We start from the raw sequence: 142,408 nt of genomic DNA, 5'->3' as shown, positions 1-142,408 counted from the left end.
CTGTACAGAGCTTTGTTCTTCTCAGCCTGCACCATCTCAGGTGTGTCCCACACATAACAGCCAATACCCCTCAGCCATTCCATATCCTCCTTGTACTTGATCTAAGAACAAAGAAAAAAGGTTATTTTGAGGTTATTCTGTTGTAAGTAACAACTGTGATAGACAATGCCAAATATATACATGTCCAGTATTGTGCCGAAATATCTATAATTCTGAAAGTAAAACACCATTTTAGAAGCAAATAGTCAGTTGCAATAAATTTGATATTAGCATTTTCATATTCAGACGGCTGTACTCACGCTGCTGATGTTATCACCGGCCATCTTGCTGTAGAAGAACTCAGGGCGGTCAGGGATGGACTTCCATGTGCCCAGGGTGGCGATGTACTTCTCCCTATATTTGACCTGAGAGAGAGAGAGAGAGAGAGAGAGAGAGAGAGAGAGAGAGAGAGAGATTTAATCCCCTCTCCAATCTAGTATGTCGAGAGGCAGAGGAAGCCACTGCAAATAATCATTGGGGTTGTTTCCTGACCTCGCTGATGTCATCTCTGACCCTTTTGGCACAGAGGATGTCCAGGGCATCCTTCTCCGAGTGATAGTGTCCCTTGGCCAGCTCAAACGTCTCTTTGTATTTCAGCTAGAAATATGGACAATAACAACAAAGGTCAGATATCAAGCAAATTACAGACGTTTTCTTCAGAATCAGCAATTCTTTTTTCAATATTTTTTTCATCCATCACCATTCACCACAACAACTATCATACCATTATTATTATTATTACAGAGGAGAAAGGTAGGTTGAACAGGGTCAACAGAGGTAATAAAAAAACAAAATGATTATCCTATAGACGTGACATCATCATCATACCCGGAAGTTATGCAGGAACACCTAGTAAGTGGCAAAAAAAATACTTTCTGGTCTTGACAGACCATACATCCAAACAGAAAAGTCCTAGCTGATTGCATTAAACGATGTTAAATGACGTTAAACTAATTTTGTCACTTACTTTGCCACTCGATTTTCCACTCAATTTGCCATTCACTTTATGCATGCACTCTATTTGATAACTGGTTCATATTCTTATTGTACACTCACATCGCTGGACTGGAGGTAGGCCTTCTTGGCACGGATAAGGAGAGGTGTGTCCGCAATGGGTGTGTACCTGTGCTTCATCTTCTCATACTGATCCCTGTATTTGTTCTAGAGGAGGGGATGAGTAAAGTTGATGCAAAATATTAGAAAGGGAATTCCTTGACAGCGCTATTCAGTTATTTCAAAACTAGCAGAAAATATAGTCGCCTGAAAAAAAAGTGTTTCCTATCAACATCCTAAAGCTGTAGAGGTGTTGAAATCAGTGAATTCTGATCATCAGCATAGTTAGATAATCTGTTGGGTGGAATCATAAGGAACCAGGAGGCAGACTTACATCACTTTGGACAATCTTCATACGCTTGGCAAGGACATTTGCAGGGGTTTGGATGTCTAGTGGGGTAAAGTGGGCCCTCTCTTTCTGGGCAAGGTTTGCGTACACGAACTGCAGAGAGAAAGTACAGAAATATGTCACAAAATAACGTGGCTAGCATTGTGGCAATATCTTTGAATAATAGCGGTGATGGCCACTCTGAATGTACCTTGTTGGACAGCTGCTGGGCCCATTTGACTCTCTCGATGTCCATGGCATTGACAGGGATGTGTACTTTGGTCATCTCTTGCTTGGCGTTGTATTGGTAGATCCGCTGAAGAGAGACATAAACAACAGATATCAGCACTGAAGCATCAGTTGTGGTGTTTTAATTTACTGTAGAAACAGAGCTCATGCAGTAGTGTCTTTTTCTTAGAGAATTTTTAGAGAATTGTCTCATGTCATTAGACAACTTCCTCAAACATTACTGTGATTTCATCTAAACAGATTAGATGAACTGAACGGAGTAGCCAAAATACTGTAAATAGCAAGATAAGCCCAGATGACTCACGTTGCTCATGTGGGTCTTGAGCTCCGTCACACGCTGGTATTCTGGTGTGTCCAGGACCACGGTGAACTTAGCATGGTTCTTCTTTGCCTCAACTGGATAGTTGGCCTGCAAAAGGAAATAAAGGATATATAAATGATTACAAGGCTGTTCTGTTGAGAGACAGCAGACGATGTGCTGGCAAGGAACATTTAAGGGGCAAAAATACACACCCTGAACTTGTTGATGTTGCGGAGGGTGACCATCTCAGGGGTGTCGTACAGGAAGCAGCCCATACCTCTCAGCCACTGCAGGTCCTCTTTGTAACGAATCTGATGACATACAATTTAAAATAATAATTAAAGAAAAACGGTTTCATAGCATGGACGTCTGAATGGATGGATGTCTTGAAACAATATACATGTAAAATGATGTAGCCTTTAGTCGTACATCACTGGTGATGTCGTTGACATGGGAGCAGTGCATCAGCTCGGGTGTCCAGGCCATGGAGATCAGCTGCCCTTTGGTGCTGTTGTACTTCTCTTTGTACCAAGTCTGTGGCGAGAAGAGAGCAAAGGGTGTTCACGTCGTTATCCAAAGTCAAGCATGCCAGGAACCAAATAGAGAAAGGAAGAACGCAGCAAGAAACAGATGGACACTGTACTTACGGGGCCGATGACATCCTGGTTCATTTTCACTTGCCGGATCTCGGGGGTGTCTAATTCCGAGTGGATCTTGTCCTTCTCCTTGTGATATTTTGCACGGTACAGGCGCTGAAGAGAGGCGGGTATTAGATAACTTCATCGTGTTTTTAGGGTCAAACCAAAAAATATATAATCGTTTTATGCATACAGTACAGCAATTGGAATCTGGATCTTACGTCGTTGAAGACTTTGTTGGCGTTCCTGGCGCAATTAAAGCTCACGCCCTCTGGGTGAAGCTGGTACCCCGTTGCCTTCATCATCTCATAGGCTGCCTTATACTTTACCTAAACAGTAGAAAATAAAAAAATAAACGTTATGTGTGACTTTGTGGCATTGAACAGGAAATAAGTGAAGTACTTCTTGGTTATTCATTACGTTTTGTCCCTGGTTTATATGTCATTAATTCCATGAATGTGTAGTAATTGTAATTTGGTCCAGGACTAAAACAGTCTTCATTGATATCAAGGGAACTGGATAGTGGACTACTGAAGGTAAGAAGATAGTGAAGGACTTACACTGCTGGTGACAATGCTGTTGGCTTTAACCTGTCGGACGACTGGAGTGTCGTTGGACATGGAGTATCCAGTGGGCATGGACATCTTGTTAGCCTCCTTGTACAAGTTCTGAAAACAGGATAGAGTATAGACCCATTACAGCAAAATACAGAATACAGAATCGATGGAGAAATATACATTTATATAAAATCAAAGTTTTTTTAAATTGATTCGAAACTATTGCAGGTTTAGACAAAATACTGATCAAAACATTGGCAATCGGTGGACTCGGACCCAATAATATGGCATCCGTCGGGCTCTAATATTGAGAACTAATGTCTTACATCACTCTGGATGTGGTTGCCCATGCGCGCCCTCTCAGTGTCCATGGTGACAGCAGCTGAGGAGTTGGTGCCCTTGACATTGGTGTTGTAATCATACCTGTAATGCAGCTGGAAGGGACAAGAAAACAGAAGTTTTTCATCTTTGCAGTGAACAGACGGGCAAACAGACTATGAGGGCAAGAACTTCATCTTTGCAGTGAACAGACAGGCAAACAGACTATGAGGGCAAGGATTTGTGGCACTCACATCGCTCAAGTTCACAGCGCCCAGCTTGGCGGTCTCATACACTGGTGTGTCCGTCACAACGGTATACTCCTTGAAGCTCTCTATGCCCTTGGCTCTGTACTTGGCCTGGAACACAGTAATGAAACAAATTTGATTAATCTGAACCCAACAGACAGTTTCTGAGTCTAACATTACTACTTTAAGAACCACCGGAGGTGATGGGGAGTGATGAAAAGCAGAGGACAGAAGATATAGAGAAAAATATAGAGATGATTTGCCTGACCTCGCTCTGCAGGATGCCCGCATGCTTGACGCGGAGGATTTCTGGTGTATCCCAGGCGTAGCAGCCGATGCCCTTAATCCAGTTCAGGTCATCCTTGTAGAAGACCTAGGGAAGGGGAAGGCACATATAATGAACTGTTATGAAGACAATTTACAGAAATGTGTAAAAACACACTGAAGAAAATACTAGCATGTTAAACTCTGTGAATTCCAAATTAGGGATTTAATGCATCAAGAGATTTAAAGAATTAAGCTAAACATAAATTTAGTTAGCGCTAGATGTTATGGCTTAAACACTAAATGCAGACATAGTAACATAGGTAAGATACCGCTAAAGGTAAGCACTATACATTCATAAATACAGTATGCCATACAATAATATATTAATATTTAAAACATTTTAATTCCTTTTCAGGTCACCCGAGAGGTTTTGTAAAGGTAGACACTCACGTCACTGAGCTGCTCGTTGACTTTGCGAGCGTGGACGTACACCTGCATGTCGGGCATGCAGATCCACTGGTGTATTTTCTTGCGGTAGCCGATCTCGCTAACAGCGTTCTGAGTGGTACGGGCAAGCAGGATCTCCTGCATGTCTGCTGGGATGTGGTTCTTGGTCTTGGTCTTCTCATAGTCCGCCTTGTACAGGCGCTATGAGAGCAGCAACAATAAACACCAACAGGTTTAATTTCTCACATTATATTATGTAATCAATAATTGAGAAAAGAATACAATAAAAAATATATATTATTCTACTAATAATACATATCCATGAGAGAAGTAGAAATCAATCAAGGCTTACATCTAGGACGAGCTTTCCAGCTTTGACGCAGCGGGCAGTATTAGGATCATCTTCCAGGCACTTGGGCAGACTGTAGAGGGACTTGAATTTCTCATAATCTTCCCTGTACTTCACCTAGATTTGAAAAGAACATAATAGTCTCATCTTTTAAAACTGATCATAAAAGGTTCTGTCCGTCAAAAAAAAAATTGTAACCACATTATGGTGGAGGCCACAAAGAAGGGGCACTCCATGTTATCGGAACTCTTTAAAGAAGGCAGAGTTAAACTCACTCCGCTGAGCACGATCTTCTGGTGTTTGGCATGCATCATCTCGTAGGAGTCGTGCGGAACCGAGTAGCCGGTAGCCTTGATTTTGTCCCAAGCAGCTGTGTAGTTTTTCTGTAGAGAGAAAGAAATGGCATTATCATAGTTGAAAATGCACCTAGTTCCAGAACTGAAGTCTCAGTTAAAGTGAATGGCATCGTTGCTTACATTGCTGAAGAAATATTTGAAGTCGTGGCATCTGGCGTAGTCTTGGGTATCCACGATGGTGGTATACAGGTGCTTCTCCTTATGGTAAGCCTCCCTGTAGTTCAGCTGTGGGAATATTTAATAAAATCCACATTATTTCCCTCACCTCACTGGCTAATTTCAAAGTCATTTTGATTACGTTACGTTGGATAAACTCCTCTCAGGAGGGATGAAACACTATTTATTTTAAACAAAAGGGAAGGATCACTCACCTCGCTGGCCCACGTGCTGCCCAGAATAGCCGTCACATAGACTGGGGTGTCTGTCACGATGGAGTAGTTGCCGAATTCCTTCTTAGCATCCGCTTTGTATTTCAGCTGTAAATGACAGTACGACAAGGATCAATGAACAACACCAGGTCCTGTTCATGGATTCATTCAAATATGAAGTCCATATGTAGTCAATATGTAGTCACAGCCTAGATCTACACATAAAGAATACATTGTGATTGGTGATGAGTAAATCAAGCATGTGTGCTTAGTATGATCTTCAACTCACATCACTCTGCAGCTCGTAGGACTTCTTGGCACGGATGATCTCAGGTGTGTCCCATGCGTAACAGCCTGTACCCTTAATCCAGTTCAGGTCCTCCCTGTAGAACACCTAGTATGGCATATCATAATAGAATCATTATTAATTAACCATGGGTATTCATTGATACATTTTATATTTTTTCTGGTTAACGTTGTCTTTGTTTGATTACGTGTATATGAATTATTATATTGTGAATGATTATTGCGGTAGTATTATCAGTAGTTAATTTGATCCTTTATGTGGTGGTTGGAGTCGAGGTGCAGGGTTTGGGGCTGTCTCTCTTGGAAGAGCCATTGAGGGGGCTAGAGATTTATTGGTTTTGTATTTAATCTGAAATGAATGCTTGTCTCGTTAAAAAAGTTAATTAACAATGGGAAAAACAATCGTCACAGTCGTCGAAGGTACAAATGCCTGAGATTCTGAGGTCGTCTAATTTGGCTGCTAAGGCGCCTGACAGTGACAGAACATTTATATATATTATAATTATCACATTATCCCATTCTTGGCGGGAACCCCTTTTGGTGTTTTAACTAAGCATTAATATGTTATACTTTAGCTATTGAAAAATAGCAGATCTACAAGCTCATAGGAGCTTGTAGGTCTTTTCGACATCAGGCATGAATGGGTTACAATTGCAACAACAAAAAACCTACATCGCTGAGAATCTCATTGTTCTTGCGGGCGCGGATGAGGTCCTCCTGGTCCGGGTGGCAGGTCCACTGGTGCAGACGGGTGCGGTAGAGGACGTCGCTCAGCATGTCCTGACATCTCTTGGCCACCTGGTTGGCAATAATGTCTGCGGGGATGTGGTTCTTGATCTTGGTCTGATGGTAGTCCCTCTGGTAGTGCCTCTGCAAATGAAATAGAAAAAATCATCATCCTGAACAAAATAAATAAATAATGCAGTCTAAAGTGCAGTCTGTAGATTTAATATTTATTAACTAGTTTGGGTGTCGGGGAAAATGTCAAATTTCTCGTTTGGGTCTCAAGCTAAAAGGTTTGGGAACCACTGGTCTAAAGGGTTACTAATATTATTATTTTTTAGAACCAGAATGTCCCACCATTGGCTTACTAAAAGATAACCTGGGAGAATCTTTATATATATATATATATATATATATTTTTTTTTTTTTCCAATATGATAGTTAGTTTTTATTCATTAAAATAATCTAACTGATAAGGGGAAACAAATTATTATATTATTATTTTTGAATTTAATTTTAGAACCAGAATGTCTCACCATCGGCTTGCCCTTCTCCTGTTCGCCACAGCGCACCACCTCAGGGAAGTCAACCAGGGTATTAGCCATGTAGTGGCCCTTATGCAGCTCATGGAGATCGTGGTACTTGGCCTATTAGCAGTCCATTTCAAAGGGGAAACAACAGTCAATATTGTTATTATAAAGAAATCAGTGTACATGTTTTTTTTATTACACTGACATCGTCTATCATGAAGAACCGTTGGAGATGATCAGTAATAAAATGTTACAAATAAATTCGACACGATTGGATATCTTCGCACAAGTAGGATGGAGACTCACGTCGCTGATGATATCTCGGCTCTTTTTGTGAGTGAGCAGGGGGATGTATTCTTTGTCCAGTGTGTAACCAGTAGCTTTGGTCTCATCCCACTTGCTCTTGTAAAGTTTCTGAAATCACATAAAGGGTCATCAGAGTCAGTAGCCGTCACATCTGTAAATGTAGATATTGAATGAATGAACCATATGGTTAATATACCGTACCTCACTGATATTCTCACTACACTCCCGGCTATGGGCCATCTCAGGAGTGTCCGGACAGCCGATGTAGTGACCCTTCTCTGCATTGAAGGTCTCATGGTACTTCAGCTGATATACAAAAAGGAATTAAATTATCAGTCAGAATTCACAGGAAAAACCACAACAATACCCTTGGAAATAAACGTTGGTCTTTTTTCTGCTTCGTTTACATACGTCGCTGAGATTGGCAGCGTTGACCTTAGCCAGAACGATCTCCGGGGTGTCCACAATGACAGTGTATTTGCCGAAGCATTCCTTGGCATGCTTCTTGTAGATTCTCTGCAAGCGACATCACAACAACAACATGAGACACAAATAATTCATACAAAAGCATAATTAAACATGTCCTCACCACTCATACAAACACACAAAGAATGAGGATAATAGTGAATATGTTATGGTGGTGAACGTACATCATTGAGAATCTTCTGGGCATTCCTGACTTTGACGTGGTCAACACCCTCCGCTGGTATCCATCCACAGCCACGGATCCATTCCAGGTCAGCCTTGTAGAGAATCTGGGGACAGAAGCAAGATTACATATTGAGCAGTAGGAAGGAAAATGTATTTATTCCACGCTGTAACGATATATGTTACCGCATTTTTTATTATGCAGTGCTTACGTCACTCTGGAGTTCGTATGATTTGCGGGCCTGTATGACATCGCTCCCATCAGGCATGCAGGTCCACTGGTGCAGACGTGTCCTGTATTTGTCATCGTTGACCTGGATCTGGCACTTCTTGGCCAGTTCAAACTGGAGCATGTCCACTGGCAGGTTGAACTTGGTCTTGGATTTGTTAAAGTCCTTCTTGTACAGGGCTTCACTCTGGATCTTGGCTGAGTTAATGGCCAGCATGAGAAGAGGGTCGTCCTGAACGCAGCGGGCGCCAATATGGTGACCGCACTGTTTCACAAAGCCCTCCCTGTAGAGGCGCTGTCAGGGAAACATAGAGGATATGTTTTATTATTCACTCTAAACTGTGGATCTTCAACAGGGGTTCCGAGAATGATGTTTTTTTTAATAGGAACTCTTTTTTTTTTTTACATTAACCACTTACATGAACCCTAGCATCCCTATTCTTTTATTATATTCAGTGAAGAGATTTGGTGTAGAGGGAAACAACTGTTGTAGAAGAAAACACTACTTGGCCTGGACACTCACCTGATTCTGTACTTTATTATTGTGAATGGATTGCTTTATTCCCACCGCATCTCCAGGCATGAAGAAGCCAGTTTGCTTGGCCTTGTCCCAATCCTTGGTGTATAGATGCTGTGAGGGAAGTCAATTATTCATAATTATTATTTTTTGTTGTTAAATGCATCAATTTATTTTTGGTAAGATCCTGTATTTCTCTTTCAATATGTCTTACCGGATGGAGATTTTTACCCGCCTCTCTAGCTGTGGCCATGACTGGGGTGTCTGTCAGTGTGTACTTGGTCTTGGCCGTCTGCCAGGCCTCACGATACTTCCACTGTGGAGTGTGGAGTCAAAAGACAATTACCAACCACAAGATTCTCTTCTGGCATGCATTATATGACAATGATATAATTATGTCATCCAAATGATCTAATAATTATTAACAAGAACAACAAGAGGTGCCAAACAGAAGAGCTCATTCCTCACATCATTACGGACTTCAGCAGCAGCATTTGCACAAACAAAGTCCACTCTGTCTGTGTTGGTGGTGAACTTCTGAGTATCCAACTTCACACGGTAGCCTCTCTGTTGACACAGCATCAATAATGGTTTAAACGTCTCACCACATAAACATATACACACTTTACTTTCCCATGGTATGACAAATCTAATTCTAGCTCATATTCCTTTAACCATACAAAACATCTGTCCAAGAAATATATTAATATGCAGAATCTCACAGGTAATGAGAGTCACAAAATCTGTGGGATGATGATGATGATGATGGGGTTAAGAGACAGACTTACATCAGCAAGGATCTTCTGAGCGTGTTTCACTTTCAAGTGGTCCACTCCCTGGTCTGGTATCCAACCGCATCCACGAATCCATTCCAGGTCAGCTTTATACACATTCTATGGAAGCAGGCACCAGAGTTTAAGATACGGTACCATCTCTAAACCCAGAGCTCCAGGGCTCATATGGGGGGGTAAAGCACCAACCCCCTGAGTTGAAATGGAAGAAATACAAAATAATATTATAAGGACAAGTACAAAATTAAGCTCACATCACTCTGCAACTCATAGGCCTTCCTGGCATTGACAACATCAGTGGAATCTGGTAGGCAGGTCCAGTTGTGCAGCTTAGTTCTGTAGTGGGCGTCGTTCACTTGGATCTGACATTTCTTGGCCAGCTCAATTGTCAGCATATCCACTGGAAGGTTGAACTTTGTCTTGGACTTGTTGAAGTCCTTCTTGTACAGGGCGTCACTGGCAATCTTGGCTGAGTTAATAGCCAGCATGCACAGAGGGTCATCCTCGACACAGCGTGCACCAATGTGGTGGCCTCTCTGCTTACGGTAACCTGCCATGTACTTGTACTAACACAGAGAGAGAGAGAGAGAGAGAGACATGGAGAAAGACTTAAGAATTGGTGTCTCCTCTATGGTAATAAGTGAACCAACTCATGTCAAGTGATGTCAACTCATCAGTGAATATTTCTATACTTACATCACTGATGATGTCTCTGGAGGCTTTGGCTTTCAGCACAGAAATGGCATCCTCCTTGATGTGGTAGCCCTTGGCCTTTGTATCATCCCACGATTTGGTGTACAGTTTCTGTGAGGAGCAAAGATGAGACACGAGACACCGTTCAAGTAAAACAGTGCATTTCCATAGTACCTAGAATAATACATTCCAGGCTACATTGCATTAATGAAATTAGGTCGATCGATGCCTGTTGGGAATACATACACCCGCTATGCAATACCCGTTGTGCCCATTGTCAGAGTGCAGTAGCCATTATCATAGTACTTGGAAGCCAGTCTATATTGATGTCATCAAGGATATCCATATATGCGGATTATGCACATAGCATCAATGCACACAGACAGATACAAGATCTCCATACTGTATAGGCAACATTGTCCCAAGTTGGTTCTGAACAACCACTGATCCAAATACTATGGTGTGGGAATCCATTGCAGAACATTGGTGCTGGAGAATCCAACCAACTTTGCACTCGGCACGGTATACTGTATATACGTATATGTATATATATATATATATATACTGTGTGCGTGTGTGTGTGTGCGTGTGCGTGTGCGTGTGTGTGTGTGTGTGTGTGTGTGTGTGTGTGTGTGTGATTTATTACCAGGCTGGTGTTGATGTTGTTCTGCTTGGCCAAGACTATCTCTGGAATATCTGGCTTCAGGTTATACTTGGTCTTGCACTTCTCCCAAGCTTCAACGTATGCTTTCTGTAAACAGACAATCATGAACATTTAATGACTTTATTTCCAAGCAACAGAATATAAACAACCTGAGTATTAACCTTAACAAATGCCTCCAGGACTCCTGCCTACTTACACAAATAAAGTAAAAATATGAGATATGCTATTGATACCTTGTTCATTGTCTTGGCATTTTCTGTAGCAAGGGCATATGGCATGTCAGTTGTCTGAGCAGTGAACTTGAAGTTGCTAGGGTGCTGACGGTATAATCTGTCGTTGAGTATGGTCTGGCCTTGTTTCGCTTTGACGACATCTACGCTGTCCTGAGGATTCCAGCCGCATCCACGAATCCATTCCATGTCAGCTCTGTATACAGCCTAAAAGGAGATCACCAACATCAGTCATTTGTGAATCAAAAGCACCAACCCCCTGAGTTGAAATGGAAGAAATACAAAATAATATTATAAGGACAAGTACAAAATTAAGCTCACATCACTCTGCAACTCATAGGCCTTCCTGGCATTGACAACATCAGTGGAATCTGGCAGGCAGGTCCAGTTGTGCAGCTTAGTTCTGTAGTGGGCGTCATTCACTTGGATCTGACATTTCTTGGCCAGATCAAACTGAATCATGTCCACTGGCAGGTTGAACTTGGTCTTGATCTTGTTGTAGTCCGCCTTGTATATATTATCGCTCTGGATCCTGGCTGCATTCTTGGCCAGCATGCACATATGATCATCCTGAATGCTGAGGGCTCCAACGTGGTGTCCACACTGCTTACGGAAGCCAGCCTTGTATTTGTACTGGAACATTTGCAAAGGAAATGTTTTGTCAAAATAGTACACAGAAGTATAGTCTGAAAAGTTCTAACATCAAAGGAGGAATTCAAAGTCCAAGACTCACATCGCTGATAATGGTTCTAGAGGCCTTGGCGTGCAGGACAGAAACGGCATCCTTTGGCAGGACATAGCCCTTGCTGATGATGTCCTCGAATCCTGCACGATAACATTTCTGTGGGAACAAAATATTACATTATTATTATCATCTATTGGCTACAGAGCAGAAAATATAATTTTAATAGAATGTGATAAATGTCATACACATTACATATGTTTTTGGCTATTATAATTGAGACATTCATGACATCGGAACCTTGCTACTTGTTCATTGACTTTGGGTGCAAATCATGTGATTTATTACCAGACTGGTGTTCAGTTTGTTCTGCTGGGACAGGACAATCTCTGGAGTATCAACAGGGATATGGAGCTTGATCTTATCCTTCTCCCAAGCTTCAACGTATGCTTTCTGTAAATGGACGATCAAGAACATTTAAATAACCTTATTTTATAGAATATAAACTTCTTTAAAACAAACGTTTTGTCTATAAAAGAAAGTGATTAGGATGCATTGAATTTATACACATATTTTAACTTAAATTATTATGCAAATAAAGATGAAGCAAAAATATGAGATATGGTATTGGTACCTTGTTCATAGTCTTGGCATTTTCTGTAGCAAGGGCATATGGCATGTCAGTTGTCTGAGCTTTGAACTTGAAGTTGCTAGGGTGCTGACGGTATAATCTGTCGTTGAGTATGGTCTGGCCTTGTTTCGCTTTGACGACATCTACGCTGTCCTGAGGATTCCAGCCGCATCCACGAATCCATTCCATGTCAGCTCTGTATACAGCCTAAAAGGAGATCACCAACATCAGTCATTTGTGAATCAAATATTATGCAACAAATTCAGCACATCATTAGTAACGACATTCATCAACTGGAATTGCACCAGTCAAGAGTCCCAGTGCCGCTTACATCACTCTGCAGGTCGTAGACCTTCCTGGCCTGGACCACGTCATTGGAGTCTGGCAGGCAGGTCCAGTTGTGCAGGTAGGTTCTGTAGTTGGCATCATTCACTTGTTTCTGACATTTCTTGGCCAGCTCAATTGTCAGCATGTCCACTGGAAGGTTGAACTTGGTCTTGGACTTGTTGAAGTCCTTCTTGTACAGGTTGTCACTGGCAATCCTGGCTGAGTTAATAGCCAGCATGCACAGAGGATCATCCTGAACACAGCGCGCACCAATGTGGTGGCCTGTCTGCTTACGGTAACCTGCCTTGTACTTGTACTGTGTGAAGAGAACGTGAAATTGTCAGAATAAATATGAATACATAATATAATTATAATATGAAAGAAATGATTAGATCAGGTGTCACTTACATCACTGATAATTTCTCTCCCGTGCTTGGCCGCCTTAATAGCCACTGCATCTGCCTTGAGGTCATAACCCTTTCTGAATATGTCCTCAACTGCTTGTCTGTACAATTTCTGAAAGTGAAATGACAAAAGTAAAGTCACAGCAACCAATTTCAGTCTGAAAACGATATACTGTAGTACACATTGTACAATGCATCTCCTGTGAGACTGATACACACCTTGCTTATGTTGGCAGCATTAGCCTTAGAGAGCACCATTTCAGGCATGTCAGGTGACACGTGATTTTTAACCTTGGCAGCCTCCCATGCTGCCACATAGCTTTTCTGTAATGAGAGAATACAAAAGTTAGAACTCAAGGTTTCTACAAAACCATATAATCTTGTCCTGTTATCAAGCATTCAAGTTATGATAAACAGTTTGTTTCTTATTTAGTATCATTCTTGAGAACCATCTGTATCATCCTCCAAGATTTGAGCATTCTGAAAATAAAATAACTAAAATAACAGGATACGTTGTATGCTACTGTGCTAACATGTTTCAAGAGGGTTGAATGGGTGTTAACTGTTAAGCTTAATTTATACTCTGTGTCGCTTGCTATACTACTATACCTGAAAATCAGGGCTTTTTGGCAAGTGACACAAAATTAGGCTTTAGAATTGCTTGAGACTTGGGGGTGTGGTCTAAATATTGTTATCTCCTGAATGATGCTTGGATGTCAGGCTCCGTCTACAAGGCAACAAACAATACATCCAATGGGTGATGCCTGCACTCAAGCATTGATGGGAAATTAAGTATCTTGTGCACAGAGCCATTAGATTAGCCTTAGTCTAACAGGAACCCTTCACTTATAGCCTGCTGCACTTCAATGTTTATATTGAACAGGTCATTAGAGTTTGAGTATTTCACACTTTAAAATTATAGTTAAACATTTCTAATGAAAAGTAACAACCGTACTAGCTAGCTAATGGCAGAAGGCTAATTTGGGGCTAGGCACTTGTGGGACATGAGCAATTGACATGAGCTTCGATCATTAGATGTTTATATCAGCAATCAACCCATTTAGTGATGACCATTTAAATCCAGTAATGGAAAAGCAAAATAGTTTGATTAAAGTATTTGTAATCTGGAGGGTTTGTAATTCTGTATCGATTTCATTCTTACTCAAAATGAAGATATCTCATTGCATACCTTGTCTATGATCGCAGCGTTTGCTTTTGCCAACAACATAGGCATTGCTTCCATGTCCGAGGTGTATTTCTGTTTGTCTAGTTTCACCCTGTAGCCTTGGTCAGTGAGGATCTTTGCTGCATGCTTGGCCTTCAGCACATCGAGTGAACCAATGGGTACCCATCCAACTCCTTTAGTGTCCTGCAGGTCTGCCTTGTATATAGCCTGTATAGATAGGAGCAAATTAATCAGCATGAAAGTTCACCAGAGCAGAGCCACAATTAAATTACATGAAATAGCATGTTTAATATGTTTGAGGTACTCACATCACTCTGCAGATCATAGGCCTTCCTGGCATTGACAACATCAGTGGAATCTGGCAGGCAGGTCCAGTTGTGCAGGCGAGTGACATATTTGGCGTGGTTGACCTGAATCTGGTTCTTCTTGGCCAGTTCAAACTGCATCATATCCACTGGAAGGTTGAACTTGGTCTTGGACTTGTGGAAGTCCTTCTTGTACAGGGCCTCACTCTGGATCTTGGCTGAGTTCAGAGCCAGCATCATCAGAGGGTCATCCTGGATGCAACGGGCACCAATATGGTGGCCCCTTTGCTTACGGTATCCTGCAAGGTACTTGTACTAAAAAAACAAGGAGGAATTTTATTAAAATGAAAGTCATGGTAATGTGTAGTAACACACTCTTTCTGTAAAAGTGCTTATGTACAAGAACTTACATCACTGATAATGGTCCTTCCTTGCTTGGCGTTAACGATGGCCACGGCATCAGCACGTAGATTGTAGCCCTTCTTTTTGGAATCTTCATTTGCTTGTTTGTAGGCTTTCTGTGAAAAAACAAGAACATCCCATACACTTTAGTACCACATGGATATGATCCAGATATGTAGGCCTATGTACATTTTAAGTTAACATCACCATATCTTGGTATAATTACTTACAACACTGTAGTTGGACTTATTTGCTTTGGCCAAAACGATATCCATGGCATCAGGCATGACATGAAGTTTGGTCTTGTCTTTCTCCCAGGCTTGAAGATATGCTTGCTGTTAAGATATATAGACAACATGGGAAATGTTTATATTGAAAATACAATAAATATGCTGCTTTAAGAGAGAGGAATTTCATTGTCTTATCAGGATAATCATTTGACATTATACTACTTCATTTTATATTGAGTCAATACCTTGTTGGCAATCTGAGCATTGGCCTTAGCTAATTCCATGGGCATGGCATCAGTTTTGCTGGTGAACTTGAAGTTGCTGGGATGCTGACGATAAAGTCTTTCACTCAGGATTCGACCACCAATCTTTGCCTTTTCCACATCAAGTGAACCAATAGGAACCCATCCAATACCTTGCATTTCCTTCAGTTCAGCCTTGTAAACAGCCTGTTGGGTGGGGTGGGGGGTCAAACATTTAGATTTTAGTTACATTTTAGTTAAATTTCAATTTAACTAAATAGACTGACATCACCACAACCTAAAACAATAATAAACTGGGTATATAACCCTGATATTGATATTGACTATTATACATTTGCCACAGGTTGACAAACTAGGCAGCTAATATTTTGGACACTTTATTTTACATTGTGAAAACATAAATTGACATTTTTGAACTGGTTTATACGTACATCACTCATCAGATCATATGCATGTCTGGCATGGATAACGTCAGTGGAATCTGGCAGGCAGGTCCAGTTGTGCAGGCGAGTGACATACTTGGCGTGGTTGACCTGAATCTGGTTCTTCTTGGCCAGTTCAAACTGCATCATATCCACTGGAAGGTTGAACTTGGTCTTGGACTTGTGGAAGTCCTTCTTGTACAGGGCATCACTCTGGATCTTGGCTGAGTTCAGAGCCAGCATGCACAGAGGATCATCCTGGACGCAACGGGCACCAATATGGTGGCCCCTCTGAGCACGGTATCCTGCATGATACTTGTACTGCAAAACAAAAGGAGGGAACATTCAGGATAACGTGCATACAAATTCTTTAAAAAATAATGAAAAGTTAAAAAATAGATACTTTATGCGATAGCCAACTTACTTACAGTAACACACAAAATTGTATTTAAAAGAAAGACGATACCGACGTCAATATGTCTTCATCGATTCACAGTTTGGGCCATATGTTACTGTACATAACCGACCATTTCCCCAGTTTAGATTATTAAAATCACACCCATGTGAACTAAGTGAGGGGCGCTCTTATCATAATACATCATCTCATTCTGGCCAATCACAATTTGCGTCCTCACTTTTCCGTCTTCACTTTTCTGCCCTCACTTTCAGCTTCAATATGAACTTTGCTCAGCCAATCAAATCATCGCTATGGGGTGATCAGCCAATCACAAGCCAGTGTTTGTGTTCACACAAACCCGGAAAACTGGGCATAGGAGGGGCTAAAGCGCCCCTCAAAAACGTTAACAAACATACCTGAATAATTTAGTCAAAGATGGCCAAACATAAGTGTATAGTTAATTTGTCATGGACATTTGGATTTAATTCATTAATTGATCTTTTCTCCAGAACTATTTATTCACCTATAGTGTAGATTTTCGTCTTACACAAACATTAAATTCCCATTGACAATTCATTGAGAATTTACATCATATGTGGACGAGCAAATCGGCAATTTTTGTCCCACACAAAGTTGAATTCCCATTGACAATGAATGGAGAATTTACGTCATATGTAGAGTTGTAGACGAGCAAATTGGATATTTTTGTCCTACACAAAAATTGTATTCCCATTGACAATGAATGGATGATGTACTCTAGCGGTTTGTTGGGGCGAGCGTCAGGGTTCCAGATCGCTACAGTATGATGATAAGAGCGCCCCTCACTTCACACGGGTGTGATTTCTTTCTAGTAGTACAGTAGTAGAAATGATAATAATTAATTAAACAAACAAACAAATATTTACGTTTACTGAAAATCAAGCTGAAACTTACATCACTGATAATGGTCCTTCCTTGCTTGGCGTTAACGATGGCCACGGCATCACTACGTAGATCGTAGCCCTTCTTTTTGGAATCTTCATTTGCTTGTTTGTAGGCTTTCTGTGAAAAAAACAAGAACATGCCATACAATTTAGTACCACGTGGACAATTCTCCAAATTATGTCAATTTTATCATCCCCATTCCCCACATCTTGGTATTGTATTATTACTTACAACACTGTAGTTGGACTTATTTGCTTTGGCCAAAACAATCTCCATGGCATCAGGCATGACATGAAGTTTGGTCTTGTCTTTCTCCCAGGCTTGAAGATATGCTTGCTGTTAAGATATATAGACAACATGGGAAATGTTTATATTGAAAATACAGTAAATATGCTGCTTTAAGAGAGAGGAATGTCATTGTTTTATCAGCATAATAATTTGACATTATACAACTTCATCTGATATTGAGTCAATACCTTGTTGGCAATCTGAGCATTGGCCTTAGCTAATTCCATGGGCATGGCATCAGTTTTGCTGGTGAACTTGAATTTGCTGGGATGCTGACGATATTTTCTTTCACTCAGGATTCGTTCAGCAATCTTTGCCTTCTCCACATCAAGTGAACCAATAGGAACCCATCCAATACCTTGCATTTCCTTCAGTTCAGCCTTGTAAACAGCCTGTTGGGTGGGGTGGGGGGTCAAACATTTAAATTTGAGTTACATTTTAGTTAAATTTCAATTTAACTAAATAGACTGACATCACCACAACCTAAAACAATAATAAACTGGGTATATAACCCTGATATTGATATTGACTATTATACATTTGCCACAGGTTGACAAACTAGGCAGCTAATATTTTGGACACTTTATTTTACATTGTGAAAACATAAATAGACATTTTTGATCTGGTTTATACGTACATCACTCAACAGATCATATGCATGTCTGGCATGGATAACGTCAGTGGAATCTGGCAGGCAGGTCCAGTTGTGCAGGCGAGTGACATACTTGGCGTGGTTGACCTGAATCTGGTTTTTCTTGGCCAGTTCAAACTGCATCATATCCACTGGAAGGTTGAACTTGGTCTTGGACTTGTGGAAGTCCTTCTTGTACAGGGCCTCACTCTGGATCTTGGCTGAGTTCAGAGCCAGCATCATCAGAGGGTCATCCTGGATGCAACGGGCACCAATATGGTGGCCCCTCTGCTTACGGTATCCTGCAAGGTACTTGTACTAAAAAAACAAGGAGGAATTTTATTAAAATGAAAGTCATGGTAATGTGTAGTAACACACTCTTTCTGTAAAAGTGCTTATGTACAAGAACTTACATCACTGATAATGTTCCTTCCTTGCTTGGCGTTAACGATGGCCACGGCATCACTACGTAGATCGTAGCCCTTCTTTTTGGAATCTTCATTTGCTTGTTTGTAGGCTTTCTGTGAAAAAAACAAGAACATGCCATACAATTTAGTACCACGTGGACAATTCTCCAAATTATATGTCAATTTTATCATCCCCATTCCCCACATCTTGGTATTGTATTATTACTTACAATACTGTAGTTGGACTTATTTGCTTTGGCCAAAACGATATCCATGGCATCAGGCATGACATGAAGTTTGGTCTTGTCTTTCTCCCAGGCTCGAAGATATGCTTGCTGTTAAGATATATAGACAACATGGGAATTATTATTATTGTTTATATGTTAAATACAGTAAATATGCTGCTTTAAGAGAGAGGAATGTCATTGTTTTATCAGCATAATAATTTGATGTTATACAACTTCATCTGATATTGAGTCAATACCTTGTCGGCAATCTGAGCATTGGCCTTAGCTAATTCCATGGGCATGGCATCAGTTTTGCTGGTGAACTTGAATTTGCTGGGATGCTGACGATATTTTCTTTCACTCAGGATTCGTTCAGCAATCTTTGCCTTCTCCACATCAAGTGAACCAATAGGAACCCATCCAATACCTTGCATTTCCTTCAGTTCAGCCTTGTAAACAGCCTGTTGGGTGGGGTGGGGGGTCAAACATTTAAATTTGAGTTACATTTTAGTTAAATTTCAATTTAACTAAATAGACTGACATCACCACAACCTAAAACAATAATAAACTGGGTATATAACCCTGATATTGATATTGACTATTATACATTTGCCACAGGTTGACAAATTAGGCAGCTAATATTTTGGACACTTTATTTTACATTGTGAAAACATAAATAGACATTTTTGATCTGGTTTATACGTACATCACTCATCAGATCATATGCATGTCTGGCATGGATAACGTCAGTGGAATCTGGCAGGCAGGTCCAGTTGTGCAGGCGAGTGACATACTTGGCGTGGTTGACCTGAATCTGGTTCTTCTTGGCCAGTTCAAACTGCATCATATCCACTGGAAGGTTGAACTTGGTCTTGGACTTGTGGAAGTCCTTCTTGTACAGGGCATCACTCTGGATCTTGGCTGAGTTCAGAGCCAGCATCATCAGAGGGTCATCCTGGATGCAACGGGCACCAATATGGTGGCCCCTCTGCTTACGGTATCCTGCAAGGTACTTGTACTAAAAAAACAAGGAGGAATTTTATTAAAATGAAAGTCATGGTAATGTGTAGTAACACACTCTTTCTGTAAAAGTGCTTATGTACAAGAACTTACATCACTGATAATGGTCCTTCCTTGCTTGGCGTTAACGATGGCCACGGCATCACTACGTAGATTGTAGCCCTTCTTTTTGGCATCTTCATTTGCTTGTGTGTACTGTTTCTGTATGACAAATAAATGACAAAATCTTAGTGGATTCAACAAGATCTAAACAATATAGTATATCCATTTCAATCATACATTAGAATTTTAAAACATTTTGTATCTGCAGAAGAGAATTACAATTAAATTACAATAATTTACAATACAAAATTGAGTATTTACAAACACATATTTTGGATTGAAGACTTACCAAACTGTAGTTGGCCTTATTTGCTTTGGCCAGAACGATATCCATGGCATCAGGCATGATGTGGAGTTTAGTCTTGTCCTTCTCCCAGGCAGCATTATATGCTTTCTGCAATGAAAGGTCATTGAATAATCATGTAATTATATAACCAAAAAGATCAAATCAAGCTTTTTTTCCTTTTTTTTAAAAATATTTATTTTGGGGCTTTTATGCTTTTATTATAGATAGGACAGTAGGCCGACAGGAAATGGCGAGAGAGAAGGGGAGTGACATGCAGCAAAGACCGTCGGGATCACGACTCGAACCTGCAGCACGCTGTCAGGCTGCATTGTAGCCTACTGTAGGTGCCCAGACCTCTACGCCAGCAGTCTGAGCCCAAATCAAGCTTTTAATGTTCATTCAATACCAGCCAATAATTTAGCCTTTTTTTCTACTTCAAATATATTTTTCATTTGATGTAAATAGGGGTACATTTCTGGTCATGAGATTGATGTTTATTGTCTACAGGGTGTTACCTTGTCTGCAATCAGAGAATTGGCCTTAGCTAATTCCATGGGCATGGCATCAGTTTTGCTGGTGAACTTGAAGTTGCTGGGATGCTGACGATATTTTGTTTCACTCAGGATTCGTTCAGCAATCTTTGCCTTCTCCACATCCAGTGAACCAATAGGAACCCATCCCATGCCCCGCAGGTCCTTCAGGTCAGCCTTGTAAACAGCCTGGATCGAACAAAAAATATAATAATTGTTTCACAGATACTGAACACATAAAAACAAATATTCCCATGTTGTGTTTGAAAAATCAACAACTACAGTTAATAAGTTATAACATTCAAACGTTTTGATCTGGTCTGATACATACGTCACTCATCAGATCATATGCATGTCTGGCATGGAGAACGTCAGTGGAATCTGGCAGGCAGGTCCAGTTGTGCAGGCGAGTGACATACTTGGCGTGGTTGACCTGAATCTGGTTCTTCTTGGCCAGTTCAAACTGCATCATATCCACTGGAAGGTTGAACTTGGTCTTGGACTTGTGGAAGTCCTTCTTGTACAGGGCCTCACTCTGGATCTTGGCTGAGTTCAGAGCCAGCATCATCAGAGGGTCATCCTGGATGCAACGGGCACCAATATGGTGGCCCCTCTGCTTACGGTATCCTGCAAGGTACTTGTACTAAAAAAACAAGGAGGAATTTTATTAAAATGAAAGTCATGGTAATGTGTAGTAACACACTCTTTCTGTAAAAGTGCTTATGTACAAGAACTTACATCACTGATGATGTTCCTTCCTTGCTTGGCGTTAACGATGGCCACGGCATCAGCAAGTACATGGGGTCCTTTCTTCTTGGACAGCTCATTGTCCAACCTGTATGCTTTCTAAAGAGGGATAAAATAATTATTTAAAGGAGAGCATGAGTTGGTGGTCAATAGAAATGTCAGGTACTACATAATAATGTGAATTGGTCAAAGAATGTACCACAGTGATTCTGTTCATGAACGGTCATTCCACATAATGATACATAATTGTTTGCTGTTGGCAAATAAATGTAAATGCACTAGTCAAGTCCTGTACCTCACTGTAAATTGCCTTATTAGCTTTGGCCAGAACAATTTCCATGGCATCAGGCATCACGTGGTTCACGCCCTTGACCGCCTCCCAGGCTTTCAGGTATGCTTGCTGGAAAGACACATGTGCATGTTAGTGTTTTGATGTCCCATGAACACTATGTAGTCTTGTACAAACGGTCAGTGAGTAACAACCATCACCTTATTCATATTCTTGTTGTTAGCTGTCGCCAGTTCCAGGTCCATGGAATGCATGTCCTTGGTGAACTTGAAGTTACTGGGGTGCTGGCGATAATGTCTCTCATCCAAGGCCTTGCCTGCAGATTTCACTTTTTCAACGTCCACAGAACCAATAGGAACCCATCCTATGCCCTTTATGTAGCTGTTGTATTCACTCTTGTACTGGTTCTGAAGAAAGACATAAAACATGTTACTGTACTTTACAATTAATGTCAATATCATTATTTAAATGTGTTGTAAGACAGTGGTTTGCAACGTGGGGTTCGGGGCCCCCCAGGGGTCCTTGAGATGGTTCCATGGGGTCCTCAACTAAATGATTGATAGTTATGAACCAAGTGGACATTCAGAACAAAAAGGACCTTTACAGATGTGTAACTCAGTGAAGGCTACAAATGGAACCAGTTGGGCCTGTGGTTCTGTTCAATTCTACTAACAAACAGTGGTAGATTGGTGTCAAAGAGATTAAAACAATTCTATCAAATGGTAAATGGTGGCCTAATGCATATCAAAGTTTGAGAATCACTATTTTATTTAAGTCATGTAGTCTACACACAACATGCAAGCAACTTCATGGAAAATATTACATTTACAGTATGCGAGTGAACTAATAACTTCAAAATAGATTACCTTTACTTTTATAGTCTATTTCACAAAGAAAATCATTCATAAAAGCAGTGGTGGGAGGGAACTAAGTACATTTAGTCTGCTGAAGTACTTAAAGGACCACTTCACCACTTTTCAACCTATCTTCATATAATTGGTCCTCACTAATAATCATGATAAAATAGCACAATTATTTTCTACTCAGTCTGTGTCTCATAGAGGGCTGTGGGCAGACCAGAAACCCGTCCACCAATGACATCATCGATGGGAAATCCAAGCTAATAGAAACTGCAGGCTTTAATATATTCCTGAAAAGTTGCAATGCAAAAATGGATGGCATCATTCTCACGATAATCAAACATTTTGATCTGGTCTGATACGTACATCACTCATCAGATCATATGCATGTCTGGCCTGGACAACGTCAGTGGCATCTGGCAGGCAGGTCCAGTTGTGCAGGCGAGTGACATACTTGGCGTGGTTGACCTGAATCTGGTTCTTCTTGGCCAGTTCAAACTGCATCATATCCACTGGAAGGTGGAACTTGGTCTTGGACTTGTGGAAGTCCTTCTTGTACAGGGCATCACTCTGGATCTTGGCTGAGTTCAGAGCTAGCATCATCAGAGGGTCATCCTCTATGCAGCGGGCACCAATATGGTGGCCCCTCTGCTTACGGTATCCTGCATGGTACTTGTACTAAAAAAACAAGGAGGAATTTTATTAAAATGAAAGTCATGGTAATGTGTAGTAACACTCTTTCTGTAAAAGTCTTTATGTACAAGAACTTACATCACTGATAATGTTCCTTCCAGCCTTGGCATTTTGGATTGCAATGGCATCAGCACGTACATGGTGTCCTTTCTTCTTGGACAGCTCATTGTCCAACCTGTATGCTTTCTAAAGAGGGATAAAATATTTATTTAAAGGAGAGCATGAGTTGGTGGTCAATAGAAATGTCAGGTACTACATAATAATGTGAATTGGTCAAAGAATGTACCACAGTGATTCTGTTCATGAACGGTCATTCCACATAATGATACATAATTGTTTGCTGTTGGCAAATAAATGTAAATGCACTAGTCAAGTCCTGTACCTCACTGTAAATGGCCTTATTAGCTTTGGCCAGAACAATATCCATGGCATCAGGCATCACGTGGTTCACGCCCTTGACCGCCTCCCAGGCTTTCAGGTATGCTTGCTGGAAAGACACATGTGCATGTTAGTGTTTTGATGTCCCATGAACACTATGTAGTCTTGTACAAACGGTCAGTGAGTAACAACCATCACCTTATTCATATTCTTGTTGTTAGCTGTTGCCAGTTCCAGGTCCATGGAATGCATGTCCTTGGTGAACTTGAAGTTACTGGGGTGCTGGCGATAATGTTTCTCGTCCAAGACCTTGCCAGCATATTTCACTGTTTCAACACCCACAGAACCAATAGGAACCCATCCTATGCCTTTTATGTAGCTGTTGTATTCACTCTTGTACTGGTTCTGAAGGAAGACATAAAACATGTTACTGTACTTTACAATTAATGTCAATATCATTATTTAAATGTGTTGTATGACAGTGGTTTGCAATGTGGGGTTCGGGGCCCCCCAGGGGTCCTTGAGATGTTTCTCATTCAAAATAGATTATATTTACTTTTATAGTCTATTTCACAAAGAAAATCATTCATAAAAGCAGTGGTGGGAGGGAACTAAGTACATTTAGCCTACTGAAGTACTTAAAGGACCACTTCACCACTTTTCAACCTATCTTCATATAATTGGTCATCACTAATGATCATGATAAAATATCACAATTATTTTCTACTCAGTCTGTGTCTCATAGAGGGCTGTGGGCAGACCAGAAACCCGTCCACCAATGACACCATCGATGGGGAATCCAAGCTAATAGAAACTGCAAGCTTCAATATATTCCTGAAAAGTTGCAATGCAAAAATGGATGGCATCGTTCTCACGATAATAAAAATATAATAAAAAATATATTTTTTATCTTGTTTAAAAGATAATCTGCCAAATAATGGTGTCACTGGTGAACTGCCCACAGCCCTCCTATGAGACACAGACAGAGTAAAATACAAAAATGTGGTATTTTATCATTTTTTTAACATTAGTGAGGACCAATTACATGAAGATAAGTTGAAAAGTGATGAAGTGGTCCTTTAATTATAATTTTGAGGTACTTTTACTGTATTTGTGTATTTCCATTCTTCAATACTTTATACTTCTACTCCACTCTCAGAGGCAAATATACTTTGTATTACTCCACTACTATTTGAGTTACTAGTCAAGTTTACAGATTTCAATTATTATAACGAAACTAGGCTATTAACAACATAACATAAGTTCTATTTTATACCTCAGTTAAAAAGGTGTAAAAGGAGTACTCTGAGTACAAAGTATAATTTGATGCAAATACTTGAATACGGGCATTTTTCTTGTCACAGACTATTTCTACATAGAGGTATTGATACTTTTACTTAAGTAAAAGTACTTAATCCACCACTGCATACAAATTAGGAAATAATAATAATAATAATTAGAAATAACGATTTGCACTTACATCGCTGGCGATGAACTGCATGTTACGAGCCAGTTCCAGATTCATGGCGTCAGGGAGGACTGTATAGTGGGTGTTGACTGTCTTGTAACCAATCATGGTCTGAGCACGATTTGCTTCCTTGGCATGAACTATACTCATCATGTCCACGGGGGATTGATACTTCAGCTTGGACTTGTGGTAGTCCTTCGTGTACAGGGCATCACTCTGGATCTTGGCTGAGTTCAGAGCTAGCATCATCAGAGGGTCATCCTCTATGCAGCGGGCACCAATGTGATGGCCAATTTGTTTGCGGTAACCTGCAAGGTACTTGTACTGTGAAAGAGAGTGTAGTATTAATGCATGTAGTGAACCAGCAAGGGGTCGTCCTTGATACTGCGGAAGCCCACATGGTGGCCCTTCGCCTTCTCAAAGGCCAGCTTGTACTTGTACTGTAATAGGTGATGAGATTTGTTTTTGTCATAACTGCTATACTATAAAGTGTGGTAGCAAATATTTGTTTGGTATAGCAAGGGGCATCCCAACTTACATTGCTGGCAATAGTGGTGCTAGCCCTGGCAGCTAATATAGGGATGGCATCTGCTTTCATGTTATGGCCCTTATTGGCCATCTCCAAGACACTGGCTTTGTAAAGTTTCTGTGAATGATGCAGAACAGAGATTAGATCTTTACATACATTAAATAACAAGGACTACTATAACATTCTGCAGTTATTTTATTATATTGATGTACTACCATCAAAATTTGACCATGGAAATTGTATTTGTCTTACGTCGCTCATTTGCAGGGCATTGGCCTTGGCCAAGACAATTTCAGGAGAATCTGGCATTACATGGATCGTCAGCTTGTCTTGGTGCCATTTCTTTGTGTATGCTTGCTGTAATGACACATGGATATTTAAAGGCATACAAAATATCAAATACAAGCACTCCTGTAGAAGAGTGGTAGATTTTTCACTTCAAATATGTTATACAGTATGAGCATGCTTCACCTTGTTCATGATCTTGTTGTTTTCGGTAGCAAGAACCACGTCCATGGAATCCATCAGCTTGCTGAACTTAAAGGTGGATGGATGAGTTCGGTACTTCTTTTCACTTTGAATATCACCACCAATCTTAGCAGTCTCAACTCCAAGTGAACCAATGGGTACCCATCCAACTCCTCTAATATAGTTGTTCCATTCAGACTTGTATTCCGACTGGAAAGACAGGCAAGAAGGTTAAGTTACATAATTGTATTGATTGGCTTAATTTGTATAGGTTTGTACTTGTAGACATTATTGATTGGCTAGTTAGTATCTAGGCTTGTATACTCAGATGAATGACGTTTAGTCTTGCAGTGTTTTAAAAATCAGTTAGACCATGAAAAGATAAATATCAATTGATCAGAGATATTTAGATAACATTAATGTCACTTACATCGCTGGATTGGGTGTTCATGGTGCGACACCGTGCCAAGTTCAGGTTATCGGGGAGAAGGAAATAATTGTGAGGGATGTTTTTGTAGCCAATGTTCGTCGATACAGCAGAGGCTTGCTTGGCCTGAACCAAACTCATCATGTCCACGGGGGATTGATACTTCAGCTTGGACTTGTGGTAGTCCTTCGTGTACAGGGCATTACTCTGGATCTTGGCTGAGTTCAGAGCTAGCATCATCAGAGGGTCATCCTCTATGCAGCGGGCACCAATATGGTGGCCCCTCCCCTTCTCATATGCTTTCTTGTATTGTATCTGAATGGAAAAGAGGAGAATAAAACGACCACACGCAAAAAATAAGAATAAAGAAAAATAAATAAAGAAAAGAAAATAGTATAGTTCTGAATACATTCATAGCAATGCAACCGCAAATGCTGTTGATATGGTGCTTACATCGCTGATAATGTGTCTGCCTTGCTTGGCATGCACGACAGATACAGCATCAGGCTTCATGTCGTATCCCTTGGCGATATCTTGCAGCCACTGGTGATTGTAGTGACTCTGATGGAGAAAATAAGTCCAAGGTTAAGATTATCTTACAATATACATTTATTTGCACTAACCACAAGTATGTTGTGTTCTGACCTTGCTCATGGTCTGGGCATTGCATTTAGCCAGAATGAACTCAGGGGCATCGGCTGGTAGATGGTATGTGCGCATGAACTTCTCACCAGCGGCTTTATAGGCAGACTAGAAAGAAGAAGAGAGGGGGGGAAAAAGAACATAAACTATATATTTTTTTGGAGGGGGTTTGTGAAATCTTGGAACAATCACCTCAACTAAAATACCAAGAAGCATTAGATGAAAAAGAACAAAAGCTTACTATGTTCTGCTGCTTAGAGTTGGCCATGGCCAAGGCAATGTTCATGTTGTCGGTCTTACTGCTGAACTTGAAGGAACTGGGGTGTTGGCGGTAGCTCGTTTCATCCAGAGCTTTATTGGCAGCCTTAACCTTTTCAACATCAATGGAACCAAGAGGGACCCATCCTGCACCTCTACAAAAACTGTTGTAATCTGCCTTGTAGACATTCTGTGGATGTGCAGACAGATAAAACATGATCAATGTCCATTATTTGTTATCCTAAGTAAACTGCAATAGGCAATTTTCCCAAATGTATCAGCATAACAGTGTAGATACAGTTGCATCTAATTAAATTAGACTCATTAATTTAATTAACTGCAACTGCCTTTACATTGTAATGACAATTCTGTGGAAAGGGAACATTGTTTTGCACAGGACAGGCACAATCAAATGAAGTCTGAAAACGTACATCACTCTGAATGTCCATCATGTTGCGACACCGTTCCAAGTTCAGGTTATCGGCGAGAAGGAAATAATTGTGAGGGATGTTTTTGTAGCCAATGTTCGTCGATACAGCAGAGGCTTGCTTGGCCTGAACCAAACTCATCATGTCCACGGGGGATTGATACTTCAGCTTGGACTTGTGGTAGTCCTTCGTGTACAGGGCATTACTCTGGATCTTGGCTGAGTTCAGAGCTAGCATCATCAGAGGGTCATCTGCTATGCAGCGGGCACCAATATGGTGGCCCCTCCCCTTCTCATATGCTTTCTTGTATTGTATCTGAATGGAAAAGAGGAGAATAAAACGACCACACGCAAAAAATAAGAATAAAGAAAAATAAATAAAGAAAAGAAAATAGTATAGTTCTGAATACATTCATAGCAATGCAACCGCAAATGCTGTTGATATGGTGCTTACATCGCTGATAATGTGTCTGCCTTGCTTGGCATGCACGACAGATACAGCATCAGGCTTCATGTCGTATCCCTTGGCGATATCTTGCAGCCACTTGTGATTGTAGTGACTCTGATGGAGAAAATAAGTCCACGGTTAAGATTAACTTACAATATACATTTATTTGCATTAACCACAAGTATGTTGTGTTCTGACCTTGCTCATGGTCTGGGCATTGTATTTAGCCAGAATGAACTCAGGGGCATCGGCTGGTAGATGGTATGTGCGCATGTTCTTCTGACTAGCGGCTTTATAGGCAACCTATAGAAAAAGAAAAGAGGGGGGAAAATAACAAACATTATTATTATTATTATTTTAATCTATACTTTTATACTCAGATATACAAGCTCACAACAAGTCACACAGCGACGCGTTGTAAGGTTGTAGATCGGCTTATTTGTCCGCAAGCAACATCACTATAGGACGAAGGTTAATTCAGGCTTCAGTGTCCGAGTGTACAGACTGAGACATCTTTAGAAATCAGATTTGAAACTCATTTCAAACCACGCAGTAATGACATTTGAATTAAATAAATCATTTTTTCAGACTATAACTCATGCCATTCCAAACTGCATATGCCAACAATCTGATTTGGACTGCCAGTCAATAGAGTGTCGCAGTCCCGCCCCCTCGAGAGACCCGGAAAAGAATTCCCCATTCATTTTCCTCATAGACTTTTCAAAAAGTAAAAAAAAACGTCTTTAAATAAATAGTTTTTGAAAAGTCTATGAGGAAAATGAACAGGGAATTCTTTTCCGGGTCTCTCATCGTCATGAAAGCGGGTGGGACAGACTGCGACGCTCTATAAACATAGCCATAGAACGAGATAATGAGATATTATGGCCACTGCCACTCACCCCATCCGTGATCTTGGCATTGGCCTTGGCCAGCTCCATGCTCATGGATCCAGTGTCACTGGTGAACTTGAAGTTGGAAGGGTGCTGCCTGTATTTCCTCTCATCCATTGCTTTGCCTGCCGCCTTGACTTTCTCCACGTCCACGGAGCCAATGGGGACCCAACTGGTTCCCTTCACACAGGTCTCATAGTCCATCTTGTAGTTGTTCTGTAAGCAAAGAATTAAAAATAGAGCAGAGTTAGAGTACCTACACTAGCACCAGTAATGAATTGTTGATTCTGTTGATCGTATCATTATTGTGATGTAGGCGAAAACCCTGTGGAAAGTGCACCAAAAAAAGGAGAAAAACTGGTATTCCAGTGAGGCAAACCATGTGTTTGTTTGTGACTGGCGGTTCTGTTCTCTTTGTATGTGCTGCTCTTTATACTGAATGTTTGCACATTATAGCAGACAAGACACCATGACACTCTCAAATACGAGTGTATTGTTAACAGTGTAAAAAAAACTTTGACCGTTACATGCATAAAAATGCTTCATTTCTTTATAAATGTAAATACACAATTAACTTTTCTTGTCTTGTCTTCCTTTGTAATGTAATGGTTAGGGTCAAAGGGAAATGAGGAGGGGGTTCTTGCCCCAATTTATTCAATCGAATACCAACTGAGAAATATATGGTACAGTAGCAATGCACCTGGTAAGTTTAGTCTTAGCTTGCAAACACATAATAACCTATGGTATTAATATGGTGCTAATATTCAAACTTACATCGCTGGCGTTGAAGTTCATGGTACGAGCGAGTTCCAGGCTCATAGCGTCTGGTAGAAGAGTGTATTGGTTGATGATCTTCTTGTAGCCAATATTGGTCTGTACAGATGATTGATGCTTGGCCAGAGTCAAACTCATCATGTCTACGGGGCTGTGAAACTTCAGCTTGGACTTGTGGTAGTCCTTCTCGTAGTTCTTCTTACTCTGCAGCTTAGCCACATTCATGCTTAGAACCAGCAAGGGGTCGTCCTGGATGCTACGGAAGCCAACGTGGTGTCCCCTTGCCTTTTCGTATGCTTTTTTGTATTGCACCTGTCAAAGAAAACAACATTCATTCATACTCTTAAATTCAATTAATTATGCTTGTGAAATTAAGACCAAGTTTTTCTTCAGTTTTAGATAGGTGGGTCTAGTCTGACAACAAATACTTACATTACTGACTGCATGTCTGACAGCCTTTGCAGCAACAATGGGAATAGCATCAGGCCTCAGGTCATAACCTTTAGCAATTGTCGCCTCCCAGGCTGCCGTATAGCAGCTCTGAAATAAAGAATTGGAATTATCAAGCCTCTGTCCAAACCCCCATATGAACATATTGTACTGTGTCCTAAGTTCTCCTAACCCACCTGGCTCATGTTGTATGCATTACTCTTGGCTAGGAGGAACTCAGGGGCGTCAGGAGGCAGAGAGTACTTCTGGTGGATCTCCTCAAGGCCTCTCTTGTAGAACAGCTATGGGGCAGAGGACAGATAATGTTAAATCAAATGTTACAGATCAGCAACATTAAGAAAGAAATGAATCACACTTGTGTGAAGTGAGGGGCACAAGATTTATTTATATTGGCCAATGTCATCCTTTACTGCCCTAAACAAATATTAAAGTCCATAGACTTGGCTGGAAAATATTTACATTATAGGTGCTGTAAACAAACATGGCAGCCAAGTCTATGGGATTTGTAATATGATGGAATCTTCAAAAGGCATGTATTGGAGGGTCTAGCACCCCTCAAAAATGGAAATGGAAATGAATGTGTTCCAATGGATCCAATGTAGTTGCAGAAGGAGGAGAGGACACTGGAGCAGCACGGACATTTAAGCCTTTTATTAGGTGCTAGTATACAAGAATACAACTAACGTTTTGACCTTGTGGTCTTCATCAGAGTCATGACTCTGACTCTGATAAAAACTGCAAGGTCGAAAGGTTGTTTTCTTGTATATTAGCAAATAACAAAAGGCTTAAACGTTAGGCTTGAGGCGCGTTGGTAGATTCCCTTTGTTCTAAGGATCCAATGTAGTTATAATTTAGTCACAACAAGCTCTATATTTAAAATACCCACAGACAGACTTAACCATTTTCACACACAAAAAAGCCTAAAGAGCGGATGTGTTGTGAACTTTGCAGACTTACGTCACTCCTCATAAGCTGGTTGACTTTGGCCTGCAGCATGGTTGGATGGTCATCGATGGACGTGAAGGGGACAGTGTCTGGATGTTGTCTGTATTTTCTCTGCGGGGGAATACAGGGAAGTTGATGAGATAATTATTCCATTGCATATCAAATAATGATATATTGCTTTCGTGCATCCTCAAGGGGAGGAAGAGAAGGGATGCTGTATGTGTACATTACGTACTTCACTAAAGATTTCACCGGCCTTCTTGACCGTTTCCACTGCGACGGAGCCATAGGGGACCCATGGAGTTCCCTTGGTGTTCACGTTGTAGTCATACTTGTAATCATTCTAGCACAAAGAAAAGATCAAAATGGCACATATAAGATAAGAAAACATGTTCTTCATACTATAGTAAAATCCTGAGCATTCATTTGAACGCTATACTCTTTCATACTACTTTCAGAGTTTCGTGTAACAATGGATCATTTGGCTCCACAATTTCCCAACATTTACCAGTTTCATAAATGGCTCCCCTCCACCCAACCCAGAAAATATCCAGTTTGCTGTCAACAAAAAAGATGTCGGATGTGTCTTACGTCACTCTGGATTTGGTTGGCATTCTTGGCCGTGACCAGCGCTACGCTGTCGTGGGGCATGAGGTAGCGGTTGGGGATGTTCTTGTAGCCAGACATGCTGGCGATAGCCTGCGACTTCTTGGCCAGGGTGACCGACATCATGTCCAGTGGGGTTTGGAACTTGGTCTTCATCTTTTCATAGTCCTTTTTATACGCACGCTGTGGACACATGACATATACGACAGTCAGTGGTAATGTACTCTGTCAAATCTAAAAATAATAATGAATCAATCATTCATCATTCAATCATAATAGTCAAACATGGTGAAAATAGCATGATGGGTGACCATTTTTAATCTTGCAGGGCACGTTTTTGGGGTTACGTGTCAACATGTAGTGGGCTGGGGAGGTTAACCAGTGACCTTCTGATTACCAGAAGGCAATCTCTCTAAAACCTCTACCCACTAAGCTATGGCCCATCATCATATGTACCAAGTATACATGGTTAATTACATGAGGGAAAATCTTTCTTTTCCATGCAGTTAACCCATAACCCAAAGGTAACATTACTTACTTCGCTCTGCATTTTGGCCACATGAACGGCCAACATAATCTTGGGGTCGTCGTTAATGCTGAGGGCTCCAACCATGTGTCCCCTGTTCTTTTCATATTCCTTCTTGTATTTAACCTGAAAGTAGCAACAACAACATTTGGATTTTAAATTCTATACAGAAGCACCAAACACACTGTATATTTAAAAAGGAGGGATTTAAGTATTCCCATAAACATTATTTAATACTCACATCGCTGACAATGTTTGTGTGGGCGCGGGCTGCAAGGATCGAGATGGCGTCACCCTTGACCTCAAACTGCTTGTCTTTAACTTTCTCCCAGTCATGATGATAGGAGTTCTACAACAATAGCAAACATTGGCATTTGAGTTTGAAACTGCAATGGAAAATGGACTCTGGGATAGATAGAATGTATCAAAAGTTTAGATTTCAGTGAAAAAACTAACAAACTTGTAGTTGTTTTACTTACATCACTAAGGTTAAAGGCGTTCACTCTGGACTGGATGAAGAATGGATAGTCTGCCGGCAGGACATTTTTAACCTTCAACTTCTCATAATCTGCCTTGTAGTTGAGCTGTAAAAAAAGAGTGTGAAATCAGCATGGAATTGATCACTGTACTAGTCTTTAATTCCCCTCAACTTCATGCACATTCATGGACGCTTAACCATTTCTAACCTATTTTGAGGTAGTATTTTCTACCCCCCCCTTCTTTATTCCAGTTATAGTTGATTTCATTCAGCATACAGTTTTTGGGTTTTATTTTTCTACATTGCATTTCACGATCAAACAGTTATTTTACTTCCTGTCACTAGAGGGTACTGGCGGCCTAAGAGAGCTCTTTCTTTATCTGATAGTTACAGTATACTGTCTAGTAAACTGTCACACACTTTTCTTGTCCATCAACCCCAGTGTGATCACATGGTTTATTCTGGGCTAACTGAACGCATGCTGCTATTTATACTACAGAGGTGGCTCTCCAGTTTCCATGGTGGTCACGGAAAGACAGCTGAGCTATGTGGATGAATGGGCAAATTCTTTAGGAATCCAATGTATTAGCTGCCTCCAATTTTGAGTCAGAAAATGTATACAGTGTGTAACAACTGAAAATGTGATTGTATTCACTTCATCCAACTGGCATTTTACCTGACCCCTTCCGAAATAGAAATAAGTATATTAATATATCTTTGTTGGCTTACATTACAGTTCTACAATTTCTAGTGGACTTTTTGTCACTTTAAACTTGGTTGGCATACATATTTTGGGCGCCGCCATTAGAGACGCATTTATTCTAGCCTTTTTTTATTTTTTTGCATTTTCAAACATTTTCAACAATGGCAACCTTTTACATACCATACTGAGCTGTTTGGCATTGATGGCGGCTTGAACTTGAACTGGAGAATCCGTCACTTGTGTAAATTTCACCGTGTCCGGATGTTGCCGGTATACTTTCTGCAAAACACAACACAAAAACTCGATGAAAATGTATAAAATGTCAGAGCTGCTTAGTTGATTTAAGGAATAATTAACTACATAAATGAAATCAACCAAGATTACTTACGTCTTTACATTGTTGCATTTTCTTAGTAGATTCGTATCCAGGCGTAAGAGTTTGGGGGAAGAAGCACCTTGAGTTGATGTCATCAGCATCTCCTTTGTACCATTGCTGAAAAACCAAATGCAGGATATGATAAGTGAATTCATACTGTACATTACTAAGAATATCAGAAAGAAAAGCACAACCAGAAGAAACTTACGATACTCTTCATTTCTTCAAGTTGCTTGCAGTGAATCGTCCAGATATCCTCATAGCTGCCGATATAGTGTCCCTTCACCTCCTCGTCATACTTTGTTTTGTATTTTGCCTGGGAAGAAAATTGACATGGTCATAATCTGGACATGAGATTGGACAAAAGGCCTCATCAAATTAGAGGGCTGAAATTAAAAGAAAAAGGATGGCTGTAGGGGTGCACAGTTAACCAGCAGGGCTGGTGTGACTGAGTTTACAGTCTACAGGAATACTCACATCAGTAAACTGTTTAAGTACAGAGTCCATATGAAACTTGGGCGTGTCACAGTAGTTGATGCTGGATCCCCTGGATTTCTCATAGCTTTTTTTGTACACTTTCTGTAAAGGATAGGAAACAAATGACATTTATCATGAGAACTACAATACAAATCAGAGCCCAAATGTACATTTGTAAATACTTTTATGTATTTAAAAGTATTACTAAAGTATGGCACAAGTGGCTTTTTTATTTCAATGTACACGTCTGAGGGTTATTTGTGGAGGCACATGACGAACAGGGATGTCATATGTAGAGCCGAAAGCTACTTCTACAATCTACATGGTAATCCTAGGAAACCTACATCACTGAGGATGGTTCCAGCATATCTGAGCTGTCTGAGAAGGGGATTCTCTGTAGCGGGAAGAACGTTGTAACCGGACTGATCTTTGGTCTTCTCGTAAGCCTTCTTGTAATGGACCTATGGATGAAAACACAGAAAACAGAGTAAAGTAGAGAACAGAGTAAGTGTGGAGAACAGATGGTACAGGGTTTATGTCGATGAGGTATATAAGTGGTTCTGGGACATTTTTGAGCTCTGGACGAGCTTATTTAAATCCATATTGCATGGTGCGTGACACCATGCACATATTTAGTATATCAAGCCTATCCTCCGAATATTAACCATAAGGTTTGTCATATTTAACAATATAGGCTACTGTATTTAGTTACTGTATATAATCCATTTTAAGATGTTATTGTTTGTTTTTAAATCTTTAAATGGATCAGCGCCAGTTTATGTCTCCGATCTCCTAAAACCCTATGCACCATCTAGGTCACTGAGGTCAGCAGATCAAATGCTCCTTGTCATCCCCAAGGCAAGGTGTGAGAAAATAGGGCACCGAGCCTTCTCAGTAATTGCTCCGAAACTGTGGAACCAGCTTCCTAGCCACGTCAGGCTGGCTCCAAAACTACCTGTTTTTAAAACACATCTTAAAACTCATTTCTATTCCCTGGCTTTTAAACCATGAATAATGTTGTATATATACTGTATATGTTTTTATTACTGTATTGTATTGTATTATGTTTTGCTTCGCCTAATTGTACAGCACTTTGGTCAACTTTGTTGTTTTAAACGTGCTCTATAAATACAATTGGATTGGATTGGATAACATTTTTAAAGATTTTCCCATGGACCACCTGTAATTATGCCATGGACCACTGGTGTTCCATGGACAGCTGGTTGAGAAAACAGTGAGAAACAATGAGTCACATCACATCTACTGGAAGGTACTATTTTATATAATTATGACCGATGAGTCAAATGACGAATAACCGCATTGTATGTGGATGATTTGGTGGCCGCCCTAGAATGTAGCTGCAACTATATTAGTATACACTAATTCGTAAGAACAAAAAAGCTATATACTGTATATACATACATATATGATTCCAACCACTGAAAATCTATTCAGAGATTAAATTCAGTGTTACTCATAGATCTTGTATAGGCTACTGAAGTTCAAATCTGCACACGTCAACAGCAGTCACAGGCTGTGGACATACAGTATGTGTTGACTCACACTCTGTTCTGAGGTACAGCTCAATTTTGACCATGTAGGTGTACGTGTGCCTGTGTGCGTGCGTGCGTGCGTGCGTGTAGTTGTAATAGCATACTATGTACTACAAATAGCGTACAAGTATGGTCGAAATTGAGAAACAGACTGTAAAGAAGAAAAAAATGTTGGTATGGTTAAAAACGATTTTTAGATTTAGATTTACAATTGAGAGATAAGGTTTAGGGTTAGGGTTGGCCTGAGTTATATGTATTTGGTAGCTGGTGTGAGGTGTCTACTGGCTTTAGGGTTAGTGTATTATTATTCTGTAACTTTAAACAATGTCATTCATAAGATCACTGTTCGGAAATGTTGATATCCTCACAAATATAGAAATGTGCGCGCTCACGTGCACGTGCGTGTGTGTGTGCGTGTGCGTGTGTGTGTGTGTGTGTGTGTGCACAATTGCTGGTGGTACTCACTTGGCTAATAGCTTGGCGAGCCTTCTTGTTCGAATCGTAAACTGGGGTTTCCGTTTGCATGAAATTAATTCTGTCCTTCACTTTCTCCCATTTCTTATGGTAACGAATCTGTGAACGAACGAGGGCAGTGGTTAAGGCATTTAAACTTTACAGAAATATAGAAAATATAGCCGATATACAAGCTGAAAATGTGTCCCAGCGTGACGCCTTCGCTGTTCATTGTAAGACTAAGTATTGTATATACTGCTTAAGTGGTTAACAAGATGTGACTGGCAAGAAATACCAACGTATCATACAAAGGAAATATTCTTACGTCGCTGAGGTTCTCCATCGCCACCCTGGCAGTGGCCACGTCAAAGTAGGGGGTCTCGCACCAATGGCCCTTCACATTCTTATTGTAGTCCTCCCTGTACTTGAGCTGCAGGCATAAATAATAATTAATAATAATAGATCTTGGGGTCACCAAAATCTGTACAGCTGCTCATCCTGGAATCTCCCTATTAGTTTATGAAATATATTGTGTGCAATGTTGACATCATGACATGACGCTTGCACTAGAGGAAATGTCATGGTAGTAATTACTCAAATGGTTACGCTTCATCCTCCAGGAAGAAGAGTGCAAGAATGTGCTTAGAAAGTTTCATGACGGCCTGGGCCGGCTTAGCGGTCCAGGCACCTTGGCTGGTAATCCAGCATGACAGTGTGTTGCGGGTTCGAGTCCTGATCCTGATGAACGTTACTGTGTGTCTTCACCCCCATCTCTCTCTGTTTCCTTATACTATCAATAAAGGCAAAAACCCCCCAAAAATATCTTTAAAAAAAAGGTTTCATGACAATCGCTGCCAGAAGATATCTTGTTTCGCTCCAAACTGTTGGACAGACATACAGTGTATTGCCATTCTTAGAGCCCTGGCTTTTTTGTGTCTATAATTCATGAATAAGAGTGCCTACGTACTGTATGTATGTAAGTATCCTGGAGTGCATTGGTGTAGGCCTAAGTGTATCTTCTTTCCCTCATGCATAACAAAAGAATGTTCCTATTGCCACTCAGTGCCGTGTTAAACTCAGATCTATCTATCTATGTGATGATGAGACACATTTGGTGGCAAACAGGTATTCCTGTAATTTACTGCTATTATTAGGACTTTGACTCTCTCTGCCAGCCTAGAATGTCTGTCTCCAGTAATATCATAGAGCAGGTGTTCAGTTAATCCTATCAGTCTCCTGGGATGGTGGGACCTCCTTTGATGGTGTGGGTGTGTGTGTGTGTGTGTGTGTGTGTGTGTGTGTGTGTGTGTGTGTGTGTGTGTGTGTGTGTGTGTGTGAGATATCCACCATTAGAACCAATAATGAACCGCATTTTCAACATGGCGTCCCTATTTTGGGCATGTTATTAAATATGAAAAAGGTCTAAACATGGCACAAAAAAAAGCAGATCTACTGTACTAGGGGCTATGACAGAATTAACTTTTCTCTTTTTCTTTGTATCCCTTTCTTTATGCACAAGTAATACGATCTCCTTCTTTTTTTTCCAATCATTTCATCAATAAGTACAGTGTTGAGATTCAGGCACTTACATCACTGCGCTGGGCGAACACCTTTTTGGCCAGCTCCACCTCAGGAGGTTCAGCCAGGGAGGTGTACTTGGCTGTGCGCTGGGCATGACCCTTCTTGTAGTGAATCTGCAGGGACACCGCGGAAGAGGGAAAGGGTGAGTTTACGGACACCGGTTAATTACTCCAGATCAATAGCTAAGCTGAGAGAGTGAGTGAGTGAGTGAGTGAGTGAGTGAGAGAGAGAGAGAGAGAGAGAGAGAGAGAGAGATACATAGTTTGGGCCTTTGGGGATATTTTAATTTGAATTGCCTGTTAAAAATAACATTGGAAATGTTGGGGGGGGGGGGGGGGTGCTGGCCTAACGGTTAAGGCACATACCATATATATCTAATGCAGCCTGGCATTGAGTCGCAGTTTTGAGTCCTGAGCCACTTATAACCATGCACAGTGTTAGTTCAAATTCCAATTAGGAAGCTAATCACTATCCTAGAGGACATACTGTATTGAAGCAAAAGAACATTGAATTTGGGACTAAGGGCAGTAAGGGCGCAATACAGTATACATTATTTTTGGTCAGATACATGTTTCTCATTATCCTCTAGATTAGTCTAGTAGTTGAGAGGTGCTGGTCCACTTACGTCACTGAGGATCTCCTGAGCCTTGGACACCCTGCGCAGCTCCGGACTGTCCGAGTAGGGGAGGCACATGACCTTATCATAATCCCAGTCCTCCGTGTACAGTTTCTAAAAACAAAGAAGCCACGAGTTATTAGATCAAGTCAAATCAAGTGCAAGAGCCATTTCATATAGGCATATCACGTACAAGGTTTAGTGGGAGATAGCTTACGCCTTACGTTTACGGTATGCATATACTTTCAATCTGGGAACCCATCGACAAAAAATATGAAAAAACTGCGCCCTATGCTGTTTGTTTTCCTTTACCTGAATCTGTTCTTGAGAGATTAATATAGATATAACCAGTAAGTCGCCCAGGATGCACACACGCAACCTGGGGTGACGGCAGACTGCTGGAAATGCGCTGGTGCTTTGGCATGGGGGTCAAATCAACATATGGAATGAAATCTGTACTGGCCATATATGGAGCGTGTCTTGAGTGTGCAGGGTTTGATGAGGTCTGGCCATAATGGAGTGTGTCTTGAGTGTACAGGGTTTGATGAGGGCCCAGGTAGGGCCGGGCCTACATTTTAGGGCCTGTTGAGAACTCTAGTTTTCGCCGGCTGCCGGGCGAGGCTGCACTAATAACTTTGGTCTTGGAGTTTGAATGGACAGATATCAGTCAAAAGGGAGACATCAAAGAGGAAGGACGGGTGGGGAGGATCAACATATGGAATGTCAGAACAGGTCAGCTCCATATATGGAGATCTAAGGGTTTGTGGTGTACAGTTGCTGGCCGGCCGGCTCCATACAGTATATGCAGATCTAGGTGATGATCCAGTATTCACCATGTATGGCTATCCAGGGTTTGATGAGGTCAGTGTTTCTGAACTATCCACAAAGTAGACAGAAATGGTGCCAAATCACAAACAACAATATTTTAGTGCTGGTGCAAAGAGAATTAAACTACATCTAAAGAGCACTCACTTTAAGTCCTTAGCATATATATTTTTTTGGCACGAGCAGCAACAGACAGACATGTTTCGGCTTGAGCCTTCCTCAGAGTGATCGACCAACAAATTGGACCCTGGTCATATGGGTAAAACACTGTGCTCACTGTCCTGTTTGAACGGCAGACTGTGTTTACCTTGCTGTAGTTCTTGGCGTTCCTCACAGCCAGAACCAGTTCAGGAGCATCAGGGGGCAGCAGATACCTGTCCTTTACCTCATCCCACTTCTGTCTGTACAGAACCTAGAGCAAGAGAAAGAGCAGTCAATACCACGCCCAGCACTGAGCACTTTAGCTCTTTAACCACATGAACCCTATGGCGGAACAGTGGTGGAAAAAGTGCTCAAATGTTTTACTTAAGTAAAATAATCAATACTGCAAACTAGAAATACTTTGTTACAAGTAGAAGTTGGGAATTAAAAATGAACTTGAAGTATCAAAAGTTTTCAAATGTAAAATAGCAGCTCTACAAGCTCACAATGACATATTGTGAGCTTGTAGATCAGCTATTTTTAAATGGCCGAAATGTATGAGCTTGAATTGGTTATTGTATGTTTTGTAATAATAATCCAAATCTACAAAGTAACTAGTAACTGAAGTTTTCAAATACAGTAATACAGTGGAGTAAAAGTACAAATCTGAGATGTAGTGTGGTATAGGAAGTTGGAATTATTCAAGTAACGTACTGTACAAATACCTCAAAATTGCACTTAAGTACAGTACCTTAAGTAAATGTACTTAGTTACTTTCCACCACTGTTAATGAACATAGATAAGACATTTAGCAAAGAGGAAAAAGGACGTCCCATGTCAAACAATTCTGAGGGTGTAAAAATGGGCCCACTCTCAGAGATAAATTGCAGTGTATGCGATTCCTTTCAGGGCACTCACCTTGCTGATCAATTCATTCACGTGCTTGACATGCACAATCTCTCTAGCATCAGCGCCGTACAAGCTGCCTGTCTTGTCCTTGTTGCCCGCCATGCGGTATTTCACCTGGCAGACAGATAATAAACACCATTATTCCATTATACTGTATTCCTTGCTTGGAAAAACAATGCAGGATATTATTATTTTTGTTATGTTCTGTGGCATTTATTTATCAATTTATTTTGCTGAGCTGGCATGTTTCTTTTCATATGAAAAGAGAAGGGAACCCTTCCCTTCTTTTTTCATTATGTTACTTTTTGAACCCAGCACCTCCATGAAGTGATGTGCATATTTTTCTATAGTTTCTGTATGTTTCTTTTCAGTCTCACCCGTTTTTTTATAGCAGTGACCAATTTACAAGCACATCTTTAAATATTTTTAAAGGTGTCAAATTAGTACTTGAATGGCATAAATAAAAGCATGGTAGTTTTAGTACCAGTGGTGGGGAAAGGTTCTCAAATGTTTTACTTAAGTAAAAGTATAGCGCCTCTGAGATGTAGTGGAGTAGAAGTAAAATTATTAGAAAAAAAAATACTCAAGTAAAGTATAGATACCTCAAAAGTACTAATACTTAAATGTATTTAGTTACTTTCCATACTGTACCTCACTCAGCTGCTCTTGAGCCTTCCTGATGCGTATCATCTCAGGGGTGTCACACTCTAAGGCAGGTGCTGTCCCCCTGGACAGGTCATAGGCCTTACGATACACATTCTGTTGGGGAGTATGTATACACATTCAAAAGATTTAGGAAATTAAATACTTTTTTATTTTTAGTCCCTATTCTGGGGTTCAGCAAAAATAGCAGACATACAAGCTCACAACACGTCGCATAGTGACGGTGCGTTTTGAGCTTGTAGGTTGGCTATTTTCTGCCAAGATATTTTAGAGGAAAAAAAGAGGGGACCAAGTAAGGGTGTGCATGGTTAATATATTGTACTGTAAATGTAAAAGAATATGGACTGTAATCAATGTAAAACTCCTGCTGCTTACGTGGCTGTACTGCTCCAGCATCTTGGTGGCATGAGCCAAGTAAGGGGTCATGAACTTGGTGGTATCCACCTTGACCTTCGTCCTGACTTTCCTGACTTGCAAGCCAGCCTATAGGAGAGCAGAGGGAAATGCAATTAACTACCATTACTGATATGATGACCCGTGGTCCCACACAAAAACACTTTCAGCAGGCAAAGCAACAGAGTAGCCTACACTGTAAGATCCTGAGTGTTGATGTAAAGCTGCAATCAAGAACTAATTGTAATGAATAAAACATGATTTTGACCAATCTGTATGGTATGATGAGTATGTTATTACAATATACTAGCTTGCACATCTGCAGTGGTTGGAGGTGGTCTCCCCACTCTTCCAATGTGACATTCAACACCTGGTGTCAGGTGAGGTAGGACACACGTGTGAGACAAGTAGTACTGCCTGAAGCTCTTAAGTGCCTTGCCAAGTGGGTTTGGCTCTTGGATGTGTCGTAGAAATGTGGTATTTTGCGTGAAAGACCCTTGTTCAAGACCTGGATAGGAAAATAATTACGAATTAAAGCTTTAACTCCCTTCTTGTCCTTTCTATTTTGACAGATGCTAGTTTACAATACAAATAGATTTAAGGCCTATTCATAGTCTGGATTTTCGGTGGTGAGGTGACCACCGCTCCGGTGGTGAGCTGACCACCGGAGCTGAAATAACGTTGAGCGGTGGTGAGTAAAAACAGAGAGAAGGGCTGGAGCGGTGGTTTGCTCGTCACCGCGGCTCGTGACGTCATGTTGTAGTTCGGTGGTCACCTAACCACCGAAAATCCTAATGATGTAGTGTAGTGTAGTGTAGTGTAGTGTAGTGTAGTGTACTATAGAATCCATACTCGGCATCAAGGAGAAATGTAGTTAGACCTAGTAACTAGTATCAGCCTAGACACACAAAATGCATGACCGAAAGCTTGCAATAACATTGTTCGATACAGAGTTAGTCAGTGTGTGTTTGCGGTAATTTCTTTTGAATACTCTTGAGTTAAATTGACACTCAGGATTTTACTGTGTACCATAGCCTGGTGAAACAGATGAGGAGAAGAGACCAGATTTTACAAAGTGCTCGGTGACTTCAATAAATGTTAATTGTTTGCTTGAATGCAGAGCATTTTATTATTATGTAGGAATCTGAAGCACTCTACCAGGAATTGACATGTAATTTCAACCCACAGTACAATACAACTACAGCTACATTACTTACCTTTAAGTACTCATAGCAATGACTAGAAGCAAAATAGGGGTAAGGGGAATGAATGAATGCTATGATGTCATGAGCAAGTTAATGGAATGGGAATTACAAAAATGTTACAGAAGAGGTAAAGGACACAAGGTCTTTTGGATTACAGACTAGAGTATGATGAAGACATACAAGGAATCAGAGTATCGTATCATATCATATAAGGAATCAGAGCAGAGTGTAGCGATGGGCAAATGAAGCAGCACGCGTCAACAATAACAACATACAAGTCATGGATGGCCATGACGGCAGTCAGCATCCATTTACTTTATCGCAATAACAGCAGCCATTTCCTTTGTTGCCATAAAGGCAGTCATCTTCTTTTAGGTGCTCACATAAATAGGGCGTACAGTCAAATAGCTAGTCAATTGGTTAGCCTCCAGGGCATGCAGACAAGACGACATGGTGAGAAAAGAAAACAAAAAACAGCTAGACACCGAAAATGTATTCTACTGTATACACTGTTTTGTTTTACTTGCTGGCCTTTGGGAGATGGTGTTTTACCTTGAGCTGAGAGCCACGCCCAGCAGATCCCTACAAATGTACAAAACTGCTAGTAAAGGTACTGGGAGAAACAGCACAGTGTATTGGATTGAGGTTGATTTTTCCCCAGCTCTGTCACCAGTTCTTAAACCTGCTTACTTGCAACCTGAGATATACGTATGATTGCTGTATTCTGTATTCCTACAATAGTTGCATACTGTACATTCTGACAAATGCAAAACTAAAAACAGACTAATTACACAATGTACTGTACTGTACAGTACAGCAGTCCTCGTGACCCAGTAATAAAATGTTCTGACATTCACTCACAGTAACTTTAAATGACTTTCAAATACACTGAGGAGAATATGCTCTGAATTAAGCTTCAGCGTAATTAAAGCCCATATCCCAGCTGGGCTTATAATATCCTTGGTGTGCAGAACTCTTTAAACCTTTGAACCCCTAAGCAGTCCCATGGCTTCATTGCTATTCCAATTACTTGTTACAAGGGTCCTTGTAATGAATCACTAGGGTGCCTAGTGGTACAGTACTGTACCAACTAATAATTTATAAACGATTAATAATTTATCTGTGTCTGTTCACACAAAGGTTCCCAAACTTCCCATGGGTTTAATACCGATCTTTTCTATCAGTCAACCCAGTACAAACATTACATTAACTAACATTCCAACACATATCCCACTATTCTGTGAATAGCATGTTTCTACTAGTAAATGTAACAGTCCCTAAATTACAGTGACCTACGCTGTGACCTTGTCCACCGTGGACCTTGAAAATGGCTATAGTATGCTCAACACGAAAGTTCGAGCCCAGACCACCGAGATATTTCTAGTAGAGACCTATGCAAATCTATAATCTGTCTGGTACAACTCAGTGCAATACAACCTACAGTACAACCAACCAGAGCTGAGGGAAAGAACATCTCAAACGCTTTAAACAACATTTGTAAGAGGCTTCATTATCTGAATCTATCAGACAGGAAAGAACCATACCTATACACATATACTTATAGGTTAATTATTAACATTATTATTAATAATAATAATCATAATAATCATCATAATAATAACATGGAATGTACATTCATGTCAAAACGGTGGTGTACTTGTTTGTCTTACTTTCTTTCTTTTTTTGTTTGCTTAACGGAATGTCGGCTTGCATTGTGGTACGGTACTTGCTGTTTTTCTATGATGTGTTAAAAAATGGGTGGTTCTATAGTACGCACTGTATACGGCAACTGAACAAATGTGAAATCTCTGAGCCTCAATAAAAAACATTGTAAAAATATATAACAAAAATAAGTATAATAATAATCATAATATAACATTATACGTTTGTGGTATTTGCCCAATACATTTCCATTTACCTGAAATTTACCCTAGAGCTGCATTTACCCGTTCTAACTATTAAGAGCAGTGGACGCTATTAATACCGTATTTAGGGGTCTTACTCAGGGACACTGCGACAGATAAACTGGGTGAGCCAAGGGTCAAACCGGCCACCTTTCACCTTTTTACACTTTCAGAGTAAAATGTATTCATGAAAGTCGTGATTTTACTGTGCAGCCCTCTCTCTCTGTCTCGCTACCTTGAACCTTCCCAGCAAGTGTTTTTTTTTTCTCCAGACAGCCACCTCTCCTAAGCACATTCTATTACTGTGACGTTTAGGTTTAGAGTGCAGGCTATTGGAGTGTGATTTACAGCACAGTGGCTCATCTCACTTGCCTCTCTCTCTCTCTCTCTCTCTCTCTCTCTCTCTCTCTCTACCAGTCTGCTGTAGATGTCGACTTCTAAATTTGTCTGACTGACGGACACAGTCCTTTGCAAGTCGTCCATTAACGGTGAGGAAGAAGTAATTTCTAAAGTTGATAATGAGGAAAATAAACGTATAATGGAAGCAGTGACGACAACATGAGTTTGGTTGAGGCTGTCTGATTAACGTAGTAAATAACAGAGAGACATGTTTGTGTATGCATTATTTATGTTTCTATATGTACTGTATAGCAGTACGTAGAATGAATAGCGATATGTTTCTCCCCATTCTGTAGATCAAATAAGAAGCCACCTTACTATTCAGATAAAGACAATGCAAATGTTCTCCAGAGTGTATAGATGAAAGTAATAGTGAAATCAGAATGTATTGATTTGTGGGAATTCTGTATGTATGTACTCCCTGACAAATGATTTACGTCTTTGTATTAAAGAAAGTAAACCGATTTGCTAGTTAATATGTTATATGGGAGCAAAATGATAACATTGGTACATTTGCATGTACTATATATATTCTTTATCTGCAACTCTAGTGTCAAAAATGACATATACAGCCAGTCTGAAATGTTACAATTGTTTTTTGGTTCAGTTTAATAAATCATTCCAACTCCCCTATAAGATATCAGCAAGATTTCAGATGGATGAATAGCAGGCTAACTTTAATCCTATTTCCCAAGGAAATAAGGGATTAAGTTGTTAGCCTTCTGCTTTCACTCTTCCATTGCACACTGGTACGGAGATCTTTAACAGACAGCATGGATGATACATTCACCAGTAATTGTTTTATAAGTTGGGAAAGTGATTTCTGGGGGTTTTGGGCTGCACTATAAAGACAATACAACACAAACACAATACAGAGAAAATGATGTTTGAACTGTTATTAAGTTTGCTGTATTATTTTTGTTTGTAGGAAACTATGGGAAAGTTAATTTGTGTGAAAAGGCCTCTTATTTAACATGAAAAACACAATGGTAATATTCAAGAAAGTGGAGGCTTGCAAGAAATCAATTTCCACCACTGTCTACACACTACCGTCATATACAGGTGTTATGTGATTGACAGTTAACACTGGACTAGATACATTATAATCGGCATGAATTTATATCACTGTGTATATTTTTCAATTTTGGCTGTGGTGCAAATAGCTCCATCTATCAGTTCATAGGTGTTTCATTAATCTTGATGCAAGGGACACGCTCCATACTATTTAATATAAATATTTTCATTTTGGTTTGTAGTTAGCTGGTTTTGATTTACAGCTGGCTCTTAAGGGTGATCCAGGCTCTAAAACCCAGGGAGGTGTCCATCTGAAACAGGATCTAATAGCAGCGTTGGATGCCTGGTCCCATGAAATGCTGACTGGGGGGGTATCGCAACTAACTTAACTATTCATAGGGTCTGCCATGGAACCTGGACAGCAAGAAGATAACCTCAGCCCCCAGAATCGTGTATAGAGTATCTGGATCACTAATTGCAATAAACCACAAAAACTGAATTATAAATAGTGATCTATAGTGAATTATCTGTAACAATCCTTTGAAAGTAGTGTTATCAATTATGGCATTATGTCTGGGAGGATGGACCTGCTATTATTATCATTTGTAGCATCTTTAAAATGAACTAAACCCAATGTATTAATATGAAAACAACGTTGTGTTGTGAAATCATATTCACTTACCTCATCAACCCCTTCTTCATAATCGTCCTCAATTTCCTCTTCCGCCATGTTGGCACAGTTTCAAAGGGTCTACACAAAACACAGATAACACCATCAGGCATTCATACATTCAACTGAGATGAGGAGTTCACATACAATAGTGAGGCCTGGACTAGTGCAGGCCTCATACTGATTGACTTCCCGGAGGACATATTTATCATACTGTTGATATTTTAGGATGCTTGTACCTAAGCTAGAAATTTAAAACAAGCGGACAGACATGCAGCTAATATAAAATAAACATAAACATAAAAACAACAACACGTATATAAACCTTCAACCATTGTGCATGCCATACCAGAAAAAGAGTCCTGTCGTACAGAAGAATCACTTGCAAATGGGGTCCCACACGGATATTCCAACTTTCTGACTTGCCTCAATCCTAGATAGAATAACAGAAATGTATCAATAGAAATACATCGATCTAAAAAGGATCAGGTATACGGAAGGGCAGATAAAGTAGGTGTGACTCCAAGAGCCAAATAGAAGGCCCCTGGCTTTGAATGTTTGCCAACCTACTCCCCTCAATAGCCCCCACCCTACCCAAAAGCTCTGCCTCCTCTTGGCTGAAGCAAAGCGACAGCTGCCCCACAGCACTCCAGCTATTTGTCATGTAAGCCAATGCCACAGCCCGATTGGTTGGCTTTGTTTAGCTAACGGAGATGCAATGCCTTCTGAGGCTGCATGGTTAAATATAGGATGGCATATACTAACTACCCTTTTTTAGTACTTGAATTCCAACTCTTCACTTGAAAAAGATGCTTTTTTACCCCCCAATAAAAGGTTAAAAAAGAGGCAGGAAGATGGAGCAAATGGACAGACTGAGGTGTTGAGATTTCAGAAGTATCCCACGGTAGGCCATTGCTGATCTTGCTTGAGGTTTGCAGTTCTGGACCATCAGGGGAAAATGATACTCCTTCAATAAGCGCAGCAAAGAAATTTAAACTCCATATTTCCAAAAGAACTGTCTCCCCAGAATCCAGTCACCAGAAGAGGACAGTGAAGATCGATGTCCAGGCAGATGGAAGGGCATGCAGAGTTGAGAAAACATGGAAAATTGTATGTTTATTTCCATTCAATTTCTTACCAGTCACTTTAGAGTTTAAGAGTTTCCCAAGAGCCGCCAAAGCCTCCCCAACTTCCCTCCACAAGAGACCCTGGGAGACAGCACACAGCTGCGATTTCTACCCGGGTTATCATGTGGCTCATGCGGCCAATCAGAGCCCAGCATTCTCATGTTTCCAAATCTAAATATACCTAAGTGAGCACCTGTTGGGGTGAATGCATCAGCGGTACAGTTATAAGGAAGGCAGTGGGGCAAGATAGGGGGAAGCTTGCGAAAACCGGGGAGCTCTTCACACAAGTACCACCCAGTGTGGAATTGTGGGTAATGGTTGTGATGATAACAATGACAAATGCAACTGCTTGGAGAGGCATATCAGGGAGAAGGTGTGAAAGGGACACTGACTGAGGGTTCATCATTGGGGTCCAGGCCTACCAGAGGCACAGAGCAGAGGTGAAGTTAACTGACCCTGGTACAGTAACAGGTCTTTGCTCTCTGGAATCAGGTCAGCATAGAAATGAGCCACCATGGGATTCAAGAATAAAATAATTTGACCTGTCTCATGAAGCAACATGAGTCACAAATTAACAGTTGCTTATGATGATCCAGAGGAAGGCACCTTCGGCTACTCTTGACATTTGATCGTGAGCGAGACTTGAGAGAACATACATTATTACTTTAGGATGTCTAAGTACTATGAAGTAGCCTGGGCAGCGTTCCATTTCGTGTTTATGATCCGGTCGGGAGCGGGTGGTAACTTTCGTCATGTTGTAGTGATGTAGTCAATGATTTGTAGTCACCTGGCAGGAAACTACAAGGCGGAATCAGTATTATGAATGGGTACTTTCTTATTACGCCTTGTGGTTTCCTGCCTGATGACTACAAATCTAACTACAACATGACATAAATTACCATCCACTCCAGACCGGTTCACATGGCAATTTTGGAACACAGACCAGGCTTTCCTACGACGTGGAAAGCCTGGTGACCCAAGTATAGTACTTCATGAGTTCACTGTAGTGATTTTTATTAAGTGCAGGCTACCTACTCCCTGGCATATTCATTGAAGCCTTTACTCTTTACACAAACTTAAAAATGTATTTAATTGTCATGGATAAAGTGTTAAATATGGATATGGTTGAATGCTAAATAAATAGTTGCTTCCTCTCAGGTAAGATAATAAAGTTAGCTTTAAAAAAAGGGGGGGCGGGGGGACGGGTTACAATTCGAGGAAAAACAGCAAAGGCTCACTCAGTGTTAAGCTTTTCAAAGACCCAAAGCAGACTGCTGCTGTAGGCAGTCTCTGCATTACCGTCATCTGTCTGGGGGGGAGGAGGTATAAAAGCAGGCTTTTCTGAGCGATATAAAAATATATCGAGAACTATTTCAGTAGAGGCACAATGGCAGCTATTTGGCATCATAAATGGACATATAGCTTCAGCTCAGTGTACATTTCTAACATGTATAGATGTTAATTATGCTCATTTTGAGTTTATTACGTAGCTCTTTTTGGATGAAGTAGAACATTACCTACTGATGCCATACTCTCTCTGGCATGTCTATCCTCCCACCCCTCACGCCAGGAAACGGGGGTTGCAGGACTGTGATTGACAGCAACAGCTGAGTTTCTCTCCTAATTTATACTCTGTCGTACAACACCTTTAGTTCAGCTTGACGTTGTGGTAACATACCAGATCTATGTTAATGATGCACTAGTGGATCTCTGCTACTCTGCTACTCGGCCCTCATGAGTAAGGTCACCAAATTGTTAATAAATACCTTTGGAAGACTGAACATTTGTTGAGGTCCTCGTAAGCAGGGGTTACACACACACACACACACACACACACACACACACACACACACACACACACACACACACACACACACACACACACACACAAAATGGCAGGAGTAAAAAGTAAAATGTCAACAGAAATGTTTCTTTTTAATCCTATCTCACAACTTTAACAAATAAAATAAAACGAAGAATTCTGTCATATAAATTGGAACAATTCAACCCCTTTGTATTTGGCATAAATGCATTTCAAATATTCAAATGATAGTATTGATCAATAGAAAATACATTAGTAATTTCTAATCAGTTTCATGATAGGCTATACAGTAGCATATAAATAGGGTATGTAGCCTATGTGCTATATTTAACACGACCAAAATGTGAAGGTTTGTCTTTGTTCCATATGTTTTTGACTGCTGGGTAAACATGGTAAAGGCAATTTCATTGTCTGTTTGGGTTCAGATCACTTAACAGAGCATATTGGCAAAGTGTGTAGCCTATGGAGGCATCCATTCCTATACACTTGAATCAATTTAAATATTACAGGTGACATATTTGTAATGATTGAAGCAATAGATGGAGAACTTTGGAGAACTATTACCAAGGGCACCATGGGGGGTAGCTGCAGTCAGAGTAGGCTTACATGATGCTTAGTCACCATCTGACAGCTGCAGAGAGACAGCCAAAACATAAACACAGACGATCATTCTGTCAGTGATGTTGTCCCCCAAACACTTCGGAAAACAATCCCCCCCATTGCTGCTGGGGTAAGGGAGCTAAATGAAGGTGATTAGCTGATCACTAGGTCGTTGTTCAACGGCAAGCTAATACATTTTTAAGTAGACTTTAGTTAGGCTACTAAATGATAAACAGTGCTTTCAAAATAAGTAGCTACACAAATGTTAGTACCGTAGCTATTTGAATCTACTTACCTGGAAATGGGCACACTTTTGGGGTAGAACGGTGCACATTCTTCGTTTTACATTTAAACACTGTAGGCCTACTCTGTCTCTGTGTATTGTGTTTATTTCATCCAGACTGGCGGTCAGCTCTTTTGTCACCAAATATTAGGCTTAAAGTTTTCCACAAGCTTCATACGGACCACATTAGCCAAATTAGCCCAGAGAAATATAGTAAGAGAGTGGCGACAATAGCGTTGACTCCCATTGTAACAATGGAATGCGGAAGTGCTCATTCTATCTCAATGGGATAGTTCCAGCCGCGCAATGTTTGGAACAATAGCCCATAGGAACCCCTTTGCGGCGAGAAGCGTGTCGCTAATCTCCTACTTGCTAAAATATATACAGCACGCTGCACACATGTAGCTGTAGCAGCACTTTATACAGCTAAATCTTCCTTAACCTTAATGCGCTTATTATGTAATAAAGAAATGCCAGGTGTGTCTGGTGTGATGACAATTACCCCAAAGAGTACACCACCTGTCAGAAGCATGATGTATGGTTTATGATTGTTTGTGTCGATCAGGCCTCTGGAAAACGACCACTTGTTGTAATTATGTTTTAGAGGCCAATTGCCAGGACAGGGAGGGCCAAATAAAACAATAACTATAAGACCTGCCCTGATTTGTGTCATTGCAATCTTCTAAGAAATAAGAAATACAATTAATACAATTCTATAGAAATGTTTTATAAATGAAAAATTCTTCACTGTCCAGAATGTTAAAACTGTCAGTAGGCCTATATATATATAATATCAATAAATTAACTTAATTAAGCTTAATGTCAATATTTACACAGGGACCAATTTGTAAAAAGGACACAATTATCCCTATAGGGGCCAATTTAGCAAAAGCCCAGTTCTCTTGTATTTCTGGGTAATGTTAAGCTGGTATAGTGCCTTGCAGTAGCATACTGTCCAACATGGTCAAACAGCCATGCTAGAGATCAGTCACACACACACACACACACACACACACACACACACACACACACACACACACACACACACACACACACCCAACACCTGCCCTGACCTTTATAGCTCTAAATTGAGCAATGATGTCTTAGGTTGACAGTGACTATCTGTGAAATATGAGGTTGACTACACAGAATGGAAATGGATTTCACTAGATCAACACAGCTGACAGCTCGATGGAAAATGTCTCATGTCATGAATGAAATTAGTTGGAATCTGAGACAGAAATTATGAGAGAAGTGACACAGCAATGTCAATCAATGGGCTCTCTAGTAATATCATTGCCATTGGTGTGGACATCTTTCATTACCAATCTTCACAATGCCTTAACTACTTGCTAAATGTGTCTAGACTATTGGTAAGTCATATCAGTGGTAGCCTACCTACACAGTAATAGTGATTTTTTTTAAATGTCTCTACTTACTGTATGTGTTAAACATGTTAAAAATATTTGTTCTACTGTATATGCAATTTCAATATAAACATGTCAAAAATGTACACACTTTAAATTGAGGTTCATAGCTGAATGGAAGTAGTAGAAATAGAAAATAGTATTCAAATGAAAGGTGCGGTAAGATATGTTTTGTTAAAATAAGGGTTAAATAAATAGCTCTATATTCTGATAGCAAATCTTTGCTATAGAAGATTTATTCAGTAACATGGGTCTCCTCTCCAACTCTTTAGTAAACAGAAAATGCATTTTCAGGTCTGGGCTACCAATTTTATCCAATCAGGATTAAAACAAACTTGTAAATGATACTGGACAAGCAAGTTAAATTGGAAGTGATGACGCAAAGACATTAACAGACAAAATTGCAGAAGACTATGAAATTAAAGCTGATGAATAGGTACTCTCCTGATTGCCTGAAATTGGCCAACCCAAGAGAAAATGTAAGAGCCAGAGAAACTGGGAGACCCATTATTGAACAATCTATCATTTTTACTATCAGAATAGAGCTTTAACTTTTAAACACAACCCTTTTTGTTTTAACCCAAAATTATTACTTAGCCTACATTTAATGTGCAGGAAATTTCAATCGTACCAACTATAAGCTCACCATACCGAATCTGCTGTGAACTCGTTTTGACTGTTCAATTAACTTGAGCCACCAGACTTTCTTCTAGCTCACCATTCACTCACTGTCCGCATGGTAGCTTCTGGCCCCCTCACTTCTGCCCCCCAAAGGACAGTAAAATGAATAACTAAAACTTAAAATATGTGATTCTCTCCGAAGGGGTTTTACTTTTATAAATCAAAATGTTAACAGTTAATAAAATAGAGCTATCCAGTGGACTTTACAAAATACTCATCCATGACACACTGCAATTCACCCGAAACAGATAAAAACACTTTATTTCACTGGTTTTCATATGAGCCGATAGGATGAGCATACTGCAATTTCACCCTTGGTTCGGCTTGACTCTCATTCATCAGCCATCATCAGTTCTGACGCAGGCACCAGGTTAATGTAAATACTGGACTGTACACACAGAAGGGTGGGGGTAGGGAGGGGGGGGTGAAAACCTCCACAACCAGTCCGGCAATACTGCAAGGCCACACACTGGGCTAGGCTCACACACACCTAAAACACAAAGAGTCCATATACAGTCCCAAGCCAGACAGCGTGCTGACCTTGGGTTCATTTTAAGGAAAACCGTGCAGAAAATAAAATACAGTCTCAGTCTCTTTCTTCTGTTGTCCCATATGCTCCAGTAACTGTCAAGTTTCTTTGTTCTGAGTCTTCCGAGTTCACAGAAGTTTTGGAAAATAAATTATCACGCAAGAGTCCTGGCAGCGATCTTGGCCAGGGCAGTGTCAAGGGAGGAGTAGGAGGAAGGAGCAATCCTTCCACGACCTCACCCGCAACCTCGTGTATGGAGGTGAAAGAAATCAATAGCACGGGGCACACTTCGAATCACAGATCATAGGTCATCATCTCACACGAAGACGTGACATCATCCATTCAAGACCTTGGCACAACCTAGGGGTTAAAGATGAAGGAAGTTGCAGAATTGTAGAAAGATTAGTAGGAGAAGAGAAGACAGAAAGGTTTATTACGTTATGTGCTTCATGGATCACTAATTAGTATTTAGGTCATATTTGCAAAACCGATGCAAAAAATGTTTGTAGTACCCACCCCTCTCCAGTTAGGGCGCAGCAGGCCTGGATGTGCCACTGGTGGTCTTTGACGGAGGTGAGCTGGAGGCTCTGAGAGATCTCAGCCACAGACATACAGCCTTTCACATCCTGTTTATTGGCAAAGATCAACAGCCCTGCCTTTTTCAGGTCCTAGGGTTGAGATGGGAGAGATTACAGGGTAAAGAAATATGTATGTTCTTTTAAAACATCGATCATAAAACAGATTATATTGAATGCATCTACGCAGCAATACTTATCTATACAAGCAAACTATAAACACAAATGGTAGATGCATTTAGTAGCTTATACAGTAGTATATTTAAATGCTTTAATGCTTTATCAGTTCTGCCTTTAAACTCATTTTACTGTACGCAATACGCATAACATTACTGTATGTCTCATTAGGGGCTGTGTCCACAGACGGAGCATTGACACCCTGGCCTTCACGGTCAAAAACTATTGCTGTAAACGTCCTGACATCTGTGTTAATAGCAAAAACGGCTAAGCTGAAAGAACGGTAAAAATGTACTTCTCATGGTTGTAACCATTCAATGTCAGCTTGTAAATGACCGGGTTATCAGACACAGCCAGGAGGATAAAAATGACATGAAGAGACAGGCAGTGGCAGCTAAAACAAATACATAAAATGTGCTTTCATAATACGGTAACTCACTTCATGTGCAAGCATTCTGTAGAGTTCCTCTTTGGTCACGGAGATCCTTTCCCTATCTGTGCTGTCCACCACCACAATCACAAACTGTACGGAAAAAAAGGGGTGTTTTATATTTTGTTTTGAGATGGGAGCATGGAACACTGGTCTTTAAAGCAAACTGTGAGGCAACTGTGTCAAGACAGTGTCGAGAGGGAGGAAAGTCGGCAATGAGGGGGAAAGACATGCAACACAGATCTCTAGCCAGAATCGAACTGGGGATGTTGTGATAATGTGGTCAACACAAATGGACAGCTACAGACAGTACCAGTGCATCCCATGTTTGAAAGCAATTTAATAGGGTAGAATGACAGGTGGACATTAAGATAGAAAACAGAACATGGGACTAACCGATTGAAACTTGGTCTGACCTGATTACGGTAGATTTTGCATTAGATTTTACTTTTATTGTTCACTTGGAGAAATTTCTCCTCTCCATTAAACCCATCCTAAGGGTTAGAAGACACCGTGCAGCACTCAGGCACCTACTCAGTTGTAAATACCAGGACCTTGGTCATTATGATTCACAATATCTTCATACTCAAACATTCAGTGCCCACTAATGCCCTGTGGATGGGGGCGTTCCAATCAGGATAAAAACATTTCATCATAGGACAAACAATTACTCAGGTTTACAGCTACTCATCCTAAGGGGAGAAGTAGACCCAAACCATGGCAGGAAAAAGCCCCCCACAGCATAATGGAGCCACTGGACCCCTCATTGTAGGTCTCCAATGCTGTCCATCATTCAGACCTCTTTGTGTATACTATAGCCTACATTACAAGCATTCACCTACTGATCGAGAATATTATGGTGAAGGATGACCATATCAAAAAATTCCACATCATTGCCTATGGTTTTTGCACCGCAGAACTCTTGTGCATTTGTCTTTTTAATGAGGAGTTAATGCACTGTAACCCTAGGATGACATCCCTCTCTATGTAGTTGTCAACAATAGACTGTTCTTGCGGACAGTCTGATCATGACCTGAATAGACAGTGAATTCTCAATCACCTGAGAAAGAGTTGCTCTTCTGGTTTTTCTTACAAAATCACAGTAATGCACAAGCACCACAGTCATTGAATGTGCACTTTGCCCGCAATTACCAATCCTATTTATCTTTCCCGCAGATCGAAATGCAGTTGTCACTTTAGTCACTGTTCCTATTGAAAGAGTCTTTGTGACTGAAACTCCTGTCATCTGTTACTCAATTATAAACCCTCTTCTAATCACTTGGATCTTAGTTTTTCTCTTGCCATCTTGATCCAAAATGTAGGTCAATTTGGCCTGCCCATCATTTTTATACATGCCACAGTGCATAATGGGATGTTAATTGCTCAATTGTATCATACAGCCTATAGCCAACCTGTTTGGAAGGAGATGCATTCTTTTGTTTCTCTTTCTTTTAATATACTTATATACTACAGTATACCAGTAAGACGCCCGAGGGTGTGAAGCGTTGCGTGCACGTCGGGTGACAGCTGACTGCTGGGCAAGCGCCCAGGCATGGGGAGGTCAGATCAACATAATAGGAATGAATTCTGTACTGGCCATATATGGAGCGTGTCTTGAGTGTACAGGGTTTGATGTGGTCAGATCAACATATGGAATGTCAGAACAGGTCAGCTCCATATATGGAGATCTAAGGGTGGCAGCAGGGGCAGTGTCTTGAGTGTACAGGGTTTGCACTAATAACTTTGGGGCAGGCCCGTCTAGAGTTTAAATGGACGGGTAACAGTCAAAAGGAAGACATCGAAGAGGAAGGATGGATGGGGAAGGATCAACATTATGGAATGTCAAAACAGGTCAGCTCCATATATGGAGATCCAAGGGTTTGAGGTCATGGGCATTCCCATATATGGGCTTAATATTGATGACATTAGGGAACTACATCCCTGATTATGTCAGTGACCAACCAACCAACCAACCAACCAAACAACTGACTGACTGACGGGAAATGCACGATGTCATACTAAATGCGACCTGTGTTCGCAATACTTTTGCCATTTGCCATTTGGTATTACTATATTTGAGGGGCACTAGCCCCTCCTATGCCCAGCTTTGCGGATCTGTGTAAACACAAACATTGAAGACAAAAGTGTGTAAACACTCGCTCTTGTCCACAGATGGCGGATGATGTAGACACGGAGAGCATGAAGAACTACCAGATAGCCTGCGAGAAGATAGATCCTCACCACTGCAGATACCCGTACTGCGTCGTCTGGACGCCAATCCCCGTGCTGTCATGGCTGTTTCCGTTCATCGGACACATGGGAATCTGTACGTCCACCGGTGTGATCCGTGACTTTGCTGGACCTTACTTTGTCTCGGAAGACAACATGGCCTTTGGTAGACCAACAAAGTACTGGATGCTTGACGTTAGCAAAGTGTATGCCAGCGGTTCCAACGCCTGGGACACTGCCGTCCACGATGCATCCGAGGAGTACAAGAACAGGATGCACAACCTCTGCTGTGACAACTGTCACTCGCATGTGGCGATGGCATTGAATCTGATGCGTTACGAGGACAGCACGTCATGGAACATGATCAAACTGAGTGCACTGGCCTTCATCCACGGCAAACATGTCAGCTGTGCAGGATTCCTTAAGACCTGGCTGCCTTTCCTCATGTTGATGTCCATCGTCCTGACAGTGGCCCTGGCACTCAACCTGCGGTGACGACAGCGCCACCGCCCTGTGACAACAGGGAACTGCAGGGGTTCCCAACCTGCCATGCGGATATTGCAAGTGGTGTCACTGGGGCAGATTTCTCAACTGTCCACAGCCCCCCTCTGAGACACAGACTGAAACGGAACAATCTTTTTAATGCCAAAGTGGCCAAATGTCAAATATTGAGGGGCCGCTTCCCCCCTTTTGCCATCAGATCTTGTTTTGGTGATGTTTGTGAGACGGGAAACACTTTCCTGGGGGTTTTGTGTGGGTGATATGTGGTTTTGGTGTTTCGGGGTGTCCGTGGGCTCCGTGGTGTCATGGACACTGGTCTCACTTCCTTCCTGGACTACAATTCTGATAATGCTTTGGTCCACTGCTCCTCCTTGTGGAGCAGTCTCAGTAAGACATGTTGTCTTACAACAAGTAAGACATTACTGTCTTACTTACATGTGGTCCGGGAGGTGGGTGTCTAAAAAACACGTGGAACACCAGGGGGGTGTTTCTTGTCTCTCGGGCATCGTTGAAGTGGGATCTGGTTGCTGAAGGGGTGAAGTGGCCCTTTAAGTAAAAAGTATGCTCACGTTGTGAAATTAGCCGATCTACAAGCTCACAATGCCTCGCTATACTGTGGGCGGCGGTGGCTCAGGGGTAGAGTGCCTGGATGGGAACCGCAAGGTTGCCAGTTCGAACCCGGGCTCCCCCAGAGTTACTGTCGAAGTGTCTTTGAGCAAGACACTGAACCCCTAATTGCTCCCGATGTGCTAGTTGGTGCCTTGCATGGTTTCCGCTGCCATCGGTGTATGAATGGGTGAATGTAATGCACAATCTATGTAAAGCGCCTTGGATAAAGGCGCTATATAAATGCACCATTTACCATTTACCATTTAAACACAAACATTGAAGACAAAAGTGTGTACGCAAATTGCGATTGGCCAGAATGAGAGGTTGTATGAAGAACATGTATCATAAGAGCACTCCTCACTTCACAGGAGTGTGATTTTTAGTTAATTTACCTTTATGCAAAGTGAAAGACCTACTGAAACTATCCTTACCTCTGTGTTGGTGTAGTATGTGTTCCAAGATGACCTCAGGGATTCCTGTCCTCCGATGTCCCACATCAGGAAGTGGGTGTTGTTCACCACAATCTCCTCCACATTGCTGCCTATCGTAGGAGAGGTGTGCACCACCTCGTTCATTGAACTGTATCACAAAGTCAGGTAAAACTGTCAGGTTCTCCGTGACACAAGCAAGCTCACCACACATACTAATTGCCAATATTTCATGAATGGACAGCAGGGCTGAATGATATATCGTTATCTAGATACGAACATACAGGATGATATCACAAAAGGCCATTGACTTCCAGTTGGCCTTCAAAGTAAGTGAGTTTGTCAAAGGGAAAAGGAAAGTAAGCAAAGTGAAATTGACTTGTTTGTTTTGAAGAATGCTTAGTTTTCTCTGTTGCTACACTTAAAATAAAAAATAATAAATGTGAACCAATTGTCACATCGTATCGCTATCGAGACATTTGGCAGAAATCGAGATATGAAGATCTTTCCATATCGTTCAGCCCTACCCTACCATTTTATTAATTGATTGTATATCGTATTGCACTGCACTCCCTGCGGTGGTGTGGAACGTGTGTGTCGAATTTGAAGTCGATGGGGCTAACGGTTCTCGAGTTACGTGGATTACACGTGTACAAAGACTTGGCATTTATAGATAGATTCATCAGTAATACATATTACATACAATATATTATACAAATACAAAACAAACATTTGAATAAAGCTCAGTAGAATCATAAGGTTTACAGATAAAGGGGGGGGGTGGGGGAAAGAGGATAAAATATGTGCAGTAATAGTTATTTCAATACGTACAACTGGTAAAGAATCGTGGTCTTCCCAGCGTTGTCCAGGCCCACAATAATAACCTTGTGCTCTGAAAGACAGAAAAACAACCCACTCAAACTCACCAACAATTAATAACACAAAGCGTGACATCAACTAAGGAATGCGATTTACAGTGTGACTGTTAACCGCAGTGACTGATCATCACCCACACAATCTCTGCCAATGTGTAATGTTTCACTGACATGCCCATTGCCCTTCGTCTCAATATCTGGAACACAAGACTAGCTTGAGCCCTTGAAACAACTGTGCTTCTTTATTCTTGACACCACTATCTCTGAGGCAAATTAAGCACGGCTCGCATCTCTCTTCACCAACGCATTGTAGTGTTAGAGACAGTGCACTCAATCAACATAATACATACACTACCTATAGTGTTCACAATAGCGGATGTTATATAAGCCATGTTACTTTCCATCTACTGTATAATCATGCCTTAATGGTAAAGAATGCCATGCAGGCATGCACACACACACTCACTACTCTACTTAGCGAGCCTGTGCCATCAGAACCACAGGCTTAGTGCAACATTATGCACACAAATAGACACATATGGCTCTACCTCTACCAATGAGAAGGTACAGTACAAACAAGAAATGACTAAGGCAAATTGCTATCTTTCTGTTGACACAATGATGTGGTGACATAATGATCTGAGATCATTTGTCACATACAGACTAGAGGCCAAAGGACAAAAGATTACAGATCACTGGGCAACTCTGTGTTGGCTGTGTTTAATCTATAGCAATTGTGTTCATTATTATTGACTTAAACTATTGGTATTGTTTAAGGAGGCCCAATAAACCATTTTGAAATATAGAACAATTCAATTTCAAATATTGTCTCCGCTATAACTACAGATTTGTAAATGGTACACAACCTTTTTTTGCCGGCCTGAGTGCTTCCAGCAATCAAACTGTCTTTTCTATTGAAGTGAACAATAATGGAATATTCAAATATCAAATATCAATGAATCAAAATAAATATGATTATTATCAAATTCTATTATCAAAATAATAATCACTTGAAACTATTGAAATTATAATTATAATAACTTAGGATTCTGTCTATATCGGACGGTACATAACTGAAGCGGTGCAGAGTCGGCTCTAGCATCCAACGTTCGTCCAGGTGAACTCTTTGCTCAAGCCCGCCAGAGACGGCGCACCTCTGTCATGTTTATTTTGCCTAACTACTGCTGTAGTCTTTTCTCACCAAGTGGGCGCTGGGGAGACAAGAACTATGCCTACAGTAAGCCTAACCTTAAAATGCTTACAGTATGCATATTTTTCATTCTATATTGTTATAAATATACTAGATAGATACTGATTAACGATAATAGACAATTGTGAAACTGATTTGTAAAACTTTTTTTTTTTTTTTTTTTTATAATTCTATGGGTTAGGATAGGAATTCGTGCCGTGACTCGTGATTTATTCTAACAAACATCACAGTGATTGTCCTCAAAACAAAATTACATTTTCAATAATTTCTGCCACAACCTAATCTGTATTTAGATAAATGTGACATCATCAAATTACATTGCCCTGTTTGAAGGAATGGTTCATAGAATATCATGCTTGCTTATATTCTGTGTCTCAAGCAATGAATGATGAATCATGTGTGTGTGTGTGTGTGTGGTGCTGTGTTGTCTGTTGCCTGTTGCCTGTTGCCTGAAATGACTCTAGCCTAAACATGATTAGAGATAGGACAGAGAGGCGTGTTTCAAAACATGTATAGGCTAGAGTTTAGAGTAGACTGAATCACATCTTGATGATGTCATCAAGATGTGATTCACCATCGCTGATGTCACTCTCTTCATATTTTCAATGAGAGGCAAGTTGAAGTCACTAAGTCAGAAATGAAGAGCTTAGTACCGGTACTCAAAACCACGGAGCGCTTTTAGATTACGCACACTGAACAGGGAAGTGAACGACAACGTGCATGCGTGAAAGAGCAAGGATTATGGTGCAGAAGGAGAGGCTAACTTAAAAAAAGAGAGAAAAATTCTGAATATTTCTCTCTCGTTTGATATCAATGAAAAGAATGCGCTAGGACGTCCTAGCAACCCGTCGGTTGGATTAGTTATGACGTTCCCACACATTGTACGGTCTAAATGGGTTAACTCACTCAGTGCCACAGGAAGCCTTTGGACGCCTCCCCTTTAACACTTATTTTGCCCAAAACGTCTCCAGACGTCTTTATAATTACACCTGTAGAGAAGGCAGAGGATGTGTGGAGGTCTTTAGGTCCTTTTTAAATGGTATAAAACCGAATCACATTGACAGCTCCCGTTGCTAGGCAATGCTCCCGAACAATGGCGCAGCCATTCACTTCCTTGTATACGGGCCGACAAATCTTGCCTTTATCTCTGAATCTACGACACTCTCCATGGTTTTGATCAGAACGCTGATGTTCTGTCCTCATTTCTGACTGAACCAAGCATCTCGTTTGGAATATTAATGCTTCTAAAGAGAGATCAGACTTTACGCAAGGTAGTAATGCAACATTATACCTCCTGGTTTTGGGGGAATTTCCATTTCCCCAATTAACACAAATACACAATAATGATAGTTGTTATAATTTGGCTACTTTACATTAAAATCTCATTGCACTGGAACTTTAAAGTCTTATTGGGGGGAATAGAACAGAAGGAAGCAAGCAGGATTGAGCAGAATATAGCATAAGTAAGTGTAATAGGCCATTTGTTGATCATACAACTATGCCTCATAATGATGCCTGATGCTTCCATAACATACTTGGCTCCATGTCTGAATTGTCTGTCTATTTGTCTGTCTGTGAAAACTGTAGGATGTTTTAACAAACATTGCAGTAGTTGGATGTAGGTTAGTCTTTCTGACAGCTGTTTAAATGCGATTGATTGAAATTTGTATTCACAGTATGTAGAATTCCAATGGGTACATTTAAAAAAGAAAAAGCACAAGTCAATACAAAAACTGCTACGAGGATGAAACCAGAAAAGTACCAAGACTTGTTTACATCAGGGTCCACCATGCTCAATTCATCAGAGCATTTAAGACTTACAAATATACACTTCTATGAGCCAGGTTATGTATCACATAATTTCACTCTCTTACAACACCATCTTTGCACAATGCAGATATGTGACAAGACAACAATCTAGCTAGTTGAACACACACACATCGGTCTTCGCAACCTGACTTACTATAATTCTGTGACTAGTCTGTTAACACAACCCTTACCCTAACCAGCCTTATCAACTGGGGAGGATGCCTTTGCAGTTTTCGTTTTTGGCAAGTCAACATGACACATGTTTGTTGCACAACAGCTAGATCTGTGATATTAATTCCTATTGTAAATGTCTTGCTGCTGTGGCTACGTTTTGTTTATGTACTCTAGCAGCCTTGGCCTAGAATCACACAGTCAGACTGGGAAAGTTTAGGAGGGGATTAACTTTCAGGAGCCTGTATCTCATGTTACATCATACGGGCATATCCTTTTACTGCTTTAGGATCTGTAGGCAGGGAATTGAGATTACCGTCAAATTAGCATAAAACAAATATGGCTTGCAAATGCAATGCAAATGTTGTGTATATGAATTTGATTGATTTGATTCTGATTGATTGAAATTTGAATACTGTATTAGTAAAAAATGCAAACAGCACTGTACGGTGCACTGCACAGTAAAGCAATTTGGCTAAAAGGATGTTATACTCCATGGACCATGACATAACGACATTGAACTATGGCTTTAGTGCATAGCTACAGGGTTAGTGAGAGTGAAACAGTGAAATGACAACAGAGGACACATTCCCATACAGTATTAAAGGCAGTGCACAGTCAGTCAGTGATCCAAACATGAACAATGGGTACGCTCATCACAAAAAAAATAACAACTAAATGGCAAAGAATGGAGACATTCTCCAATTGATTGACATGAGCTCTTGAAACAAGGATAAGCCAAACAGGAAATTGGGCATTTTTAATAGTCGTAAACTGTAGTAATTAGAATGATTGAAACAGTTACTTAACTTTACAGTTATATAAGTTACTTTCCATCTAATGCAGAGATAAAGCCTATGCTGATGAATAAATACAAATATATAGGTTTAATTGTCGTTACAGTTACATTATAGTAAACCCCCCCCCCCCCCTCCCCCCAAAAAGGCACATTCAAGCCGACAATGTAGTAGAAATCTAAAGTGAAGGGAACTATGGACTACAGGTTTGCCTCATTGCCTGTACAGTCAGATCCATATGGGCCTTTTACTACAGTAGCTGAATTATAGCTAGCAAGCCATCGGCCTTCACAGAGCCATGTCACGTTCTCATTCTTACCTTGATGGTTAAAAAGCCTCCATAGTTTAGTAAAAAGTATTCCCATGGCTGATGTGATGTTTTTTATTTTATTTTATTTTTACGATGCCAGCTTGTAAAAAATCGCTGCAGCCAGCTGTGGCTATCATTAGCTATCTAGCTAACTACTACACTTGGAACAGCTGTGGAAAAGGACTGGGGAACTGTCAGCGCTTCTAAGTAAAGCCTCCATAATTGATCGAATTAAATCTTTCCCACAATGCGAATTGTGACAGTGGTACGCTATCTACCTAGGCTATCTTCTACCTATCTATCTGATTCTGATGTGGTTACCTGGCTGCTATGCTATCACTATCAGCTGGCAGAGGCTGCGCTCAACTGCGCTTCTTTGCTGTCAAACGTGCGCATGCGTGTTTCATGCTGGGCGGTGCCAAACAGTTGACTGAAAAATATGAATGATCAAAGTACCTAGAAAGAAGAAACAAATTAATGTATTTAAGGCGAGACACCCCAGGTGAATAGGGAAAAAAAGTTAAATAATAGCTATCACAATGAAACTTCTCCAGTTGATTACTTATATTAAAACTAAGATTTTTTGTATTACAAGTTTTCTGAAATGATATGTTTAAATATGCAAATTAGGCATTATATGCGCTAATTTGCATACATTTCGGGACGATAAATCTGAAGATCGGATAAAGCCAGGTTCAAAATTATCATTTCATTTTGTTGACACATTAGAGACAAAGAAAATTACACATGGGATTTTTGATATCTCTAATTATCACTCCACAAATCAGAAAATAGTGTCAACAGGCATAAAAAACCCAATTTTCTGCATTTTTTTGGTATAAAATTTGATGTAAATCAGGCTGTGAATGATATATCAACAAATCCATGTGTAAATGTCTGCGGAATATAGTTAGGAATAAGACTGGAAAGTTTGGTGTATGTGAGTTCAACTGAAGTGGAGATTCTTTGTCCCAAGTATGAGGAAAACTCATTTTGAGAAAACGGCCTTTAAAGATTTGTATTGTAAAATTCCAAAACGTTTTATTTGAAGCCACTATTTTGAGACAAAATATCTCATCCAAACCTTGGCAACAACATATAATGGCATATATCATTGGAAAGGTCTGGACCTCAAGCTGACTGTGGTCTGATCCAAATATGGTCACTTCCTTTGTACCAACAACCAATCATGAAAATAGAGATGGTGGCTTTTCACCCCGAAAAACGAGCTGTCATTGGCTAAAATAAACTATCCAAATAAACATCTATATCTGTATTTTTAACGTGTATTTTGCTTTAGTTTGAAAGAAAACATGTTTAGGAAGCAAAATAGCAAAAAAAAAAAAAAATGAAAAATCATGATTTCACCTGGGGTGTCTCACCTTAAGAAAAATGCCTGCTTACAGAATTAACCGTAAATAAAGAACATGAAGTATGCAAAGTTGGCCTAAATCTAAGCCCGCAATGTAATGTAATAGCAGAATACGGTAGATAGGCCTATATATTTGCATGCATTCAGCATTGCCATTTTTGGCAAGGATCACAGTATTTTAATGCGCATAATAGGCTAATATGCCTTCATTGTCATGCTTTAAGAAATGAAATTCCTAGAGGTGTAGGCAGAAAGGGAATGGTCATTGTGTGCTAAGAAATTAAATTCCTGAAGGTGTAAGCAGTTGTTCTTGCATAAATTGAATGCTATTTATTTTTTATTAAAGCATCTAAATGACTAGGCCTATAGTGAATCATACAATAATGCATTATAACAGGGATTGTACTGCATTTAACACAACACGGTATTCATACACTAAAGTCATTTATTTCATTACAGCTGCAAAATTACAGTAGGCTACACACAAACTTCATATTGTTGCATGACTCATTCTCTCACAAGCAGTATTGAAATATTTTGGGATCACTGATTGCGCTCCAGTTTTCTTCATCAACATTAACAGCTACTGTACGTACAGTGTCTCTGTGGGTTCCCAAACTGTTCAGGCCACGACGCCTCAAAATAATCATATTTTGAACTGCCTTGACAAGCCTGAGAAGCACTTGAACTTGAATAGGCATTACATGAATTTGACTCTGTCCGTACTGTAAGCTTGTAAATCGTTTAAATACAAAAAAGGGGGAAAAAGTAAATAACTATTTTCACAATGTTTGCCTCTTTCTTACATTATATAATATTTGACAATTTGGCCAATTTGGTATTAAAAAGGTCTTAAAAGTCATTCAATTGCAACTTTAGAACTGTGCAGATACCCTGTATAGACTTACACTGTATTTTGGTTTGTTTACTGTTGAGTGAGAAAACAATGTTGCACATTAAACCTCCCTCTGGGGGCCATGGCAGCCATTTGGGAACCACTGTCCCAGAAGCACTGAAGCACAAAGGCCCCTTCATTATTAACGTTCCAATTTTGGAGCTCTGCATGGCTCATGGACTAAGAACCAAAAGTCACAAAGAGTCCATTAACTTAAAAAAGCTCAAACAACCCTCCCTCCCCAACAAATATTAAATTACAAGATGTCATTCAAAGGTAATGGTTTATTCATCCTATGTTGGCTGACAACATCTGCAAGTAAATTTGCCTGGTCCAAAATGCCAATCCTATGTATGAGTCATGATAAGGCAAAATTAGCTCAATAGCTACACACATTTTAAATCATACTTTGGGGATTAGTGTTATTCATTAAAATTAATTTAATTAAATGAGATTGAGACATTTTTGATCAGCCATTGGAAGACTTATGCAGAATTTGAGAGAGAGACAAATGGAATGTCAATTGAATGTATTGCAAGTGTACATTCAAATGAATAAGGTGGCATATGAAAACATTTCTGAACAACTGTCTGCATATACAGTAAAATTGCCTTTCCTTACAGAAACATATATCCCACTAACGGTACAACAATGCTCAAACTTTTAATTATGTTAAAATATGACTTAAGTGACAAAACCTGTTCAACTGGTTAATATCACTTGGATATACGCATCAAAGGCCACCCACTTAAAATCAACTATTATTACAGCCTACAACCCATTTTAAGGAGCTCTGGTCATGCCCATTTCCAGAGGAGGGAAATCTTGTAATATTAGTTTTATGGCAGTTCTCCTCTGTTTTTGTCTGTCCCGATGTCGGTCACGGAAGATTGGCACTAAGCTGGTTTTATGAGAAAAAAGAGAGGTCCAGACCAGAGAGATAGAAAATCGTAAAACCATATTATTTTCATTAACTCCATTAGCTTTTTTGTGAAATGGTTCCTAGAGATTTAAATACACTCATACGCAATACATTGTCAAACAAACTTAAGGAGCATTATCACTAAAGATGCATGATATGCTCTCATTGTATTTGCTCCTGCACAGTAAAATCCTGAGCGTCAACTTATCTCTGGCTGTAAAAAATGGATGTTTACAAGGATCCACTTTTACCCAGTTAAATGAACACTAATTATTTGACCGTGTGGAAACATGCACACAGGTTATCTGCAGTTCATCGCCACAGGATGCTTGGTGATTTCACTGCTTTCTGGCACTGACTTGAGGCAGGTACTGAACTGTAACGATGACAGTCCCACCTGCATGCTACAGTAACAGCTGAGATGACAGGAGGAGTCCACAAAGGCATAAGCCACACGCTACCACCTGCTAGTGTACTTCCTATAAACCACATGCCTCATCTGGGAGATATTCAGACGAGCAGAGGCTCAGCTTACACCTTCCCTTTGAAACACAAGCATTTTTAGTACCAATTTCACATGCAAAACCGTCTCTTAAGTGTGTAAAAGGCAAGGACAGGAATCACATTCTGAAATGTATAGGTTCAAGTGGTAAGAACCACAGTCAAAGAGAAAGGCGAGGTGCAAAACTACACTTCTGATAAAAAATATGTTAAAGTCCAAATAAACTGGAGCCAAACAACTGGAGCCGTTTCATTGTTGTGACAGTGAAGCTGCAACAGCTGTTCGCTCCACGGCAGTGGGTTAGAGGATAGAGAGGCCTGCTCTGGGTTTACGGTGGGCTCCAACTCAAAGCCTGTGCCTCGAGTCCTGACTGTAGCCTCCCGGGGAGGCATTACGGTGAGGCTTGTACGAGTCCTGGTAGGGATCCTGATAGTCTTCCTCCACCAGAGGATAGTGGTCTCGGCTGTGCTGTGAGCCGGAGGACAGGCGGTTACGGTTTTTCCGGGTTCGTTCATTGTGGTAGTTCTCATCGGCAGGCATCAGGCTGCGACGTTCCACAGACGAGTGGTCTCCCCCCGCATGGTTGCTGTTTCTGTTTCTTTGGGCCTGTCCAAGAGAGGGAATAATTATGCACATTATGAACATTTCCCATAACAGTTCGTCAGAAAATAGGAGGACCTCATACATCATAATAAATTGAGAAATGGTTTAACTCTTTCTTATGAAGCCCATTTCTGCATTATAAATAGACTTATAATGTATTATAATCTGTATAATTATAGAGATAAGCACTCGCAGACATTCAAAATGTATGAGTGTTTATAACTAGAAGGAGATGAGGTTAGCAATTGTGTTTCAGTCTTTCAAAATATTGTTTCTTGCACTCTCCTGTCCCACATTTTATCAATTATTTTTGCCCTTTCCTGTTTTTGCATAATCTTCTAGGTTCAGGTGAGTTTAGTTCACCTGTATGGCAGCAGGATATGGGGAGAGAGCAGTGGATCCCAGGTTGCGTCCCAGCAAAGGGTTCAGAGGTGTACTGAGGGAGGTGTGCGTGGCACGCCAGTAAGCCTCCAGGTACTCGGCCAGGTGTTCACACGCATCCTCCAGCTGGTTCTCATCCAGAATGATGTCAAACATCTCCTGAATGAGCATGAAGTGGGGTAGGTGGAGAGGGAGGGACGGGAGGAGGGAAAGAGGGAGGAGAGAAGGATCAACATATTTGATATGTTGATATATGAAAGGCAAGCAAAAGAGAGAGAGAGAGAGAGAGAGAGAGAGAGAGAGAGAGAGAGAGAGATTGAAAAGGGACAGAGGGCTGTGTGATAGACAGTTTAAAGTGTAGCTGCTGCTATAGATATGTATATGTAATTGTTGTCTGACATGCACAGATGGGATGAAGCTCAACCTATGATTGGTGGCTGTTGACAAGGCTGCAGCAGATGTCTTATGCGTTTCTCAAGTTTACTCACCGGAGGACATTGTGCCAACTTGTCTGCTGCCACTAGCTGCACATTCAGGTGTTTGCTTTGGGACTTTCCTCTCGATTTTATCAGCCGCTGGAGGACCTGTAGAGAGCATACGTAGATACAAAAACACCAGTTAGAAAGACCTATTTAGACAGCACAACACAATGCCTGGCGCTACTGTATGTCTTGGGTGTGTAACCCAGCGCTATTTTGCTATCTTCCGCCAAGCACAACACCAGTGCCGATTAGCCTACATGGTGATATGAAAACAATTGATAAGAGGCGAGGAATTAACAGTCACATTTGTGAGGATTACAAGTGCCGGTGTCCAAGTGTACGTGTGTTGTGAAGCCGCCTGCCAAGAAGTGTTCTGATGTACAACCAAACCCTTTTTTTAATTTAGGGTTTTACAGACACAAACAGAAACAACAACATAGTACAAAGACAAACTTCACAGCAACCACATAGACACAGAAATAAAAAAAATAATAAAATAAAGACATAAAATAAAACAAACGGATCATATAAATAAAATTGCAGAATAAAGAAAATTCGATTAGAACCTTATTTGGGAATACGTTTAAACTTTTCCTTTCCATAATTCTACTATGTTTCACCTCTTGTCCATTTATACGACCATTTTTCCCATCTTTTTTCATAGAGGTCTACTCTTATTCTTATCTTGAATGTCAACTTTTCCATGTCTTCAATATTGTCCATGATGGTTCGCCATTGTTTACAACCAAACCCGTTTACTGTGTGTACAACTACAACTATAAAACATTTAACGACTACTACCAACAGAGGGCAGTAGATCACAGATTACATGATGACAATCTATTCTAAACAATTCAAATATTACCTTAGGCGAGGAGACCTTAACATGGACGATGATGGGTGCTAATGAGGTCTTGATGAGCTGTGCTGGATGGTTGATGGTGTCAGCGTCCAGCACCACCAGCTGTAGAGACCTGGCCAGTTCAAAGATCCTTTCTATCTCACTCTGGACCTCCGCTACAGCACAACAGTACAGAGTACAGACACGACAATGTAAAGGCATAAGTTAATTCACATACACGCACGCACGTGCACACAGATAGATAGAGAGAGAGAGAGAGAGAGAGAGAGAGAGAGAGAGCACAATTCAGGGTAATCCTGAAGCATTACCAAGACTTGAACGTGTGTTGGACCTCTCGATGATGGCTCTCTTACTGGGGTTGTTCAGCACTGATCTCTTGGCCAGAGATATATCAGCTGTTACCCTTGTGATAGATATCCTGAAATGGAAAAAAACATGATATATGCTAACTAATCATTCCCACCACTCTCCTCAGTCTGTGTATCTGTTCTTTGAGATTATTGTCTGTCAAATTAACACATTCCTTGTTGATAGACTGTGTGTCTGTATACACTACAGTATGTAGTATGTGTACACATACTTACTGCTCTTGCTTCTACAACACCTGAATGTCCACACAATTTCACTAACATTTTGGTCATTCAGGCTTTTGTCAGAGTGATCTCCCTGAAGCCCAACTCATACTTTGTCGTGTGACTGCAGCACTTGCTTCAGTTTTTTTCACTGAGCACGGTATATTAGCAACAAAGTATATTAGCCATGACGAGTAGTCTAATCTATTAGTTTGTTTTACTCTTGCCTGCTCAAACAACCAATTACTCACCTCCCGTCAAACCTGTGCTTCAGGAAGTCAAATAGTGCTTTCTGCATCATATCTGTCACCTACATCCATGAACCATGGCATGGCGAAGTGAGAAGATGAGCATGGGATAAGAGAAGGAGTGAAGATGGATGATAGAAAGGGGAGAAGATAAGAAGATAAGACAGAAAATCGGAAATAATAGAATAGTGAGGGAGAATAAATAGGAGTAGAGTCAACCACTTTCAACCTTATGCTATTTTGGGCATGTCATAGGCGAACATGTTGATAGATCAAAAGAACATAAAAAAAAGATAGGCCCTAATTAAGTGACGAAAAAATATACAAGAACTGCCTTTCGCAGTTACACAAGCCAAGGCACAGAATGATGTGGAATTATCATTCATAGGTTTTATATCAAGGCCTGCAACCAAGCCGCCTTTCAGATGATGAATCATCGCTCTATGGAAATCAAAGAGGATAATAAACAAGGAAGGCTGTCAAATCATGAAAATAAAAATAAATAAATCTGTTCTCCTGGGCGTCCGTTTAGAATGTGGTGCACAATTAAACATTAATTCTCATTCACGGACCTACTAGTGCACTATATAACATTCTTCTTGTGTTTTCTCATTTCAAACCGTGCTCTACTTCTTCAGACTGACGTAGTTTCCCCGGAAGATGTTGCCACGGCAACAGCAGCATGAGAGCTGAGGACTGTGATACTATGACGAATGAATCCGTCCCCACTGCACCCCCCCCTTGGCCATTATTCCAGCGGTTCCCAGTGGCTATTGATTATTAGAGTTTTGAAGTTAACCACATGAACCCTATAGCATCCTTCTGGGCATGACTGTGTTCGATGAACATTCAGTGTAGATCTCCAAGCTCCTGTGACGCATTGTGAGGTTGTATTGGCTATTTTAGGTAAAGACATTTGGTGTAAAAAGGAGAATAAAGAGTATAAGTATAGAACCCTGGGGGACTGTGGTCACAGTATATAGAGACTTCAAGTGGTTACAGTAAAAGGTGGTAAATAGAGAGAGGGGGAATGAAAAGAGAGGTATGGCAATATATTGATATTATATTGATATTGTGATATGACTAGATATTGTCTGGGATTTTGCATATCATAATATTGTCATAGGACTAAAAGGACAACTTAGTTTCCATGTATAATTTTGTAATGATAATAATTTAAATATGAGATAAAAGATGTCACGTTTTGCTTTCTATCGTAAGGATAATTATGGACCAGCGCTTTTCTGAAAGAAAAGAAAAGAAAAACAACACTCAGAGGGGACCACAGCTCAGAGCAGCTGCGTGCTCGGTCTTAGGCTTGCTCGGCTTGTTATAACGATAGAAAGCAATACATACAAAAAACAGTTGTCCTTTAAGCGTTATCTTTTACTGGTTTTAATCACCAAAGACCTATTTTGTATTTTCAAAATACAAACAAACAAACAAACCAAAAAATACTATATTATCATCACAATACCGTGATATTGCCCTAAAATACATTGAGGGGTGTTGGACCCACATTCTCAATGATGCCGAGTGTGTCCTTAATGTCATTTTTCAAAAAGCTGATTTACAAGCTCACAACACATATCTGCCATTTTTAAACATTTTTGAAAACCTTTCATACCTATAATAACATGCCCAAAATAAGGACTCCAAGTTGAAAGTGGTTAAACATTGGGACACATCGGCTGCATAACTGCCAATACCGAAGTCAAATATAGTGACAGATATATTGGTCTGGCTCTAGTCCTACCTCATACCCCTTCAAGGAGGGTCCCACCAGGACCACTGGCCTCATGGAGGGTACCACGTCATATGGAGGGATGTGTTCTGCCTGAAATGGTGAATGCACACACGCACGCACGGACACACACACACACACACACACACACACACACACACACACACACACACACACACACACACACACACACACACACACACGCACACACACACACACACACACACACAGAACAATGGCATTAATATATGGCAATACGTTATGAAGTTTCATACAGCTATTTAGTGTAGATGTAAGATGTAAAGCTTTAACACATTGGATCCTAAGGACGGGTATACTCGTCGTATAAATAAATTATGCTGGGCACGCACGATGAGTAGGCTCATCGTAAGGTGCCTGATATCGCTATAAACAAGCCCTGCTGTGTTGCATCTTTGTAATCGCTCTGTTTGCTATGGAGGCTTGATAAGGCCTTGCCAGCACTGTTTCTGTTTCTGTACAGCCATTAGCTTCTGTCTCAGCCGCAGCCTTTGCACGTTCTTTTCTCTGAAACTACGGCAGGCTGCAGACAGACAGTGCAGAGCAACACAGCAGAGAAGCATGATCACACTAACGAGGTGACGGGGAAGGAAGAGCTCACCCTGACACGGCGCATACTACAGTTATTTGACAGACACGTTTGCAATGTTCGAATGTCACTCGATATAGCTTCAAACCAAACACGGCTGAAACAGCACAGCGCAGCCAATGCCATCGTGGTGGGGGGTGCGTGGCAGACAACCAGCTCACAGCCTGGTGACGCGCTGTTACAGATGCAATCTGATCGATTATCTGTCGGGGGGCGGGGGGATGCGCAACGCAAAGAGAACTTACAATATTATAGCAGCAGCAGCCGACTATTCTATGCCAGTCAACCACCTTCCTTCGTGCCGAAATACATATTACATAATACATATTTATATTTAAATACAAAAGCAATATGACTATCTAGTATGTCATCATTTCAGAGACATATACGTTACTAAAAAGATTATAATAAAGTGCATGTTTCACCTGACATGTATGACTGTCATGTCATCATTTCTTGTTTCTAAATTGTTTTGAACAATAGTAGTATTGAGTTACACTCACCACTTTCTGTTTCTGCTTTCCTGTAGAGCAAAAGGAAAACATGGTCATCGATCCAATTAAGTCAAGTCACAATGTGTGTACACAGACATTACATGACTTTAGTGCTACAGTTATTGAACAGTTGTGGTTGTATCTAGTGCTAATACTGCACACATACCAAGGCAAATGATTGACAGTGACACTAGTGAGTCTGGTGAAGGTGTGTGTTCCTCCACTGACCTATACACGTAAGTCTGTGGGACTTACCCAAATTGTTGGGGTTTGGTTTGAAGGTATCTCCAAGACTGGAGGAGGAATTCCCAGTGGACTTACTGTTAACATACAAAACCAAGTATAGACGATTTACAATTTAGGCATTTAGCAGACGCTCTTAATGGTAATACATGGTAATACATCAAATACTGTACATAGTAATAGTCATCAAGAAGAATAAGTAAGCTAAGAACCTAACATTTGTCTAACAGTAGAATATCTGTACAATGAAACTATAAGTATACGTATACATAGAATGCTAGTATGTCTATTGTCTACATAATGTATGCTATCTAAATGACATAATTTTAGCTTTTTCATACAGTACGCCTGCAAGGTCGTCAAGGCTAGGGCTAGTGCTACGGCATGTGTGTGGGCTAAGGTGGAGTCTGAAGGTGGAGTCTGAAGAGTTTTGGGTTGGGAGTGAGTCTGCAGTTCTGACTGCAATAGAGAACAGTGTTAATGTGATGAGCAGGCAGACATCAATCAAACGGAGCAAACTGGTCATTAGCCGCTTTTTTTACCACTTTCAAACTGGTGTCCATATTTTGAGCATGTAACTTTAGATGAAAATGTGTTAATAGTTTTTTTTTCTTCCAAAAACAGTTCACATAAATGTATATAGACTACTATAGACTACTAAAATATATGTTACACAGAAGGACTTCAAGGGCTATTATTTTGTTTGTTGACACCTCAACTAAATGTAAAATGTGCTTTACAATAAAATGTACTAATTACAACTGATTTGCTGACTAAAATCAATGGTGGGAAAGACCACCTTGCTTCTGTCACCATCTTCAATGAACAGAAATGATGACACATGGCATTCTCTAATCCCTTAGTGTCTGAAACTCAACACCCTGCTTGATAAGAGAATTCTGCTGTGGCCACAAACAGGCACACAGATACTACGTTCACACTAGTGGCAACAAAGCAACATGCTACAAGTCAAACATTTTAAATGTAAGCCAGCGACATGAAGATATAAACCAACCTCCGGCAAACCTGCACTTGCTGACTAAGATGAGCTGATTCAAACTTTTTTCAGTGCTACAATAATGCAGTGAAGCGTCAATCAATCATATGTTTTTGTTCACCATTTCTATCCCCATAATTCCTGCTACATAATGTCCACTAATCTGGTCTTTAGCCAGTCCCCTCTGTTATCTGACCCTAGGCTTTTTATTAACACAGTGTGGCTTGACCAAAAATTTAAATGCAACTCGGCAGCAATGTATGTTCTTTAGATGGCCACACTTTTGTATCTTTGTCATACAACAATGTCACGCGACGATGTCACTCAGTATGACAACTAGTATAAATTACACTTTTTAGTTCTATCATTAGCGCCCCACACACATATACAGTACACCCATGACCTCCATGTATCCAATTTAGTTCATTTAAACTCAACCCATCCATACCTGGTGACTCTCACATCTTTCCTCAGCACTTCCACTTAAACCGTGTCTACTTAGTTGAACAGGCCTTCAACCCATTCTCATAAATAGCTAATCTACAAGCTCACAATGATGATCACACATGATGCGTTGTGTGCATGTTGATCTACTATTTTTGTCGAACATTCAGCCCATAGTAGGGACGCAAGGATTCATGTGGTATGTGGTTAATGAACTTCCTTCCAAGGTCCGTTTCCAATTGATGGTTGCCTTCACTCACAGCTGAGCCTCTTTACCTATGGAAACGACTCCTCTTCTGTTCCTGCTGTAGGCGAATATTCTCTAGCTTCAGAGGGCTGGGGATGAAGCCAATGTCACAGCCCTCCTTCACCAGACGGCCAATCCACCAGTCATTGTTGTACTTCTGGACATCCATGAGAGAAAAGACAGAGAGGAAATCTACAATGTGAGAAGGGATCTGTGAAGGTTTAACCACTTAACTACTTTATATTTCGTTGATGGGGGTCCCCAGGGGTCTGTCCATTGTCCTGCTCCTTTTTTCCCCTTTACACATTGTGTAAAATTAATATAAAGTGTAAAAATGGCCTATTTGTGTTTTTCTTTGTGTTTTTTTCCTTATTACTGTGTGAGAGTGCAATCATCCAATCCACTAAGCAACTCAAAGCAAGGATGAATACCAACCACTTTTTTTCGAGACGCTACCCACAGGTTTAGCTGTGTTGTTCATTCCACGAACACCCGATCCTTACAATCTATACCTCGTTGTAAAGGTGACTAATCAACGATTAAAATGATATAAAATACAATACCAATTGGTATCATTAAAGTGGAGAAATATTGAACCAAATATTGAAATATTTATTTTCCTATCATGAGAATGTTGCTGTCAAACAAAGTGTTTAAGTGGTGGAACACTAAACGTGCAAAAATGTGATTTAGGTTGTAGTACTGCCGGATTGTACAGCACCTCTTTGATGTGCAGGAAGTCCTTGGCGTCAAAGGATATGGCAGTGCCTGCTACAGGGACGTCTTCATCCAGAGCCCCACAGTAGCTGACATTGGTCCTCACAGCAAAGGCCACCGATTTCGTCTGTGAGATGATGCAGTATGTTCAATGTGTTTTAAATACAAGACAACATGCAAGTTTTGCTTCATGAATTCAAAATGCATGATGTGTTGAACCACTGTAAAGATGCACAACTGCACAAGCTCACCATGTGTGGTGTACAGATATTATAAGTCTTGCAAATTGCCCATGAGGTTTCAATGTGGTCATTCGACTAGAGTCTGACCTTTTATGGCATCGGTATCAGCAATTATGCAACCAAAAAAATATTTTTATAAGAACACAAATCTAAACTTAAGCCTTTGAATATGTCTTAAGTAAAATGAAATGTTCATTTCATGTGTATCTTATATTTACATATTTTCTTGTTCATTGTTATTTTTCATTTATTTGTTTGCTTATAACATTATCACCAACATGTCCGTACACGGACATATTTTTCCATGTCCGTGGCTATGTTTTGATTTTGAGAAAGAAATTATGAAAAATATATACATTTCTTCTCAAAATATTCACAGTGTAATATTTCCTGCATGCGTTGTATGAATTAATAAGTGTCGGGATGACATTTACATTCTAGTCATTAATTATTCTGCAACAACATCAAAGCCCCTATTTGTGTTTGTTTTCCCCATTCTTGTGTGCTCACTGGAGGAAAGTGGAGAGAATAAAGCTTGTGGGAAAGCGGAGATACTTTACTAAATGCACGTTTTCTGCCATTAAATGTCAAATGGATATGAAACTAGAGGACAATCAGCGGACCCTAAGTTAATTATTGGGTGAGTACAAGCAAACGTTACCACTTTTCGATAATGCATTCGCAAAGTCGCAATGACGCCCCTCCATTGAAGGAAGAACGTGGACGTGTTCATTGCCTGATGTAGGTTTGCTGTACCTGTACATAAAAGTATACAATAGCCACTGACTATTGTGCACCACTGTAGTAATATGTAATATTATTGTCACTGTGAACGTCGACTATGGAAATCAGCGCGACTGCTTGCTACAGTATATGAGAGAGAGAGAGAGAGAGAGAGAGAGAGAGAGAAAGGTGGGTCTCCAGACGACAGTAAAGTGACAACTTAAGGACTTTTAATACCTAAATAAATAAATACATAAATAAATGAAATTAAAATGGACTATACTGCATCAAAAATAATCAACAAACGATACTATAAAAACGTTTCAAACATTGGCCAAATTGTCAAATAATGTAAAAAAGTTATTTACATCATAACATTGACCATGTGGTGCTTAAAATAAAAAGCCTATGGTATAATAGTTGCAGTTGGTCAAATATCCTATTAGCTGCCTTCCCCATTCACTGCCTAGTGCCTATGGTTTCTGGTAATATTACATTATCGACCACTTATTTTGTAAATCTAATTTTGAGAAAATGTCCACCACAAGATAGCATGGTGGTGACCAAATCAAAGTTTTTGCCAAGTGTTGAGACATACCTTGGCCCTCTCCAACTGGAGGGTGGCCTGCTGTTCCTTCTCCTGTTGGCCCCCCTCCTTCTCTTCCTCAAGGGACACATCCGAGTCGGACGGTCGGCTTGTGTAGGAATCAGCTGAACCCTGGAAAACAGGAAAAGATAAAGGACAATTAAATAAACAAGAATTGGCATGCCTAGTTCAGCCAGATCAAATACAACAACTAAATAATTCACCTTCAGAGATTACAATACTGATCAGCATTACTAATACTATGTGCTTGGGTAAGGTTAGGGTTGAAAATATGACCTATTTTTGTAACTTTATGATTCTTGGTTTGGGGATATTATGTCAGCATGACAACTAACAATATTTTTACGGGCGCTAGCCAGCTATGTCCAGCTTTGAGGGTCTGTGTAAACAAACATTGAAGACAAAAGTGTGTAAACACAAACATTGAAGACAAAAGTGAGGACACAAATTGTGACTGGCCAGAATGAGATGATGTATAATGACGTATGATGATAAGAGCGCTCCTCACTCCTCACTTCACACCAGTGTGATTTTTTCTTCTAATTAATTAATCTACCAATTATACGTATGATTATTTTATTAATCTATATAATTGATTTAGAGTCTAAATCAATTATGGTCTAAATTGTAGACCATAAAAAGGAAGAAAGTGCTAAACAATATGTGTTAAAATAATGATATACACTATGAGATCTGCGCTCCGAGTTTGTGGAAGAGAACTGTAGAGTAGAGCAGGGGTTCTCAACGTGTGGGTCGCGACTCGCAACCCCTCGGGGGTTTGCCAAATTATTTTGGAGGGGCCCCCCCCAAAAAAGAAGGAAATTAAGAGTTTACATATAGTACACATAGTACATGCAAACATCTCCCTAATGATTATTATCTGGTTTCAGTATTTATTTATGGTGTATTGTCTCTATTATTAAGGTTATTGTAGCAGTCAATTTATATTGGGGGTCGGGAGGGGGCGGGGCAGGGGTCCCGAGACATTGCCAAAGCTTTTTCGGGGGTCCCCGGCCAAAAACGTTAAGATCCCCTGGACTAGAGAACAGTGTCTGTCTGAAAGGGAAACCCTGTGACTTTCTGTCCATAAATGAGGCTAGCCTTTTCACTAAAATACTAATCCCTATTGAAAGGCTACTGGCAGTGTGCACAATTAATTTGGTGCCGATTGGTCCAATGGTTTGCAAAATCAGACCTGGAGAGACACAGACATACAGACAGATAGACCCGTGTGTAGACCGATCTGCCTCCTATAGACCTGCAAATAGGTACTCGTACTTCCTTGGCCTACTGGCACGGCAGCACACTAAACATTTGGAACTGACAAAATGTTAATGTAACAAATTCCAACACAAGTTTGTATCTGCAGAAGAGCATACATAATGGATCTACAGTCAGTGAGGGAGCCAAATCAGAGGAAAACAGTAATTTTCATTCATGCCTTCCACCTTGTCAACAAGGATGTCTACACAATAATATCTTGTAACAATCAGGTTATGGCAAAAACTCAATTGATGCATATTATATATATTTTAACTGCCCAAATACGGAGATGACACTGTATTGACGTCACAGCATTGATGACATAGAGTCATAGATGACTTATAGATGAAATGTCCTTTTTGCTATTATACCCAAACAGAAAGTTTGATCACAGTAAAGATAATGAAGATGTTCCATGTTTTTACGTTGTCCCTAATTATAGCTCTCCTGTGCTGGTACCCCTGTCAACATGTGTATTGTTCAGAGCAGTTATTTTCCGGTCCAGGTCAGTCTACTAGAGACTGCGACCCACGTGACCAAAACCAGGAGCAGGACTCGACACAGCAAAGGGTGGTGGAAGAATGTCCGTCAAACATATTATATGATTTTGGAGAGGAGAAACAGAGGCCAGTTATCTTAGAGCAGCTGTCAACACAAAAAATACAAGGCAATAATGAACAGACTGTGAATCCAATAGAGGCAGAGATAGTGGAGGAGGAAGTCCATTCTGAAGAGGTACTTACGGCTGCTGCTGAGCCAGAGCCCTATAACCATGAACATGACCAGGCGCCTCCAGCACCTTCCACCCCCAACCCCACCCCAGCCACAGACACAACTACTGCCCAGGTCCAGAGCTCCACAGACTCCCCAGCCCTAGCTCCAGAGCTCCCCAACTACGCCGCACCTCCTACGCAACCCATCTCTGGCTCGACCACACATTCAACTTCAAACCCAGAAAAGCGTCAATACACAGCTGCCTCACATAGTGGCAGGCCAGACCACACAGGTGTGGCTATGGAAGGCATAGAAGAGACCCAGTCAGGGCAGGTCCCCAGTTCTGGTCCAGAAGTGGAAGACCAGACCTCTCTGGTTACTGTGGACCAGGAGCAGAATCAGGCCCATGGGCTGTCAGATGATCTGGACCAGGGTGATGTGGCCTCCCACTCACAACAAGATCAGCAGGTAGTGAATGCCAGTGTGGGAAAGGAAACAGACCCCTCAGTGCCCAGTGAAGAGGACATACCCACCTTTGATGAGTGGAAGAAGCAAGTCATGGAGGTAGAGAAGGAAAAGAGTCAGTCTCTACATACCTCAACCAATGGCAGGCCCCAACCAGTGAGGAAAGTGCAGAAAACCTTCAAGAATAATTATGCCTCTGTGAAGTGTGGAGCCAAGGTACTTGCTGCTAACAATCAAGCCAAGAGTACCTCCGCAATTCTAAAGGAGGACATGGATCTTTACATGCTGAATCCGTGCGGCAACAAACTTTGGTTTGTCATAGAGCTCTGTGAGAATATTCAAGTGAAGCAGCTGGACTTTGCTAACTTCGAACTCTTCTCATCCACACCTAAAGACTTTCTGGTGTCCATCAGTGACAGGTATCCAACCAATAATTGGGTGAAGCTGGGTACATTCCATGGACGTGATGAGCGCACTGTTCAAAGCTTCCCATTGGACGAACATCTTTACGGAAAATATGTGAAGATGTTCACCAAGTACATAAAGGTTGAGCTTCTCTCCCACTTTGGATCAGAGCATTACTGTCCCCTCAGTCTCATCAGGGTTTTTGGCACCAGTATGGTAGAGGAGTACGAAGAGATAACAGACTCCCAGTATCCGTCAGAGAGACTGGAGTACTTGGAGGACAATGATGACCACCTACCTGGTTACCAACCACCTGAGGACAAGGCCACTAAGAACCTGCTTGACTTCACCACCAATGCCATCTCAAACATGCTCAACAACATTGCTACCAATGTGCTGGGGAGAAAGCCAGAGCTGGATGGTGGATGGCACATAATAGCCAGTGCTACAACAGGGGTGCAGAATAAGCTTGAGGGGAACTCATCAATACCTCTCACACCCACACCAACTGCTGCACTGTGTGCTGCTACATTGAAGACAACAGAAACCGGACAGTCAGTGTTCCAGGAGGTGTCTGTCTCGCGAGTGTCCTCATTTAACTCCCCGGAGGAGAGACAGATTATCACTCTTGTGGAGGACCAGGAAGGGGAGTTAGACGAGGAGGTGGAGGATCCCAGGTGGACCACAGAGATAGAAGAACACGAGGGGTACAATAAGGAGGAAGAAGAGCAGGAGGAGCAGATGAGAAGGGAGGCGAGGAGGAGACGGAGGGAGAGCCAGGTGTACTGTCCTCTCTCGCGCAAGTCGTCTCTTTCTCTGTCCTGCATGGCCACACTACCGGAGCTGCTGCATCAATGGTGCTCCGTCCGGCTGGCCATGGAGAGGCAGCCCAGCCTCAGACAGTGGAACATGAATGCTCAAACATGCATGCCTCATGCTCACATGGACACCCCTGCACCTACGCAAACACATATCACTGCCCCCAGCATGTGCCCCCCGGAGGAAGCCCTTCCACTCACAGAGAGTGTCCCAGAACCAGAGATGGATCAGATCGAGGTCAACCCCCCTGCAGAGGCCCACACCATGAGTGTGCACCCCATCGATCACACCCCTGACTCGAACACAGACATCCTGCTTGAGCTCAGTAGAACCACCGCTATCCCTACTCACAGCCTCTCATATGCCTCCCTGACACTGCCCACCCAGGAGGACAACACACTACCTCACATTAAAGACACAGCCCTGAACCCTGACCCCCACCCAACCCTCCAGGTAATACCAGTTCCAGAGACGCAAAAGTCTTGCAGTGTCACCCTAACCATCAGCCCCAACTCTCCTCTTCAGCCTCTGGCCTCTGAGTCGGCCTCTGCAGACTTTCTGGTCTGTCCCATCGAAGAGCAAGCAGCCCTACAAATTCCCACAGCCATCAGACCTGCAGACATGATCCCCCCTCCCACTGAGCTGCCCACAGCCATCCCACAGCCAGACTCTCACATGGACGGGCTCAGGTCAGGCTTGGACAACTGGGAATCACAGATGCACAGCCCCCAGGCTTCCCAGACTCAAGGGGAACAAGTTGACTTGTTCACCCACACCAAAGAGCCCCATCGGGCAGACTCGATGGACGACCTGCTTCTGAGCACAAATGGCAATGGTAAAATCCACCAGATTGCTACAGACTTGTATGGGGAGCTGCAGAGTGCCATGGATCATGATAGCAAGGGGGAAGGTCATGGAAATGGTGGAGGTCTGCTGAACACTGGAACTGTGCATGACTCAAGTCAGAAAGAGAGCGTGTTCATGAGGCTGAACAACAGGATCAAATCCCTGGAGATGAATATGAGTCTGTCAAGCAGATACCTGGAGGAACTCAGCCAGAGGTACCGTAAGCAGATGGAGGAGATGCAGAAAGCTTTTAACAAGACCATCAATAAACTGCAAAACACAACCAGTATTGCTGAGGAGCGGGACCAGAAGCAGACAGCTTTCATTCATGTTCTACAAAGTCAGCTGCAGAACACGACCAAGCTGGTGCTCAACCTCACTGATACATTGGGCCAGCTGCAGAGAGAGGTATCGGACCAGCAGAGTTACCTGGTGGTGTCCCTGGTCCTGTGTCTGTCTCTGGGTCTTTTGCTCTGTCTAAAGAGTTGTCGTAGCTCTTCTCCCAACCCTCACACGAACCGCTTTACTTATCATGATATTACTCTAAAGCATAAGATGACCTGTCTGCTGGAAGTAGGTTCAGATGACTCGTACATTGTAGAACCAATCAAGGTTATGCCTCTGAAGCTGTTGGACCACTCCTCTCTGCCCACCAATGGGGGCCCCAAGTGCATCAGCTGCATCAAACCCTGTGCTTCACAGCTGCCTCCTCCCACTCTACCTCTGCCTCCCCCACCTCCCCATCTGCCTCCCAACACATTTGTAGAGGAGGTGTCTTCACTCTGCCACTCCTGCAAGGAGTTCCCACCCCAGCCCAGCAGCTGTTGCTCATCCACCTACTGCGAGAGTGCCTCTCCAGAGTCTCCACATCTCTGCAGAGGCGGTATCGTCGCTCTCCTTTTGCTCATCCAAGGAATCGAAGATCAGCAGCTGTTGCTCGTCCACCCACTCCGAGGAGTCCTACACCAGCTGCCTTCCTCCTCCTATCCCCATCTTCTCCTTGGGTCTCTGCAATGGCCACACCCTGCCCCTTCCCCAGCCTGCCTCCAAGTCTCATCAGGAGAAATGCTCGTTGAAGAGGTGGAAGTCTCTACATGCAGAGCTTCATTTCTCCTCCATGCCTGCAGTTCTCCATGCATAGAGTCGGCTCCATGCCTAGCCTGCAGCCTACAACTTTCATGGCAGGGATTTTCAGTTCACACTCCAGATAATGCATAGGCCTAGTGTAGCTACAAAGTGTCTGATACACCACTGGTGTGTTTCCAAATGTAAACACCTTTCGTTTTTAGATTTGACCTCAGATTAAGCCTCATTTATACTCTAGCTCCCAGTCCCAGGGACTCAAAAGGCCAGCATTTCCAAACCCTTCTTTTGAAACGGCCTTCTCCAGACCTCCTGCAGGGTCCCTCCCATCAAGAAGCAGTTGGTTCATCTTCATATTCATATTCTTAGGCAGAATATTTCATTTCAGTATACCTCAGCTCACACAAATATGGAATGCAAGCTTCCAATAAAAGATATGTAAAACAACCCAACAACAATTTTGCATAATGTCAATGCTGTGGTTAGTTTACCAGAGCAGGATGAAGTCGAACATGGCCCAGTTCTAAGTCAATTTGTCAGCTGGTGTGAGTCGAGGCATCACATTTACTGTAAACCTGAACATATCAAAGATCAAAGAGCATTTTAGATGCAATGCTCAACCACCCTCTTCAGAAGTGAGATCGAGTTGGTGAGTATAAATACCGTATCTTGGTCTTAGTAAACAAACTGTGATGCGTTGATTCTATTTTTTGAGAAGCCAACTTTCTTAAGAAGCTTTTTTTACATAAACTAAATCCTCCCAATTTTAGACATATTTTGTTATTGAATTGTATGCTGGTATGGACATTCCAAAATCACTCACAAGAACAACAACTGAATAACGTGGGGCAGTCATAAGGCATCAAAGGTTACGCACATCCTATTTTTAAGAGATTTGGTGTAGACAAAGCGTTTGTTAAAAGGTTAAAGCACTATTATATAGTAAACATTTACGTGTTTGTTCAATAACAGGAGTCTCCCCAGCTCTACATCTCTTTAATAGAGAAAATACATTTTCAGTTAGGCGGCACATTTTCAGCCAATCAGGAGAAAGTACCCATGCATCAGCTTAATGTTTATATTCTTCCAGTTCTGCTCATTTGTGTAATAATCAATTGAAGTTTCACTTGTTTCATCTGTATCCTGATTGGATACAATTGGTATCCCATAGACTCCTGCTACTGAAACTCTATCTATAGCAAGCAAGCAAGATCTATTTTGCACTTATTTTAATCAAAGAAGATCACTTGCCCAACCGTTATTACATTTTCATTTTATTTTATGATTATTATTGATTGGTAGACAGTTTACATGTACCTTAAATGTTTGCCTGGTCTGTGATGATGTCTACTCTATGCTGCTTGCTGCTATGGATTATTGTTGTTTTTGTCTTTTTTAACAACAGGAGGAGAGAATAAGTGAGTGAATCGGAGGGTGCAGCAAAGATCCAGGTGTGTGTGTGTGTGTGTGTGTGTGTGTGTGTGTGTGTGTGTGTGTGTGTGTGTGTGTGTGTGTGTGTGTTTATGTGATAGGGTACCGCGTTGCTTAGCATATTTATTTAACGCCTCTCCTTCTGGGATCAAAGACAGCCTGATCAAAGTCTGTCAACCAGCCGAAAGAGCTCAGAAAAGAGTGGAACTGACCTCGCATCACCAGGCTTTCCAAATGGTCTCATTTTTGTTACAAAATGACCAGCATGATTGATCCGGTCTACACCCCGTCTAGCCTAGAGCCTGCTCACCAATATCCATATCCGGATCTACTTATGAACAACAAAACATGAGTGGACACTGGACACCGACGGTGATCACATGTCAGTATCATGCATTTTATGTCAAATTCTCAATGGCTTCAGCCCAGGGACGTTTACTATTTTATATAGTGGGAGACAATGTAAAATTGTTTAAACCTTTCAAACTGACCATGTTTATTTGACCAAATAAAGTGTCAGATTAAAGCAATAGTAACTGATGGATAAGAAATAATACAACCGTAGGATTCAGATTTTACAGGGGCCAGTTTCGAATTGCAGCCGTCCGTAGGTGCCCTTTGAGAGCGGTTTTGAAGGAGTCAAGGGATTCACATGTCTTAATGACTCTTGGTAGGGCGTTCCACATTTTGGTGGCATAGGAGCTAAAATAATTTAGTGCCTTGTTTGTGCCGAATCTGGGTTGCAAGCACCTTTATCACTAAGAGGCCATGTAAGAACGACTCCCACAGACTATGCCAGCATGTTATGTACATTTTTTAGCTGGTATAATGCAGTGAAGATATGGCTTTATGAAGTGGTATACGGAGCAATAGACCCAATCTAAATAACAATCTTAACATTGAGGTGGAGTCTGAAGGGGTGGTTCTTCAGTTCTTCTGCCTGCTAGTGCTACTGCTATACACAATAATAATTTAGTCATTATAAAACAAAAGTCACTAAATTAGCAATACAACCTTTAAATTGTAAGCATTAAAACATACACTTTTGTAGTAATGTTGACCAACAATTACAGTGAACATGGGTCTATGTGCATGTGTACGGGCGTGTTTGTGTGTGGTTGTGTGTGCATTTCCATATGTCCTCAGGAGGAATCAGACTCATTCCATCACTATCAGAAGAGCTCTCTCCCCCTTCCCTCACCATCCTTATTAACGAGTCAGTAGCTGCTGTGAGTGCGTGTGCGTGTGCGCGTGTGTGTGTGTGTGTGTGAGTCACTTTCGTCAAGACTGCACTAGTGCTTAGTCGCGTTCCTCGCCCAAGACCCCCCCCCCCCCACACACACACACACACACACACACACACACACACACACACACACACACACACACACACATACACAAACACACACACACACACACACACACACACACACACATGCACACACACAAACACACGCACGCATGCCGAAGCATTGTAAGGCAGTTGTTACAAAAGCAGTGCTAGGCTAAGTCTATATGGTCATGAAGCTCCCCAGCATCACATCCATCCTGCCTGCCTGCTGTGAGGGGGCGGATTGCAAGGGGGGCCAAGGGGGACGCTATTTCAAGCCTCCTGACGAAGATGGTTGCAAGACATTGGCTGTGACGACTGCACATCATCTGTACCGCGCAGCGCAGTGGGAGCTTTAAGTAAGGCAAAGGATGAAACGTGAACGTGTAGATGTGATGTAAGCCTCATTTGAGGAGGAGATTAAAAGAATGCTGGTGATTTTTAAGTTTCTATGAGTGTACTAAGTATAGCTCTGTACTAGAAATACACTGGAGATAAGTTTGATCCAACCTTTAATGCGCTCACTCTTCTGAGTAGTTTCTAGATTACTCAGAAGTATGTCTAAATCGGAGAGGAGCATATTCTTGACTTAGGTGCCATCCAGACGAGGACATTATTCTGCGTTACCCGGGCAAGTATTTAGCCGATCTGCCCTTTCTGTCACACGGAGACGGCGTTTTTGGGGACTTGCAAGCAAGCAGCCAAAATGTCACAGGCAAAGTCTTCGTGTAACTTCAAAACGGCTTTGCATTGAGAGATCCCAGGTAGGATAAACCCATCGTTTACTGTCCATATTCCTCGATAAACGGTGTGCAATTGTGCAATTTCTCAGGTGGAACCAATATGCACTTATCTGACATTCAGCAGTGTTGCACCCCGAATATAATCGCCAAAGTCAAACTCATAAATGCACAATGCATCATGCCGCCCCTCGTTGTGAGCTTTAATATCTGCAAACTATGAAGGCCGGGCATGTGTACTACAGCTTTCTCTGGAATCAAGAGCAGTTTACCGGTCTCGTGTATACGCCATGCAAAATTAACATAACCACGGTCAACAATGTAGACACTGGAAAGATTTATATCGTTTACAAACTTGCACGGCTAACAGCCTGAGCTGTTCTTGTGTGGCGGGGGCCTTACACTGTACAGTATGCCTGTTCTCCCATGTTAGAGATCTGGCTTCACTTTCTAATGCTTGAAACCAACTAGGCATATTAAGCGCACAGATGCTGACTTTTTTCCACTCATGAATGCAGCCGTTCTCAAAAGCCACGCACACACGGCCCACTCGTGCGCGTGAAGATTATTTTTGGGGGAGAGGATAAGAAAAAACTACTTCATTGCTAACCCTGACTCTTTAGTGAAAAAATTATGTGTCTGCAACATTTGATTTGGGGTCAATTGGACAATACGTTCATGACTTTTGGTATTTCTATTTTCTGCTAAATAGGCCCCTCCCGCAAAAGAATGCGGCACACATTTATCATATGTCTCCAGAGGTAATGTGTGGCTTGGTGTGAGTTTTGATTGATTGTATGACACATAGTTCAAGAGTTATATGCCAAAGCGTGGCCAGGTAAACGCAGAAAAGGTGAAAATGTAATATCCCCCTCCTGCCTCCCAGCATTCTGGAGGATTGTACTACATAGAAAGTAACTGTAACCAAAGACAAGGGAATAACTCTCTAGTTAACGATATGCTTGTCATATTTGCTAGCGCTTCTAAGCCTGTGCACACACCTCACATTGGCCCCTGGGCTGCCACACACACCGGCACCTCCAGGATTAGTAGCCAATCACCACGCTCACCCCTCCGACCAGACCTGGTCACATGAGTAGCGTAGTGTTACATAAGGGGTGAGGCTGAATGATGTGAGCCCTCAATGGCTGCCGCTACTACTGTTGCAAGTTGCAACCAATGACATCAATCAGTGGCCCTTGTGATTCATCGCCCCTGTGCTGCTGATAACCCACTGTTGTACTTGTCATCTACAAGTGCTCTTTATCTGACTGTCTGTCTGCCTTCATCTGTCATTTGATTTAAACACATCTCTGGATGTCTGGTGGACTTCCTTTTTTGTTTACATTGTGTCTGTGTGTGTGTGTGTGTGTGTGTGTGTGGGGGGGGGGGGGGGGGGGGTCTTGCTCTATAGAGAGTCACAGTCCCGCCCCCTACCAGGGCCCAGGAAATGATTACCCGTTAATTTTCCTCATAGACATTTCAAAAAGTCCAGCCTCGTACAAAGCCAACTCGAGACAACAAACACAATTTTTCGGGCCAAACAAATAATTAGAAAGAAGAAGAAAACAGCAGGTTACAACACTTTCTTTGTTGTTTTTCTTCTTTGTAAATAATTTGTTCGGTCCAAAATGTTGTGTTTGTTGTCATGATTTGTCACAACTCGAGTTGGCTTTGTCCGTGGCGTAAACGTCTTTAAATAAATACTTGTTGAAAAGCCTACGGAGAAAATAAACGGGGAATTCACTTCTGGGTCTCACGCCGTCATGAAAGGGGGCGGGACTGCGATGCTCTACTGACCAAAGCATCATATTGCTTAGTATTGTTAGATTATTGAAGCAATTAACTCCTTCTCATTGTGGGTTAAATGGTAAATGGTGCATTTATAAAGCACACAACAATGCATTACATTCACCAACACATTCTTCACACACCGACATCAGAGGAAACATGCTTAATTTAATCTGATGTACTGCAAAAGCTATCTCACAGAACCACCACACCAGACCTCAAGTATGAATTATATAACCACGAGGAGCATCAAATTATGAATAACAGTCTGTATAGGGTGAAACACTGCTATTTGCTACAAATGGTGTTTCATCCGAGAAAATGTGTGAGGCGCTCGTTGCAAACACACCTGCACATAGTATAAAGCCTGTCATGCCGAGTGGATCAGCCCTCCATTTTCCTGGGCAGCCAGCTGGCCTACGCTCCCACTCCTGCAGACTCAGCCATACTGGAGGAAAAACTGGGCCTCAGCACAAATGTTTACTTAACAGACGATGGCACAGTCTGTCGTCCTAGTAGACATTGCCATACTCTGCTCCACACAGCCCATTAACACCATCCATCCATGCATACAGTACAAGTATGAGAAGAAACAGTGCAGCCAGCCTGCTAACACCTTATTAGCACCCTGCTAGTATTTGAAGAGCTTGGTGAATATTATTGCAAGAATATACCGGTAGTAGTAGAACATATCCCCCATACTGTATGTTGCAGTCAGCTTTAAAGGAAAATGTGTGTATACCCCCACAACTATCTCTCATACACATGCAAGACAAAGCTCATGGGAGCAAACTGAGGGAGGGGGGGGGGGGGGGGAGTGCTTACAAAGGGCTGTTTGACATGTGGATTAGGCATGATATATTGCTTAAAATTCCTGCCCTATTTACCAATTTCGTCTGAAATACTGCTTCTCTTTGCACAACCATCTCCTCCATTAATGTCTCCAATGACACTTTTACAACAGAACGTGATTTTTGCATCATAGTGTTCTCTCGCTGTCAGACAGACAGACAGCCCATCATATTATAATGCTAACTCATATGAAGGAGGAAGCATTACAGAAACAGTGTTATTTCATTACAGAGCTCTGTCATGGGATGGCTCTTCCCTCTACAAGGCAAGCTAGGCCAGTTAAGAGTTCAATGTACATCAATGACAGACATAGTTATCAATTCATGCTCGTAAAGATATCAAATATGAATTCCTTAAAAACATACACAGTAAAAACCTGAATGTTCACCTGTAAAGCCCAAACTGCAACAATGATTCGCCATGCAACTCCTTGCAACATGCAACTACTTGCAACCATTATCCATGGCAGTTGCATTGGCGCGGTTGATCTTAAAATTGTTAAATTGTTGCATGGAGAATCATTGGTGCGATTTGGCATTACAGTCCATTTTACCTTCTAAGAGTTGAAATAACACTTGTTATTTGTGTGCAGAAACAGAAGATACACATGCCACAAACATCAGTCAACCAAAATTGGTAGAAGCCGAAGTATGCATGCTGCAAGCACCATAGATTGCAGGTCTAATGTGCTGCTATACTGCAGAAACCCTGAAAATGGCTTGACTGCAAAGAAAATAACAATAACACATCAATAGTTTCATTAAAAATAAATAGTGAAGTGAACTGTGCAACAGAAGATGGGAATAGCACTAATTTCAAATCAACATGCCAACGTGTACGGAGACTCGGAGAGGATTAATGCCTTTGTCCTATAGGCACCTGTAGTAACGATCTATTGAGAGCCATGGGAGTCTTTCCTTTGATACAAATAACTGTTATTTACTGCCTCGTTACAAATGAAATGTATAAGGAGACGGAAGAAGCCACACCTTAGACCTACAGAGAACAACACCTCTCCATTTATGTTGGCTGAAAATAATGAAACACCTTTCTGGAAATATCTGCTTGCTCCACAGGGGTTACCTGTGCTTTTCATAGCACACAGCTAAATCTCCCCCTTCTGGCTCCATTTGTACAGTCTCAGAATTGAATTAACATTCTGGATTTGACTATGTACTACCATCTTTCTTTAACCACTTTCACCTGGTCATTATAGGTGAAAATGTTCAAATGTTTTCTTTCTGAAAATAGGGGACCTTGTAAATCACTTATTTTCACCACGTGACATCGCCGTACGACAAAGTATAAATCAGGCTTCAGTGGTTAAGGGATTTGTCTTATATTATGCATTTCCTAAAAGTTACATAATTATGGTTGGTATATAAAAAGGTGAACTATTTGAAAATATGTTTTTTGGAACCACACTACAGTACTTTGGCCATATATAATATAAGCCTTTTCAAGAATGTACAAGAAACGAAGGTGACATCATTTACCACCTCTTCACCTCCAGCAAGATGGAGAGAATAATTCAGAGCACGAAGCACTTTAAAACATTCCTAAAATGACTCTCATGGGCACAAGCGCACACACACACACACACACACACACACACACACACACACACACACACACACACACGTATCAGTCTGACACATATTCGGTACAAAGACTGGGTCATTAGTGAGGCTATTATCTACAGGAGTGTCAAGTAGCCAGACTTGAGTCCATCGTGCCACACTCAAACCTTATCTCTCCAGATGCCAAAGCTCACTCTGCTTCCCAATCAACTTGCTCTCTCTCTCTCTCTCTGCTTCCTGCCTGCTCTCCATACCTATCAGGTCCTGCTGATGCTAGAAGCACACAGAATCCCCCATGTCTGCAACTATACCATATATAGCATATCCTAATAATACGCTTAATTCCGTGCCCACAATTCGGTGTTCAAAATCGGGTGGCCAAGTTATAGGCTGTGACGTATGCAGAGTATGCATATGCGTATACGCCTGTGCTTTATGTCACTATCTGCATTTTCAACCCAGCTTTGTGAGTCTTCGACTACTGGCCAATTACAACAGGGCTTAGCTTTCCTAGAACTGCGGTGGGATCCATAATGACGACCCCAGGACACACGCTCCCCAAGCACACTTCCGCGGAAAAGTAATTACAAAATAATAACATCAGTTGCGTCATAATAATATTGGATCCGAAAACGACGTGTGACACTCCGCCACCTGGACGTTCCTGCTGGAGCAACATTAGTTGTTGTGTCTGCCACGCATGGTCATCCGTTCCTGCTGGCGTGCTCTCTAGGTGTGAGCACGCTGCAGGCGCGAAAACCTCTAGTAGCTGACAATCTGTATAAACTATGAAACTTCAGCAGGTAGAAGGCATTGTCATATCATATACTATGGAACACACATATTATGCTGCATCTACCAATAATGCCCCTTATAATACCTTCATGTTAACAATACATTTAGAAATGAGTCATGCAAAATCTTAACATACTGTAATAACAGATCATCCGGTACTCACAGGCTGAAGATTTCTGGACTCCAGTCATCTCACAGAAGCCTTGGACAAAGACCCACTTCCTAAAAAGCCCCAACACTAACAGGCCAATGACAAGCACTGATAGTCAAGCACAGGGCCACTAAAAGCCTCAGATAGCTGAACTAAAACGGGGTATAAAGCAAGTAGACTGTGGTACTCCACTAGCTTATCAACTAGACTAGAGAGTTTTGTAGTCATTGCCAAGTTTGCCAACTCTGGATGTTTTCAGCCTTGTTCCGACATCAGGTTTGGGTTAGGTCACCTACAGTTCTATTATTTTATTTTTTTAAGATACGTTTGGGCCTTTTTCTGCCTTTATTGGATAGTGTACAGTAAGCTGACAGGAAATGGGGGGAGAGAGATGGGGAGTGACATGCAGCAAAGGTCATTGGGATCGGGAGTCGAACCCACGACACACTGTCAGGCTGGATTAGCATCCTAGGTGCCCAGACCGCTAGGCCGGGCCGGGCCGTCACCTTCAGCTCTAAAACGTTTACCGAGCTGCGCTATTGAATCTGTCGGCAGGGACATTCAGAACATGTACGTGTACATTATTGTTAGTGGGAATGAAAACTAAGCACCCCACCGGAAGAGGAGGGTTGAGGGCGGACCAACATCCTGTTATCCATTATTCTATTGGCCCCCAGAGGCAATTCAAATGGAAACTGATGGGTTCCCACTCCCAGATTGCATAATTATCAGTGGTTACATTTTGACCTTGGTGTCAGGTAGGACACCTACTGGTTGACAAGTTGTACTGTCTGAAGCTCTCAAGCGTAATATCTAATAGAAGGTGCTCAGAAGGTGCTTTGAACTTACAGTAAATGAACGTCTTCCAATTTCACTCTGAATACCTTGTACGTCAAAAAGCATTGTTGAGTATGTAAATGGTGCATGTATATAGCACCTTTATCCAAGGCACTTTACATAGATTACACCCATTCACACACGCATTCATACACAGATGGTGGCAGAAACCATGCAAGGCACCAGCAAGCACATTAGGAGCAATTTGGGGTTCAGTGTCTTGCTCAAGGACACTTCGACACTAACTCTGGGGGAGCCCGGGTTCGAACTGGTAACCTTGCAGTTACCATCCAGCCACTCTACCCCTGAGCCACCGCTGCATGAAAATGTTTTCTATCATGAGGAGACCAATTGAGCGTATCATACAAAACACAGTGATGTCTATTGTGTGTACAGTAAGGGAAATTGAGTACAGCTCTACAGATATTATTGTAGATGATGTGTTTCAGAGGTGTTCCGATATGTCACCATAATCAATATAGAAAGTAGAAGCTGTTGAACAATGTGTTTTCTTATTTGAAAAGTAAACAATGTATTGGCCTATACATTAATCTGAGACTATTAGTTACTTTACTCCAGACTACGACTGCATTATGTGCTGCTACTGCAGAAACCGTGAAAATGGCTCGACTGCAAAAATAAATAAAAATAAAAAGCATATCATTAATTTCATAAAAAATAAATAGTGAGTTGTGCAACAGAAGATGGGAATAGCACTAATTTCAAATCAACATGCCAACGTGTACGACGACTCGGACAGAATCAATGGAGGCTTGAAAGAAAATTCTGAGTCTAATCATAAACCTAACTATTTTAATGTCTGTACTGTTTCAAGTGGAGACCCAAACAAATTAGGAGGATGTACGATTACGAAAGTACCTATTCCTAGTACCAAACAACATGCTGCAAGATGTCTGCTTCTTTAATATAAGATTATTAGTAAGAAGCCATTCTTGAACCAAATTGAATTCAGTTCAGAATAAGTGAAGACACTTAAATAGATGAGAATCTATTGAATTGAACACACGCACACAAACAGTTGAGCCTGGGTTATACTTGCATTCATGCCATGTCTCCCATCAAAGGTAGCAGATCCACAAGCTCACAATGTGTGTTGTGAGCTTGAATTGTTGGTGTGTGATGTTGGCACACAACCAACTAAGTACTATACATCACCCTTTAGGCCATACAGAACAATGGAAAATAAACTAAATCAGTAAATGCTCAGGTAGATGGAAGTGGGCATGGATTCGTCTTGTTTGCATCCCCAAGTCTGATGCCTGGGGAGCACCACACAGGTTGGAGTATAGAGAGACTTCTACCAATGCGCTGTGAGTCGGAAAAACAACAGATTCTCCTTCTGTCTCTGACTATCAAACACACACATGCATGCACACATACATGCATGCATGAATGCACATACATAAACATGCATGCATGCACGCACACACGCACACACGTACGCACGCACACACCCTCCCCCCAAACACTTCTGACTCCCCAGAGGAAAGCAACAATGTGCAAGATTAATGTACACGTGTGACACAAGTGTCAAATACATCCTTTCCCTACACTTTTTACACACACGCACGCACACACACACACACACACACACACACAAAGCATGTACAGTAGGCACCTCACACACGATACAAAAGACTGACTCGCAGGTACTTCACACCACTACTGTACCGTTTCACCTCACACAAACTCACCGCTTCCGAGTCTTCGAATCCATGAAGGTACAAATTATCATACATGGAGGAGTGATATTCCCAAAAGCACCTCTTGAGCGAATGAACAAAAGTAAAAGCGACTGCTGATCAACCAGCTTCGATGTAGGATGGATGGTGAGGAAGGGGGCCTGGGAGGGTTTACAACCCTGTCCCCCTCTCCACATGAAGGTAGGCAGAGCAGAGGAGACCCCACCACAAGAGCAGATGATAAAAGTGGAGCCTGTTCTCTTTCCCCGAATAGACAGTGGATCGAATATTATCACCCCCGAGCCTCAGAGCCTAACGAGCGTTGGTTCCCATTTTAAAGCAGCCTGGTTGTCCCCAGAGGCAGAGCAGACCTGGCATTTTATCTGCCTTCCAAGCACAGCACGCACACGCACACGCGCGCGCACACACACACACACACACACACACACACACACACACACACACACACACACACACACACACAAGCACGCACGCACGAGCCAAACCCTTCCTCCCACACTGAGCGATGACAGAGAAAGGGATGCAGCATGCTGATTGGCCAGGGTATGCTCCAGTCAGCTTGGCTAACAGTGAATAAGGAAGAGAGAGAGAGAGAGAGAGAGAGAGAGAGAGAGAGAGAGAGAGAGAGAGAGAGAGAGAGAGAGAGAGAGAGAGAGCTCCACAGGAGCGTTAATCACCATTCTCTGCAATGTGGTATGGTCCTCGTTTAAAAATAGTTTCACTCCCAACCCAACAAATACGATTACCTGTTGTACCTGTTGTAACAGTCTGTCTGTCTGTCTGTCTGTGGCCTTTTTGTGGCCATATGGATTTATGGAACAGTCCTTGTGTGGTAAATGTTTATAGAGGATGTGTGGAGAATGTCTGAAGAGTGAAAACTGACTGGAAAGTGGACTGACTAACTACCGTAATCAAAGGGCAGGTATGGGTAATTTGCCAAATCAAGCTTAGACAGGGGTCGCCTTGGCAATCAATTGGCTCATTTGGACCATGGCCTGCCCTATACCTTTTCTGGCATTTTTTGTATTGTGTTGATTATATAGTAATAATGTATCAGGTAAAAGAGGCGCTTGTCCCCCTTTTTGCCTTTGTTTCCCCCCCATATTATTGTTATTATTATTTTAGTAACGTGTATGTTTCACTATTAGAAATTGAAAACTATTATTTCAACTTGGGCGAGTCCATTTGGATGCGTATTGTCGGGCTTTGGAGACCGAACTAGGTATATGAATTAATTTGGAGCGTATTCTGCAGGCACACGCCGTTGTCTGTAGTAGCGCTGGCTCGCATCTGACGTCGGGGACAAGAAGTTAATCATAAATATAAAACAAGATCTTGACTTGTTGTTATCCCTGCTCTGTTACAACACCTCAGGTTATCTGTTATTACATCTTCACGTACACACAGAGGCCATACGATCCCCATCCATCTGCAGATGTTGGAGCTATGTAATGGTATGCTATACTGCATTATATATCATCAGTTCTGCCATAGAAAAGGGTCAAGAGCACTCGAGGAGATCTGAAGATCAGAACCTGACTTCGATTTAGAAAGGCTCTGATGATTAAACTATTTATGATTTAATGTAACAGTACTATGTCAGGGAAATAAAATTGTGCAACACTGCCCTCTTCTGATAAGGAATATTACAGCAGGTAGACTGTCACTACAATCCTCACAGGTCCCAATCAGGGGTGTAGTGGCCCTAGTGGGGGACGAAGACAACGACATCCCCCCACTTCTCTCACGTCTACAATTTTTTGACAAAACTATGTTTTTTTTACTTTATTTACTTTTATGGATACGATTAAGCATTGAAAACCCTGTCTCTAAATAGGCTATACATGTCTTGTGTTTTAATGCACGTGTGCATGTATCTTATGGGGCGTCCCCCCGCTTCTAAAAGTAGCACTACAACACTGGTCCAAATACAGTTTTGTCTTCAACATCACGGAAATCCAAAGATGTGACAGCTGTCCTGAGCGGGCAGACCTCATGGACAGGCACTCAATGCACTCACAATGCAAACAGCAACTCACAATCCCCATGGTGAGTAAACTGGGGGGTTCTTCTCCATTATTAATTTGCTCCGTTGCACTGGCCTCATTTATCAATATATTGTAATTTTTCTTTAGATATTTAAAGGACCGATAGGTAATTTTAAATGTTTTAGGAATAATACTTTTATTTATATATTATTATAGACAATAATAATAATAATAATAATAATAATAATAATAATAATAATAATAATAATAATGTAGACATGATGCCGCTACTGCAGGTGCTTCTCTGACTCAGGACTTCTTTGCAAAGGAATAGCTAGACATCAAGTCCAAGTCTTGATGAATATATCATTAGAACTCTAATTAGTGTGATCTACTGATTTTCCAGCTTTTGGTGTATGTGCACAAACTTTGTCCTACACAAACATTAAATCCCATTGACAATGAATGGACAATTTTGAGTATTCGTGTAAACACAAACACTGCATAACACAAATAGCCCCTTGAGATGCAGCATCTAATTTCCGAGGGGGTCCCATAAAAACCTTAACACCAGAACTATACAATGTATACATACATGTATACAGATACATTCATACACAGATTTAATATACTCATCATATAAAAATGTCTCATTTCTAGTTGGTATTGTATGTTGATGGACAGAAAGCTGTTATGTGTATGGTATGTTCATCTGGAACTAGTGCTTGGTGCAGAATGCAGATGAGAGTGAGGTGCTGCCAGGGCCCAATGAGTGTTCACACGCATGACCCACATAAGGGGGAATTAGCTGTACAAAGCAGCCTCTTCCTTATCACGTTGCAGGCTGTACACTGAAAAATAAATTGGTAGGATGGATGTCTTTGTTTGATGCATTGTGATTCAGAAATGCAATTAAATCTCTGGAATGAAGTGGCTGCGCTTTCAGCCTTGAGAGTTAATTCAAGTCAATGGGCCATTCAATTTAAATGTAATTCAGATTTGCATTACAGACCAGAGAATTTTACCGTGGTTTCCCTGGCCATGAATGTAGGATAAGAAGTCCATTCAGAATCATCAAGTCACATTGAAGAGGTTTCCAGAAGGCCACTCTTAACCAATTGGATGCCTTTGGCGGAATATTCCATCATCCAACTGTTCTCTGCTTTTGACGGAATTAAACTGTCTCACTGAAAATCAACTTTTAACACTGACACAGTTGCTAGGCAACACCTTCGTCACTCCCAGCACAAGGAAACGTGCGCACGCATTCCATAGGGTCCCATTAAAAGTAGAATCTTCTTTGGCTGTTATCTATGAAACTACGATAGTAAAAGCTAGGATCTGTAAAAGCTGAATACGGCATTTAATAGTCATGGCCCTTCTTGGCTAGTAGTCATGGCCCTTCTTGGCTAGTGGTTGTGTCACTCGCCAGAAATAAAGTGATGTCATGTCCTTCAGTTTAATTAACTCTGCTCAGCTTAACACCTCTCCCCAGGGGACCTTCGAGCAGGATGTGAATGTGGAGTTTGTGGACCACTTCATGCAGTGCCACAAATGCATGCAGGTACCCTTTCCTTTCACTTTCCTTTGAAGACGCAAGTCAGTGATAGGTCATGCCAGATATCCACAGGCTCTGGCTGCCATGCTCATCTTATCCTAACCCTAATACTCTGAGAAAATCTGCACTAAATCCACCACATGGACACTCCAAACATCATCTTTGCACTCAAACACATGTGAAGCTGAATGAAATAAAAGCCTGGCTCTCTTTCTCCCCAAGCCTTTCATCAATACATCACACACACCAGGTTTGCAAATGAAACACAAATACAAAGCACTTCGCTAAGTCCCTCCCCAACATGTCCTTGTCCAATAGGCACGTTAGGCAGCGAGAAGACAGGGCAAGCTGTTCTTCTCATCCATTGAGATGCATGTTAAAAATGATAGGATTTCTCCATATAAATAATAGATCATTTCAGTAGCAAGAGCATCTAAATGTCTTCTAAATCTAGTCAACCGGGCCTGCAGTAGGCTATGCACTGGACAAAATGTGCATGACATTATTTAAATAAACTAGAAATACGAGGAAATAGAATAGGAGAAACAGTACTATCCATCAACATGATGTTTCACGGTAAGTCTACGGTCATTAGTAGGGTTGTCCAGATACGATCACGTGATCGGAAATCGGGGGCCGGTCACGCCATTTTCAAATGATCGGAATCGGATCGGTAGCAAAAAACGTGATCGGAACATCCCTAGTATCAACAATATATCCATATCATGATATTAGACTGGATATTGTCTGTGATTTTGGATATTGTACTATTGTGATGTGGCATACTGTATGTGTTCTATGAAAATCACACCCATGTGAAGTGAGGGTCGCTCTTATCCTTATACATCATCATACATCAGCTCATGAACTGAATTTATTTATTTGCTCGTCTACATATGACGCACATTTTCCCTTCATTGTCAATGGCATTTATTGTTTGTGTTGCCACAAATTTAAGTCATATTTTAGGCACATATAACCTAATTTCTCCTTTCATTGTCAATGGCAAATATAAGACGTGAGGGGACAAAAGCTTTATATAGGAAGGGCTCAAAAATATAAATATCAGATCTGGAAAAATCGGTATCAGCAGAATACATCGGCAGAAGAATCAAATGATCCGAATCGGATCGGGAGCAAAATAACGTGATCGGGACATTCCTAGTCATTAGTATTAATGTAATCACCTGGGTGGGTCAGTCTTGTAACTTTCCCGACGTTGGAGCTGTGTATGTGTTAAAAAACACAGCCATGCTAAATAACATTGACAGCTATGAGGTGACGAAAGCTTGTCTTGCTTTGCAAGTTGCAACGGTTTCTAAACTATTTGGATTGGCATTGCTTTTTATGGTGGGGTTTAGCAAAGGGCTAACTGATCATATTCACACAGAGACCATTTTGCTGTTACGTCATTAGAATCTCGGACAATTTAAAGTATAAAGTAAGAGCAAAAGTGGACATGGAAGGGGGTATAAAACAAACGATCCATTCCACTGGGTTTCTGTCAAAGCTCCTTTGTTACTAACCGCCTGAGCCTCGTATACAGAGCGATGATTTACTAACTTTAATTATTTAATTCACACTTTTAGAAGTGAAGTTGAGGATTATTACCTGCCAGTCAAACAGCTGGCCATGACCCCTATTGTTGAGCAGTAGTTGTTACCATGGATACGCCAGGGTACGCAAGAGCTTAATCACAGAGCCCACTGCTCCTCTTCTCACCTGATGACAAACATACGGATGGTGACTCCAAATCCCTGTGCATGTGAGTGGGTGTGAATGAGTGCACAATGCTGCATATATGTTGGAGAAAGAGCATGAAAAGTGTAAAATAGAGAGATTGAAACTATTCGTATTGTGTGGGTGAAAACATGTAGGAGTGCTTTAACTTTAAAGTCTCCGTTCCTTTGAGTAGGCTATGTCTTTATGAGAGTTCTCTGATATAGTTTCCTCACATCAGCACGGTGAGCCACATAATTATGCCATACTGCGTTCCCACTGTGCATGCTCTATAATTAATGAGCAATGTCAATAGGCTGAACAAACACTCAGGGGAGTTCACAGAGAAGCCATCATAAGATCCATTATGGTTTTATGGTAAAACAAGTGATTTATGTTGAATGCAAAATTAGGCTTTACTGAAGTGAATATTAGACCAGAGTTTGTCCTGGTCATCAAAAAGAGATCTGTGACCACAAATATCCCAGTGCTTAAGTTAAAACAAAAAGCAAACAATAAATTCCCCCATGTATGGACTGACCTACATTGTACAGTGGTGTGAACCTGTAAGAAAATATCATTGACAAATATTCACCCTCTTCATTAATGTATTGCATCATAACCGTGTTGTTTAACCTCTCTTACATATTATATATATTTTTAAGCCATCGCCTATTTTGTTATTATAGATCTACATCAAAAAGACCTGACCTGATTTGTTTTGGTTTGATATGCTCACCTGTAATAAGACAGCTGGTGCTGGTGTGCGTGATTGGGGGTGGGAGAATGAGAACAAAATAGGTTGGAACAAAAGTAGCTTATGACAAAGTGTCCCTGTGTGCCTGCAGTTCCCTTGATAACTTATTAGCTGGGATGGACTCACAGCCTAGTCCTTGCTGTGTGAAAGAATAATTGCTGGACTGGACACATTTGAATCTGTTTCACAATGTTGCATGTGAGGAGAGAGCAGGGAGTGTGTTTAGGCAACCCTGTCTAACCCGTAGAATATGAATTATACATGGCTGTATTACTGACCAGCCAGAGCGGGCTAAATTCCTTGGATGATACAAATCAAGGCCACTGATTCCCCAAAAGAACAGTAGTGCAGTGCTCAAAAAGCTCCTGCCAAGGTGATGTCCATCTTGACTGCACTCAATGCATCAACTGAGACAACTGAGACAAACTGTGTATAAAAAAGAAAAGAAAAAAGGAGTTGAGGAAGACAAACTAAAGCCAACGCTTTTAGAAGTTTTAAATGAACTATAGGAGTACATTTCCAGTTAGCAATTCTGAGTAAAATTATGGCATAATGAGTAAACTATAGGAGCCATGATTAGGCTACTTAAAGGGCCACTTCTGATTGTAACTTGTAAGAAAATCTGTCTAGGAAACACAAAAACCTCTGTGTTCATTTAACAGACCCAAATGGACCTTTATACTGTAGGTTCCTTCCAAATAGACCCTTATGCAAGCCTGGTGCCATGGGAACTGTCCAGCCCCCTCAGTCAAGATAAACGTAACAAAGGATGAATTAAATTAGACCAATAAAAGCCTGGTATCGGAAAAAAACTGCCGATACAGTAATATTTTTGTTCTCAAACTTTTTAATTTCAAGGAAGGAACCCCATAACTCTGAGAGTGTACAAATTGGAACCCTCACACATGTCCATTTAGTCCCATTTGTACACTCTCAGAGTTACAGACTTGTGAGGGCCCATTCAAGCAATCCTGAGAGTCCCTGGACCCCAGTTTAAGAACCACTGTCCTAGTCCTGGTATCGGATCAGTACTCTAACAAGTCGTGGGTATCAGAATTGGTATCGGGAAGGAAAAACTGGTATCGGTACATCTAAAGTTTTCTGTATTGCAATACAGCAGGATATTATTGCATGCATTCCATCTACAGATTCTACAGCCTACAATTGGCCGTGTGGCGGTTGCTGTCCCTGCACCAGGTCCTGAATTAAGCAGCAGAGACTAGTAGGAACTTTAGACAGAACATAATTTCAGCCTTGCATGCTTTCCCTTGTGGAATTTAGAGGCTTTAGGCTGATTCTATTTATTCCATTGCCGCAATCAACACAACAAACTACAGAGTCAAGATTTGCTCAAAGAGATTGAGAGAGAGAGAGAGAGAGAGAGAGAGAGAGTTGAGTGGCATGAGAAAAGAAACACACTAAATCAATCTCATCTTCTTTTTTCTTTTTTTTTACCTTTTCCATGAGCCTGATACAGTTGGCTTTTATTATTATTATTGTTCATGTTTCCATTTTGCCAATTTAGCAGTTTTGGAAGTTCTGAGCTATTGTTCTTCACGAAATTCGGCAATATGGTAGAGAGAGAATCCCGTAAGAATCCCCCAGGAACTGAAGCTCCCACTTATTCGTCAAAAGAAAAAGACATTTAGATCTCCCGATGAGTAAATTGTTAGGATTTCTTTGGCCAAATCGCATTTCCACATGCGAATGGAGTCTGACTGGTTGCCCAGCTTTGTGTGTCTGTGTGTACCAAATTTGTGATGATTTGATTGGCTGAGCATGGAATGTGATGATGTATGATGATAAGAGCGCCCCTCACTTCACACAAGTGTGATTTGTATTTATTACTTTTCAAATAATTTCAGTCATCAATGTTTATAGCTCATTGTGTATATTTTGAATATAGTTTTTCTTTTTGGGATTGACCCCGTCTTGTACTGTAGCTGCTTGCAGATATATTTATTATCATTGCCTGTATGAGAGTCTATTTGTGTTGTTAAATCAATGAATAAGAACATACAGTAAGTAGTGTGTCATTCCACATACTGAGGATTTGGAATAAGTCACATAAAGACTTTGTCCTACCTGTCTGAGGATAAAGCTGGTGGAGGTGGTGCTACCGTCTGACCTCTTCAGCCGACTGCGTCTGGAGTACGTCCCTCTGTTTGCCTGGAGAGGGACACGTACACATATACAAACTTAAAATTCACTTTTTCACTTCCTCTTTCTACCTGTCAACCACTCACACAAAGGTACCTTTCCTCCAGTGATCTCTGTAAAGCCACGCATCTGACTAAACTGCCTCCTGTAATCTATCTATGGCAGGAATCTGCATGCCTGTTGATGCCCGGGGTTATCGCATTGACGCCTCACGATCACGAATGTCGGACATATCTGTGGACTGTGGACCAGACAGATATGCAACTTGAACTGTATATAATAGAATATACAGTGTAGTACTGTATGTAATCTTATTGTGTGCTGAAGATCAGGAGAGTGTGTACTTTTGCTGTGCTTGTAAAGGAAAGTTAGAACTTCTACACTGCAGTGTTTCCTTATCCCCTTCTTGTTACAGTGTGATAGCTCCTGTGACATTAGATGGGCATGAGGGGTTCTGTGGCACAATTCCTTTTGAACATAATAACCTCATAACAGACCAGGGGCAAGTGGCCAAGCTTCTAACTATTTCATAATGTTCTTTCAAAAATGAATAGTTAAAAACTTTAAAGTGATGGGGACATTGGGGACTGCAGAACTACATATGAGCAGACAGTAGGCTAATGTTGTGTGCATCTCTATTAGTGTCATTGTGTAGAGTTGTAGACCTACCATTACCCTTTAAAGACCAGAATTCAATTCATATTACACAGCACTATTTAAACTATTTTTTGGCATACTGATCGACTCATACTAGATAGGCTACTCCAGTAAATGTTTCTATTTAGGATTTCCTTTAATGAAATCATTCCAGCTGTGGAAAATGTAATAGCTACAACTCTGCTTTACGTACAAAATTAAACTAAACAAGGCCATATTGACTATTATGACAATTTTTAGATGATATTTATATATATCTTTATATCTTTCTTTGAGATGTTTTCCCTATAAAGTCCCTTGTAAATCCCATTTAAAACGAGACGAGTTCCATCTAAACTGATGCATAATTAAAACCCCTATTTTGCTTCCATTTAAATAAATTAAATTATCCGCATATAGGCTACGGCAGGCCTGCGCACCTTTTTGATTAATGATACATTAGTGGCCCATTAGGAATGATTACATTTTCAGCTGAGAGACTGAGAGTGAGTCAGCGAGAGAACGCTTTCATTGGAAAGGACAAGAAATCAGCGTCATAGCGCAAAAATAGATTAAAGCTGCAACAAACATTGGTAAGTTGACAAGCTGAGGAAAGGAAAGATAGAACATAATTTGAACTTCTGTGTTTGTTGACAACACCAATTAGCCCAGCCTATTGGAAGAGAAGAGAAGATGTCACGTTTGTTTACCTGAAACACTGGCTTCTGAGTTCCTTCGCCAACCCCGTGACGGGTGTAGATGTGTCGGGACATCTCGGCCAGTTCATCGGTCCAAGGGGGAGGCTGCCGCTCTGTCCCGCTCCACTGGAACTGCTGCTGCTCCTGCGGTGCAGTGCAATGAATTGCGGTCTCCAGCTTTGCTCGTTATCTTCACGTCAACTTGAAGAGAAATGAAGGAACTAAGCCGTGCCCTGTTCGAGTGTTTTGACCGCGATGGTCCGACGGGATGAAGAGATTCTCCAGCGAAGCCACAAGGGAACTGTTTTTCTTGCTGGTCCTCTCCAGTGCCACCTCCTCTGGTGCAGACGCAGGAACCTCTTTCCTCTCTCTCTCTCCCACTGATAACCTTCTCACTGCACCAACCCCCCTCCACGCGCGCGCGCGCACACACACACACACACACACACACACACACACACACACACACACACACACACACACACACACACACACACACACACACACAGTCACACACACACACAAACACACACACAAACACGCATACGCTCTGGCATTAATTGGCTGGGGAATTCATGACCTATTGGTCAGTTTTCTTTGATTATGTGAAAATAGTCAGGTCTTTTGTATACGCCTATAATTTACCTGAAATGTAGGGTGGGTTAATCTACCAATGAGGGAAATTAAATAGTATCACAGTGAGAAACTGTTATTGTACATTGGCTATAATAGTTGTATATGTCATTGTTCTCCTTTCCAGCCTTGAGTTGCCTTAATGTTTAACCACATGGACCAGCTTGTGTCCCTTTTCTAGGCATTGTCATATAAATAGGTGCACTCATAATAGTTATCTACAAGCTCACAATGTGTTGTGACTGTGAGCTTGTAGATTGGCTATTTTCGAAAACAAGATTTGGTGAAAGAGGGGAACAACTAGACCTGAGGGATACCTGACAACAAAGTTTATATCATTTGCCCTGCCTTGAACCCTGAGGGACCTCGGTCCAGGCACCCCTGGTTTAGGGTAATGGTATTTCAGAAAAGATCACAACGTGTCAAGTGAGGGGCGCTCTTATCATAATGTCATCATACATTATCTCATTCTTGCCAATCACAATTTGCGTCCTCACTTTTGTCTTCAATGTTTGTGTTGACACACTTTTGTCTTCAATGTTTGTGTTTACACAAACCCTCAAAGCTGGACATAGGAGGGGGCGAGGCCCTCAAAAATTTAATGTAGAGCAAGGACTATAAAAAGGACAGGCTCACTGAATAAATCATTAGTGTCTCCTGGATAAAGATTACAGTCTAAGTAAGCAGGTGGTTATCTGGACTGCATTGGCCTCAGTGTGAGTGACCTCTTGTTGAGCGGTCCTCAGGTCTCAACACAAGTGTATTTAGTTTTTTGCTCTACATTAAATTTCATAGCTGAAAATAGCTACAAACTTCTAAGCTCTGCTATTTTCTGTGAAAGTTTTCTCCAGAATACCATGAATATGGATGCGGTTATGTTACTGCCTTCCAAAGTTTGCAGGATTGGTCCATTTTGAACAAAATGCCTCAAAATCATGAACACAGCATGCAATTACGGTGACAATTTTCATGCACATTCCCACTAGGCTGATAAGAAATGCCACTGTTCTAATCAGCCTCATGGTCGCTATAACAGGCCGATTTGTGTTTTTGAGCGGTGCACATGTTCATGTCTCCAATGAACAGCTATGTGTGTGTGTGCGTGATTGTGCGTGTACATCATGTAGGTCTGTATGTCTTTGTCTGTATATGTCTATTTGTCCCTATGTTCGAGTACGACCCTTCAACCTATTGACCCCTGCAGCTGTTTTGAGTAGTCTCACACACACACACACACACACACACACACACACACACACACACACACACACACACACACCACTACATGTCTACATCTCACAGGCAAATATTGTAGTACAGTACAGTACAGTAAATAACAATAAAAAGTATAGTTGCACCGCTCAGTTCACACATGCCTTTTATTGCGCCATCAGGAGGCACTTATGTAAAACACATTTTTAATACTGAAAATTTCACAAATCGCTACACATGACCTGTTTGAATGACCTCTGACCTCTGTTCATATTCCATCCTGATTAACTACGATTGTTTGCACCTTAGACTGTGCATGCACATTTGTACTACAATGAGGAACAATAATGCCACCCTTTTAACATTGCCCTATTATAGCGCCACCAGGAGGCACATTTCTGAATAAATACAAACTTCATTAGTTACTGCTACACATTGTCCAAACATCACAAACAGGAGACCTGTGCTGCAAGAAGCACTTTTTCCAGTTTTTACTCATATGCAAACTCAAAGACAAGAATCAGTTTGAATATAAGCATATATTTAGATTACAGATTGAGATTGGTCACAAATCTTCTCTTCTTTCCCTAACTAAAAAGAAAAATCTGAACAGAGACCATTTTGAACACAGGATATTTATTTATTTATCATTTCAAAGAATATTAGTTTTATACTGTGTTACAAAAGTTTTGTTTTAATTCTGGGTACAGGACATTTCCCTGTCATATTTTTAAATACACAGCTAGATATACAGCAGCTTCCAGAGACAGAAGTTGTTCCCCAAAGTTCTTTCCCACGTCACGTTTTCATTTCTACAGAAAACAAGGCATCCAGTGGTAAATAAATGTTTACAAAGTTAAGGTGCAATGCTGACACTGACAACCAGATATCTTACATCTAATATACATTGCCTTTTAAATGAGGCAAGAGGAGAAAACTACAGTTCTTGGTAGAATCCTATCTTAATCTATCCCACTAGACAGATGGCAAATTCCAAAACCTTTCAGTTATAACCCACAGATTGAAGTTTTTTTATTGAATCTATCGGATCTCTAGCAAATGTCTCTTTGTATCATTCTTGAGTTTCTCATTAGAATCACAATTTGATTTGTTTTTTATCCGTTTGCATTTCACTTGGATTTTGAAACAGAATCTTCTTGACAGTAAGGGAAAATATGCATTATACATTCTTACAACATGAAAATATTGGGTGCTTATCCCAAGCATTTATAATGTACCAAATAATATACAAATAAATGTACAGGTGATATCATTTACAAGTTTGACAATTAAAAAGGAAGAGCCATGCAACAGAACAATATTTGCACCTGCATAATGAAACTGAAAACATGAAATTAAGTACTTAACTGATCTTCATAGACAACCAGGTTACATTGAATGAAAATGACACCCCATGTATGTCCCATCCCATGGAGACAACAAACAAGGTATTTGAATCTAAACACTACAAACTGTTGGACTACAAGTGGCAAGAGTCAGCCAGACCAGAAAATGCTGTCTCTTACCCCATACAATTTTAACTTTACCTATTATGGTGCCCTAACCTAGGCCTTGAGGAGTAGGATGGAGCAAGCAATTTCCCTTCGATACAAGACCACATGGGAAGGCAGACAGACACAAAAAGGATTTCTCATGTCTCACACAAGCACCCACAACATTGAGTTGCAAGGCAGCGAGTTCATGAGAAACTAGTCCCATAATATCCATTCATATAAATGTTACTGAATATACATATTTGAAAATAACTATGTACTTCAGATTAAGATTTGGAACCTCAGACCATATAAAGATCAGCTGTGAGACAGATGCTGGTGTTGCGAATGAAACTACTGTCTACTACCTTCCCAGTCGACCATATTCACACAATGGACATTTTGCTGTTATGCGCCTTATCCCTATGCCTAAACGTATTTTAAAATAGTGAAAATAGCCGATCTACAAGCTCAGAGCTTGACTTATTCCTGTAGGCTACTAGGTGGAGCATAGGGCCGCAAAGCTCAGAGCTATTTTCAGTATTTTAAAATGTTTTCAAAATAATAAAAAATGCCCAATGAGATTAGGCATAAGGCATGCAAGATAGGGCCATATGTGTCATAATTCAATGTGACACAAGCGGCCCTTTGTATCATAATTTAATGCAACACAAAATTGCCCCTATCTGAATATAGTCGCACCTTGTCCTGAAGTGAACACATGTGCCCTGGCTTGGATTGTGTTGGCTTCGTTGGCTATCGCACCAATCAGACACATTAAAATCCACTCAATGTCTTAGTTGCACTTGCTTAGAAGGCTGGCAAACTAAATACCAGGAAAGAGAAATATTACTGGCCCTCCTTCAAATGAACTTCACTTCCACACAGCTGACAAGTTCAAACATGATAAACGTTTAAAAAAATCTGATGGTCATTAAAAACTAAAATCACCACCTGTTGGAAGCAACATGTTGCCTAAAAGAAAAAAAAACCAATAAACGCCCAACTCTTTAGTATAAGACAACATTCACTCAACGCATGGCCTTCCATCTGTGTTTAGCCAGTGTTTCCTATAGTATACGACAAACCTTTGGTCTGTGTGAAGACCGTTGCACACCTTCATTGCCAGTCAGTAAAGAGGGGAAGAAGGCTGAGGAAAGATCACACTCAAAATGCAGGAAAATAACAATATTACATGTGGAGTTGTGGACACAACATGGTCTCGGTTTGGATTCCACGGTAGACCTTCGTTACATTCACGCCTCAGATATCTTACTTGCTGTGGTTTGGCCTGATTTGGCCTGTCAGGCACAAAAGACGACCTGTGGGCTGGTCCTAACCCGATTTCCCCACACACAAGGCAGGCTAGATCTTTTTTTTTGCAAAACCACAACAAATTGAAGGATGTGAATTATGTATTCATCTCAGGTTTGTTGTCAGGCAGAGCTTTACAACAGAGGCTGCTGATAGTAGGCCGCCTGCTGCTGCTGCTGAGGAGGTGCTGGGTGAGAGGGAGCCACCATTGGATAGGAGACAGGAGTCATGTTGGAATTAACACTCTGATAGGCTGACATGTCCATGGCCACACCCATCTGGTGTGGGTAAGCAGGTGTAGCAGCTTGGCTCATGTACTGAGCGTTCATCCCACCACTGTGAAGAAAATTAAGGTTAGGTCCTAATCATGTAACATTACATTATTTACAATACATGCTTTTTGCTTATAGTAAATTAATGTTGAATCAATCCAAAACATTTAGGCAGGCAGACACATTAGAAGAAGAAGTAGGTCGGGAGTGGCTTATTATCGGTATCAGCTGGTAACACGCGGGAGTCTGTCCCTGTTACAATGCGCTACGACCCCTGGCAGATTGCTGAGGTGGAGCGCAACACCTACCATCAGCTCCCAGTACTTCCCGCACAACTTGCTGCACCCTGGCTGTGCTACTCATACGCTGAGTTGGCGGTGCCCGGGATCGAACCCATTAACCATGTGGTCCAAAGGCGAGAGCTCTACTGACAGAGCTACCCGGACACAAACATGCGATAACATTTGATTGGAACCAATTTACTGAAACCAGGCTTTACTTTCATTCTCAAAAATGTCACAAATCTTGTAAATTATTGAGAATACTGTACCTCATGTAGGCAGCCTGTGCGTGCTGACTACTGGGTGGCGCCAGGATATTGGGAGGCATTGATTGTAGGGGCCCAGGCTGGTCATTGGGCAGGCTGTAGGTCTGGGCTTGAGGGGGCTGGGGCAGGTAAGAACCAGGAGCCTGGCCAGGGTAGCCCTGAGAGCGTCATGGAGAAGGAGGCAAAGATGTCTTGTTTAAGGTTTGCTTGTGCTTCAAAACATTAGAAATAATGAAATAATGACCATTGTTACTATAGCGAATACCAAACAAATGGGATTGTTGGAACATTTTTTTTTCCAAGCGCAAGAAATGATAGTCTGACCAAAAGACAAACACCTTGGCAGTGAGAACAATTAATGTGTTGGTATGATACCGTCTATTTTGTCTGCACTAGAGGACCGACAAAATAAAGCACTGCTCTAGCCTGATTGCTGAAGTGGATGTTTTATTTTTCCTTCTTTTCTTCAAAGTCTCCAGGGTGGAGACGATGACATCAATCACTACTGAGAAAACTGCACTGTCATCAAAATCCAGACAGCCACAAAACAGTAATAATAATAATAACGGCTATCTAACTGAATGCCACTATCGTTGTTTTCATTTTTTTAAGAGAATGGTCCACCACAATGTGGCACATATGGTCACTCGCAACCTGACTGATTTTATCCTTTGTGTGTCCTTTTCCTGTCTGAAAAGATAATTGAGCATGCAAAGAAAAAGAAAAAAACCTGATCAATATACAGGTCAACATATCAATACATAGGTCAGTGGATCAATGGATGGACTTCGGTGTGAGAGTGTGGCGTTCTCACTCTGTGGTGGGGGGTTGTGGTAATTAGCTTGGAACGAAGTGTGATGACATGAGAAAAACGATGTCCAGTTTCTACAGAACTAGAATAGTATACGTTAAGTTCCTATTTATCATCAGTATCACAATGAAAACAAGGTTCTAAATAAACCTTTACATATTTTTTAATATTAATGTTATATATTAATTAAAAGCCTTTTTATTTGGAGACTTCATCTGGCAATATTCTCACGGCCCAGAGATTCCAAGTCTCTGCTCTATGTAAAAAATAATAATGTCCCTCTCCAGGACATAAAAATAACTTGTGTGTGTATGTGTGGTGTTTGCATCTGTCTGACCTGCATGGGTACAGCTGAGGTGGGTGGTGCGTAGTGTGCTTGCGGCTGCATCTTGGAGTAGGCCGAGTAGAACGGAGCCTCGTTCATCAGCTTGTTGTACAGCTCCAACGCCTCTAAGACCTTCACGTTCAACTCTGACATCTCAGAGTGCTGCCTGTGATGTCACATGGAAAGTGTTATACAAAACAATGGAAAATGAGAAGCCAATTAGACGAACTGCCAAACCTTTCTAGATAATGTTTTGGCAGTTACATTCTGATCGAAGAGCACAGAGAGACAGTCCACTGTCTAAGCTAACAACAGATAGCCATCCGAAGCTAATGTGAGTAGCCTTTCCACTAGATCGAATCAAACACATTTATACAACTGAATAAACGTAGGCTACACATTTTGGCAGTGTCGCTTCCCGACAAAAAACAGAGGCTATGTTTTTTGCCGTGGAAACAGTTAAAAGCTTTGGAATTTTATTAAATGGAAGATGGTTCAGTAATACCTCGCAATGCCCTGTGCTTCAGCTCAGTGCCTGGTTAACTGAGCTGAATAGTAAAATAGTATGTTATGGGATTACAGAATATCGTTTTGATTCAAGTTCCGTCTTCAGAGAGTCAAAGATTTTCATGACAACATACATGGAGGCCTTACGTGAGGATATCAGATTCTCCCTGCCTTTAAAACAGTTTTCAAATACAGCTGCCAGACCTAGATGAGTATCACAATTAGTCTGTAGGCTATAATTATGATTCTAATTGTGTGTCTTTTTCCTCTCCATGCCATCTTCAAGTGCAACATATTACCTCACCTGTCAATCTCTTCTAGTTTTTCATCAATCATCGGGTTCATCTGCTCGCAGGCACCTGTATAATCAAACACATTTACAGTTGGAGATGGGGTTAGTTTACAAAGAAACCAACAGAACAGTGCTGCTGAGACCTGCCCAAGAGCCAAGGACAGTCAGTGCCAGTGGCACTAGATTTGCACCAGCGTTAAGAGCTTGTACCTTCCAGTTGGACCAACTCTGTGCTATCAGGAGCTGCATCAGCAGGATCTGCGTTCTGCAGCATTGCTAATGTTCTGTCCATCTTTTCCTGAAGAGGAAGAAAAGATGAGTGAGCATAGAAAACTCCAGTGCAAACTGCAAAAAATTACATTACTCTCTGATATTAACCTTTATTTATACAGGTGAAATCCCAGTGAGTTACAAGCTCTCTTTTACGCGGAAACCCGTGTGTGTGTGTGTGTGTGTGTGTGTGTGTGTGTGTGTGTGATTGTAGATGTGTGCAAGTGGGATAATGAAGATAGAACAAAGCAAAAAGGCGCAAGGAAATTAAGAGTGAGACACAGACTTAATTATACAGTCTTCAGGATAACTGGCCTGTACTGCTTTATACTGTAATAGCACTGTTCCATCTTGTGCAGATGTTGTACCTCATCAATGAAGACAGGCTCTGGTTCTACTTTGGTTTCTAGGCTGGTCTCCTCAGTAGACACTGTCATTTCAGCATGTGTCACTGTGGACGGAAAGGCTGAATTATTTAACAGCTCTGAAACAAATGTGTCCCAGTTAAGTCTATGGGCAGAAGGAACGTGCAGGACTGGCATACCTACACCAACGGGTACTAACTGACAGTGTATGTGTCAAACGGCGCTTTATTTAATTTTGGGCTATAATATAGGAGATCTTACCAGCCTCTGGTTCAGCATTCAGGTTGGTTGTCACAAAGTTAGAGGGAAAGAGGCCCACTCCTCTGTGGTTCTCTCCTTTCCACCAGTTTGGGTCACTGTGCATGAGTCACAGACACGGTTAGAAGCACACTCATTCTCAACAAAAAAAACATAATGGAAAGCTAAAATCTGTTGGTTACATGTCTGGCTTAGCTGGGTGTTATTGCACAGGACAATGGACAGTGAGCTGGGCATTATTGATAAATAAACCCTGACAATGTGATTAAACCCTGATACGAATTAAGCAGAGTGGTCTAATCACCCCGAAGCGAAGGGATTTATGCAAGGGGTACTCGATGGGGAGCGGGTCATTATTGAGGAATAAACCCTGGCACGGTGATTGGACCCCAACACGATAGCAGAGGTAGTCTTACCGTCTATAATCAGACTGAAGGGGTTTCATTTCTCATTCTACATTGATTATCCTACTTATTACACGGCAGAATAACAACAAAACGAAGGATTTCATTGCTTACAGTAATGAAAGTATTCTATTCGTTTATGCCAGGTGCATCCAGTGCAACGCTGTCGCCTCGGAAAACAAGTGTTGATAAAATAGATTTTTTTTTGTTTACTGCATTGTACTGTATATTTCTCGCTATAAATGTTTTCAAAAACATTCTCGACAGCAATTTCTTGCTGTAAATGACATTGTGTGTTTGGTTACATATCTGCCATGTTGGATACGGCACAAAATCAAGCAATGCAGATTGATATGACCAGGTGCTTCGGGTGGAGTAGTGGTGCTCACCACCAGTCGTGGGTTCAAATCCACTGTGGTGCATCCAGCTTTTTCTAGCTTCTACACCAACACAATTGGCCCATGTTAGGAAAGATTTTGTTCTATGACTGTGTAAACACCAAATATCTCAAAAGAAATAAGCAAGTCTCTACTCATCAGGAATATTAAGTCTGTTTCCGCCATGTTCCATTCTTGCATTTACCTGTCGTCCAAAACCAAAATGAGCTCGCCAGCCTTGAAGGTCAGCTCATTGTCCTCGGCCGCCTCGAAGTCATAGAGTGCCCGCACCTTCCTAGCCTCCTTCCCCCCACCACCGTTGGTGTTGAAAGGGGGGTCAGCGCTCACCACGAGTGGCCGCGTCTCTAGCTTCTGCTCCTGCAAGGAGAGCTCGATGGCTGAGGAGGCCAGAGCAGGAAGAGAAGAGAACGAAGCGACAAGGGAAGAAAAGAATATGTGATTGAGCGGGTAGGGCATCGAGGGAAAACGAAGAAAAAGAAAGGCAAGGAAAGGAAAGAAATAGGACGTCAATCAACATCTACACAAAAAGAACCAGAGAGAATATACATTCATGCAGCAAATATGATATTAATCTTTAGAAAAATGATAGATTGACTGTGCTGTGTTTAGTGATGGAGATCATGCCCTACCTTTGGCAAGGTCATCGTCCCCAGAGGCTTTGGCCACAGCAGGAGTGCTGACCTTTGCACTGGACGCCTATGTTCAAGAATAATAATGTGGTTATTCTGTAGGCATGTGAATGATAAGCTGCAAGTGCATAGATAGATACACATGAATGTGATGCCACCTGTAGTTAATATGAGGTACTACAGCTTTAGTGTTAAAATATATACTGGTAAAAATGTCATGTGGATGATACTGGCAACAAAATACAATTTAGTTATCACAACAACCACCTACTTAGTTACCATCTACTTTCACAAGCAAAAAAAAAGCAATGAGTTCATTAGAAATATAATAATGTAATTTATCGGTATCGGCCAATATGACCCTGCAAATAATCGGAGATCGGATATTGCTCATACTTTCAATGTTGTGCATCTCCATTGTTTTGACACACTGTAATGTATGTAGTAACTTAAGGAAAGAAGGTGAACATATAAACAGCAATGGGTTAGCTGGGCAATGACATTCAGATCCGCGCACATGTACTTGTATAGTCAAGATTCAGGGAATTGCACAAAATGCAGTATGTGGGGAGGAAATTACATTGTAAGCCCATGCCAATATTTATATTGGCAACACATGGCTGAGGGCCTTAGGCACACGTACGCACACGCCCATTTGGTTAACGTGGTCTGTGGGTCGGAACTGTGACCACGGCAAAGCAAACACCATGAAAAGGAAATGTGAAAGAGATCGGTCACTTCACTTGAGCAAAGGCTGAGAGCTGCTGATAGCAGACACCCTACGAGATTTTTGAGATGTTAAATTAGCACGGAGACCAGGGGCATTCCAACAAACAATTGGAAGGTCAAGGTGTATGTCAGCAGGGGTGTTGAACTGTGAAAAATAGAGTTCCTCCACATGCAAAACCATCTCCTGGTGAGGGTCCTCACTGGCAGGGTAAAAGCGGTAGGCGATTCAATCGGAGGAGGCATGTGGTTTCAATACACCCATAGGCCCTCATTTATCAACCGTGCGTACGCCAAAATATGGGTGCACGCCGAAATTGCCGACATTTTTGACATTTACCATTTCCGCCAAAGCTTGAAATTGAACGTGACAACGTTGAAAATCCACGGTTGCTCCTCAGCTGGCGTACGCATTTTATTTCTTTCTTACACAAGCGGAGCAGCCTTGTCTGAACTGCTGACACTGTCACAGGCATCAAAACATATGTTTTCACTCCTAAAATGTTAATATAAAACGGTATGTGTATGTAAAAAACAAAAGAGAGATTTCCAACTTTACAAGTAATTAAAATCGCGCAATTAAAAACAATATAACATGTTTACAATGTATTAGTTTGTGCTTAATCAAACACTTGTTATGCGAGCGCACTTGTGAGATGATTTTGGAGCGCATGCGGACGCGGTGATGCGGCATATGCGATTATGATATTATTATTTTTTTAAAGGCATGAATGGACTGCACGCCTTTATTTCCAAGTGACAATGACAAGCATACAATACAGCTTGCCTATTTGTAGTAAGTACTAGCAGGCACTTATAAATGGTGAATGATTAAGCCCCTTACGCCTATAGTAAGGGGCTTAATCATTCACCATTTATAAGTGCTTAGACAGTTTTGACAGTTCAGATAAAAGCGAGATCATTTTCGGGGCTCGGGAGGACGGGACCGCGGCGTGCGTCGCCAACACATACCAGCGCAAGCGGCAAGCCTTCATCCATATGTTTATGATTCGTTCATCAATGATCAAATCACTACATAAACGTTGATTGTGAACTGCCTTGACGACATGATAGCCTATCTCTCATGCAGGCATGTCACCCACAGGACTTTAATATCACAGCAGTGCGCAGTATCACGCCTTCGCCGTGCACTGCGCACGAATGGGTAAAATTAATATAGGCCAGCCTACAAAAACTAATTCCATTCATGGCGATGCGATGTCGATGTGTCATGTATATGCGTGCATGCGTGGACATGACAGCAAAGCAAGCGAGGTGAGAGGAAAACAGACAGGGTAGGCCTACAACTTTATTTAATTCATGCAGGTGTTCGTTCTTTATTTAACAAGACACCAGTGGGCTTGCAAGTTGCGTGTGCTTCTGCGGGTGTGTGTGTGTGTGTGTGTGTGTGTGTGTGTGTGTGTGTGTGAGAGAGGTGCGTGAGGCGGGCAAGGCACGGGAGAAACCTTTTTTCCATAGTAAAAACTTGTTTCCATGGTTCCCACAGGTCGTAATTCATGTGTTCAGTCGCAAAAACGAGGGCGAGGCTTGATTTCATAGGGCGTGCCAGATAGATTTCAGCCGTCACATTTATTAACGTCAGGACGAAATTAAGGAAGGATCAGCTGTTTGCGATCACTTTATAAATGCCGTGGCGACGTGGGTGTACTACGAAACCTGCACTCGAATCTGTGGCAGATTTTACACTCGATTGATAAATGAGGGCCATAGAACCTACCAGTCCGACGACCAACCAGTAGGGGTCAGCAGTGACAAAATTACACAACTGGTTGTATGAAAAGGGGGATTTTAACTCTGAGATGACTTGCTCAAATTCAAATTTCCCTGAATGCTATTGAATTTTGACAGGTTGATATTTCTCCTCTCCTGGTGATGTCAAATATCTGAACTCATTTAGACAAGTTGTAACCTATATGTTTGTTATACCTTTCAATCCAGGGGCTACCTCTATGTCTCCTTAGTTGTTGCTATACAACAGTACATACTACAGTGCAACATCATTATCTTTTCACAATGTTTAATAAGAATTTGAAGGTTTTCAGAAATCTTAGGTTAGGTTTTAATGGGTTAACTAAAAAGTTTAGCAAAACATAATCCAGATGTGAGGAGGGTGAAATATCATCTTCAAATCAATGGATGTACTCAAAAAAATATTGGGTGTCCTTATACCTGTGAACCTGCTGCGGGGAAGCTGATGCCCTCTTCTTTCAGGGACTTGATGGTAGCGCTGATGAGGCTAAGCTGTGGCTCCTTCTGAAAGTGCTCTGCCCACTCCACCATGAGAGCTTTCAGTTTCTCACACACTTTAGGGTGAGCCTGGAGACAGGATGCAAGTAGAGGTACATTAACATTAGCGTATTTGTTGGTGAATGTTTACGTTTAAGAGACGGGCAACCGCATGCTAGAGATTTAAAGAAAGATTTACTGTAATTCATATATGGATAAATGTCATACCCTGCTCAGCACGTTCCGTACTTCACTGGAAAACTCTCTCGAGCAGATTTCTAAGTGGAATATTTTGCCACTGTTTGAGACACAGGCTCCCAGCAACTAGAAAAGATAAAAGTGTTAAGATTTACATGACATGATGGGAGGAAAAAAGAAGGGAAAAAAAGATAGGACAGACTTCTTGATCTACTGTACTGCGTTAGATACAATAGATGTGTCTTTTTAATGCATTTTAAAAATAAAATCTGTAATAGAGGAAAGAGGCAAGGGTTAAGAATGAAAGAAGATTCTGACAATAGGGCTGTTATGGTCTGAATGAGAGAGGGGGTATGACAGTAAAGTAGGCCATGTGACAACATACTCATGGTGACTCAGAGTAATCCTAGGTTATTTTTCAACTAGCTATCGCAGTTTTAGATGGAACAGTTTCTGCCTTGGTTTGACAAGGAATGTCTCTGGAACTACTGAAATGTGACATTTCTTTGCTGGATGACAACTCAGCTGAATACATTGACATTCAGTCCTTTACACTACAGTCAAATTAAAAAAATAAAATAAAAGGAGAAGAAAATAAATCATTCCCCCAGTGTTTGTAATTGATGGGTGTAATAGGGAATAAAAATGTAAATATTTTTGGAGACAAAGCAAGCTAACCACTAAATGCCAATGTAACTTCATAGTTGATATTGATAACGATGGATGTTAAGTGTAATCTAAAATCAATGAAAATAGAGGAAAACTTAAATGGCAACAACAGTATTACAACATTTAGGTTTTCCTTTCCAAGTTAAAATAAGACGGGTTTAATAAATGGTGTAGCTTTTCATTGCAGCCTGTAGCTATATAGACAGTAGGTTTAAGTTGTAGGCGTGAAGTTTGTGAATGAAGCATCAATGTAATATAAATGTACCAAATGTGAGCTGTGACATGTTTCAACTGGCTGTTTCAACTTTCAACGTTAGATTTTATCTGAGGTAACAGATGCAATTGTCTGTAAACTAGATCCGCAGATCCGGTTCTTCAGATAGTAAATTCTACAGGAAGTTGACTTTTCTTTTTATAAAAAATATCCATGTTGGATTTTGTAACGTTGCATGTTCTATAGAACTCAGTGGACTCTCCGACACTGCCCTGTGAAACTATACTTAGTATGACTGGCTGCTGTAGCACATGAAGCTATCCATAAACCCCAGGCAGACATCTTTGGTTTAGTTCTGATCAGACACCACAGCAGCGGGCCCTGATCCCAACCAACAGTTAATTATCTTTCCTCCCAACCGGTATTATGAAAGTATTACAACACAAACACTACTGTGGTCCAGTTTGTTATGATAAACTTTAATAAAAACATGTTTCTATTCCACCATGGCGGGGGGGGGGGGGGGGGGGGAGTGCAGAGAGCACATACTTAGCATTATTTGCAGTGTGCAAGCAAGAATCAAAGGAATAGCCTCACCTCAAAGCCAATTTAGTACCGGGCCTATACAGTATGTGATTTTTGATTCGCATCCCCGTTCATAACACCATAAAAGAAATACAAAACTCACAGTGAGGGCCTGCATGGCTACGTGAGGCACCTTGTGGTTGACTCTCTTCATAGTGGATCTGAGGCAATCCTTTGCTCTGTATGATTGATAACAAAACATTAGCAGCCAGCCACAAATCACTACACAATTGTATATTCCTCATCAAAAACCACTGCTGCTCTATCATGTAATATACATGTAAAATGTATTCCTACAGTTCAGACAGTAAACTCTGAAAAAGATTTAAAAAACAAGCTGTTAAATATGACAAGTGCCATCTCAACACTGCAACTCTATTTACACCAAAAATAAAACCTTACGCTTCAATAAGCGTAAGGTTTTATTACCAGCACTGTTTATATGTTAACAAAATGTTAACATACAACCTTCTTCCAGCTTACCCATTTGGTGTTGTTCCAACTTTATCACAGATGTCCATAATGACAGCCCAGTCATCTTTTGTGTTGGTTTCGTTGGTTGCTTTCTCTGGAATTGTTTAGATGGGGATACACACAGTATGGTTGGTACAATAAGAAAACGTTTTCATGGCTACTGTCTTTCGAACAGACCAGTGTTTTTCAAGAGTATAATAACATAACATCTTTGCCTAATTTCTTTGACCATGAATCAAAGCCTTTGGTGGACTGCTTGTTTACTTATCATTCTAGGAGGGTGAACTAACAAGACTCAAGATAAGATTGTCGCTTTAATCATACAACTGCTATTATTGTTCAATAACACATCTCTAAGAAGCCAGCTGAAATGTATTATAAACTGCAGGCAGTCAGACTTTATGTTATCATCCTAATGTAGCATTCAGAGAGCCAGCACGCAATGTCTGCTTTTATCTCTTACCAAAACCTGCCCTGACACAAAGACCTCATGCTCTTCCAGAGAGTGATAAAAGAACAGACATTTGCATCATGTCAATGATGTCATCATATGGAAATCAATACGTAACCCGAGCCAAGCACCTGGACAGCCTCAGTGGCCCAGAAACAAAGCCAAATGACTCCTGTCGATGTATATCTGAACTTAATTATTTAGAAATCACCCTTAAAGCGAATCAACAACACCCAAATAATTTATGTAAGCAGCGGGATGGTTAAGATCTATATGTTCACATGACGCTCGTACTATGACAGTCATGTTTCAGGGCTAGTTGAGATCTAGAACTGTTCATTTTAGCTATAGTTGACAGGCTAAAGTTAGCAAACGTTAGCTGATGACATATTTAAAGGGAGCTGTTGGTCGTTTTGACAAGCAGTAATTTAAAGGGATACCAGAGTGATACCGTGACAGACAGTCAGCATAGCCACCACAGTTGTTTGTGTTGTCCAAAAACACCAGTGCTGCTGCTAGCAATCAAAGCTAAGCTATCTCAAAAGCTAAGGGGCTAACGTTATAAAAACGCAGAGGTGTTCACTTACCAACATCTTGGTCAAATGGATTCTGGGCAAATAAAGGCATATTTGCGGTTTTAAAAACAGTTGGAGGCTTTAAATACAAAAAAAACCGTCAATGATTATCGTCAATACTGTAATGTTGTTATGAATATCTCTTCCTTGTCCATCAAACTCTACCAGTTGCTCTTCCGGAAACTAGACTAGAAGAAAACCAAAACAAGGGTCAGACAGCGACGTCACTGACAATCGGACGTGTGTAGTTTTGACAAGGAAAAACACTATACTTCACTAAAAAACAGAAGTGTGTTTTTAAATACTTTCGATCAGAGGTTTTCGATTTTTTAAATTTTGAAAATAAGTGTGCAAATATAATTTCTGTTTGTTTTTGGCGAGGGTCGTGCAAGTCATCCACCATCATCAGTGACGAACCATTTCTATCTGTATTCGTTGGTATTGCTTCCAATAATGCCTGAGCACCCTATTGCATACAAGTAGTAGGCTAATGCAAGACTGACATCTAGTGGAACAGGGGGGAAATTGTGACACTGGGCTGGTTGGTTACGATGAAATTAAATGCTTTGTTTCTCCATTAATCGACACAATTGAAATGTGACTTCAATGTGCTATAAAATGCATAATAATCACCGACACGGCGACGCAGTACTGTCGACTCACTGACGTGTGTTACTAGATTAGAAGAAGGAGGCTAGTAGCTACTACAGCTCCAAAGTGATCCGTTCAGTTGTTGCATGCTGTGAGCTAGCTGTGGCAGGAGGCGGCGCTCGTCGCGGAGACGGTCCCATATCGTGCTGCAAGGCCTCTTTGAGCCTGTCATTTCCTGATTCGGCGCACTCGTCGTCTTCAGCCACAGACAGCCAGCCAGCCAGGACGGCCAGGAGGACCAACAGCTCAGGGTTGCAGTCATCGAGTCATGTCAGCACCTGCTATGGGGACCAGCAAAACAGCCGCCCACAGTGATGTGCCCCCGAAGAAAAAGAGGGGACCAGGTGCTCTGGCAACGGCCTATCTGGTTATTTATAACGTCGTTATGACAGCTGGGTATGTAGACCAGTGTGCGCTCCTGGTATGTGTGCTGCGCGAGTGGAGTGTGCCTGAATGAACGATCAAGACTCATGGGATGATGGGACCTCCTGTCACATTCAACAGCATTCTTGAAGGATTTCTATAATTTCTTGATCTTGTTTTACGTCATGTCGTGTTTGTGTAAGCGTCTCTGAAGTTGCATACCTATATTATGCAGAATAACAACGTTGTAACGACAGAACTGTCATTGTTTTGGGGCCTTTTCGGCTCCACCTCCACCAGACAGTGTGCAGTTGTCAAATACTTGAGTGCAAATGGGTCCATTGTCATGGCTGGCTGACGGAGGGGGCTATAGAACTGTGTCTACTCTACACACCACATTTTTCTTACTTGCATTTAAATAGCAAGTCTGTCATTATGTGTCAACTCAATTGTCATAAGATTGTGAGCACGCATTATACACCGACAGGCTGTCAGTGTATAGCCTAATACGATGCTGTCAGTGATCATCGTGGGGGGGGGGGGGGGAGTCAGGTCACCATGGCCAAGGGTGAACCTAAGATTTAGACTCTTAGGCTAGCCAAGGGTATGTTTTGCAAGATTTACACTACATTTCTCAATTCCAAATTGGCTTGTACATTGGAATGAGAGGTATGTCTTTTGACCTGATAGGCTACATAACGTAGCTTATTGCACAATTGAATAGTAGGCGTTGTTTTGGCACCAACGAGATAGCTCGAACCAGTTAGGTCACATTATTGTATCCTCTCTGGCCACAGTAGCTTCTCTGTATTGAGCACAATGATGCATACAAAGTATATGCTACTTTCAATTGCTAATCATTGTTCAGACAGTGGCTGTATTTTAAGAATTAAATGGCGAGGCAGATCCTGCATGTTCTCAATAGTCATGCTAGTTAGAAAGTTCTGATATCACCTTGTTGTGACAGCCTGACAAGGCAACATGAAAAATGTCGGCTGTCAGATAAGCTACACCTTAAGCTACACCATGTAGCTTACTCTTGTTTTAAGATTTCTGACTGATGATGTGGTTTAAATGCAAGGGGTGGTTTAAATGTGTAATAAAAAAGTAACATTGCTGTATAAAAATAATATCAGAAGACATGTAAGACAAAACAACTGATGGGGTATATTCGTTTTGCAGTAGCAGGACGTTTAGATAGACTGTCACTGGAATTCAAGACATAAGGTCCTGGGTCTGACCATGGCTCTGACTATGGGTAAATACAGTAAACTTTGTCTTGACCAATTGCCAAATGGAACATTTTGTGCCAGTGGTGAACGCTCTTTTCTTTTTATTTTAAATAACATCTGTATGTTTCTTTTCCTGGTAGGTGGCTGGTGATAGCTGTGGGCCTGGTCAGGGCATACCTAGCCAGAGGCAGCTACCATGGCCTCTATTACTCCATAGAGAAGCCACTGAAGTTCTTTCAGACTGGGGCCTTGTTGGAGGTGAGTTATGGACAGCATCTGTCGTCTCTGTACACATGTACTATCACATGGATTAAAGTTCTCAGTCGCCATGACTGATTTCAGTCATTCGGATTCCATAAAAGCCAGCATGTTTTCTATGAAAGCATGTTGCACAGCGAAAATAGCAGTTCTACATGCTTGTAGGTTGGCTATTTTCAGTTATTAGTTATTTTAAGATTAAGTCAAGAGTATTTGAAGTGATCAAACTAGCAATAGAGTACATGTTTGAAGGATCTTCTATATGAATGGTCTAGAAATGTCACTAAAGCAAAGGTTAATGATGCCTCAAATCTGTGATTTGAAAAGTCCCGCATTCCCAGAGTGAAATATACATCTCCCTGGTTCCATCCACTGTGTTGAAGTGTGCAGTCTAAAACAGCATTTTTCAATCTTTATGTGACCACTGACCAGGGCACACCAATGGGCAAGTCAAAATCTCTAGGCACGCCTGTATTCATGGGTGAAAATAGCTGATCCCACAAGCTCACAAAGCAACACTGGTGCACTAATAAGTTAGCCAGTAGCCACTGGCCATTGTATATACAACAAATAAATCCCTACAATGAAGTCAGACTGTGAAATAATATTTGTATTGTTTATTGTAAATTCAGTGTGACTACCTTGGAACTACTTAGGCTTTATGTCGGTTTGTCTCCCAGTTGCATGCTTATAGTTGTCTTTTTCCTTCACAGATATTGCACTGCGCTGTTGGTGAGTCCCCCTCAACCCTCCCTCCTTTGCTCAAAAATAGCCAATCTAAATGACAAGCTTGTAGAGTTTTTGGTGAGCGACACGGCCATACGACAAGTCACAAAATATAAATCAGGCTTTAGCGAACATGAACATGATGTATTCTTCAGACTCTACCTCACCCCCTAGCACTCATTCGTTCCCTTCTTCGTTCATTCGATCACTTATTGTTTTGATGGACTGTACAATTAATTAATAATTCTATTAAGCATCTGTGCATTATATCTCCCTCTCTCTACAAGCTTAGGCTACGGCACCCCTCCCTCTCCCCTCCGCTGGTTAATGTTTATACTTAGTCATACGGCGGTATCACACACAAAAGATCTACAAGCTTGCGACTCATTGTGAGCTTGTAGATAGGCTATTTTCATCATACGACACTCATCATCGCTTAAAATGTACGAAGCTGCGCCGTCTGCCAACCGATGTCGCAAAACATTAACAAGTGAGAATTAAGATCAGTTTTATTCCAATACATTCTGCGGGTGTAATTAATTGATTGAATCTATTTTGCTTCTAGGAGATGCACCACAGTAAAAATAAACACTTATCCTATTATAATTTAGTTGTCTTCATATTTTTCTATATTTTTCCTAATTGAATGGTTACTACTACTGGTTAGTGGTTCCTCCTGCAAATGTAGCCAATCAGAAGGGAATCTGAAAAAGCTGATGCATACATCCTGATCACGTGACCACAGATTTAATCCAAAACTCACACAAATCGGTAGAGTAGTAGCAACATGTTGCTTGGCAAAAAAAAGCAAAATGGTGTCAATGTTGCGTCATGACTGATGATCCAAGGAATCTAATTTCCCTACGGTTCAAGATTTATAGACCTAAAGGTCCTGTTTTAGTGCCACCATGAGGCCAATTTGAACAACTTATGGCAGAGGTTCTTCTGCCTACTGGTGGACATGAGCATGCAAAGTTTCACGCTGTTCAGGTTCAATGGTGCCGGAGATGTTATGGACAGACAGATAAACAGACTCACAGGAGTGAAAAGATGCTAATGTATGTTTACCTGGTATACTAATTGCGTTATTAAGGCACTAAGGCCTGTACACTCTACATTTAAGGTGGTTGCACACTGGACGTTTTTCGGAAAACTGATGGAAAAACGCGCTCGGTGTGCAGGGACCTTTATCCTGTCGTTCGGTGACGATGTTGTGGCCAGATAGTAGAGTAGCGTAGAGTAGACCAACATGGGTTAGATGATAGATCTATCAGAGAGATATGAGTATATGAGTATATGTTGGCTGAAAAAGTGTTAATGTGATAAGAGGCTGAGCCTCTGTGTACTGTTGGCGCAATGGGTTCACAGTCCATTCCCTTCATTATCAGGGATTTGAAGCTAAAGCTAGCTGACCTTTCCTCTGAAGAAAACGGGCTCTCTCAGCCTCTCTGTCTTTCTCTCCCAGCAGACTCTGTATCTCTCACACAGATCATGTACACTCTTGCTCTGATACCATGTCTGATACACATGCATGTGCACAAACACTGCTCAGAGCTACCCTCTACTGGCCAGGCTACTATACCAGTATTTAATCAAAGCAATATTGTGGGGGTTAATTGATCAAACATTTTTGTTAGATAAACTACTGTCCAGTTCTTTAGCAAGCACAATTACCTGTGTAGTATTAAAGTGGACAATACCATTCTCTAGTAACCTGTCTTTGGAATGTGTACAGTATTAATTGTTCCGTCATTCATTTTGAAGTAAAAGTGTATGAGTTGCCTCCTGCTCTTCCTAGTCTGAATGTTGTTGCTGTGTTGTAGGAATCGTGCCGTCCTCTGTGGTGTTGACTGGCTTCCAGGTCTTGTCACGGGTCTTCCTCACCTGGGCTGTGACACATAGTGTCAGAGAGGTAAGGCTGTTTTTCCCCTAAGTTCAATGCACACGACACACACACACACACACACACACACACACACACACACACACTGTCTTCTGTTTCTGACACTTTCCAATGTATATCTAGTTGTTTTTGCTGTTGTACTGAATGACAAAATACTGTTAGCTAGCTATCTGTGGTACACAGTTTCAAAATGATTACATGTTGTATTATTTGCCCTGTTTATAGACTGAAGAGAAGTGGAAGTGAAGTACTGTAAGATAGCCTTGCTCAGCCACTAAAATGTTGCAGGAGTCAGTGTATGCTTAAAGCATTACTGAGGATATAAAATGCATTTATAAATGCATGTCAAGTGCATTTTTGGTTTTAAATTGTGTGTTTTTATATGGGAAAAGTGTGTGTGTGCGTGTGCGCGCGCATGTGTTTGCCTGTTTATACAGTAACTGTGTTAGTGTTTGCATTTATATTGTTGTTGAGTGTGTACAGTGTATGATGTGCCAGTCGACACTGACATTTGCATCACAATTAACTTCATGTCTTGCACCCTTGAGACATGTGTCCTTGCCTTGGTGTGTTCATGGCGCTTAGTCTGACACTGACCTTGCACTTTGTGAGTTGCTTTGGATAAGAACGCCTGCTAAATACCTTAATTGTTATAAACTTGATCTTTGATGAGCTGCTGTATAATGTAATGTGAGCTCATTGCACTGTCTGTGCTCTCTCTCCACTGCCATGTGCATGTCTGTCTCCAGGTGCAGAGTGAGGACAGCGTGCTGCTGTTTGTAACAGCCTGGACCGTCACAGAGATTATCCGCTACTCCTTCTACACATTCAGTCTGCTCAACCATCTGCCCTACCTCATTAAATGGGCCAGGTAGGGAAGCCACTGAGATGGTGTTTTATCAGTTTTGTTCTTATCAGCAACAGACACATGTTTCAGATTGTATGTCAATAATGTATTAAATCTACATGCTCAATAACCAACACAACCTTAATTGCACAGAAAGGAGATCTCTGTCTTTTGAAGCCTACTAGATTAGTCAAAAGACGGAGAATTAATTTCTTGATATCAGCGAGCGATACACTACACTACAGTTTGGAGCGCCTGCTGTACAACTTTCAACATCATTTCCCGTTTGTTGCGTCATCAAAAGTGTTCCCCCTCCATTATAGAGGGAGGAAAAATCTTCTTTATAACGCTAATATATCGGAATCTAAATCACTGATCTCAATATCTAACCAAAATCTGTTTCTAACCCATCGCTGTCCCGTCACTAGTCGCGGTAGAAGAAATCACGCCTCGGGTGGTCGGCGGGCCTCCCGCAAATGTTTCGGTTAGATGCTACAGTGCTATCTGCACAAACACGATGAAGTCCTGTGTCACCTTGAAATGGGCTCTGAAGCTGTAAATGGCTGGGCACACTGATTTACTGGTTCCAATTGATGCCTCTCCCCATAAGCAAGAGACCTGCTTTGTTGCTAGGTAACAGAATACTAATGTCTCCTTGACTTTCACTTAGCTTTCTGCTCTCGGAGACAGATATATGATGGGTAGATCAAAGGTGTTTGATTGAAAACTTTAACAGTTTGTTATCACATTCCTTTATGACTTTTGGTAGGGCGTTCCACATTCTGATTGGATAGGAGAGAAATTAATTTAGCAATTAATACATTTATGGAACTCCCTCTGGTGTTGTGAATTGTTTAGGAAGTCGTTAACTCCTATTGCATTGCCTATATCCATGAAATGGAAGTAATATAATTATACTTGAATCTCTCCTCTATGCTACAGGTACACCTTTTTCTTTATGCTGTATCCTATGGGGGTGACAGGGGAGCTGCTGACTATCTACGCAGCACTGCCATATGTGCAGAAGACGGGGCTGTACTCGGTCACTCTGCCCAATAAGTACAACTTCTCCTTTGACTACCACACGTTCCTCGTCCTCGCCATGGTTTCGTACATTCCACGTAAGTGGCTCAACAGATTCAGCCATTCAGTATTTTATGCTTCCCTTCCCGGCAAACTGTCAATCACCACACTTTGTTTCTTGGAAAAACTGTAATCCCGTTATGGGGAAAGAGGGATAGTTACCCTAGCCTTCACACACAAAACTGAAAACGGTCGTGAAGAGTCATCTTTATAGACTCCACATGCTAGAGACGTCTTAAGACATTGCAGAGACCTGGGTCATATTTACAACAACATTGCTTGCGCTCCAATGTACACAACTGGCATCGGTGCTGGGTCGGAAGCCGGCAGAGGATTGTATCCTTTTTGCTGCATTAGCATCTACTGGTTTGTTGGAGTGCTTGTTCAGGCAGGAGGGGAAATGGGGAAGGGACACACACACACACACACACACACACAGAATAGTTTGATGTCAAATTGAACAACCATTTTTGTGGTCTTTTGCTCCAGTGTTTCCCCAGCTTTACTTCCACATGGTGCGACAGAGGAAGAAAGTGCTGGGCCATGTGGAGGACTACAGCAAGTTGGAGTAAGCCGCACCAGGTGGCCACATCTGATCTAGCGGAGTAAAAACAAAACAAAACCAAAAGGAAAAAAAGACCCAACAATGTCAAAACGAGTTACCAGGGGACAGAAGAGAACTTCTCCGAAGACAAACGCATACCTGCCTGGCCAATGAAACCATGTTTGCTTGTTCAAATACAGGGCCCAGAGTTACCCTGGCAGTATTTTTGTTTTGGGTTTTTCTTTTTGGTAGTTGATCTGGTTTTTGGATTGTTTCCTGGGTTATATTGATTGCTCATGTACTGCACAATATAAATGGACTGGTATTTTCTGTTTGTTTGTCTCTATGAACAAATTGCAGTTATGTTTAACTCTCTAATCTCACAACTGTAAAGAAACGGTACAGTATTGTAAAAGGGATACGGCCACACTGCCTCTTTGGTTTGAGCAGTGAGCAGAGCCAGGTCACAATGCTGGTCAGACAATGTATGAATTGAATGCACTGATACAATCAATAGCTTGTTCTCAAATGACATTGTAGAAGAGAACAAAATAGATCTCTCACCCCCCATAACCTTTTATGTTATTTAATGGTAAGTAGCATTAAGTAATTTTTTTACGACATAAAAAGAGATATATTATGCTGGCACTAGTGAGTAGCAGTTGGGCCTATATTAGTACAAACAGTGGTCGAAAGCCTGTTAAGTTATTTTTGAGACATTTATTTGTTGTTTGCAGAGGCTTGATTACATTCCCTGTTTAGGTAAATAAAGCTTTTTCATTCTGTGTTTGCATGGTTTTCTTTATATTTTTTGTGTACTAAAGAGTTAGCTGCTGTAGTTGGGTGTTTTGGAAATTTGATTTTAGACATTTGTGTTTCTTGTGATCTAGCATTTATTACAGAATGTGGATCGTCTTTTGACCAATTTAGTTTTGCACTGGTTCTATTTTATCATTTTTTCATTTGATGACTGGTTTGAAATCATATACATCCATCTACATGTATGTCCTTTGAGAAGCTGAAGTTGAATTGAGCTTTGAAATCGACTGAAATTGACTTTTGAAATCAGTCGAGCCTTTACAAAAAAGAAAATCTGAGTTTTGTATTAGCTCTTGGAAAGCGATATTTGTCTTTGTGGAATATTTTATATTTTTTGCACCCATAATTCATACAAACATAAAAGTTGAAGCTTTTTCTTCAGATAAACGTTACTTGAGAGTGGCATAACGTACAGATGGAGGGATGGCTAACCTTGACACTAGAATGATTTGGGTTAGTGAGCTTGTTGTCATATTTTATCAGTGAATCAAAATGTAATCTACAGACAGAGAGAGAGAGGTGACTTGGAAGTATAAATAAATTGTTACCCCGTCACCTCTATAGCCCAGATGATCCAGGACCATATGTCGTTTTTTGTTGATATGACTCCATTGATAGTTTATCTTTATCCAGTAACCCGATGTCAGTACCATGGGATTGCCTTGGTTTACATTAGCCAAATGGATGTTTTAGCTGTGAAAACAGTACCTTAAACTTGGTGTTGCATTGCTCTTCAAGGTGATGGTTGGTTTTAAGCCTGCATCATCATACCTGCTCTATTCAGAGTCATTCACAGATGAAGACATTGTTTAAGCATGATTGGAATAGTTGGAAATGTCTTGACAGGAGTGCAGCTCAATGTACAATTTTGCATGAAAGAGGAAATAATCCAGTTGCCTAGCCCTAGATTAACTTGATAATTGATGATCCTTTATAACCCAAAAGCATGGCACATAACTGGTTCTACTGAGCAAAGTTCAGCTTTTTGATACAAATGTTTTGCATGGGACCAACAGACTTTGTGCAACTAATTAAAGTTATGTAGTATATATTTACAATAAACTTATGATGAATCAACAAATTGGTCTTTACTGTTACTTGTAATTAAGGCCTTCATAGTTCTGGATATGGGGGCAGATGATAATATTGGCGAGTAGAAAACACATCGATTGTATTACCAACAAACATTACTTTGACAGGTTCAGTAGCAGGGGAAAGACATCAGCATGATTTTGGACTACCTTTTATTTCCAGTGATTACAGAACTGCTTATGTCTTAGATATAAACCTGTGGTAGTTATCACACAGGAACCCATAAGAGCAGATGATTCAACCTCTGTTGTTTGTGTATGCATATCTGTGAGCATAATATGCATGATTCCATTTCAATTTCTCATCTCAATGTGATCCATGTTTTGTAATGAGATGCAGGTACCAAAGGTGATTGAGTTACCATTACCAACAGCAACAGAGATATTTAAATATCCCAGTTCATCATTCAGCTTATTTCTCACTATAGTCTTGATTGAACTGACTATAAACCTGTCTCAACCCAAATGATGATGGAGATCCACTGTTTCAGCCTTTCTGATACAGTACTTCTGTAGTGAAACGTGATGCTCAAGGTGTCAATGTGTTGCATGACCACTTGGGGGCAGCAGTGGATCAGTGGCTCAGGAGAGCGACTGGAAATGTCCCTGGTTGATCCAATAAGGTTATGTAAAGAAGGACAAGATAACCATGTCACTTATTGGTCCCTGCAATTCCATTTAGCAGATTCGTCACACTAGCCTGAAGTGGGATGGAATGCATTGAAGTCAATGTGTCCGTCCATCAGGTTCTGAAAGTTTCCTACACTCGTTTCTGATGCTGCATACAAAGGCCTTTTTTAGGGTATGGGGGCGCTAACTGCTTGGTAATATGGGGGTGGCTTTTACAGATAAGAAAGTTCTACTTCGAAGATGGGGAAGCTTTGGGCGCAGGGGTGTGTGTTCTCTCCTCCGTGTCATCAGCGGCCATACCCTAGGTGGGGTTGGCACAAGCCAAGGGCCTTTATGTGTGGAGTTTGCATGTTCTCCCCGTGTCGCCTAGGGTAGGTACCCTCACAAACACATGCAGTAATCTTGGTCTCTACAGCCTCCCCATGGTCAGCCAGGGAACCTGATGGAGGGGGAAAAAAACTGGATTGAATACGTTATTCAATGCTACTGGGGAAACTCCCTGAGAGGTGATAAGAAGCGGCCTTTGATGATGAGGAGTATGGGGGTTGGGCAAGAGTGTGTGGAGTGGTGGGGCAGGGGTTCTCAATCTTCTTTTGGCTGGGGACCCGCAGAAATGCTTTGGCCATGTCTCGCGACCCCCTCCACACCCCCAATGTTCATATGGGGGGTGAGTGGTGTGGCCCGCACCACTCACTCATCTGAAAGGTCCCACATTGGCCAATGTGGGACCATGTCAAGGGGGTCCTTGACATGAAAATGTTTGGCAACCACTGACTTTTCACTGAGAAAGTTTTGTGAAAAAAGTTTGTGCAATGGCAAAATTATTTGTTGCAAAGGAGATTCTCGCTATTTGATTGGCCATAAATGTTGTCAAACAATAGCTTTATGCTTATCTTTTATTTACACACAGTGTTAGCCATGAAATGCAAAAGCACAGTGTAATAGAGTGTCTTCATGCCACTGATTTGTGCTGATTAACAAGATCCCCTGCAGCCTGTGGTAGCCTCTAAATGTGCTGTGTGTGTTCAGTTCTGCATTAAGAGTCGTGAAGTAAAGACCTATGTTGAATGCTCTCCAAGTGTGTTATTCCAAGTCCCAGAATATTACAGTGGCGACGAGGATGTTTTTGAACGTCTCTGCGTGAAGGACTTGTTTAAATCCTGTACACTGGTCGTATAAAGGACATTGTTTTTTGTCAAGGAACCGGGTACATTTTTTTTTCTTCTCCTGCACGTTGCCATGGCTGGACGCATCGGTCATGTGGATGTCTACGATGACTCGAAGGAGGATTTTGAGTCGTATGTTGAGCGTCTGGAGCAGTGGATGTTGGCAAATGACATTGCTGATGACAAGAGGGTGCCCGTGTTTCTTTCCGTGATTGGGGCGGACACTTACAAGCTGCTGAAGAACCTAGTATAATGTGCCAAGTGGGATGGTTTATGCTGACCTGAAGGGAGCTTTGGGTTTGCATTATAAACCGAAGCCGATTGTGATAGCTGAACGCTTCCGTTTCCAAAAACGTAACCAGAAGGAAGGGGAAGCTGTTTCTGATTATATTGTTGCTTTGAGGCAGTTGTCGGCCACCTGTGATTTTGGCCGTTACCTGGAGGAGGCGCTGAGGGATCGCTTTGTGTGTGGACTGCGCTCTGAGGCTGTGCAGCGCAGGTTGCTGTCAGAAAAGGATCTGACATTCCAGCTGGCCTGTGAGATTGCTATATCAATGGAGCTTGCATCAAAGAATACATTGGAGTTTGCAGGACACAGTGCACCGGCCCACCAGGTAAATGCCCTGTCAAGTACTCACACTTTTTCTGATAGGGGGAGGAAAGGGCAGTTCAGAGGGAACAATGACAGAGGAAGAGGCCAGAAAGTAATGAACAGAAATTCTGGGGTGCAACAAGAACAAGCATGCTATCGATGTCTAGGGAAACATTTAGCACATGACTGCAGATTCAAAAATGAAAAGTGTCATACATGCTCCAAGATTGGGCACATCGCTCGTGCATGCAGAAGAGGCAATGTCACTTCTCAAACCCAGTATGTGGAAAATGAGGAAGATGCACCTGAAATGGATGATGATGCAGGTGATGATCTTTTTGGATTGTATGCTATATACTCTACATGTAGCCATGAGAAAGGTTACACAGTTGATGTTCTACTGGGTGACAAGAGCAAAACCATGCTACTGGATACAGGGTCAGCAGTGTCAGTGGTATCGGAGGAATTTTACCAGTCAAATCTAACCCGTTTCCCACTAAAACCAGCCTCCAGATTGAAGCTGAAATCATACTCGGGCCAAATAATCCCTGTTTGTGGGTACATAATGATACCAGTACAGTATGAGAAACAGCAAGTCACAGTACCTCTTGTCATTGTTAAGGGAAAGAGACCATCTCTGATTGGCCGAAACTGGTTAAAGAAACTACAGCTAAACTGGAAGCAGATTTTCACAGTACACAGTGTGCTAACAGCAGCAGAATGGAATCCCAGGGTCCAAGAGGTGGTCCAGCGACACCAGGCAGTGTTCTCTGAGGGTCAAGGATGCATTAAAGGTTTCAAAGCTAGGATTCGCACAAAACCTGACACCACACCAATATTCTGTAAAGCACGTCCAGTTCCTTATGCGCTAAAGGAAGCAGTAGAGAGAGAGCTGGACAGATTGGAAAAGGCAAGAGTGATCTCAAAGATTGAGACAAGTGAGTGGGCGTCGCCCATAGTCACTGTGCCCAAGGCTGATAAAACAATCAGAATATGTGGAGACTACAAGGTCAGTGTCAACCAGTGTGTAGAAATAGAGACATACCCACTACCCAATGCTGAGGATTTGTTTGCTACTTTAGCCGGGGGAACCTCATTCAGCAAACTAGATCTATCACATGCCTACCAGCAGCTGCAGTTGGATGAAAGGTCAGAAAAATATTTGACCGTTAACACTCACAAGGGACTGTACAAATACCACCGCCTTAGCTATGGTGTTTCCAGTGCACCTGCAATTTTTCAGTCAGTCATGGACCAGATGCTGCAAGGGCTGGAGCGTGTGACATGCTTTTTGGATGATATCCTCATCACTGCATCCTCGGAGGAGGAACATTTAAAGAGGCTGGATGAAGTGCTCACACGTCTGGAGAAACATGGGGTCAGAGTGAAACTGTCCAAGTGCCATTTTTTTCAGAGCAGTGTTGTGTATCTGGGACATCGTATTGACAAAGAGGGTCTTCACCCCACGGATGACAAAGTGGCAGCCATAACGAAGGCACCAGCACCAACGAATGTCACAGAATTGAAGTCGTTCTTGGGGCTTCTCAATTACTATTCCCGTTTCTTGGAAAACCCGTCTACCGCTCTAAAGCCTCTGCATAACCTGCTAAAAAAAGATGTGAAGTGGGTTTGGACTGCTGAATGTGCTAAAGCGTTTGAGGATGCTAAACAACTGTTGAAGCAGAATACAGTGTTGGTGCACTACGACACTCGCATGCCGCTGAAACTTGCATGTGATGCATCGCCTTATGGAGTGGGTGCTGTGATCTCCCATGTGATGGAAAATGGAGAGGAACGGCCTGTGGCTTTTGCATCGAGGACTCTGACCGATGCTGAAAAGAAGTATGCCCAGATTGAAAAGGAGGCGCTTGCCATCATTTTTGGAGTAAAGAAATTCCACAAATATTTGTATGGGAGAAAGTTCACTCTCCTGACAGACCACAAGCCATTGTTGGCAATCCTGGGGCCGAAAACAGCCGTTCCAACATTGGCAGCTTTGAGGATGCAACGTTGGGCTCTCATTCTCATGGCGTACAATTACGTCATTGAATACAAGAAATCAGCTGATCATGCAAATGCTGATGCTTTGTCACGCCTTCCCCAAGCCTCGGGTGACAACACAGCAGAGGAGGAAGGTATATTCTATTTCTCTCATGTGGAGGAATTACCAATCAGTGCAAACGACATTGAGAATGCTACAATGAAGGATCCTGTTCTTAGCAAGGTGTGGAGCTACCCAATGAATGGCTGGCCTAATCATGTGCAGGATGAAGCACTGAGACCGTACTTCATGCACAGACAGGAGTTGTCAGCGGAGCAAGGCTGCATTCTCTGGGGCCAAAGAGTCGTCATACCCCCAGTTCATCGACGGAGAGTACTGGAAGACCTTCACCATGAGCACCCAGGTATCTGTCGTATGAAGGCTCTTGCCCGCAGTTATCTTTGGTGGCCAGGCTGTGATGCTGATATCCAAGAACTTGTGCAAGGGTGCTCAGTATGCCAAGCAGTGCAGAAGATGCCAGCGGTGGCGCCGCTGCACCATTGGAGATGGCCAGAAAGAGTGTGGCAGAGGATTCACATTGATTTTGCTGAGAAAGACAAGCAGCATTTTCTAATTGTCATAGATAGCCACTCCAAGTGGTTGGAAGTTTTCCCAATGTCCTCCACAACCTCTCAAAACACCATTGTGGTTCTGAGGGGCCTGTTTGCTGCTTATGGCCTACCAGAAGAGTTGGTTTCGGACAATGGCCCGCAACTAGTGTCTAAGGAGTTTACTCAATTCCTGCAGAGTAATGGAGTCAGACATACTGCCGTGCCTGCATACCACCCTGCATCAAATGGACCGGCAGAACGGTCTGTACAGATCCTGAAGCGAGCTCTGACAAAAAATGTGCTGGAGGCGGATGGTCAGGCTTTGTTGTCGCTCAGTCACAGGTTAGCAAACTTCCTGCTTATGTACCGCAGTACACCCCACACTGTGACTGGTCGGACCCCAGCTGAGTTGTTCCTGAAACGCCAGGTCCGAACCCGTTTCAGTTTACTGAAGCCTGAGCTTGCCAGACGGGTTGAAAAACAACAAGCCGCACAGAAGTACCATCATGACCGTGGAGACTCTCCTGTTCGTGTTTTCAGGGAAGGAGAGGACGTCCGCATTCGAAATTTCAGAGATGGAGTCGAGAAGTGGATTCAGGCAACAGTTCTCAAGAGACTGGGACCTGTCACTTACTTGATACAAGAGGGACAGAGACAGCGGACAGTACATGTGGATCACATGTTGCCATGGAGAGAAGCTGTGGGCAGACCTTTGCTGACGTTGATTCCACCTGCGGCAGTGGGTGTGCCCCCTGTACCAGTTTTTCCCCCCAGTTCAGCAGTGAGCGAAACAGCACCCCCTGTTCATACGGAACCGCCTGAACAGGCTGTCGGGGTGCCATCCTCACCAGTGTTGACCTCTGAAACAGATAGTTCACCTGTTAAACGCAGGTACCCAGAGAGAGCTAGGGTAAAACCACAGAGACTGATTACTCATTAAAGTGACTTTATCTTTCCCAGGCAGTATATTAAGAGCTGTGCTGTTAACCAAATGTTATGCATTGCATTATGGAGGGTGAGAGATTTCTGTTGTTACTAACTGTTATATTTTGACAGCATACTTATTGTTTCTTTTGAATTGAATACATGAGGCATTGTTTTTGTGTACTTGTAAAGTGCTGCTTAAATTCTAAAAGGGGAGGAGTGTAATAGAGTGTCTTCATGCCACTGATTTGTGCTGATTAACAAGATCCCCTGCAGCCTGTGGTAGCCTCTAAATGTGCTGTGTGTGTTCAGTTCTGCATTAAGAGTCGTGAAGTAAAGACCTATGTTGAATGCTCTCCAAGTGTGTTATTCCAAGTCCCAGAATATTACACACACACTACCGTTGAAGGCAAGTTATCAATGATATTCCACTGTGACTGTCAAGCTGTGAACTGTGTCAACATCTTTATGGATTGTTTTGAATTGCCTGGCTGTTGATACATGTTTATGACTGTGGGGAAGCATGCAGCCAAAGCAGTAATCCCTCCTATAAACTGAACCCATGTAGAAAACTATATTGCAATTATTTCTTAATATGCTATCCGGTGGCTATCCTAGAGAAGAAGAAGAAGAAGAAAAAAAACATTAAAATGCAGGGTCCAACATAAATGAATTAACATAAAGTTGAAGCACATAGACTCCTGGCCTTGCTCTGAGTCTGGACTTTATGAATTGACACATTCTGTGGGTATCTGCCTGTAATTTGCCTTTCTGTATCGTGGTTTTATGAAACAGATGTATGTTTTGTAGTTTCTCTAACTACCGTACTCACCTGTCTTGTGTGGCCTCACCAGCCTTGACCTGTGTTTCACCCGCCATTTCTGTACCCTAATACCCTATCCCAGTGGTTACCAAACATTTTCATATCAAGAAGCCCCCAAATTTATATACATGACCGAAGAAAGTTTTTGTGTTAAACATTTTCACAATTATTCAAAATCTTTCATAATTCTTCTACATTGATTGATTGATTGATGAATTTATTAACAGATAGGAGAATTACAGTACATTTCAAGCACAACACACTGTGGACGACACCATAAACTTTACACTTGTTTACAATAGGGCCCACCATGTCCAATTCATCATAACAATTAGAGACGTACAAATATACTCTATATAGCAAAAAAACAGGAAATCATCATAGGGGGTTGAAAAGTTTCTCAACTTTTGCTGGCTCCACCTCCTTGCTGCAGCGAAAGTTGTTCCGGCTACTTTTGCGTTGCCAAAATGGTAAATCCCTTTGCAAGTTGGTTATTTTGTACAGAGGGGTCTGAACTCTGAAGTCTACTGTACATAGACCTTTAAATGTATTGACTCTTCACTGCATAGAATCAGAATCAGCTTTTTTGTTACATCAAGGTTAAAAAAGTGTGTGAAATTCATTTTCACCCATCGTATCGTTATTCCATAGGGAAATAAAAGTATAGAAAAACAATTTACACAATAGTACCTGGCAAGAATATCCTATAGCTAGCCTTAGTCTATGGCCCGTAATCTTTAAAACCGAAGGATAATAGTATCCCCTTTACAGCTCTACATTAATTATTATGTTTACAAGTAGACTAAACTTAAAATTAAGAATTGTGGATCTACAAGCTCACAACCAGTTCAAAACAAGCTCACAACATCAAAGCACGATCAGCTATTTTTGGTTTGTGGTACGTTGCACAACCAAGTATAAATAAGACATTCATACTTAGACATTATAAATATAAATCAGGTATTTACTTTTCCTCAACTTCTAGTCAATGGTCAAGGTCAATTAAGGTTTAGTCAATGCAATATCTTTCACAATTCATTATATAATGTAATGTATGCTTAACAACAGACTGTGACCTTATTCCATTCCTTCCTTCGCATTATGATAAGACTCTATTAAGGGTCAAACGTACAAGCTTCAGTGTGGTTTGCAGAGGTCCACAGGTGTGGAATGTGCTTGATTGCACTATGAAATTTTCTGTGTTTTCTAAAAGTGTCTAAGGCTGTACTCTAAAATATGATTAAACTTAAATACCCAATTTGGCTGCATGGGGACTTATTTTGCACTTTACGCCATCCATTTAAATTCCTCCAGACTTGACTATTGCAATGCACTTTATTCAGGTATCAGTAAGCGAAATATGCAAAGACGGCAACTGATACAGGACACAGCTGCCAGGCTCCTGACTCAACTGATACAGGACACAGCTGCCAGGCTCCTGACTCACCAAAAGAGAAGTGAGCTGATTACACCAGTCCCTGCGGCCCTTCACTGGTTACTCATGAGTTTCCGAAAGATCTTACTGCTCATTTTTGAGGGGCGCTAGCCCCTCCTATATACAGGTTTAATATTTGTCTTTAGTTCAATGTTTGTTTTGTAAACGCCATTGACAATGAAGGGATAATAATGTGCCTCATTACATCATATTGTCTGCCTGAGATGATCCAGCACCAGCAGGCCCTATTGACGATTCCAAAGTCTCGCCTTGTCACTAAGGGCGACCAGGCTTTTGCCCCTCGGGCCCCTCGGCTGTGCAACCCACTGCCTGGGGACCTCAGGCAGGCAAACTCAGTGTCCTCTTTCAAATCTCTTCTAAAAACTCACCTCTGTCGCACTGCTTTTTGAGGGGGCGCTAGCCGCTCCTATGCCCATTGCCCAGCTTTATGGGTCTGTGTGAACACAAACATTGGCTGATGATTGTCCTGGCTGATCACCCCATGGCAATGATTTGATTGGCTGAGCAAAGTACATATTGAAGATAAAAGTGAGAGCAGAAAAGAGAAGACGCCAAAAGTGATTGGCCGGTGTATGATGATAAGAGCGCTCCTCACTTCATACGAGTGTGATTTTTATAAACTGTACTGTTTATGATTGATTGTATTGTATTTTTATTGTTGTTATTGTGAAGCAATTTGAAAAATAAAGTTAATTATTAAAAGTTATTATTAAATTGTACTCTTTTGTACACTTTGTACACACAGACATGATCTCTTTAGACTGTTGTAATACATTTTTGGTTACTTGCTTTACTGTTGTTTGTCAAGGCAGACAGGGAACCCAGATGCAGACAGATCAGACAAGGAAACTTGGTAGATGCAAAAACTAGAGTATTTATTCACTCCAAAACACAGAAGTTGGCAAAGTTCAAGGCAAAAATAACTTAAGTCCAAAAGGTCCCAGGTTCCAAGGCAGAAAATAATAATTAGGTCTTCAGTTGGAGCTGCATGGAGAGGTGGTCAGGCTGGCAGGCAGGTACTGAGAAATGAGAGTAACAATTAGGATCTGGCCAGTAGAGGAGCGGAAAATGTTCTTGAGTCTTAGAATTCAACTGACCTAGTACAAAAGCACAGAGGTGTGCACTGGCCGAAGAGGAATTATCACTGAGCACTGCGTGCCATCACAGCCAGGTATAAGTAGCCAGCCAGGTGATTGCCAGATGGGGATCAGCCAGGTAATCACCAGGACACACCTCTCCACAGGTAGAATGCAGCTCCAACCTAAAGGACATAGAAATAAAAAGTTAGAACAGACAGACAATCAAGCTGCCATGACATTGTTAATTGTTGCATAATACATTCTCATGCGTCAGATCGCTTATGGTGTCCCATTTCCTATATCTCCACTTCTCCAGTATGTCTCATATGATTGCGCTTGTATTTAACTGATTTGTTGAAATAAACTGAACTGAACCTTTGGCATTTCGAAATAGCTCCTATTCAGTGCCCTAAACTGCTTTATATAAATTGCGTTTTTTGTATTTTGAGGTACATTGTTGTATTTGAACTGAAATGTTGTGACATTTGCTCCAAATAAAATGTGCCAAATAAAAATGCTCCAAATGCTCCAAATAAAAATACTTAAAATGTGTTGAACGAATGTGCTGTGCATATATTGCTCACATTGTTCCAACTCCTAGCACTTTAGTTTCAAGGCGACCTGCGGCCACCTTGACTGAGAAATTCACTTGAACATGGCATTCATCATGCATTTTATCATATACCGGTAGTTCTTTGGTAAGACTAAACTGTTGGTGTTTGGTGACGTATTTGGTAACATGCAGGAAGGTATTCAGCGGATGTGGTTTGTACTTATATATCCCATGCTTTGCTTCCCAATCTTTGGACAAATGTGTGGTGTTTGTACATGTGGTGGTCTGATGTTTGTTCTTGATAGTTGATTCATTGACCAATGACCACATACTTAAACATCCTGCATCATTCCTCCTCTAAGCCTCTCCTTCCTGTCTCGTCTCGTTCTGCTTCAGTCTTAAGCCAAAACCTCTTCAACATCTCTTAACAAGGGTACTACATGCCAAGAGTTTAGGGTTGGTTTAGCTCAAAGGCTGTGCTCCAAACGCCATCTTATATTTTGTGTTTTATTTTGGATCAGGACACTTGAAACTCTGTGGACTTTTAGGAGCTCTTAAGGGCTATAGGCGGCAGTCACTCTCTTTTCCCATCTAACAATGCATGCATCTAAAATGCAAAGTCAATGTTATGCGAAGACCTGCACCCTGGTACAATAAAAGTTATCTGTTGAGCCGTTTTATGTAGACACATAAATCAAGAGTGTTATCATGCCATTTATAATCAGGACAGTGAGGCCAATGAAGATAATCATGAGCCTGGGCAGAGTGGAAGTGCAGGTGTAATTAAAGTAAACAATCACCCTTCATTTCCAGGGCTTTAGCTGTGAGAGTGTGAACCTGGCTCAAATGCTGTGTTATGCAGATCACGAAGGTTTAATTGATTGGTATGTGATAAATTGTGAGCGGCAGGTGCACTCAAAGCTGTAATCTAATCAGGAAGGGGCTGTGAGGCTGACCTCTTCTGTAAGAATATCGGATGGAATTTGCCACAGCTCAGCTGAAATATGAAGAGTTCTCTTCTTATATTCGTTCAGTCTGATAAAATGTTAAACTTATTTTCGGTGACATGATATTGATGTATGGGAATGCACTGCACATACCCAACTTGTTAAAAAGAAGAAATATAGTAGAGGTCTACTGGCAGTGTGCACAAGAAATTAATTTGACACTGACCGGTCGAGTGATTTGTGAGATTAGCCCCAGACACACAGATTGACCTTCTTACAGATGGCTAGACTCCAGTGGTTTGCGAGATTAGCTACACACACACACACACACACACACACACACACACACACACACACACACACACACACACACACACACACACACACACACACACACACACACACACACACACACACACACACACACACACACACACACACACACACACACACACAGTACAGTACAGTACAGTACAGTACAGTACAGTACAGACAGACAGACAGACAGACAGACAGACAGACAGACAGACAGACAGACAGACAGACAGACAGACAGCATCTTATAGCTTGACTCCACTGCAGAGCCATGTCATGAAAATACATTAATTTGTGCTAATTAGTGCTATAAATCATTTTGCAAGACTTGAGGTCTCATTTCTTTTAAAACAGGCCAACTCATTTATGTGCTTCCCTTCCTGTTTAAAACTGACTCATTGTTAATGTCTGATGATGCAGAATAGGTGATAAAGACCACATGGAAAATATGATTGTGTACCATCCTCCAGCACAGACCCGCGTCTGGCTTATTTCAGTATGACTTCCTTTCCATTAACAACACAAGAGTTCAACCTCACTCCCTAACTAAACTCACTAACCTTTGCAATAACAACACAAGAGTTCAACCTCACTCCCTAACTCACTAACCTTTGCAATAACAACACAAGAGTTCAACCTCACTCACTAACTCATTAACCCTTTCATTAACAACGTGAGAGTTTAACATAACTTGCTAACCCTTTCATTAACAACATCCTCACTCCCTAACTTATTAACCCTTTCATTAACAACATGAGCGTTCAACCTCACTCACTAATCCTTAAACTAGAACTGCACTCTGTCGAGTGCCTACTTGCTTGTTGCACACTAGTAGGCCATAAATGGCCTACTAGTGCGCAAGCAGAGCGTGCAAGTACTGTAGACCGCTACAAACTTTAAAATGTCAGCCTCTCTGTGAAAGAACATTTGCAATATTGAATTATTAGGTTACCTACACGGTCTGCTTCGTGCCAGCATATGACCTCATGCTGCTAAGGGACATACGCATCGTAGCACCTGACTGATAACATTACTTGCACACTCTGCTTGCGCAAGTAATAAAACTACATGAAACCTTGCGTTTTTGTGACCTAACCCACAATTCCTGTCACTCTATCACGACACCTAACTCAAATCCCTGTCACTCGATCACCCCAGGCAAGCCCCCAGGTCATCGTGACATCAGCCCCCTGGCCACCCCAGACAACCCGGTGCCCAGGTCATCGTGACACACGTGACATCAGCCCCCATATATGGTGCCCAGGTCATTGTGACATCACGTGGCATCATCAGGGATGGATATACAGTAAATGTGACTTCCTCTCACAGTTAAGCCTATATATGGAGATCCCTGATGTCATCAATATTGGCCAGCAACTCATCTGACCTCAAACCTCAAACCCTTAGATCTCCATATGTATGTCAGAACCTGTTCTGACATTCCATAATATGTTGATCCTTCCCCATCCATCATTACTCTTCGATGTCTCCCTTTTGACTTGTACCTGTCCATTCAAACTCTAGTCGGGCCTGCCCCAAAGTTATTAGTGCAGCCGCAACGGGCAGCCGGCGAAAACTAGAATTCTCAACAGGCCCTCATCAAACCCTGTACACTCAAGAGAATGTCCCCGCTACCACCCTTAGATTTCTATATACTGTATGGAGATGACCTGTTCTGACTGTCTGACATTCCATAATGTTGATCTGACCTCATCTAACCTAATCTAGACATGCTCCTTATATGGGAAGTACAGAATTCATTCCATGTTGATCTGACCCCCCATGCCAAAGTGCCAGCGCTCGCCCAGCGGTCTGCCGTCAACGAGGCGGATGCGTGCAAAGGGCGAGGTCGCTTCTCGCCCTCAGGCGTCTTACTATAGTAATAAGTGTCACTTTCAGTTTCACCAAGTGCAGTGGGTTGAAAAACTATGACGATTGGTTGTCTATGAACTTTATACGTGACTATTCTGCTTCAGCTCTCCATCTATCTTTAATAACCTTTTTTATTTCAGTTATTACTTTGTAACCCTAGTTTGTTTTGAAAGGTGCTACAGTAGCCTATAAGTAACAGTTATTACTTTTTG

At 41.4% G+C, this 142,408-nt stretch overlaps 6 protein-coding genes across 9 annotated transcripts in view; 2 read left to right on the top strand and 4 right to left on the bottom strand.

The window, feature by feature from the left end:
* Positions 1 to 48,206, bottom strand: part of neb (nebulin) — a 73,240-nt gene extending 25,034 nt beyond the window's left edge. The window contains exons 1-106 of one of the 3 annotated variants that reach the window (XM_080784976.1): positions 48,143 to 48,203; positions 47,354 to 47,437; positions 47,017 to 47,085; positions 43,570 to 43,599; positions 41,795 to 41,902; positions 41,408 to 41,515; positions 40,766 to 40,870; positions 40,014 to 40,118; positions 38,891 to 38,995; positions 38,274 to 38,378; positions 37,010 to 37,114; positions 36,697 to 36,804; positions 35,023 to 35,139; positions 34,679 to 34,780; positions 34,410 to 34,517; positions 34,214 to 34,318; positions 34,006 to 34,104; positions 33,124 to 33,228; positions 32,886 to 32,993; positions 32,657 to 32,770; positions 32,104 to 32,301; positions 31,748 to 31,855; positions 31,525 to 31,623; positions 30,744 to 30,848; positions 30,550 to 30,657; positions 30,118 to 30,429; positions 29,353 to 29,559; positions 28,652 to 28,756; positions 28,460 to 28,567; positions 28,010 to 28,321; positions 27,562 to 27,768; positions 27,324 to 27,428; positions 27,132 to 27,239; positions 26,682 to 26,993; positions 26,255 to 26,461; positions 26,036 to 26,140; positions 25,793 to 25,900; positions 25,267 to 25,578; positions 23,985 to 24,191; positions 23,791 to 23,895; positions 23,487 to 23,594; positions 23,082 to 23,393; positions 22,056 to 22,262; positions 21,862 to 21,966; positions 21,558 to 21,665; positions 21,151 to 21,462; positions 20,805 to 21,008; positions 20,293 to 20,397; positions 19,995 to 20,102; positions 19,588 to 19,899; positions 19,139 to 19,342; positions 18,885 to 18,989; positions 18,661 to 18,768; positions 18,254 to 18,565; positions 17,805 to 18,008; positions 17,560 to 17,664; positions 17,338 to 17,445; positions 16,017 to 16,328; positions 15,568 to 15,771; positions 15,323 to 15,427; positions 15,101 to 15,208; positions 14,694 to 15,005; positions 14,389 to 14,592; positions 13,419 to 13,523; positions 13,204 to 13,311; positions 12,800 to 13,111; positions 12,472 to 12,675; positions 12,186 to 12,290; positions 11,889 to 11,996; positions 11,477 to 11,788; positions 11,159 to 11,362; positions 10,908 to 11,012; positions 10,265 to 10,372; positions 9,823 to 10,134; positions 9,566 to 9,670; positions 9,246 to 9,344; positions 8,992 to 9,093; positions 8,784 to 8,891; positions 8,244 to 8,555; positions 8,034 to 8,138; positions 7,795 to 7,899; positions 7,585 to 7,689; positions 7,384 to 7,491; positions 7,084 to 7,194; positions 6,497 to 6,694; positions 5,808 to 5,912; positions 5,522 to 5,626; positions 5,271 to 5,375; positions 5,070 to 5,177; positions 4,798 to 4,911; positions 4,449 to 4,646; positions 4,000 to 4,104; positions 3,738 to 3,842; positions 3,492 to 3,599; positions 3,169 to 3,276; positions 2,830 to 2,937; positions 2,618 to 2,722; positions 2,400 to 2,504; positions 2,183 to 2,281; positions 1,974 to 2,078; positions 1,632 to 1,736; positions 1,427 to 1,534; positions 1,096 to 1,200; positions 532 to 636; positions 300 to 404; positions 1 to 101 (exon numbers count right to left, since the gene is read on the bottom strand). The exon at positions 1 to 101 is cut by the window's left edge and continues 4 nt beyond it. In XM_080784976.1, the coding sequence (XP_080641102.1) occupies positions 1 to 101; positions 300 to 404; positions 532 to 636; positions 1,096 to 1,200; positions 1,427 to 1,534; positions 1,632 to 1,736; positions 1,974 to 2,078; positions 2,183 to 2,281; positions 2,400 to 2,504; positions 2,618 to 2,722; positions 2,830 to 2,937; positions 3,169 to 3,276; positions 3,492 to 3,599; positions 3,738 to 3,842; positions 4,000 to 4,104; positions 4,449 to 4,646; positions 4,798 to 4,911; positions 5,070 to 5,177; positions 5,271 to 5,375; positions 5,522 to 5,626; positions 5,808 to 5,912; positions 6,497 to 6,694; positions 7,084 to 7,194; positions 7,384 to 7,491; positions 7,585 to 7,689; positions 7,795 to 7,899; positions 8,034 to 8,138; positions 8,244 to 8,555; positions 8,784 to 8,891; positions 8,992 to 9,093; positions 9,246 to 9,344; positions 9,566 to 9,670; positions 9,823 to 10,134; positions 10,265 to 10,372; positions 10,908 to 11,012; positions 11,159 to 11,362; positions 11,477 to 11,788; positions 11,889 to 11,996; positions 12,186 to 12,290; positions 12,472 to 12,675; positions 12,800 to 13,111; positions 13,204 to 13,311; positions 13,419 to 13,523; positions 14,389 to 14,592; positions 14,694 to 15,005; positions 15,101 to 15,208; positions 15,323 to 15,427; positions 15,568 to 15,771; positions 16,017 to 16,328; positions 17,338 to 17,445; positions 17,560 to 17,664; positions 17,805 to 18,008; positions 18,254 to 18,565; positions 18,661 to 18,768; positions 18,885 to 18,989; positions 19,139 to 19,342; positions 19,588 to 19,899; positions 19,995 to 20,102; positions 20,293 to 20,397; positions 20,805 to 21,008; positions 21,151 to 21,462; positions 21,558 to 21,665; positions 21,862 to 21,966; positions 22,056 to 22,262; positions 23,082 to 23,393; positions 23,487 to 23,594; positions 23,791 to 23,895; positions 23,985 to 24,191; positions 25,267 to 25,578; positions 25,793 to 25,900; positions 26,036 to 26,140; positions 26,255 to 26,461; positions 26,682 to 26,993; positions 27,132 to 27,239; positions 27,324 to 27,428; positions 27,562 to 27,768; positions 28,010 to 28,321; positions 28,460 to 28,567; positions 28,652 to 28,756; positions 29,353 to 29,559; positions 30,118 to 30,429; positions 30,550 to 30,657; positions 30,744 to 30,848; positions 31,525 to 31,623; positions 31,748 to 31,855; positions 32,104 to 32,301; positions 32,657 to 32,770; positions 32,886 to 32,993; positions 33,124 to 33,228; positions 34,006 to 34,104; positions 34,214 to 34,318; positions 34,410 to 34,517; positions 34,679 to 34,780; positions 35,023 to 35,139; positions 36,697 to 36,804; positions 37,010 to 37,114; positions 38,274 to 38,378; positions 38,891 to 38,995; positions 40,014 to 40,118; positions 40,766 to 40,870; positions 41,408 to 41,515; positions 41,795 to 41,902; positions 43,570 to 43,599; positions 47,017 to 47,064 (15,248 nt within the window). In that variant the 5' untranslated portion in view covers positions 47,065 to 47,085; positions 47,354 to 47,437; positions 48,143 to 48,203. Of the gene's footprint in view, positions 102 to 299; positions 405 to 531; positions 637 to 1,095; positions 1,201 to 1,426; positions 1,535 to 1,631; positions 1,737 to 1,973; positions 2,079 to 2,182; positions 2,282 to 2,399; positions 2,505 to 2,617; positions 2,723 to 2,829; positions 2,938 to 3,168; positions 3,277 to 3,491; positions 3,600 to 3,737; positions 3,843 to 3,999; positions 4,105 to 4,448; positions 4,647 to 4,797; positions 4,912 to 5,069; positions 5,178 to 5,270; positions 5,376 to 5,521; positions 5,627 to 5,807; positions 5,913 to 6,496; positions 6,695 to 7,083; positions 7,195 to 7,383; positions 7,492 to 7,584; positions 7,690 to 7,794; positions 7,900 to 8,033; positions 8,139 to 8,243; positions 8,556 to 8,783; positions 8,892 to 8,991; positions 9,094 to 9,245; positions 9,345 to 9,565; positions 9,671 to 9,822; positions 10,135 to 10,264; positions 10,373 to 10,907; positions 11,013 to 11,158; positions 11,363 to 11,476; positions 11,789 to 11,888; positions 11,997 to 12,185; positions 12,291 to 12,471; positions 12,676 to 12,799; positions 13,112 to 13,203; positions 13,312 to 13,418; positions 13,524 to 14,388; positions 14,593 to 14,693; positions 15,006 to 15,100; positions 15,209 to 15,322; positions 15,428 to 15,567; positions 15,772 to 16,016; positions 16,329 to 17,337; positions 17,446 to 17,559; positions 17,665 to 17,804; positions 18,009 to 18,253; positions 18,566 to 18,660; positions 18,769 to 18,884; positions 18,990 to 19,138; positions 19,343 to 19,587; positions 19,900 to 19,994; positions 20,103 to 20,292; positions 20,398 to 20,804; positions 21,009 to 21,150; positions 21,463 to 21,557; positions 21,666 to 21,861; positions 21,967 to 22,055; positions 22,263 to 23,081; positions 23,394 to 23,486; positions 23,595 to 23,790; positions 23,896 to 23,984; positions 24,192 to 25,266; positions 25,579 to 25,792; positions 25,901 to 26,035; positions 26,141 to 26,254; positions 26,462 to 26,681; positions 26,994 to 27,131; positions 27,240 to 27,323; positions 27,429 to 27,561; positions 27,769 to 28,009; positions 28,322 to 28,459; positions 28,568 to 28,651; positions 28,757 to 29,352; positions 29,560 to 30,117; positions 30,430 to 30,549; positions 30,658 to 30,743; positions 30,849 to 31,524; positions 31,624 to 31,747; positions 31,856 to 32,103; positions 32,302 to 32,656; positions 32,771 to 32,885; positions 32,994 to 33,123; positions 33,229 to 34,005; positions 34,105 to 34,213; positions 34,319 to 34,409; positions 34,518 to 34,678; positions 34,781 to 35,022; positions 35,140 to 36,696; positions 36,805 to 37,009; positions 37,115 to 38,273; positions 38,379 to 38,890; positions 38,996 to 40,013; positions 40,119 to 40,765; positions 40,871 to 41,407; positions 41,516 to 41,794; positions 41,903 to 43,569; positions 43,600 to 47,016; positions 47,086 to 47,353; positions 47,438 to 48,141 lie in introns of all 3 variants that reach the window. The other 2 variants (XM_080784977.1, XM_080784978.1) reach the window with 2 other exon arrangements.
* Positions 48,207 to 53,187: 4,981 nt separating this feature from the next.
* Positions 53,188 to 63,970, bottom strand: arl5a (ADP-ribosylation factor-like 5A). The gene is made up of 6 exons (XM_080785502.1): positions 63,604 to 63,970; positions 59,254 to 59,314; positions 58,426 to 58,573; positions 54,665 to 54,748; positions 53,990 to 54,141; positions 53,188 to 53,833 (listed from the first exon to the last, which is right to left on the bottom strand). Exons 1-6 carry the CDS (start codon positions 63,647 to 63,649, stop codon positions 53,785 to 53,787), a joined length of 540 nt encoding a protein of 179 aa, XP_080641628.1. The 5' UTR covers positions 63,650 to 63,970; the 3' UTR covers positions 53,188 to 53,784.
* On the top strand, positions 56,828 to 57,785 carry LOC308330503 (transmembrane protein 222-like; the record flags this gene model as incomplete). The annotated part of the gene is made up of 1 exon (XM_080785386.1): positions 56,828 to 57,785. The coding sequence occupies one exon, from the start codon at positions 56,828 to 56,830 to the stop codon at positions 57,377 to 57,379; it is 552 nt and encodes a 183-aa protein (XP_080641512.1). The 3' UTR covers positions 57,380 to 57,785.
* A 3,660-nt stretch (positions 63,971 to 67,630) lies between the features above and the next one.
* Positions 67,631 to 103,936, bottom strand: cacnb4a (calcium channel, voltage-dependent, beta 4a subunit; the record flags this gene model as incomplete). 2 transcript variants are annotated; one of them, XM_080786073.1, is made up of 14 exons in its annotated part: positions 67,631 to 67,891; positions 68,252 to 68,428; positions 68,758 to 68,853; positions 69,617 to 69,768; positions 69,922 to 70,031; positions 70,437 to 70,495; positions 72,190 to 72,270; positions 73,309 to 73,328; positions 73,555 to 73,619; positions 75,260 to 75,387; positions 75,952 to 76,074; positions 77,511 to 77,630; positions 102,453 to 102,536; positions 103,874 to 103,936. In XM_080786073.1, 14 exons carry the CDS (start codon positions 103,934 to 103,936, stop codon positions 67,631 to 67,633), a joined length of 1,539 nt encoding a protein of 512 aa, XP_080642199.1. The 2 variants fall into 2 exon arrangements, with proteins under 2 accessions (XP_080642199.1, XP_080642200.1); XM_080786074.1 differs by lacking the exons at positions 102,453 to 102,536; positions 103,874 to 103,936 and adding an exon at positions 94,337 to 94,381.
* Positions 103,937 to 106,325: 2,389 nt separating this feature from the next.
* On the bottom strand, positions 106,326 to 120,066 carry stam2 (signal transducing adaptor molecule (SH3 domain and ITAM motif) 2). Its single transcript, XM_080785877.1, has 14 exons — positions 119,743 to 120,066; positions 118,714 to 118,798; positions 118,334 to 118,409; positions 116,793 to 116,888; positions 116,508 to 116,654; positions 113,592 to 113,658; positions 113,147 to 113,339; positions 112,164 to 112,258; positions 111,906 to 111,988; positions 111,478 to 111,565; positions 111,280 to 111,334; positions 110,481 to 110,634; positions 109,336 to 109,490; positions 106,326 to 108,849 (listed from the first exon to the last, which is right to left on the bottom strand). The coding sequence occupies exons 1-14, from the start codon at positions 119,780 to 119,782 to the stop codon at positions 108,648 to 108,650; spliced, it is 1,536 nt and encodes a 511-aa protein (XP_080642003.1). The 5' UTR covers positions 119,783 to 120,066; the 3' UTR covers positions 106,326 to 108,647.
* Positions 120,067 to 120,565: 499 nt separating this feature from the next.
* On the top strand, positions 120,566 to 128,124 carry hacd2 (3-hydroxyacyl-CoA dehydratase 2). Its single transcript, XM_080785878.1, has 7 exons — positions 120,566 to 120,777; positions 122,117 to 122,234; positions 122,948 to 122,966; positions 124,784 to 124,872; positions 125,613 to 125,734; positions 126,653 to 126,831; positions 127,283 to 128,124. Exons 1-7 carry the CDS (start codon positions 120,650 to 120,652, stop codon positions 127,363 to 127,365), a joined length of 738 nt encoding a protein of 245 aa, XP_080642004.1. The 5' UTR covers positions 120,566 to 120,649; the 3' UTR covers positions 127,366 to 128,124.
* The last annotated feature ends 14,284 nt before the right edge of the window (positions 128,125 to 142,408 follow it).

This window comes from Protomyctophum bolini, assembly GCF_963924005.1.
Source record: "Protomyctophum bolini genome assembly, chromosome: 16".
NCBI lineage: Eukaryota > Metazoa > Chordata > Actinopteri > Myctophiformes > Myctophidae > Protomyctophum > Protomyctophum bolini.
The sequence above is the reverse complement of the archived record's forward strand: the minus strand, read 5'-3'. Positions and strand labels throughout refer to the sequence as shown.

Coding starts and splice junctions, on each gene's coding strand:
- hacd2 (XM_080785878.1), top strand. CDS start 120,650: ATGTCAGCACCTGCTATGGGGACCAGCAAAACAGCCGCCCACAGTGAT. Junction 124,873..125,612: donor TGACACATAGTGTCAGAGAG/GTAAGGCTGTTT, acceptor GTCTGTCTCCAG/GTGCAGAGTGAGGACAGCGT. Junction 125,735..126,652: donor TACCTCATTAAATGGGCCAG/GTAGGGAAGCCA, acceptor TCTATGCTACAG/GTACACCTTTTTCTTTATGC.
- arl5a (XM_080785502.1), bottom strand. CDS start 63,649: ATGGGAATACTTTTTACTAAACTATGGAGGCTTTTTAACCATCAAG. Junction 54,142..54,664: donor ACAGAATGCTTGCACATGAA/GTGAGTTACCGT, acceptor TCTCAACCCTAG/GACCTGAAAAAGGCAGGGCT. Junction 53,834..53,989: donor TGCGCCCTAACTGGAGAGGG/GTGGGTACTACA, acceptor TTTAACCCCTAG/GTTGTGCCAAGGTCTTGAAT.
- stam2 (XM_080785877.1), bottom strand. CDS start 119,782: ATGCCTTTATTTGCCCAGAATCCATTTGACCAAGATGTTG. Junction 112,259..113,146: donor ATTTTGGTTTTGGACGACAG/GTAAATGCAAGA, acceptor ACTCATGCACAG/TGACCCAAACTGGTGGAAAG. Junction 108,850..109,335: donor GCACAGGCTGCCTACATGAG/GTACAGTATTCT, acceptor TTTTCTTCACAG/TGGTGGGATGAACGCTCAGT.